This window comes from Spea bombifrons, chromosome 4 (genome assembly GCF_027358695.1).
Source record: "Spea bombifrons isolate aSpeBom1 chromosome 4, aSpeBom1.2.pri, whole genome shotgun sequence".
Classification (NCBI taxonomy): domain Eukaryota; kingdom Metazoa; phylum Chordata; class Amphibia; order Anura; family Pelobatidae; genus Spea; species Spea bombifrons.
In genome coordinates, this window is record NC_071090.1 from 105,412,258 (window position 1) to 105,520,648 (window position 108,391).

A 108,391-nucleotide genomic window follows, 5' to 3' on the forward strand; every position below is an offset into this window, starting at 1 on the left:
AAATCCCCCTTGGCACAATCTCTAAAGCCTCCCCTTTTCATGGGCAGCCTCAGCTGCAGACGGGCAGTTTGGCTCCGAGCAGCCCAGGGCTTTACACAAGTTTCTAAGCCCTGTGGAAGGTTGGGGGAGGGGGCCGAGCACATGCTGAGCGGGCACTGCCAGCCATTTGGGTATGGCATGACTGAGATTCACCAGGTGGCTGGGGGAGGGGCACGCTGCTACCAATTGCTAGTTCCTTTAGAGAATGATCTAAATGCCTCTCTTCACAGCGGGGACGGCGGGCACACTCGCTGTATCTGCTTCCCGTCACCAATTTCTTGCCCTTTCTCCGCTCTCCTCTGTAGCTCTGCATTTTCTCTGGATATTTGCTACTTCTCTCCAAACTCTTTTCCAGTCTCTCCTCCCCCCTCCCTCCCGATCAGTAATTCTAAACTTCTTTCTGCTCTTTCTTTCTTTTTCTCCCCTCGCTTTTCTCACTTTCTTTCTTCCTTTCTCTCGCTCTCTCTCTCACTCCTTTGCCCCCCACTCTTCCTATTGTCTCCTCTCCACCCCCTGTCTCTTTCCCCTTGTATGTCTGTTCTGCATTTCCTTCTCCTGCTTTCTCTTTTCTACAATCTACCTCTCCCACCTATTTATACTTTTTTTTTCTCGCCATTTTCTCTCCATCTGTTTTCTTTTTTACCTTCTTCCTCCGAGTCTGCTGTGTCTCTGTATTTTAACTGCTGTCACTATCCCTCCAAATGTCTCTTTCCCTCCAAATGTCTCTTTCTCAGTCACTTAATCATTGTTGATTTCTGTCTCCCCCTTTGTTCTACCTCTGACTGGGGTAAAACTTTTCAGCAGTATCCGATCTCAGTGTATCCTCCCCATTCTGTAATCTTAATGTGAATGATGTCATTATATGACTTCGTACAAAGAATACCAGTGCATGTTCCATTTCATGGCTGTTCTTTGGGTGAAGGTGCAGTTCCAGTCAGAGAAAATATTAGTTGAGCTCTTAATGTTAAGGAAAAAAACTGAAGGTTTAATCCTACAAAGCAAACCCAGAAACTTTCAAGAAGCGTTCTCAGTTTTTACACCACGATGTATCAGCGCCTCTTTCTGTGAATGTGACAACATTTTACAGAACTTAAAGCTTCTAAGAAGGGTTTGGTCACTCAACAGAATTACGTATGTTGGAAAATATCTCACATGTAAAATGCTTTAGTGTATATCGCACAGTTATTGTAAGGTTAATCTACACTCGTTATAATAAGAAGAATAAAATGCTCCTCACACCACACTTATCTGCTTTATTCCTTGTTAGTAATATATGCTTCGTGACCCCGGATGCCCGGCTCCCTGCCTCTTCATCTTGCGGGACCCCAGAAATTAACGGCATACGGTAGCTGAGCAGGCAGGGGAAATGGTGGAGCTGCGTTTCTTTAATGAGAAAATCCGGTGAATGGGAGAAGGATCGCTCCATGCACCTAATGTGTCTTTTGTATATTCCGGCTCCCATCTACTCCACTGTAGGGCCTGAGCACAACTACCATGGCTCCCCATATCACCGTGCGGCCCCTTTAACCTGTACTTTTACCTCACTTTGCAGCCTCTCTGGTATTCAGTACTGACCCCCCATACACAGCAGCCCCTCCACGCCTCCTAATAATCCTGTACTGACCCCCGATACACAGCAGCCCCTCCATGCCCCCTAATAATCCTGTACTGACCCCCGATACATAGCAGCCCCTCCATCCTTCCTAATAATCCTGTACTGACCTCCGATACACAGCAGCCCCTCCATGCTCCCTAATAATCCTGTACTGACCTCCGATACACGGCAGCCCCTCCATGCCCCCTAATAATCCTGTACTGACCTCCGATACACAGCAGCCCCTCCATGCTCCCTAATAATCCTGTACTGACCTCCGATACACGGCAGCCCCTCCATGCCCCCTAATAATCCTGTACTGACCTCCGATACACAGCAGCCCCTCCATGCCCCCTCAGATTTAGGGGTCATTGCACCTCCTGTGCTATTCATGTGCTGACCCCCAATGCCCACTACGCTCCACTTGCTCTGCTATTCCTGTACTGACCCCCCATACACAGCAGTCATTGCTCCTTCTCCGTTATTCCTGGCCGCATTACACCCGAGGAAACGCACCTGTTCTGCTCCTCCTAAACTCATCCCTGATACACAGCAGTCACTGCACCTTTTCCGATCACAAATACAAAGCAAAGTACTTATTCCGCTTTTCTGTGCTTCCCCAATACATGGAAGACTTTCTGTGCTATTCTCGTGCTGTAAAAAGAGCACATTTACTACATTTGTATTCTTGTACTGACCCTGATATACTCAGTCTCTGCACGCTCTCTGCTATTCCTGTACGGACTCCAAATACATAGAAGCCCACGTCGTCTCCCTGCTATTACGGTATAGACCCTGATATAGTCTCCAGACCCTCTCTATACCGATCCTGCATCCGCGCCCCCCCGCACAGTTACTCCGCTGGATCTGTTTTTTATACTACATGCACCAAAAACCCAACTTACCGCACAGTCTCTCCTTATTCCTTTTGTGACCCCATATATCCGACTGTCGCCGCGGTCTATACCACTCCTTATAATACAAATACTAGCTGTACTGCATGTCATGCCCTTCTGATTATTCTTCATTTGCTCCAGATTTCTAAATTTGCAAAATCGTAAAATTAAAAAATAAATCCAGCACAGCCCAGGCTTGACAGACATTTCAGTTTCGTATAATGCTCCGCCAGGCCTTGGTACCATTCAGCCATACTCAAATATTTAACAAACAGCCTGCGTAAGAAAAGAAAAAAAAATAATATAAAAAACAGGCTGCATACATTTCGGAGGCTTAAAAATATAAAGAAATAAAGATATTCCTTATTTAACCACATTTAATGGCAAAAGACGCACTGTGCTGTAACTGTAACATTGCCATCTGCTCAAATATTCTCACAAATCCAGATTTCTTTTTTTTTGAAGCCAGAATAGAAAGAAAGAATAGAATAATTCTGAAAGAAAATACTGAAGAAAAGTTGCCGTACACATTTACTTTCAAATGTATCAAAATATATTAATATAATAATAACAATGTAGTGAAAAAATTGCATTTTAAAAAAAAAATGGAAAAAGTATATGAGTCAGAAATACAAATTAGATACATATATTTAATAATAATCTCCATATTATACATTATATATACATATATATATACATACATATATATATATATATAGAGACACACACAGTTGTGGTACAGACGTATCCATTTTCATTGTGGGCTGATTCTAAAGTTACGCAGACGTCGCTGAAAGCTGATGATGAAAAGAAGACAAAGTTGTTTTTTTTAATTCAATGAAAAGAAAAATCACAGATATTCTGCTGCAGCTACGCTTCCTGCACACCCACATCTGCTTTTGGTTGCAAATATTATTAAATATGCCCCCCGGCAAATTTAAACTTGCAGTGCAAATATATATATATATATACCTTAATAACGGTCCACTTGGGATTATAATGGAGTAATAGGAAGAGCTATAGGGGGGGTCATATAGAGTAATAGGAGGAGTAATAGGAAGGGGTGATATGAGTGATAGAAAGAGTTATAGAGAACTTTTACAGATTAATCGGTGGATTTATACATTATTGCCCATACAGTCTATAAAACAAAACGAATCCTGTATTCTCTTTTACTGTTTAACGGAATTATTTTGATATGCTTATGGAAGACATGAAATATATAGTTTACCTTTGCAGTGCCTTTATGCTAATTACATAGGGTACAAATATACAGACATGGAATGTATAGAAACAGTAGTTAGGAAAACACTATGTTTGTAATGTACCTATATGCTAACCTATATAGTATGTGTGTATATATACATATTTATATATATATGTGTATACACATCTAAGTATACAATACTATATAGGTTAGCATATAGGTACATTACAAAAATAGTATACATAAATGTACACAAATGTAATAGTAACACTATTCTAGACATTTGACATTAACATACTTGGTTCTGATACTAACACAATAAAATACATTACATGGAGAAAGTATATCATATAGGTATTGTATGGTATATCTCAGCATCTAGTCTCTGCTAGATATGACATGTCCATAAATATAGGATACATATACATCTGTAAAATACCCAGAAGCCATAGGAACTTCTATTAAAACACATTTTATTTTGCATGCACACACACACACACACACACACACACACACACACACACACACACACACACACACACACACACACACACACACACACATATATATATATATATAAATTCATTACAATTAAACTATATGCAAACATCTATTTCAAAAATAAAACATTTGACATATAAAATAATTGCATACAATTTATATAAACATACATTTATATAAACATACAATGTATATATATATAACACAAAGAATGTAGTATTGGTGTATGTATGAATACATATATATACATAGGTACAGACAGATGGAATTTCTTTCCTTCTATTTCTACCAATGAGACACATATATTTATATATTTATATATATATACACACTTCATGTATGCGCACAGACTAGATTATAGATAGAATGTTGCTATCTTTTCCAGACTCGGTCCCGGTTCAGGGCCCCGGTGTAACCCCGAGATCTCCGGACATTTGAGAGGTTGTTACACGGATAAGGAGCTGAAGGGATCCGGGAGTGCGGAGAAAGCTCCCGTTTGCAGGCGATTCGCGGCGTGAAGAGTTTTATTCTCCGTTGCATTCCTGAATATTTCAAATAAAAGCCACTTTCACAACTGCTCGGAAGAGGATCGCGAACGAATTCCCAGCTCTTTTGTAGCGGGCTAATTTGTTTGTAAAGCAACAGCCTCATTTATTAACGGGCGCGAAAACATTCAGCGTGAAAGAGTCCGTCAATAATCCGCCGGGCCCGTCCGCGGGGTGTCCCGCACGAGTCTGGGGGCTTCACGGCCGTTCGGTGTAAAGAAAAAATCATTGATCCATAAAATAAACTCCGAGCGCAAACTTTACGCAGCAAGCGGATCACAGAATACCGGCAGAGATCGCTTCTTTTACGCGGGAAAATCATATACTTTACCTATATCTACATCTACATCTATATATATATATATACATATACACATATGACATATACATGATATACATATAGACACATCTCATTCAATATCAATAGGTATTATTACTACAACACTGAACGAAATGCGATATGATCACTGAATAAATGTTTTTTATATACCGTATATATATATTAGATTATTTTTTTATTATTTATAATCTGTGTTAAATAGATGGATTCCAGCCATTTGTTCCGAACAGATATGGATCCACATAGAACCCTTTCTCGGGTATATTCCGAGTATTCTGTACACTCACCGCGCGCTGTATTACACTTACGCTACCATAACACGGTATATACAATCACTTATCACCATAATCACCTATATATATATACATAGACAGATATACACACACACACACACACACATATATATATATATATATATATATATATATATATATAGATAGATACCTAGTCTGTCTGTCTGCCAATCTAATCAGACTATCGCTATTAATCTAACAAATGTATCTATTTTATATCTGTCATTCTGAGACCCACGTTATACCCAACGGGATGTGTTATTAACCCCTAAAGGCTTAGCTAGGGTTACATTGTCCCCTGCACAGTCCCTACAAACACCCTCAGATATTAACCCTCCGATTTCCTGACTGATTCTGGAGTGGGAGCAGTGAGGCGGTGCACGGGTTAATCCAGCCAGCTTCCCCTTATTAAGCGGTGGATACAGCAATTTAATTAGTAAGACAAACAGAGCACAGCAAAGTAAATAGCAATTTCAGACTTTATTGTTGGCAGAGGGTGTCTGATTATAATTATATCCCAGAGGGTTAAGCTGCTGTGGGGTATATACAGAAACCGCAGGGACATCACAGGCTGGGGAGACACCTTACAGTAGCCATGCTGTATGTGGCATATAGAATAAAGGACAATACTTATATATCTATAACTATATCTATATATACACAGGATACACACAACAAAGTCCACAAGGCTTGCACTCAACTTTTATAAAGCAAAGCAATAATAACCACTTGCAGCTCCTGCCAGATGCATGTAAAGCCTTGAAATAGTTATATACGTGTGTGTGTGTATATATATATATATAGATAGATAGATAGATAGATAGATAGATAGATAGATAGATAGATAGATAGATAGATAGATAGATATAGATAGACACACACACACACACACATATATATATATTCTATCTATCTACACTGCGTGTCTAGTTACTGTTCTGGTCGATCTCGTTCTGTCTCTGCTCTCTTTTTAAAGAGAATACTTTACAAACTCTTAAACTTTGCTTTCCATAGATCCGCACATATACTTCTACCTAAAGTTTTTTTCTTTTTACAATCCTACAGCAGTGATATGAAAATGATAGCTTAAAATGAAATCTATGTTGGCATATGTTCTAAATTTCAGCTTTTTTGTAACAGAAAAATCTGTATAAGGCACCCAATAGAATACATCTATGTATAAAAAAGCATTAAAGATTCCAATGATTAATGTATATATATATATAAATCCGTGTTAGTATTTATAGTGAATGCACACATACAGGTATAGGATCGCCCCATGCTCGCCGTATAAAGGAAATGAGCGGATTAGATGAAGACGATCCCTTTACGGGCTGACTGAAGGGGAACAAATCCCAAACTTCCGACAATATAAAGGTGTCTCCGTCAGGCACACGGTCTCTGAATACAAATAAATGCCAGTAAATGTATATTTTTTACTTTGATTCAAAATAAAGCTTTTGTTTAAATGTCCCGTTTTCATTTTGATTTATTATTATAACGCCATGGCTGTCAATATTTAAACCTTGCATATATATGTATATATAGATATATTATTGTATAGATGTGTGTAAAATGTCATGCATCTTATATTCTAAAATATCTAGTATTTTAGAGAAAAGGGGGCAATCATATAAAAGCACATTCTAGGGGTTCTGCTGCAGGAAGGTTAATTACATCATTATTTTTTACATTATTATTTATTACATTATTAGTTATTACATCATTATTTATTACATTATTAGTTATTACATTATTATTTATTACATCATTAGTTATTACATTATTATTTAGTATGGCCATAGGGCGCAGCTAGGTTTCCCTAATCCAGTCTAGACGAGCGCCGGACAAGCCAAGTCGCTACAAACAGGGGCCGTTAGAGACTCTAAATTGGAGGCTTCGGGGGCCAATCTGGACCCCCCAGTCCTATCCAGTAAAATGCTAAACATAATAAGGGTACTAATAGTGATGAAGTGTGTGTTTAGTGAATAAGAGAGTCTGTGTGTTCGTTTGTGTGAATGTTGCTGTTTGGATCTATGTACAAACTAGTAAGAAAGATAAAGTAAAATGCTTTGGTCAGGTGTGCACTGTCAGTAAAGCTGATTGGAAATGGAGCCTGTCATTATAATGACACAAAATTTGAATAATAATTGAGGGGAAAAGCCTGAATATAAGACGACCCTATAAGAAAAAAGTTTTACTACTAAATATTAATTCTCATGTAAACTATTTTTTCTTATTTAATAAAAACTATGATTGAGGAAAATGCATTTTTTTTGCTTTTATTTACTTTTATTTGCCAATCTGCCCCCAGTTATGCACACCTGCCCCCCAGAAATGCCTTATACCCTCCTATATGCCACTCTGCCTCCCTGACATTCTCTTTAACCCCCTATATGCTACTCTGCCTCCCTGATATTCTTTTTAACCCCTATAAGCAGCTCTGCCTCCCTGATATTCTTTTTAACCCCTATAAGCAGCTCTGCCTCCCTGATATTCTTTTTAACCCCTATAAGCCGCTCTGCCTCCCTGATATTCTTTTTAACCCCCAATATGCCACTCTGCCTCCAGAAACCCCTTATACCCCCCATATGCCACTCCTACCCTCCCCGACTTACCAGTGCTTCCCTAGACTTGTCCCCCCTGCTTCAGATTCCTTGGTGTGTAGTGGGGGCAGCCGGTGAAGGTCTGTGCGATGCGCGCAGACAACCTCCGCTGCTGCTGCCGGCACCGGAAGGTCATGTGACACCGGCGCTCCATCACAGAAGCCACAGAGGAAGTGCCGGCAGCAGCGGATGGTCGTCTGCGTGCATCACACAGACCTCCACCACTCTTATAATCGAGCAAATACAGTATATATATATATATATATATATATATATATATATATATATATATATGTGTGTAATATTTGTAATTTATGTTTCATTCAGTATCACCCATCTCTAGATTGTAAGCTCTTTGAGCCGGGCCCTCCTCACCTGTTGCTTCTGTATGCCATCTTTTTATGTTAATTGTTATGTCCTGTCTACCCTTTGGGCAGTGCTACAGAATATAAAACAAATAATAATAATATAATCTAGAGGAATATTCCAGTATAAGTATTGATTGGAGGTGTAAATATATTTAATTATAGGGCTGATTATACTAGATCCTTTTATGTAGAAATTAGAGGAAAGGCCGTGGTACTCTGTGGATGTATTAAATTTTGCCATAACATGACTCTGGGGGTCTCTCTCAGTCAGGGACCTATGGTTGTTTCTGTAGTCCTAGTTTAAAGATGTCACACAGGTGATTTATATGTTTTAGTCGAGCGCCTCACTATTATCCATATCCAGAGCTGTGGAATGTGATGGCGCTGTCTAAAACAAATAATAATAATAATAATGCATATAATATTCCGTTATTACTGTGGGCATTGTGTAATTTATCTGTATAAAGTCTATCTGCCCCATGTAACAGCTGCCTGACTTTATCCCTCTGTCCTCACCATGTGAGAAGCCCATACTCAATAGTGAGTGCATTAGATGGGGGAGAGAGGAAGCTGATACACCCTCTCACTCACACTCATCCTGCACATACAAACACATTGTTTGGTCTCACTCAGCAAAGAAAAGAGTCAGTATGTGTGCGTGCACACACAAACACAAGAAAACAAATCTGGACAAAGAGACATCCACAATACACACAGAGGAAGTGAAAGGGAAAAGGGGGAGATGTGAACAGACCCACGGACAGGAAACCCAAAATCAGGCATGCAGATGGAGAGAAGAAGGAAGACATTTAACACATGCGCACAGCGTGAAAGGGCAAGCGAGGAGACACGGGCATGTCCAGGAGCACAAAGCCATAGACATACTCAGACACAAGGAGGGGTGACGATGTCACACGCTGGACCTTAGTGGACACCGCAGATAAACACACAATGAAAGGCCGGGTAAATGGTAGCCTTTAGTGGGCTGGGTCCTCTCTGTGTAAGTGTGTCATTGCACAACACTGTGGAATCTGTATTATTTTCTAAATTGTAAGTTCCTGCGGGAACAGGGCCCTTCACTCCTCTATCTGTATGTCAATTGCTGTATTGTACTTGTCGTTATCTGTAACATTTTCATCTTTGTACAGTGCTGCGGAATCTGTTGGCGCTTTATAAATAAAGTATAGATTATAGCAGCAGCCCATGCGGGGAGACTGCATGTAGACACATACGTAAAGTGAGAGGGCATGCGATGAGATTAACACACAGATTATAAAGTGACAAGAGGGAAAAGCAACACAGACACATATTTCAGGACAGGACAGGGGAGATCACACACAATGAAAGTGTTGGGACAGGAGAGAACACACACACAGTGATAGTTACAGGACAGGGAAGGACACACAAACACAATGAAAATGTCAGGACACGGGAGGACACACAGATAACAAAATGGAAGGCAAGGCAAGGAGACTCACAAACACACAAGTACATATCCACGCTGAAAGTGAGAGGGCAGGAGAGGAGACGCACATGCCTGGGACATTAATCCATTCCTTATAAAACCCAGATGTGCGGCCTGCTCTATATTACCGGCTATAAATAGAGACTTGTAATACTGTACAGATTTATTGCACTGCAATCACACATACTGAATGCTCTGCACCGACACAGTGCTCTGTATTCACTACACACACTGCTCTGCACTGACACAGTGCTCTGTATTCACTACACACACTGATCTGCACGGACACAGTGCTCTGTATTCACTACACACACTGCTCTGCACTGACAGTGCTCTGTATTCACTGCACACACTGCTCTGCACCGACACAGTGCTCTGTATTCACTACACACTGCTCTGCACGGACACAGTGCTCTGTATTCACTACACACACTGCTCTGCACCGACACAGTGCTCTGTATTCACTGCACACACTGCTCTACACCATGATAGTGGTTTACATTGGTCTGGCACACTGCTAGGCACTGAGTCACTGCTCCGCACTGACTGAGCATCTTGTATTCAGTGCACAGACTGCTCCGCACTGACAGATTGTCTTGTATTCAGTGCACAGACTGCTCCGCACCGACAGTGTCTTGTATTCAGTGCACAGACTGCTCCGCACTGACACCGTCTTGTATTCAGTGCACAGACTGCTCCGCACTGACACCGTCTTGTATTCAGTGCACAGACTGCTCCGCACTGACAGTGTCTTGTATTCCGTGCACAGACTGCTCCGCACTGACAGTGTCTTGTATTCAGTGCACAGACTGTATGGTCAGCAGGGTCACGACAGGCTGACATCAGATTTCTTTTAGGGATGCTTGGCAATGGTTGCAGTGGCTTTCCCTCAAACTCCACTAGAGGTTGATGTGTGTCCTGCATGCACCAGCCCTTAGTGTGCATGGAACATCAGTGTGCAAGCAGGGAACTTAAGCCTGCAGACCACTGAGTGGCAGCCAACAATTGGCTGAATTAGTAAGTCCTGGTTTTGCGGGTTTGTTTCTCTGTTACTTTGCTCACTCAAAGTTCTCACTTGTCCTATTTATATTTTCACTTTTCCACTATATGAGCTCAGATTTTTCCCTCACTAATTCCTCTTCTATTTCTCCCACTCGTGGAACACTCGCACAGTCACTTAGTTATCTTCTCAAATCTTCTCTCATTCTTTTATGACTTTTTAAATTTGATATTCTAAACTTAGTCCTTGCACACTCACATTTAAACTCTCCAGCCTTTCACACTAATTGTTTTTCCTATATTAGTCCTCTCACACTCATTGGTTTCCTAGCTCAGTCCTCTCTCACTTGTTGGTTTCTTAGCTTAGTCCTCCCATGCTCATTGGTTTCCTAGCTCAATTCTCTCACAGTCATTGAGTTCCTAGATTAGATCTCTCACACTCATTGGTTTTCAACTCAGTTCTCTCATACTCACTAGTTTCCTAGCTTGGTCCTCTCACACTCGTTGGGTTACTAGCTCAGTTCTCTCACACTCATGGGTTTCCTAGCTCAGTTCTCTCACACTCATTGGTTTCCTAACTTGGTGCTTTCACATTTATTGGTTTTCGTAGTTCAGTCATCTTTCATTCATTGGTATCCTAGTTTAGTCTTATCACACTCATTGGTTTACTAGCACAGCCCTCTCATGGACTTTGGTTTCATAGCTTAGTCATCTCACACTCACTCTTTTATTTGGTTCACTCCTCTTATGCCCATTGCTTTTCCTAGCCCAGTCCTCTAACATTCTTTGTTTCTGTCTTCATTCAGGTTTCTTAGTGCTCCCCTGTCTCATATCAAAGTTCTTGTGTACATTAATATCTGGTGACTCACTTGATTCATTTCCAATTAATACCTTCATCCACTTACCTCTTTTCTCTCCCTCACCTGCTCTGTCTCTGTCCTCTTGCTCTCACACATCACATTTCCCTCTCTCTTCGTTAGGTAAATGTCTTCTTACTCATTCTGGCAGTAACTCGGTTCTTTAAAATGTTTATTTTTTTCCCTAAAACTCTGAACCTTTTTCTTACCAAAATACTCTCATAGACTTCTTATAGTAGCAGCCCGCCAGCCGGTTTTCTCTGCTTTGTGGCTTTCATATGATCTGTTCTCTCTGAGGGACATAATTATCTTTTCTAACCTTTTCACCTCAGTCCTCAGTTGACTCGAGGTCAATGTGATAATACACGATTCTTAGGAGCAGGAAACTTGCTTTTGTGTTCTGGGAGATACACATTTTTCAGGATTGTTCTGTGACTATGACCATGCGCTTTCGAATGATTTTGGATGAAGAATCAGCGCTCAGGATTCTCATCACTTGCTGACACTTTAGTGATGTTTCCAAAAAACAAGTTAAAGCTGATGGGTCCTCTCTCAACCCCCCCCCATATTCCTCTTTTACACGTAATGCACCATCTTCCTTCACTCCAGTCACACGCTTATTGTCTCTTCTCTGCATGCAATCCACAATTTTCCTCTCTTGATAACTTGATAACACTAAGCTAAGTTTATCTCTTCCATCAGTCTCGTTAACACTTATTTTTTCTCAGTCCTGTCTTATTCACAGCCATTTTTTCTCTCACACGTGAGTTTTCTATCCATGTCAGCTCTTCTGTCTTGTATTACAACCTTCTCATTGTTCACCAATTTCTGCCACTGAGCCCCAAACACACATATTACTCTATTAGCTCTCTCACTCAACCTTTTTGGGTTTTCATCTCTCTTGCACACTCAAGCATCCTCTCTTATCCCAACTCTCATTTATACTCACAAACCTCATTTATACTCAGCTCTTTTCTTTATAATCTTAGCCAACTCATACACGCTAACCAGACTTTTCTTCCCACTCATTCTCTCACAAGCCCGCCATCTTTTCACTCAGCTTTCACTTACCTCATCCCTCACTCACATTCATCTCTCCAATACAACCTCTCTCACTTATCCTTTCTTTTTTTACCTCAGCTCTCTTTCACACTTACCCTTTCTCTCTTATCAGCCTCTCTCACTCAACTTTTCTCTTTCGTCTCATTGTTATCCTTTCTCCCTTACTTCAGCCTCTTCCTAACTCAATCTTTCTCTCCTAACTCAGCCTTTCTCTCTTAGATCAAACTCTCCCTTTCTCTTCTCTCTCTCTCTCTCTCTCTCACAATCATCCTTTATCCCTTACCTCAGCCTCACTCACACTCAGTCTTTCTCCATTATCTAAGGTTCTCTCGCACTCACTCCCATGCCCTCCCACAAAGTGTTAAACACTACTCACTCCCAGTCAAGCTACTTTTTATTGTTCTCTCACACCTCCCATTCTTCGTTCCTCCCTGTCTTTTTTTTCTTATCTGTGTTAAACTTTACTTCTTTTTATCCTCACTTTATCTCTCGACACTGTTTCTTTGAGCCCTTACACAACTATCTGTTTTCTGTCCCTTCCTCAACAAGTTACATTATCCCCAGGTACTATTCAAACCACCTCCAAGCATTCTCTGTAACCTCAATGGAAAGACTATGAAATCACCAACCGGACCTTTGTCCCTGTAATCTTCCCTATCAAATTTTATACGACCAAATTCTCTCAGATTATTCCACCAGGGGAATTAAGGTTACAGGCAAGCAATTCAACTTTGCCCCTGAATTCAGCTCCGCCCCATTCACTGCCTACCCCCTCCACCTTGTGCACCCCGATGTAATACACACCTTGAGAGTCACAGCAGCTGCAGCTCGCCTTTTCGTCTTGTTTTACCCACTCCTTTTAATCCCTCTCTGACTACACAGCCCCGGTGACAAACCTGCAAGTTCATTTCTTTGGGTAACTTCTCCCCGCCTGTTCTTCAAAGATGTGCCCTTCTTCTCTCCAATCTCACTCTCCCCCTTTCTTTTTTTTCTCCCTCACTTGAGGTTCAGCCTCTCTTCCAACTTTTTTTTTCACTTTTCAGCTTGGCTTTTTTAATTCACCTAATTTTTGGCTCTTGGCACTAAACCTCCTCCTTCTTCTCCATGCCCTGTACCCACCCTGCTGTACCCATGGCTCTCACACACATTACACAATGTTAACACTACTGTAAATCTCTTATTAATAATTCAATCACGACTTCAGTTATACCCTGGCACAAGAGTGAGAGGAAGAGAAAGAGACACAGAGGGAGAGAGAGAGAGAGAGAGAGAGAGAGAAAGAGAGGGTGGGGAGAGTTCAAATGTGGGGAGAGAGACGGGAGAAAGAGAGAGGGAGAGACACGGATAGTGAAAAGGAAAAAGCAGTGGGGAGAAAATTAAACAGAGGAAAGAGAAATAGAGAGAGAAGTAAAGAGGGACATAAAAAGAGGGGGTGGGGATATACAGGAAGGTGTAAATAAAAATGTGGGGTGAGCGGGAGATGGTAAGATTTCAGAGAGACAGCCAGAGGTAAGAAGAGAGGGGGGAGGAGGGGTGGGACAGCTTTGGGGTAAGGAAAGGAGGGGGACCTAGCCAAGAGAGAAAAAGCCCATTCCATGCCAACATCAGAGCTGGCACAAACATGGCAGGATACTTTTAGATTAAAGCAAAAACAAGACAAGTAACATTTAAAGCAATTTGGGCTGAAATATTTAAAATCAAAGAAGGGAGCCACAAACTAAGGGAAACAAAGAAATATAAAAGAAAAGAAAAAGAAAAACTTACGGTACTTGGGGGGGAAAGAGACAGCCAGGGTGTCTCTCGGTTTGTGTGTCTGTCCTCCCCCTCCCCGTACAGAGAGGATTGCAGCCTGACTGCAGCTGAGAAATCCTACAGGCTGGCTTGCAAAGAAGATGGCATGACTCCAGTTTTCTACCCTGACTTCCCTACATTTTGGACTGGGTGTTAGAGTAAAAGCAATTGAAGGAGAGGAGAAAGGATCAGGAGATGTAAGGTTTACCAGGCGCCTTTTTTTCCCACCATTTTTCCACCCCCTTTTTTTTATCCTGAATAATTATTCTCTTTACAGAATCCACTTCTACGCAGCATTAATTCTATGCCTCTTTCTTTCTATTTAGTATTTTTAATTCATTTTTGTTTTCCTTTTTTTTCCTTTTTGCTTCATTTTGCTTGTTTGTGGTTTCTCTAGAAGAATTTTGTGAACTCTTAAAAACTTATCCCCCTCGTCTCTTCGGAGACTTTTAAGGGTTTTTGGTAGGGCTCAGCCTGTTGGCAGATGCTGCCTTCTCCTACCTGGTATGTGATATATATTTTTTTTTATTATTAAACTTCTAACAAGGGGTATTATTAATTCAAAAGAGATCAAAAAGTGATTTTATTGTTTTGGGACGGAGAATCTTTCTGTCTGTCGGTGGACGTGCCCCTTAACCCTTTGTGTTGACTGGCATTGTGTACCCCCACGCCTGGCAGAAGGCTTTCCCAGACATCAGGTAGGAGACAGCTTGAGCCTGGCCGTGGAACTTTTGTGACAGGTCCCAGTTGTAGACTTGCTTGATTAAATGCGTTCAATGTCTTTGTATCTCCACGAGTTACCCGCAGAAATATACATTTTGTAGCATCTAATCGGGTGTATGTAAAGTGCGGAAAAAAAGATGAATTAATTTGTATATATTTACATGAATTTCTGTACGCTTGTGGGAATAATATTTATCAGATTACACTTCTCAAAATGTGTACTCAGGTGTGTGTGTATATATGTATATTACGCACATAGATACGGGCATACATACATTTAAAATATATATGTACGTCTCTGTATATGTATATGTATATATATATATATATATATATATACGCACATACGCATTTTGTAACGTTACTGGATTTATATATATATATATATATATATATATATATACATACATACTATTAACCTATATCTGCTTCCTGCTTTTTATACTTTATGCCACTAATGTATGTTGGATTCTGAAATAATGCCGGTCTTGTGCAGTGTTTTTCCCCTCCGGTGTCTCCCCTGGATTGCTGGGCCCAGTGACACCATGGATGAGTCTCTACTCAGATTTTCGTGTCCGCTAGTTGTGGATCCCTCCATAGATAGATAGATAGATAGATAGATAGATAGATAGATATATATATATATATATATATGGAGGTCTCTGTCTTTCCTGTCTGATCTATCATTCCTGAGCTCGGCGGCTGGGAGTAGTGAGTACTATTCTCTGGGTGCAGGTGTGTGGGTTTGGAATTGTAAAATAGGGTGCTATTCTTTGTATGTCGGCAAACACGTGTGGCTCCCATCCTGAGTGTCTCTTCGGCACATTCAAGCTGCAGGTGTGTGTCTTAAGCTATGCACCACGTATGAACTGTATATGAGGCGAATATTTGCTTTGAGGGCCACATTTGAGGTGCAGCTCTATGAGTCATTTAATGGGCGCAGGGTCCTCGGAGGGCCACACTTTGTGCAAAAAGTCACACACTTGAGGTTGAGGTTCTGGCGAGACGGCCGAACGGGGATTTCTCTGGCACGGAAGGGCGTCAGACACAATACGAGGTGTTTGTTTCTCTTGAAATGAGATTTCAGGTGGAAATACCTTTTGGGGAGATTTTGGGGCAAAGGTATTTTTGGGCATCAAGACATATCTGAGGTACACATCTCTATGCGAAATAAATTAGGGGGGCCAGTCTTGTGCTGCAGGTCACGTTAGACCACGACGCGGTGAGACTCGGTCCAAAGCTTTCTGGCTGCACGCGTTAAAAAGAACTTACTTTTTGTAAAACAAATAACTTATCGAGGACAAGGATACCGCGTTTAGTAACATATGTAATTACAGTCCATTGCATGATTTGCTTTATATTGCTTATATAGAATATTTATAGAAATGTATAAAATATATCGTGCAAATAATCCATAGTGTTTATAAAGACAATAATTCTACCAGATCTATGATTGTATTTTCAAATAGATCTTATAGATAACATGTGTGTATGTGTGTGTGTGTGTATATATATTTATATATATGTATATATATATATATATATACATATATATATATATATACGCATACACACACATACACACACACACATATATATACATATATATATATACATCAGGAACAATTGCTAGCTAGCTGCTGACTGGTTTTCAGTACATTGATTGTGTATATACATAAAAACTGAGCTCCCTGGGTACTATGTGTACATATTATATATATATATATTATATATATATATTTTAAATAAGTAAATTTTTATAGACGTGGCGATAGCTTTTCGAAATAAATCAACAAAATTGAGTCAGCAACACACATATGTGCGAAGAGACATGAAATGTTGCCATATTCAAGAGCTGCGTTTGATTTACTGTATTACGGAGAAGTTGTAGTTCGCAAAAGTATAAGCGTACAATCCGTATCAAAACAGTTTTATGATTGTTGAACAGATTTAAAGTTAAAAAAAAAAGTACCCCTTTTGTGCTATACGGAATAAAAGACTGTGGCATTTTTAGGTAACGTTTTGTTTTAAAAAGTGAGTTTTGTATTCTGGATTATATATATATATATATATATATATATATATATATATATAATCCCGCACAAAGTATACTTCACTCTTTTGTCAAACAATGCAAAATGTGATACAAATTGTATATATATTTATTACTACTATATATATATATATATATATATATATATATATATGTGTGTATATATACCAGTATATATTTATAGCCACATATTTGTGTATATATATATATGTATATATATATATATATATATATATATATATATTTATCCACACTCTTTAAACACAACTTTCTGTTAAACTTGAAAACAGCCAGTGAGGAAATGAAATTTGCAATACATATTCACCAAACTATGCCCAAACAAACCAGTTATTCATGTATCTAAAGCTTTTCAGAGTATTTAGATTTAAGTTTGCTATTAAAATGTAAAAGTCGCTAACGTGAATTAAAAGTAAAGGGAACCCAGGTTACAATCCAAAAACTCAAACGCAGAAATGAAAGCAGAAGGAGAGAACGCGGAAAAGCCGCTGGCTTCCAAAGAGGAGAATAAACAAAGACAATTACAACAGATTTATTAGCACTTTCTCCAGTGTGGTTTCAGTATTTATGTTTGTAATAATTTTAAAGGAAAATATACAGTTAGGGAGAGGGGATTTTTTTTACAGGGAAAAGTGGGCTGAATTGTGGTTCGCATCGTCTTATCTGCCGGCAAATTCCACTTTTCTATGCACATGATTTTTTTTTGTTAGCAAAATGCCTAAATCTGTAAATTGTACAACAAAATTGACATCGTTTGCCGTGTACTTTATAATTGTTGATTAATGACACATTTTCTGTAATGCTATTGTAATGCAGAACAAAGTTAGAAAAGTTTTTGTAGAAGGAATATTCGGATAGATATATGATGTGAGGCGCACGGCTGTGTGAGAGGGATTGGAACAATGGTGGGGTTTAGGTACAGGAGCATTTGGGGGGCTATATGAAGTATAGGCAGGGATTATATGGTGCACTAGATAGGAGTTATAAGAAGATTTTAACTAAATAATATAATCCATCCTGTGGAGGAGATATATGGAGTAATAGGAGGCGTTATATGGAAGGGATATATGGAGTAACGGGGGGTTATAGGGGGTAATAGGAGATATTATAGGAAAGGTTTATATAGAGTAATAGGAGGTGTTATATGGAAGGGATATATGGAGTAACGGGGGGTTATAGGGGGTAATAGGAGATATTATAGGAAAGGTTTATATAGAGTAATAGGAGGTGTTATATGGAAGGGATATATGGAGTAACGGGGGTTATAGGGGGTAATAGGAGATATTATAGGAAAGGTTTATATAGAGTAATAGGAGGTGTTATATGGAAGGGATATATGGAGTAACGGGGGTTATAGGGGGTAATAGGAGATATTATAGGAAAGGTTTATATAGAGTAATAGGAGGTGTTATATGGAAGGGATATATGGAGTAACGGGGGTTATAGGGGGTAATAGGAGATATTATAGGAAAGGTTTATATAGAGTAATAGGAGGTGTTATATGGAAGGGATATATGGAGTAACGGGGGGAGTTATATGGAGTAATAGGAGTTATATGGAGGAGTTACGTAGAGTAATATCAGGGAGAGTTATACGGAGCACATATGGTGTAATAACATGAGTTATGGGGAGGGGTTACGTTGAGTATTAGGGGTTTAGCGATGGTGTAATATTAGAGGTTATGAGGAGTAGTAGGCGGAGTTATAAGGAAGGGTTATATGGAGTATTAGGGGTTTAGCGATGGTGTAATATTAGAGGTTATGAGGAGTAGTAGGCGGAGTTATAAGGAAGGGTTATATGGAGTATTAGGGGTTAAGCGATGGTGTAATATTAGAGGTTATGAGGAGTAGTAGGCGGAGTTATAAGGAAGGGTTATATGGAGTATTAGGAGTTTAGCGATGGTGTAATATTAGAGGTTATGAGGAGTAGTAGGCGGAGTTATAAGGAAGGGTTATATGGAGTATTAGGAGTTTAGCGATGGTGTAATATTAGAGGTTATGAGGAGTAGTAGGCGGAGTTATAAGGAAGGGTTATATGGAGTATTAGGAAGAATGATGTTAATGGGTTACATAGATTAAACAGATGGGTTATGGGGGTTATACAGAATAACAGGAGGAGTTAAAGGATCTGATCAGAGATCTCCCATATAACTGGCCATTGGGGCGGCGGAGCACTGGCCAGCCCGCCACCCTCGAATTCCACACTGTACGGCTAGTAATTGGAGGCGTTATAGGGAACATGTAAAGGGAACATACGATTCGCAAAGAGCCGTTTAATGGCAATGGGAGATGCTGTATCGAGAGGCTGTCCGGGCCATTATCTTACGACTACAATGTTCTTGTTTACTCAGCATGGTGTATAAGCAGAAATGGCCTGTATTGCCCTCTGTCAGGATCCAAAAAATCCTGCTAAGTTTCCATTAGCAAACTTTGACACAACCTTGAAAAAGCTGAACTTATTTTGTTTGCACAACACAAGCTGTTTAATTAACCTTCTACACCCGCCATTGCTCCCTATAAATTTTCCTTTATACTCCTCCTCATTAGATTAACCTAAAATAATTAATTGTACAGCTGCCCCTCCAACCCCATCAGGATAAGGAAACCCCCTACCTGATCCTATATTTCTCTTTCTTGACCCCGTTGGATTTTTACTTACAACTCAGCCGTGAAACAGACTTCTAAGACAAAGCCCGCACGTTAGCGGAAACCATGCCTTACGGGGAAAAAAGCTTCTTATCGTCACTTTTTTAGCTATCCCGCATTAGGAATGGGTATTATCATCGACCAAGAACATGACATTCAATGACGTTTCATAGAAGTTCTAAATCCCCGCAGAGGGCAGCATTCTGATCCTGGCCGACGCAGCTTCGGGTACTTTTTAATTAATAAGGTTTGGTTAGAAGAAAGACCAAAATCCCCGTTCCCCTGGAGTAGGGTTGCCCTGCTATATAATGAGGTGCGCTGAATACCATTTACAATAAGAAAAGGCTGAATGTAAGCTATGTACCAGAGCGCACTTTTTTTTTTTTACACCAGCCACCGGTTTGGCCAACAACGTTCTAGAGCATGGCTGAAATGCTACGGCAAGGCCTGTGGAGAACCTAGCTTAGAAATTCTGTTTATAAATTGAAGAGACTCAGCTTAAAGGGGGGGACGTGAACCTGGATTATTAATGCAGATTGTGATCTTGGCGCTTTGTCTGAGTCTGAAAACAAGGGCAAAGTTTGAAAGTAAAGTTCAGAAACATACAGGACATTTATTGAAGTTAATTGTGATAGCTGCTCTTTCTGATCTCACCCGCAACCTATGAAGCAAGTAATGCCAGGAACATAACTGCACCCCATGGATCTTCTGTCGAACGTCCCTTTGACTGATTTTGATATTGGATCTACTAACTATTCCTTTAACCTCTATTCGCAATTTTTCCTCTATTGATTTATTTAATCGTTTGTTAAAACTCCTCTGCTAACAGTGGCTTTAACCATTCTTCTTCTACACTATTCCTTCAACCACATTGTACGACCCTCCTAACCTTTTCTCCTTCCTGTTCCGTATAGCTCTCGTACCTTTTCTCTTTACTGTTCCGTATAGCTCTCGTACCTTTTCTCTTTACTGTTCCGTATAGCTCTCGTACCTTTTCTCCTTCCTGTTCCGTATAGCTCTCGTACCTTTTCTCCTTCCTGTTCCGTATAGCTCTCGTACCTTTTCTCCTTCCTGTTCCGTATAGCTCTCGTACCTTTTCTCTTTACTGTTCCGTATAGCTCTCGTACCTTTTCTCCTTCCTGTTCCGTATAGCTCTCGTACCTTTTCTCCTTCCTGTTCCGTATAGCTCTCGTACCTTTTCTCCTTCCTGTTCCGTATAGCTCTCGTACCTTTTCTCTTTACTGTTCCGTATAACTCTCGTACCTTTTCTCTTTACTGTTCCGTATAGCTCTCGTACCTTTTCTCCTTACTGTTCACTATAAATATCATCTCCTATCTGAAGAAGGAGAGCACACAAAGGATTTTTTTAAAAGAGCTATTAAATTGTTGCTGAACATATTAGTGGTACAGAATAGCTCGATGAGAGCTTTATAAAAGTCTCAAATTGGGACTGAAGCGTCAAGGTGATCTGAAAAGAAAATCCCTGGTGTTCTCTCCTTCTTTCTCTCTGTGTATATGTGTGCGTATATATATATATATATATGTATAAATATATATATATATATACTGTATATACACATACGCGCATAAAATCCTTCACCTTAAATATTTTTTCAAATGCCGTTCATAACCACTCAATTCTTTTGAGGAGAAGCTGAGGTATGACTGGCGTCCTCTTAAATCTCACAAAGTTAGGATCTGTAGTTATATTGGGTTTGTTGTAATACAGAGCTGGTGTTATTCTGTGTCTTTTATGTAGCTCTCTGTTTCCATCACTGACTCTGTAACTGCTACTTATTACACAAAAATGTTGCAAGAGCCCGTAGGTAGAAGTCCATGTGCACAAAACACGAAAGAAAGCTGGTTAACAAACGCCCCGTCATTTACCATAGACAGATGAACTTCATATAACAATGTGCGGTTATCAGGGTCATGTTCTTCCGATCGCCCCTTCATGTTCTGCAATGATTTCATGCAATTGTTGACTTCCCAGCGGATTCGGCCTCTGGTGGTAAGTTACAGAGGGAAATTTTCCCATTGCTTTATTTTATAATTTAACGTGAAAATATAATATCATACCTAGAAAATCATGGATGTCTACGGGGTGGAATAAACGGAGGCCCTTGCCCCTACACGGTAGGAGTTTCTTTATAATCGATGGTCTGTGGATGGATTTGCTGGGTGGGTTTATTAATGGACATGCACTCCTGGATGCAAGCCTTTTAATTTGACTTTTGACTGGGAATGCATAGCTTTGAGTGTATAACCCCAGATCTCCAGGTTTATTCTCCAGTCTCGGGTCCTGGCATGAAACAGCGACTCACGGTCAAACAGAGCTCTAGATCCCAAGTAGATGATCCTGGTAGATCCACAGATTGCTGGCCTCTTGTGGGTATTTCATAAATTAAGTTCCTGCTTTAACACAGGTGACTAAAAGGAGGGCTCTGGGCTTCTAGGTATCTTATTATGTAAGTTACATATAAAAAAGCTAGAGAGTGCTCTACTTGTTAATATTTCGATACCGTCTCAGTAGCATCATAGTATCATACTGTCATAGATAATATCTCAGCCTCTCCGCCCCATCGTGTCACAGACCACGCCGGCCCCCAGTAATCGCTGCTTTTACTGATCCTGATACTCTTGTAGCTGATCTTATAATTCCTTAGAGGATCATTATCTCAGGAGATGACTAGCCGAGCGTGAAGTTTCAACCCTAGACGTCTCTATTGGGGCCTATATTACGCTAAAATCATCGATATAAATAATTCCTTCAATGTAGATTGATGTGCATGTATAATGTATTATAATCCGAGCGCTCTGGGTTTCCCAGGGACATCCTTAGTGACTTCCTAAGAAGCCATGACTGCCAGGGGAGTGTTTTCCCTTTGGAGTGCGTTGTGATTGTGTACTTAGGGGATGCACTGACTGACAATCACAGTAAAAAGTACTTCAAATGTTCATTTCATGTCCATAATGTACATAAAATACATCCGATGTTTATTTTTCTATCATAAAAGGTGTCCCGTAAACTTTGCTGATCTCCTAGCATGAAAATTCGTAGTTATGCCTGGCAAGTTTTAGATCGATAGCATGAATACATCATATGTCATAACGTCTTCACGTGTCATAATGACATCATTGCTCTCGTGGCATTGGGTTAGCCCGCAAACGCGTAAAATGCGCTATGCAGCTAGGATGTCCTGTGAGGTGTTGATGACAAATCCTAATCGCGCTGATCTGAATGCAGTCCTTCGTAATTCCTCTCGCTCGAGCATGTGATCGCGTCATTTAGACAGCCGATAGAATTGTATAGCACAGTACGTATGCATGCGCATGGACGGCAGTGCTAGTGCCGGCTAATTCAGCCGCCAGGCTTGTGTTGAACCCGTTTCTTTAACACAGTTTAATGGCGCACCTGCAGAAATCAAGCAATATAATTAATGGTCCTTGACTGGAACCGTCTACCCCCCCCCTCTACATATCTATTTGATTGCCATTAGAAATCAATGGAAAGATGAGAAAGCCTATGACTTACTCCTTCGGCCCTTTACCAACCTCAGGGTTATCATAGCAAAATTAAACCCTGCCATAAGCATACAGCAAACTGTGACTTCTGTGCAAAATGTTTTTTTTTATTATCACGCTGTAAAAATACATTATTTTATATATATATTATATATTATGTCTTGCTGTTTTCTGAGCAGCCGCTTGCTCGGAAAGTGCTCAGGTAGTGAGGAGCGCGAAAGGAAACAACTTCCCTCGTACTCTAAAAATCCAGCCTTTTAACTTAATGTCAGTTTCAATAAGAGATTTGTTTACTTACTGAAAAAATAGGGGGGTAATAAATAAAGCAGGTTAGGGTTACCCCTGCCCAACTCGTCGAGCGGAGTATAGAACCGTTTAGGAAAAGGGGCTTTGTCAGTAGTTCCGCCATGCATTCCGTCTTCCAAGACATTTGGAGCATTCCACGGGTAAGCTGCCGTATGAAATGGTTCAGAGGATTAACGTTGCCGCGGGGTATAGTGGTGCCGAGCATGGCCTAAGAGTAGTCATGTGTCTGTGTGGCAGATCGCTGCTCACACTCTTCACAGCGGCTGTATTTGTGTTTATTTTGACAAGACGTGCCCCCCCTTTGTGCACGCCCCCTCCCACTGATCACCATGTGTGAAAGGAAAGATAAATCCCAGCCAAGATCTGATCTGGACTCTTAATTAATTACTGGGAAAGAGCTGAAGCAGGCTGCAGTGCATAGCGATGCTGAGTATCTCTCCATTGTAAGCCTCAGCCAGTCTGTAGACCGCTCCCGCGTGCACTTGTGATATAAATCAAGCGCGTCGGCTCGCTGATAACGAAGACCCCCGAATTGTACAAGAAATAAAATCAGGAGTCCGATAGGCTCAGTAACAATGACGTTTATTCATGGGGCGCCATAGGATTCCGTAGCGCTATTACATCGGGGGGTCGGGAAAACTCAACCAAAGCATTCAAACTGCCAATAAGAGTAACGCACCTTACGGCATATCGATGGAGAAGGCAAAGAGGGCCCTGCTCTGCCAAACTTATATATATATTACGCATTTTATCTACTCTGATGACGAACAAATGACATTGTATAACGTATAGCTATGTGGAACTTAATACGCCCTACAGAATGTTTTATGGTTAGAGAGGGGCCGGCCAGGTCGGTGCTTGCACCTGCCCTGGATTATTCCCTTTCTATGCGTGGAATACATACATCACCCATTGTACAGCGCTACGGAATATGGTGGCACCACATAAAACAATAAATACGTATTACTTGCTGCTTACTGACTGGATTCGCTGTGATGAATCTGAATCATGTGGCTGGACAGGGCTACCCAGGTCGCACTCGGCTCATTCTGAAGCCTGGCTGATAAATGGGCGTTATGGGCCACAATGACTCTGAGCCATTTGGCTGGAATCGCATCCCCTGCTGACGTCCCCTTAGTGGCGCTGTATAATGACACCGAGTATCTGTGATATATTGAACACGCTGCACTATTTATGTCAGACTGTACAGTGGAACTGCCAACGTATCCTCTTGTGATGAAAATTGTGAACAATGTCGTAGAAACTTAAATCTATAAATCATATATTACAGAAATAATAGTTTCCGCTGTGGAATAAAATGAGGAAATGTCAGGTGTACGTGGAGGGGTAATCAGAGAGGACACCCAGAGAGCGGAGTAGCGGCATTTAAGGTTACGATTTATTTGACTGTTTATCCAACGGTGGTTGGAAAATTATGAGAAATGATGAATAACGGAGAGGCAGGTAAAGGAGAATGAGCGAGAGTGAGTGGGAAATACAAAGAAACAAATCCTTGGGGAGAGAGAGCGTTTGGATAAAAGAGAGGGGAGAGAGAAAGAGACAAGCAGGGAAGAGGTTGGGAAGTGCGGAAGGATTGAGAGAGAGGGGGAGGCACAAAAGAAAGAGAGAGAGAGTAAAAAGGAAGGGAGAGGGGAGCACAAAAGAAAGGGAGAGAGAGTAAAAAGAAAAGGGAGAGAGAGTAAAAAGAAAGGGAGAGAGGGTGGCACAAAAGAAAGGGAGAGAGAGTAAAAAGAAAGGGAGAGAGGGTGGCACAAAAGAAAGGGAGAGAGAGTAAAAAGAAAGGGAGAGAGGGGGCACAAAAGAAAGGGAGAGAGGGTAAAAAGAAAAGGCAGAGAGAGTGAAAAGAAAGGGAGAGAGGGGGGCACAAAAGAAAGGGAGAGAGGGTAAAAAGAAAGGGAGAGAGAGTAAAAAGAAAGGGAGAGAGAGTAAAAAGAAAGGGAGAGAGGCTAAAGGGAAAGGGAGAGAGGGTAAGAAGAAAGGGAGAGAGGGTAAGGGAAGAGGGGGTAAAAGGAAAGAACCGGCATGTAGTCAGAGGAAGAGGAAAAAAGTTACACCGGCTAACAATGCGGGCGAGTGTTGGAGAATTGAGGAAAAGTAAGTAACAAAGAGAAGCAAGCGAAGAGCGTTAGAGTGCGGTAGAATGGGAGAGAGAGGTGGGGGAGAAAGAAACTAAAGAAGGGAGAGATTAAGTGCTAGATATTCACAGGGGAAGGAGGGAAATGCGGTTGTTGGGAAGGGACGGAACAAGAGAGATATTTTTACCAGCGCCTGTAACAAATTTCATGGGTATTTCTGGCAAACTGTGGGGCAGAGATCACCGCGTGTCTGGGTCAGAGGCCGCCTCGCGTCTGGGTCAGTGTTTGGGACGCGTCGCAGAGGACAGGTGCTTCAGAACCACTTTGTTACAAAGTCTTATATGTGGCCCATGTAGTTTTTTCCGTAATTGTTATTATTCACTGATTATGAGCATTTCATAAAAAATAATATAGAGCTACAAAAAGTGATTATATGGAGTGACGGGAGGAGTTATAGAGACGGGTAATAAGGGGTAATAGGAGCAATAAGGGGAGGCTATACAGAGTAATGGGAGGGGTTATATGAGTAATGGGAGGAGCAAAAGCATGAGGCTATACAGAGTAATGGGAGGAGTTATATGTAGTATATGGAGGGGTTATATGGGTTATAGGATAAATGGAGTAATAGGAGGAGTTATATGGAGTAATAGGAATTATAGGGATAGGTTATAAGGAGTAGGAGGAGGACTATATGGGACAATAAGATGATGTTATAGAGATTGTAATATAGACACGGAGTGTAATATAGACATTCATATTTGAATATCTAATTTTACATAATTCAAATGATGTTGATTATAAACTTTTACGTGGGATAAAGTGGGTGTTGGGCTGGACAGAAAAATCCAGCAAGAGGCAAATGGGAAAAACAGATGATGGAGTAAATAGGGAAGCTCGGAGAGAGGAGGACAGAGAGAGACCAAGAGGAGTGGGAGATAGTGTGTGTGAAAGCAGACGCGTATGTATCAGACGAGAACTTTCTCCATTTGCAGCGGCAAACACGCTTCTCCCATCCTCTGGGCATTCCTCAAGCTTCTGTCTATCCCAAGCGTCACTGTCTTTATTTATTTTTTTGGCCTGCCTGCTTTTTGAGCTTTGACACAAATGTATTAATTTTACCACTTTTTTTTACGATTAATTTTATTTTCATTTTTAACGCCCCGGCAATCATTACTTTGCTCTTTTTCTGCGAGTTCTGTACATTAATTTACGGCGCTTTCTTAAAACCTTTACTTTCAGAGACATCGAGGCAAGCAGAGAACGGAGAGAGAGAAAAAAAAAGACAGAGATATAAAGAGAGGCTTCTAAAACAAAAAGACCCCCACTACACAGAGAAAGCCCGTTCTGTCAAAAGAACGACAGGGGAACGGTAGAGTCCCACAAAAACCCCACAAAGAGAAAGACATTCCGAGACTGCAGAGACATCCGTGCACAATGAGACAGCCCTAAACTGAAGCCGCTCAATCTGCAGAACCAGGACGCATCAAGGGACATTCAGGGAGCCGGAGACATGTACTCTCCCTACTGCCTGACCCAGGTACGGGGGCAAATAATCTGCAGGGTGGGGCGCTTTTCCATCTGTCTTCCTATTATTCCCCTTCTCTATTTTACCAAACTGAACCCCCCCCCGTCCCCGTCACATTTCCATGATTTCCATGAATCCTTTATCGCTGCCCCAGTGTTTCAGTTACCTCTCTCTTCACAATGCCATTCTCTTCACTCAGTTTGTTTTCTCTTCTTCATCACAAGCGGTTTTATTAATTTTTGGAAGCTTGTTATTATGCCTACTTCTTTCCCTTTCCATTGTGGAGATCGGCGTAAAGCATCGTGGCGCGTAGATCCCATATATCAATAACCTATTAATCAAAGTTTAATATGCGTTTGGTAGCAGGGCCCATATGGTGCTCTTTCGTATAGGCAGCTGTTTCCAGCGCTCTGAGCTCTTCGGGTGCCTCTGGAGATCCCGGCAGATCATCCGGTATTTTCGGCGGCTCCTGTCATACCCAAGCCCTTTCGGGTAGAGGGGGGAATGTCCGATGATACGGGATAATCCGCGGGGCGCTCGGAGCGATTCAGACAAAAGCACAAATTAAAGTTTCAAAGAAGGAACCTATTCAGAGACGCGTTGAGCCCGTTATACGGCGAAGCGGTGGGCAGCATTTTAACGGCTGATTAAACTCTACCCGCTGCACCTCAGACACAACGGGGAACGTGGGGGGTAACGAGTCAAAAGAAACACCGATCGAACAGCACAAGTACATTTCTCCCAAAGGCATGCAGCTGAGGCGATTATACTGCAGCTTCCCCATAAACTTCTACGGTCTGCCTTCTTATTCCCAATGAATCTTGACTTTTTTCACTAACCGCCAAATCAAAAAGCACGCTACTGTTTTATGCCCGGATCAGGTAATTTATACCATGGTTTTATTTTTAAATTACTGTGAATTACATTTTTATTGTAATTTAATTTTTTTTTTCCCCAGAACTTTAAGCGAATACATTGAATACATATTATATGTTTATGGGGGGGGGGGGTATACGACAGTACCTGCTCTAAAATACAATTCTAAGTTAATATCCTGCGATACACCATTATATCGTATTTTATACACGGATGGGAGGATAGCCATTCATTATTACTGATTTGTGATGGGCAAACAGTATGTAATGACAGAAACAGAAGGTTAGGAGGGCCCTGTTCAAGTGAGCTTACAATCTAGCAGATAAACAGGTTGAAGTGTCGGCGAGTGTGCCTCTTCCTTAAAATCAGGGGGATGATCCACGGCTATACACAGACGATTCCTGCCCAGGAAATATAGGTGCGCTGCGCATTTATCCATAACATACAGGGATTTATAGAACATTAATATAAATCTATATGTGGTGTTTATTCCCAACATGACGCGCAGACTGAATTTAATGGAAGATAAAAAAAAACACTGGGATGATCTAAGCTGCAAATTTTCTTTTGTGGAAACCTCAAACATGGATTTACGCTCAGGATAGGCTTATGCCTACCCCGCGCATGCTTACATTCCCCTTCCCGTATTAACCTCTACCACTTCTGCTGGAAGTCTGACCACAGATCTGTAAAGCGACATAACCTCTTCACGCTACTAACGCCTCCAGCTATATACATTGCATTATCTGCTGCTATGTCACATTGTCCCCGTAACCTCTGACCCCTAACGCCACAATCTACCTTTGAATTTTTATGTCCAAGTTCGCTACTTTAAACTTATTAACATTAAACCGCAGCTGCCGCACTCCGATTCATTCTGCTAGTTTGCCTGAATAGTTAACCATTTGGCTTCTCCCTCCATGAGCGTCGGCCCTGCTGTAGACAAACTTCTGGACGAGACAGCGGCTGCTCCCTTATATGTATATTATATACGCTTATAAAACACACAGCTACGTAGCATATTATTATTATTATTACTTATTGATTTATACCGTATCCCGCAGCACTATACAATCGGTGCGACGGATAGAGAGATCATTTTTAAACAATAGATACATTTAGTGTCCTCCGTTCGGGTAGCGATGCAGAGATCTCCTGACCTTTATGTATAAAGAACGCAAATCTTTAACTGCCTTGAACGCACTTTTCGGCTGCGTTATTATGAACAAAACTTCTACTCCTACCGCGTACAAGCAATATCACGACTCCCCGTGAGACTTCACCCAGCTTTATGCTTCACGCCGCTTTACACTAAAGTATAGATACTCGGCATCACTATAGAACGGCTTTGGTGGGAATCTAAATACTGCGTGCATTTATAAAGTGCGTCTGACGATGTCCCGGAGATTTTCGCTGCACTTTATTGCGTGTGTTCACCCCCCATAACCGGCCATATGGAAAAAGTACTAAGACGTAATCTCTGTACTTGTCTTCCTCCAGCTTTACTTCTCGCGCTCTGTACCCCCCCTTTTCCTGTTAGTACTTCCCTCCCCCCTTTTTTGTGTCCTTCCCTCTTTCTATCCCCTTTTCCTCCAAGCCCTCCCCGACATTTCCCCTCCTTCATTCTGTTCCCCCTTTCTCTCGCCCCTGTCTCGGTCTGCGTATGTTTGGACGGGGTCCTGTTCTCTCCTCCTGACCTTGTATTACCTTATCATGTGATGCTGAGCTGGGTTTGGTTTATGTGACAATAATGAGCAAACGGTGCAAACAGTACTAAAACACTGCGTTTAACCCTTTCCCGGACCTAGCAACCCAATAACATTGTGAGCAGGCTAATAACATGCGTAATAGTAATTACATTTCCATCCAGAACTTTCTATATTCTAACCTCTATGGCTGGATCATATTACTCGAGTCTGGTTTTTTTCTCCTCGTTTTCTTTTTAGTTTTTTTACAACTCAGTCTTGCTAGTGAGTAACATCAGAAACTTAGTACATCCCTAAAACACTTTAACGTAAATAGAACATCATTTCAACTTTTTTACATTTCAACTTTTTAACCCATTTATTCTATTTTTTTTTTACTTCTATTGTGACCAACCCACTAGGTAATTCAATTATTATTAATATTATATTTTATTCATATAGCGCCAACACATTTGTCACCATACTCATTATCCTAGCCAGCTGATTATTAAATAAGAGCGTCGAGTTACATTAAAGCGGAGAGTATGTTGTGATAACGTGGAAATGAACATAGAACAATCTGTTATGCAATCAGCAGAATTATGCAATAAGGAGAATATAACATGAAAGAAGAATATAACACAGGTTTAATATATATATATATTTATATATAACTTTTGGAATTAATATATGACAATGAAGTGAGTAAAAGAAGAAAGTAGACTATATAATTTAATTGAAATATATATCAATGTAAAAGCCATCCGCAGTGATACATTATGAAGGAATCGTCGATTAGCAAGGAGGTTCACATAGATACAGAAAGGGATCACAGACCTGGGTTTTTCCTCCTCACTCGTACAGGACAGTGGACCCTGGATATAATTTAGGTGTAAATGGATGAGGTCCAACAATATAAGGTCACTATCACCTCTCAGGGAGATCCCGGGAACGTACAAAATGTTCTTGCAGATCCAGGGAGATGAAAATTGTCATCACTGGTTCTTTTACTGAATGTTTACTCCAGAAGAATGGGTGACAGGCGTCATTCTGTGCAATGAAAAAAAATCTGGATTTAAAAAAAAATAATATTAAATATTTATAAGATGAAGGGTTTTCTAAATAGCAATTAGCCTTTTAAACTTGGACTGAACATGACCTGCCATTGGAACACAGGAGTGATGGGAGTGATAAAGGGCCATTGGAACACAGGAGTGATGGGAGTGATAAAGGGCCATTGGAACCCAGGAGTGATGGGAGTGATAAAGGGCCATTGGAACCCAGGAGTGATGGGAGTGATAAAGGGCCATTGGAACCCAGGAGTGATGGGAGTGATAAAGGGCATTGGGACACAGGAGTGATGGGAGTGATGAAGGGCCATTGGGACACAGGAGTGATGGGAGTGATAAAGGGCCATTGGGACACAGGAGTGATGGGAGTGATAAAGGGCCATTGGGACACAGGAGTGATAGGAGTGATGGAAGTGATAAAGGGCCATTGGGACACAGGAGTGATAGGAGTGATGGGAGTGATGGGAGTGATAAAGGGCCATTGGAACACAGGAGTGATGGGAGTGATAAAGGGCCGTTGGAACCCAGGAGTGATGGGAGTGATAAAGGGCCGTTGGAACCCAGGAGTGATGGGAGTGATAAAGGGCCATTGGAACACAGGAGTGATGGGAGTGATAAAGGGCCGTTGGAACCCAGGAGTGATGACAGTGATAAAGGCCTCTGTACGCCTATGAAGAGATTCCATTGTAAATCAGCCGTTTCCAGCTACAATAGTCATTTACAACATTAACCCCGTCTGCTCTGGATTTATGGTCCATTTCATTTAATTATTATTTAATTATTATTAATTAGTTATTTTAATGGACAAAATTTGCTTTACTTAAAAAAAAAATGCGACTTTTCAGCCGTCGTGTATATATAAAGTACTCACAAAGCATCTTAATATGCATTCTTCTCTGTTGGGGCTGACAGGACAGTAAGTTGTCCCTTTTAAAAAACACAAAAATTACCGGTAATTGCTTTTTAATACTCTTTATAGAAGACTTTTTTCATATAAAAGTGCTTTATCTATCCTAAAGTTGAAAGAGGGATTTTTCATTTTAAGGAGCTCATCCATAGCTGATGGCAACCGCCAGGTAAGAAAGGGATCAATGAATGATATTACGATAACAAACCTTCCATTAGAAACGTAATGCAAGTGCTGCGTGGAAATGTGATTGTTATGTACATGGATGATGGTAACGGGATGTGGTTTCAGTGTACGGTCCTTCTAGTCCTTCTCCATATAATAAATGTGCAGCTTGCCTCACTTTGGGACCACGATTAGCAATTTTCCTTGAGCCATTGCTGAAGAACACCTATTGGTGATAATGTCAGTGGAGAGCTCCCTTTATATGGCCCTCAACTCTTGCATTCCTAAGCAGGGCCAAAAATAGCCCGTCAGATTTGGCCCCGTCACGTAGCTGACTCCTATACTGCACTTCACACGACTATTTAATGCCTGCGCATGTAGACTCAATCGACTGCCGGCAGCACCTGTGGGGGAAGCAGCGGCAGGGATGTATGTGCTATACATTTGGTCACACTTGGAAACGTGTTTCTGTCACTTTGGTGGGATTCACTTTGTCCTGTCTCTGATTAATGTTCCCTCGCCATCTTTCCCTGCTCCAGCCCGCTTCTTAAAGGAACCCTTCTACTCCGGACTCTAACACTTTTACAACTAAACAGCAACGCCATTCTTCGGTCTGGCGAATGAACAAAGCCTTACATGAAATTATTCTGGTATCATGCAACGGGGGATGCAAAAATGGCAGGTTTACTAAGGTTTATATATTAACATAACAAGAGAGTACAAGTGCTCAATACCGCAGGCAATACATGCAGAAGATGTAACCATTAACATGGTATATTGATGACAGTCACCTATATGCCACATGTCCAAAACTGTTTGGGCAAACAGCATCATCTATGGCTCAAAAAGAATAAATGGAAGCAAAATAGCAGAACCCAAGATGTCTAGACATTGTACGGCTGTTGGACTTGACACTGGCAATGCTACGATGGCATGGGGTGGATCGCCAAGGTGGTGCAAATATTGGCAAGCGCAACACTTTACAAAACCAAAGGATGTAATATAAACATGTACACATAAAATATCTCCATTCAAACCATGTCCATATCATAGGTGAGCCTACATAATAGCTTGTAGGGATTCTCATGTACTTGTTATATGAGAATAGAAATATATCAGCGTACGAGAGGGAACAGCACCCGGGGAGCGCATTATATGACGCGTCTCCACGCTCATTCCTTGTCTTTCCATGGCATACTGCGAGAGGTACGTGTGAGGTGCGAGGTACGAATGGGTGTCTCCCTTGAGGGGCGTGGGGCTCGTTTTGAGTTGATTAAAAGCCCATTCATTATTGATAAGGAGAATGGGGAACACAAGGACCAGCGATGAATTGGAAGGAATGGAGTCTGAATAATTAATGGTGAGTAGAAAGCATTCTTGGAAAAGGGGCTCAGGCAGAAGGAGGGCAAGGCTGTATCCGCTCTGGTACACCATGGTATCTATCCATAACACGGACATAAAGGTTAAAAGTGCCAATGCCGGCCTTCCACATACAAATTATACTGCAACGCACACCAACGAGACACAACGTGCAGAGAAAGTCCCAGTCTCCACCACACACGTTACTCAACCATGAGGTATAGAGCAGGCATAGTATGGAGCTACGGGGGTTGGGTGCCCAGACATAGTTGGCAGTGCCAGTGTCTGTTTGCTTGCATGGGGGAACAAGGGCTAAATGCTATTTTGGCCATTACCATTTAAATGATGTTCCCATCTCTCTCTGCTGCCTAGCTGGTTCTGAGCCATCTGAGAAGTCCGTCTTAACTGGCAATGGTATTGAGGCTGTTGTAAGAAAACAATATATAAGAGACTGTAATAAAATTCTACAGGGGTTAAAAAGACACACAAGTGCCGGGTTACCTTAATAAGACGTTACAGGGGTAATAAGGCACTCAGGAGCACATTACACACAGTGCGGGGCTCCTCTGGGGTGGATCTCAGCAATATCTGTATTTATGCAGCCCCTTCCTGTTGCATTATACACAGTGCGGGGCTCCTCTGGGGTGGATCCCAGTAATATCTGTATTTATACAGCTCCTTTCTGTTACATTATACACAGTGCGGGGCCCCTCTGGGATGGGATGATTTATATGTGGATTGATTTAACAATATAGGTATTTTAGAGCATTTTTCCCAAGAAAACGAAGCCCTTTATTCTTCATAATGTAGAGTTTATTTGATTTGGTACTGAGCAGATATTCACGTATAAGTATTGTATATCAGATTATTATTTGTTCTTATATAATTAAGATGCATTCCTTTTTACTTAGATTTTCCATTCTTATTCTCGTTTTGTGATACAGAGAAGGATTTTGTATTAATACTCAGTCTATTTCGTTCTGCTTATGTTCTGCGTTTATTTCGGGGTACGAGAGCCTCCTTCAGGTGTGATTTCTTTTATACATTTCCATCGTGCACACTATCCTTTGTTCGGTTATTTTCCCCTTTTCTTCTTTCTTCTGCCTTTTGTGCTAGAGATTTATTTGCCTTTGTTTTGCTTTTCTCTTGGCTTTTTAACCTTTTTATTTTTTTTATCCCTCCAAGTTTTTAGTTCACTGTTTGTTCCTCTTAATGATCTCTTACTTTAAACTCTTTTATCATTTCTACTTTTATTTTTTCCTCTTGTATCCCAAGTTAATCTTCTATTTCTTTATCATTAAGAAGTTTTCTTTGCTCTGGGTGTTTGTCCCTTGTTGATTTTCTTTGTGTCTCTCCTGATCCCTCTACCCCTTCTTATTACTGTCTCAATCCTCTAGTATTTCTCAACGTTCACTTCCCATTCCTTTGCTCGCTATTATCTCTGTATCTCCAATGCTACGACTCTTTCTAAGCTTATGTTTTTTCCCCCTGGTTTTTTGACTGTTTCGTCTCTCTGGCCCCGCATGCCCCGTTTTCACTCCTTCAGTCCTTCTCTTTTATCCGTTAATATCCAGTACATTTTCAAGTCTCGATCTCCTGTTTACCAGCCTATTTCAGCGGATTTCAAAGTATAATTTACAAATACATATAAAAGAATATATGCAACTGTAATTTAAAAAAAAAATCCCGTGTATGTTTTGTTACTTACAGTAATTATTTAATACCTTGCAAAACAGCCTTCTGGCAACCGGAGCAGTATTTGACTCTTGAATGCAGAAGGTGATAAGACCATCAGAGAGAGGACCCCAAACGAGACGCAAGTGCACTGAAAATATGCTTAGGGACTAATGACCAGTGCCTTCAAATAGTATTAATATCCATCGATCAGTTTTCACAGTTGAATTTATGTAGTCGCATCATTAATTTTATATTATACTTCCAAAAATATCATTCTTTGTTGATCCAGAAGTAGATGCAAAGAACAATAATTGACATTATTTCCAAACAAAACAGCGGAAATCCAGATGCAAAAGGACGTTCCGTGGCTCACATCCCCTATGCCAATTCTAATTGTTTACTGCACCGTATTGTCTAATAGCATCCATTTTCCTTTTTCACAATCTCTTTTTTTTTACTTGTTTTTAGCGTTCATTCATGTTAATAGAGTTTTGATTTTTATAATTTATTTCACCAATTCTTTTTTCTTCTTCATATTATCTTTTTTATTTCCCTTCCAGTTTCATTAGTCTGAAACGCGATCCTTTTTTCTTTATATCCAAATGTATTGTCTCTATTTTCTATATGTTTCTTTTCGTTATCTCTTGGCTGTGTATATTCCATTTAATATTTACCGGAGGCGACCTCACTTTGTTTCTCGGTCCCTTCTGCAATGTCCTTTTCTTCCTTTCAATCGCTGTCAGATTTGATGATGCATGGAATTTGACGACAGCTTAAAATCCCTGAAATCTATTTAATGATTATTTCCCAAGTTTTTAACTTTTTATTTTGAATATTAAATGTATTTTTTTATTTTTTATTTATTTATTTTCAGTCCTTCATTATCTTTCTGGGTTTTCCTCTTCTTTTGAGCTCATGACCCTTTTTTGAATTCCCCAAATGATGCTGTTTTTCAACGATCCCTTCTTCTTAATAATGTTTCACACTTTTTTACTATTTGTTTTCTTCATGTATTTTTAGGATACTTCGCTTTTCTGAATTCTTTTGTATTATCTTATCCCCTTTTCTCTTCAGTTTTTCGTGAGATCTGACTACCATGAATTATTTTCCTGATTTCTTTCGTGATTTCTTCCAGTTTTGGATCTCTCTCTTTTCTCCATTCCAACTCACATTATCTTCATTTTCTCTTTGTTAACACAATATTTTTCTTTTTGTCTTGCCACAAGCGTTTCATGACATCTTTCTTTTCTAATTTTTGCCTCACAGTCCTTTTCTTTTTCTCTATCCTTGCTCCGTGTCTCATTTTGCTGTTCTTGTCATATGCTTCGATTTTATTATTTAAACTCATGATGTCTTTCTCTCCTGTGTCTTGTACTTTTATTACCTTCTTTTCTCAGTCGTTCTTTCCCAATTTTTTTTTATTGCTTTATACTTTGTGTATCTTCACATGTCCTCTTTAGCCCAAAAGTATTTTATTAATGACTTCCCCGTAATAAATAATGCCATTCTTCCACTAGTTTACAGTCCTTTTAGCTCATCGAGACTTTTTCTTTACCGTCCCTGAAATAGCTTCCCCTCTCTGTTCAGTACTCGCCGTGTTCCTGATTTCATTCCCATTGTTTCAATCATACCCTTTTATCTTGTTACAATCAAACACTCCTTCCCCAAATGTGCCTTCTATTTTATTCTGTCCAAGCATTAAAAAAGGGGGGAAAAAAACAAACTTTTATCAGCAGAGAAGGCGAGACAGACCACCACCCCACCCTCCGCCACACGTTACAGAGGTTAGCGACAAAACCCATACCACTTTTGCAATGTTTTTTGCTTCCACGCAACCTGGCATTACATTCTAGAAGTTATTATTTATAATTAATATATAATAAAAAGAAGGGGAAAATTAATTACAGACAGAGCTGGGGGGAGGAAGTTTAACGAAGGGGCCAGGAATGGAATGGGTACAGGGTGTGGGTACCTGATACACCGCTCATAAAAAAAGGAAATAGAAATCCTTTTAAATCCATCCAGACCACGGCGAGATTGGCAGGGGGACGGCCTGACACAGCTGAGATCTATTGCGGCTCACCCACTGCCAAAAGTGCACTGCGGTTTTTTGAAGCCAATCAGTGCGCAGGGTTTTAGTTCTGGACTCCGATGTTTTTAGGGGGCCCTGGTCCTGGGAGATTGGGGGTGGCTGGTTGGGATGGAGGGGTGGTCAATCATCAGTTCTTTTGGTACACAATTTTACTCATTTAAGTGTTTGCTTTTCTTTTTCTGGGGGTGTTGGTAATTGAAAGGGGGCGAGAGTGGGAAGCTGCAAAGTGTGTTGCGAGGGAGGTGTACACGGATTATTTTGGGGATGGATTTTAAAGGAGAGGGGGCTTCTTTTATAACAGCGCCAAATTGGCAGAATGAGACCCTGTCTGGCCTCTATTACTCCTCCGTGGATTTTTTTTACCTCCTTTATCCTTCCATTGCACCATTTGTCTTTCTCTCTTTGCTTTCATTATTTTCCCTTTTCTTCCTTTCTTTCTCTAATTCTCCTGTTTCAGCTTTTCATTCAATTTTCTATAATTTTCTCTCATTCTTCTCACATTCCCTCCGTCGTTTTAATATCAGTAAACCTTCCCCTGCTAGATGCTCAGTTTACTCTTTTTCTTTTTCCCCACTCATCGTTTTAATGTTTTTTTTTAACTTGTATTTTGAACCATAACGCATCATTTAATTTTTTTGTTTTCACTTACGTTTGGATTTATTCAGAGACTGCAGCACGGTAGGGCAGGAATACCCCCATCTCGCCCGTGACGAGTTAGGTGCTTGCATCAGTGCACCATTTACAGAATGGATATAAAAATAAATAAATGTAACCAGGTACTTCAGGTCCACCGTGTGAGGAAAAACAATTACCCCAAAATGTAGTATTTGGTTACGGAGGCAGCTCGATAAATACTATAAGAAGCTGTTATAGAAGATGTAGCAACCCTGTCGCTTCCCAGCTACAACTGAACAAGAAATTGTGGTTTTCGCTGAGGATACCGGTAGTTACAGAGAACTATAGTTAGAGAGATAAGCCTACAACTATTAGACCAGCAGGAAAACGTAATCACAGGTGCCACTGAAGCAACCCTGCCACCCACCCTGCCAGTGCCACCACCTGAAACGCTTTAACTATTGTTTAACCACAAGTCCCTCGGCTGCCTCGGGAAATTAGGAGTCATAGCGGAACATTAAGTGCCGGAGAAGTTCAATTGGAGAGCTCCAAGAGCAAGTGGCAGGACAGGACAACCTCAGTGTGACTTAGGAGTCCGGCAGAAAACATTAGAAGCCAACGTTTTGTTTTAGGGGCCGAGGAGTGATGCACAGGGTGAGAGGCGGTAATGTCCCCTGTACCTTCTTGGGTTGTGTCCAGCCCTCCGGAGAGGTATATAGAACTCTGAAGAGGAATCTCTATTTCTGGAAAACCATTATTGTCATTAGTAGTATTTTTATTAATTGACGTATGTAGCACCATCATATTCTGCAGTGTTGGTCGATGCTGGAGTATTTAGTAAGGTCTGGGAGGTAGGAAGATGAAACCATAGCGCTTTGCAGCAGAGAGCTCTGTATATGGTGGCAGATCTATGGAGTAACAGCACAATATCGTGCCGCGTCCAATCCATGTCACAATATTTATTCCGCGACACATTAAACGTGAGCTGATGGACGGCACGTTATGGTGAAGAGTTATTTGCAGAGGTGGATGCGCCATCCCAATGGCTCGTGTGCTTGCGTCACGTGTTGTGCTTGCGTCACGTGTTGTGCTTGCGTCACGTGTTGTGCCTGTCAAAGGATAATCTTACCTGAGTTGAATAGACGGAAACAGGTGCAGTTTGAGACTTTATCTTGTAGCGTCTGACCTGTGGCCGCTCGACCTGTTTTAACCCCTTAATGACAAAGCCCGTACATGTACGGGCTCAAAATGCATTGTTTTCAATAGGTTTAGGGACCGCCCATTGTCCTTTAGGGGTTAAACTAATCAATGCATGGCATAACGTATTTGAGTGTAATGGTGTCTGTATTTTAAGACACCTGTTGTGTAATCCATAATGCGAGGGGCACATACGACACATTAAGACGCAACCCTTCCTGCTGTAGTTACAAAGATCTACAGAAACAATAATGAAAGAATCAGCCGTTAGTCAGCAAGAGGAATCGAGGTGTCGGCTGAGGATTATTCTCTGAACACGACAGACAACTAAGAGGGTTATTGTATCATCGTAACAACAACAGAAACTCCATTCACAAACTACGCCATTAAACCGTCCCAATTAACATAATGTTTTCTCAGCTAATTAGGTCAGAAAGTGAAACGTATGAATAATGATTTGCCTCTTGATACTTAGGAATTTAAACATACACCCTGGTGTCATTTGCTGTTTTATATCTGACACGACCTGGACTACACCTATACATTGCAGCAACATATAATCCGTCTGCGTGTGCGATAATGTTCTGTTATGCATTTGCTTTGCTCTTTACTATAAACCTCTCTTAGATCGTTGGTTATGCTCATTTCTACATTCTCACACGTCAAAAATATTTGCTTTACACATTTAAACACCCGGACAACTTTAAATAATAGATAACACCAGTATTTATTGCATACAATGCGTGTTCCTTAACTTTTTTGTCTGGTTTTGAGGTCGAGGCAGCTGTAAATATTGTCTCGGTTCATTTTTATACTAAAAGGACACTGGATCAAAAATGAGACATTGTTTCTAGAACAACATTATGGAGCAATAGGAGGGGTTATACAGAGCGGTTATATGGAGTAATAGGAGGGGTTAAACAGAGCGGTTATATGGAGTAATAGGAGGGGTTAAACAGAGCGGTTATATGGAGTAATAGGCGGGAGTATAGGAAAGCATTATATGGATTAGTGGGAGGGGTTATATGGAGCAAGAGGAGGAGTTATAGGGAGGCGATATATGGGGTTATAGGAGGAGTTATATGAAGTAATAGGCAGTAGTATAGGGATAGGTTATATGGAGTATAGGGGTGGGTTATATGGAGTAATAGGCGGGAGTATAGATTATATGGAGTAATAGGCGGGAGTATAGGGATAGATTATATGGAGTAATAGGCGGGAGTATAGGGATAGATTATATGGAGTAATAGGCGGGAGTATAGGGATGGGTTATATGGAGTAATAGGCGTGAGTATAGGGATAGATTATATGGAGTAATAGGCGGGAGTATAGGGATGGGTTATATGGAGTAATAGGCGGGAGTATAGGGATGGGTTATATGGAGTAATAGGCGGGAGTATAGGGATAGATCATATGGAGTAATAGGCGGGAGTATAGGGATAGGTTATATGGAGTAATAGGCGGGAGTATAGGGATAGGTTATATGGAGTAATAGGCGGGAGTATAGGTATAGGTTATATGGAGTAATAGGTAGGAGTATAGGGATAGGTTATATGGAGTAATAGGCGGGAGTATAGGGATAGGTTATATGGAGTAATAGGCGGGAGTATAGGTATAGGTTATATGGAGTAATAGGTAGGAGTATAGGGATAGGTTATATGGAGTAATAGGCGGGAGTATAGGGATAGGTTATATGGAGTAATAGGCGTGAGTATAGGGATAGGTTATATGGAGTAATAGGCGGGAGTATAGGGATGGGTTATATGGAGTAATAGGCAGGAGTATGGGGATGGGTTATATGGAGTAATAGGCGGGAGTATAGGGATAGGTTATATGGAGTAATAGGTGGGAGTATAGGGATAGGTTATATGGAGTAATAGGTGGGAGTATAGGGATAGGTTATATGGAGTAATAGGTGGGAGTATAGGGATAGGTTATATGGAGTAATAGGTGGGAGTATAGGGATAGGTTATATGGAGTAATAGGCAGGAGTATAGGGATAGGTTATATGGAGTAATAGGCGGGAGTATAGGGATGGGTTATATGGAGTAATAGGTGGGAGTATAGGGATAGGTTATATGGAGTAATAGGCGGGAGTATAGGGATAGGTTATATGGAGTAATAGGCGGGAGTATAGGGATAGGTTATATGGAGTAATAGGCGGGAGTATAGGGATAGGTTATATGGAGTAATAGGCGGGAGTATAGGGATGGGTTATATGGAGTAATAGGTGGGAGTATAGGGATAGGTTATATGGAGTAATAGGCGGGAGTATAGGGATAGGTTATATGGAGTAATAGGTGGGAGTATAGGGATAGGTTATATGGAGTAATAGGCGGGAGTATAGGTTACATGGAGTAATAGGCGGGAGTATAGGGATAGGTTATATGGAGTAATAGGCGGGAGTATAGGGATAGGTTATATGGAGTAATAGGCGGGAGTATAGGGATAGGTTATATGGAGTAATAGGCGGGAGTATAGGGATAGGTTATATGGAGTAATAGGCGGGAGTATAGGGATAGGTTATATGGAGTAATTGGCGGGAGTATAGGGATGGGTTATATGGAGTAATAGGCGGGAGTATAGGGATAGGTTATATGGAGTAATAGGTGGGAGTATAGGGAAGGGTTATATGGAGTAATAGGCGGGAGTATAGGTTACATGGAGTAAAAGGCGGGAGTATAGGGATGGGTTATATGGAGTAATAGGTGGGAGTATAGGGATAGGTTATATGGAGTAATAGGCGGGAGTATAGGGATAGGTTATATGGAGTAATAGGTGGGAGTATAGGGATGGGTTATATGGAGTAATAGGCGGGAGTATAGGGATAGGTTATATGGAGTAATTGGCGGGAGTATAGGGATAGGTTATATGGAGTAATAGGTGGGAGTATAGGGATAGGTTATATGGAGTAATAGGTGGGAGTATAGGGATAGGTTATATGGAGTAATAGGCGGGAGTATAGGTTACATGGAGTAATAGGCGGGAGTATAGGGATAGGTTATATGGAGTAATTGGCGGGAGTATAGATTATATGGAGTAATAGGCGGGAGTATAGGGATAGGTTATATGGAGTAATAGGTGGGAGTATAGGGATAGGTTATATGGAGTAATAGGCGGGAGTATAGGTTACATGGAGTAATAGGCGGGAGTATAGGGATAGGTTATATGGAGTAATAGGCGGGAGTATAGGGATAGGTTATATGGAGTAATAGGCGGGAGTATAGGGATAGGTTATATGGAGTAATAGGTGGGAGTATAGGGATAGGTTATATGGAGTAATAGGTGGGAGTATAGGGATAGGTTATATGGAGTAATAGGCGGGAGTATAGGGATAGGTTATATGGAGTAATAGGCGGGAGTATAGGGATAGGTTATATGGAGTAATAGGTGGGAGTATAGGGATAGGTTATATGGAGTAAAAGGCGGGAGTATAGGGATAGGTTACATGGAGTAAAAGGCGGGAGTATAGGGATAGGTTATATGGAGTAATAGGCGGGAGTATAGGGATGGGTTATATGGAGTAATAGGTGGGAGTATAGGGATAGGTTATATGGAGTAATAGGCGGGAGTATAGGGATAGGTTACATGGAGTAATAGGCGGGAGTATAGGGATGGGTTATATGGAGTAATAGGTGGGAGTATAGGGATAGGTTATATGGAGTAATAGGCGGGAGTATAGGGATGGGTTATATGGAGTAATAGGCGGGAGTATAGGGATAGGTTATATGGAGTAATAGGCGGGAGTATAGGTTACATGGAGTAATAGGCGGGAGTATAGGGATAGGTTGTATGGAGTAATAGGCGGGAGTATAGGGATAGGTTATATGGAGTAATAGGCGTGAGTATAGGGATAGGTTATATGGAGTAATAGGCGTGAGTATAGGGATAGGTTATATGGAGTAATAGGCGGGAGTATAGGGATAGGTTATATGGAGTAATAGGCGGGAGTATAGGGATAGGTTATATGGAGTAATAGGCGGGAGTATAGGGATAGGTTATATGGAGTAATAGGCGGGAGTATAGGGATAGGTTATATGGAGTATAGGGATGGGTTATATGGAGTAATAGGCGGGAGTATAGGGATAGATTATATGGAGTAATAAGCGGGAGTATAGGGATAGATTATATGGAGTAATAGGCGTGAGTATAGGTATAGGTTATTTGGAGTAATAGGTAGGAGTATAGGGATAGGTTATATGGAGTAATAGGCGGGAGTATAGGGATAGGTTATATGGAGTAATAGGCGGGAGTATGGGGATGGGTTATATGGAGTAATAGGCGGGAGTATAGGGATAGGTTATATGGAGTAATAGGTGGGAGTATAGGGAAGCATTATATAGGTCAATAGGAAGTGTTATGGGCAGACAACTAATAGGGAGAAGTTATTAAAAGTATTAGGAGAGGTTTCTGTAGAAGAAGAAATATATTTTGACCCTGATATCTCTTCACAATAATTAGGGGGGACATTCCATTTTTTGGAATGAGCATTTGTTGTAGAGCCTTTCTACTAAATGCCTGTATATTAACTTGTCTTTTCCAGCAGCTGCATAGTTAACAGGTCTTGGTTCTGTAATGTCTCCCCCTTGCTTCTCTGGCTTTGGGCCCATGGCCAGTGTAAGTCTTGATTTAAACCCCACTTTACAATCACCTCATCAGGCCGCCCCAGGAAATGACAGACCCAGCAGGGAGGGGGGCGCGAGTTTAACCCCTGCTTTCCCTAACACTACACACCCGTTCCCTATAGCCAGTGGGTTAAAGACCATGAACCCTTTGTGGGATGAAACTTAAATGATGAAATCTGTTGAGGATTGTAAGTGTTTTCTTGTGGTTCTTTCCATATTTCTTTTTTTTTTTAATAACGCTCCCATTCTCTCTGCGGCTGTCTCTTCTTCTAGCTGTCTCTTTTGGAGCAGCCTCCACCTTTTTCTTACACTGTTTACTCTTTTCTCTTTTTCCTGACACTGTCCTCTCTATTCTCTCTTACTCTCTCCCCCTATCCCAGGCCCATAGTACTTTGATCAAAACAAACTTGTGTGAGTGATATTGGAGTTATTTCAGGTCGTGTTGGCTCAGACTCAGGTCTGTTCTGCATTAACTTGCTTTTTTGGGAATATATATATTTATATATATCCAGCGTATCGTTATTAAAGGAAAAGTGTCCACCTAAAAAGTTTTAGGAAATTACAAATTTGGTGTCACCCTTAAGTGGGAGGGATAGACTCTGTGTCTAATAGCCCCCTCCTGTCTGTGTCACCCTGCGGTGGGAGGGGCAGACTCCGTGCCCCGTAGCTCCCTTCTGTCTGTGTCACCCTGTGGTGGGAGGGGCAGACTCCGTGCCCCATAGCCCCCTCTTGTCTGTGTTGCCCTGCGGTGGGAGGGGCAGACTCCGTGCCCCATAGCCCCCTCCTGTCTGTCACCCTGCGGTGGGAGGGACAGACTTCGTGCACCATAGCCCCCTTCTGTCTGTCACCCTGCGGTGGGAGGGATGAACGCTATTTCTGGTGACATTTTCTGTACACTGTGTAAATGCAGATTTCACTTCATAGCTAAGGCCAAATTTAACTCCTTAGCACATTAACTTATTAAGTAGTATTTAAATCTCACAATGCATAAGCCATAAAGTGTCCGTTTTTGGTCCCACATTTACCAGAGTATAATACAATGTCCAACCCGTGCACCTCTGACATCTGACAATAAATACAACTCGAACATGTAAAAAAATAGTACCAGGTCAAGGTAGCAATGATGAACAAATACGAGAGACAGAGTGTTTTAAGGTGTTTAACTCATTGCAACACTATAATGAAACATGCTGCCTGTACAGTTAATAGTGTGAATCTGTAGACTGATAATAAACGCTGCACAGTATAGCAGCGCTGAGTGTCTGTATTATGGTAACCAACCTACTGCACCAGCACCTGGTTCTTCATCACATAGACTAGGGATATGCTTATAGTCCTTTAGTTTTAGGGCATGAAATGGGAGGGGCTTATTTATAAACCCCACCCACTCATGTGCTTCATCCACTCTTGCTTATATACTGCCCATCTTGTATACCATCTCACCTGTTTTCAAGTACTTCCCTGCTTAATTTTCCTCAAACGTCTCCCATTTTTTTGTCCCACCTACAAATTAACTTTTAGAGATGGTGGGCGGGCTGGATGCTGCCACCGGGTGAGAAACTGCGCATGCACACTGTATAGTAATAATAGTGAGTGTACACAAACACAATGCACTAACGACACAGAATTGCTATCCAGTGATAACGAATATGCTGTACTATATAACGATGTTGAATATCTACCTACCGATAATGAGCATTCTGCAAAGTATAAAGATGATAAGTATTTAGAGACTAGTAATAAACATGCCGGATTGCGCAGTGATACAGAGTATCTATACATTGATAACGAACATGCTGCACCATATAACAGCAGGCAGTCCCTGCTAATAGAGTCCAATTCAAATGAATGTATTGTCACCAAAATCCTACCTCCCTATGCATCTCACTCCCTTTTTTCTGCTCCTAGTTACAAGGCTTGAGATGTATTTGGCCAAACAAATGTATTGCTTGTCACTGTGCACACACATGCGCTACACTCACCACCGGCACTGGCTCCAACCATTACTAATGTGATCTCTGAAAGCAGTCCCGTTCATTCCAATGGAAGTACTTTCACGCCAGCGACTGGCCGCTTCAAACCTCTTACCTGACGTCATCCCCATAGTCATACCTGGGAACTTGTTGGCTGCCCGAAGCCTACCCTTGCGGGAAGGCGACCAGGACTGCCCACTGATGTCAGAGGCAGTCCCGCTGGCATCGCCAGAAATACCCCCTATTTCTCCATAACATAAACGAGCTGGTTGGGGAGACCCTCTCCTGTATTGAGGAGCCTGATTGCTCACTATGTGATTTGCCACCAGTCTGGTGGGAGAATGGCTGCCGCCCCTGGGCCTGAAAAGCTATCCCTGAGCTGGAAACCATTGCTGAGTTTGCACTCTTTGAAGTATTATCTGTGTTCTGTTGCAAACCTTAGCAGCTGATTCAAGATATCATAGCCATAGGAGCCACCGATACAGACTGGCAATGTTTCCACCCCACAGGGTCTTTGTCAGGCCTCTTTTTGACCACTAAGTGCGACCGACTACGTTTTTGTAGATTTTTTTGTAGATGCATCTAAATCCGGCAGAGCTTCCCCAGTTGCTTTTCTTCTGCTTTAGAGTGTGTAAACGACCTTATTGGAGCTCTGACTAGGTAGCGGACCGCTTGGGTTTCACAAGTAACGTTCGGCCCCGGGGCACGCTCAGCCAAGTGGCCCAGTAATACAGTGGCGCTGAAGACGTGTAATTAGAGAAATTTGATCCTTGTGTGTATTTCATTACCTCCGAAATTCTTTGTAGCAGCAATTAGTGTTGGACGCTAGTGAGGGCAGCGTTTAGTGCAACGAGGGCAGACCAGGAGTCCAGTATTTGGTCTCGACCACTAATTTGACAAATCCTGTCTTAACCTGACTTTACTTGGAAGTGCGTTGGACTTTCTTATGTATCGGAAAGTCTTAAAGCACCTTGATTATATGATAAACGGCCCTCGGTGTATAATGTAAAAACAATACCTGCAAATACCTGCTGGATGAGTGTATGTTAAGTTACAGAGGTGATAGATCGCTCGTTCTCTATTAAGACATCACCTAAACGGCTGCATCCAGTTTTGTTGGATGGGGCATACACTGAAACCGTTCCGTCCTAGAATTGTTTATTCTGCCTCTTTTGTGACTTGCTGTATGTACAAAGAGTAATTATTCTTATTAGCTTGTTTATAATGAGCCAACATATTGCACAGGAGGGAAGGCCCGTGGTCTACAGATGTGTCTTTGTCGTTTTGTATTTGCGTTGTTAGCGGAGGGGGGGTTGTGACGCTTCATTCTATCAGCCAGCTTTCTTTGCTTGCGAAGGTATCTATGGGTGATTTGGGTTATAAATGAATGGCTGCGTGAAGCAATCCCGATGGCATACCGTAGATGCCCCCTCCCCCGGGACTCTCCCCCAAGCCAACGCTGGTGTGTGGTGGCAAATAGGAGATGTATTTGCCCAGATGTATCTCCTGCAAGCCAAGGAGCTGGGGCAGTAGTCCAAATGCATAGGGAGAGGGTTCTGTTGGATCCCTCTATGCATTTCCACAGGGGGGAAAACAATGAAAGCGTGAAGGGGACCCTCAGCTGCCATATTCATTGAAGTGCCCCCGATAGCTGGAGATTCCCTTTAATTGCTCCATATTTAGATCTTTACCCCAGAGCTGCTTGTAAGTGAATCAGACTGTGTTATTTCCGCTTTCCGTACAGGGAGGGACCTGGAAAAGTCAGAAAAATAACGTAGATTTCATTCTATAGCCGAGAGAGAAAATATTCTGATATCATCTCTGTTGCCAAGTGCGACGTTAAGTTTCTTTTAAACGTGGCCTCACAGCCGTTTCCTAATATTTGTGTGTTTGGATGCATACTTGCCAGGTCACACTTCATTCAGAAACGGTATTTGCACATATTTTATTGCCTGCTCCACCTTAGCACTTGTGGTTTTAGCCTTTGTGTGCCAGCAACAACACGCTGCAAATCAATGCCACATAACACTGTAAACATCTATTAATAAAGCAGGGACCGTATAACAAGGGATACTAAATTACTGCACGGAGCGAGCCTGTCAGAAAAACAGGGGCGCCAGCCAATGAAAGCTGCTGGCTGAGGGGAATGGGAGCTGCAGTTCCATATGCCGCCAAAGTTCAGGAGTAATGAGAGTAGTATTCCAATAGGCACTAGAAACGCTGCACGCAAATACTGTGTAACGAGTGTATGTGGCCATCACTGAAATGACGTGGCCAAAAATCTATTTGTCTTCCTCTCCCCCACTTTTCCCTTTCTCTCTCACTCCTCTCTCTCCTGCTCGCCTCCCCTCCTTTTCTCTCTCTCGCTCTCCCGCATCTTCTTTCTCTCCCTCCCATGTTCCTCTCCTTTTCTTTCTCATTTGTCTCTCTTTTCCCTCCTCTCTTCTCAACTTCTTCTCTCCCTCCCTTCACTTTTCTTCCTTCATCCCCTCCTTTCCTCTAACTCCCCTTTCCTCTGTCTCTTCCTCTCCTCCTTCCATTCTGTTCATCCTTCCCTCTCTTGTCTCTCTCCCTCCCTATTTCTCCCTTGTCTCTCTTTCCTGTTTCCACTCTCCCTCCTCTCCTTTCATTCAGTCCCCTCCTTTTCACTCTCTCTCTACCTCTCCTCATTTTCCGTGGCCACCATCTCTTATTCGATCATTACCATTGTTCCTGCCTATCTCAGGCTACCATACTGGGAACTGGTGTCTCGGCTCACTCTGTGTGTGGCTGGGGACCCTAGGGATGTGGGGTATATTGGGGGTCTGGACTGTGGACCTTTCTATGTCCACTATTCAGTCCACTAGAGAGTCTCTACAGCCTACATGACCCCTCTCAAGACTAAGTTCAAGAAACCATTAGTCACCATGGGTAGATGCTAAAAGGGAAAAGGACCAATCAGAGTGCAGCTTGGACCTTACTTTAAGCCCCGCCCAGCATGAGACTATTCCAATGTGCTATATGTATGTATAGATATATGTATATATATATATATATATATATGTATGTAAAATCTAAAGTCTATGCAGCCGCATGACAAGAATGATAGATCTTAAAATGTTGTAAGTATTATTTTTGACAGTACTGTATTTATGTCATTCTCATGCATTTATAAGCCCTAAAACTGTGAAAATTAGATTGGAATTTACCGTATGAAAAAGTGTAAAACACCTTGTTTTTGTGCAAAAAATGGCTTTACTTTATGTCCATCATTCCGTGGGTTTTACAGAGAAAATGTACCCAGGACACCTACTTAAAGGGGCAGTTATGCTCATTCATTTTCAGGCATAAGAAAGCTAAACCCACCGGCCGCAGTAATCACACTGTGCCGGTGCTGTGACTGTCCGCCCATCAGCTATGTGTGACGGCAGCCGTGCCGGTTGTTTGACACGGAGACAGTCCACGGGACAGACAGAGAGCGCGGAGGAATGCTACATTTTAAACAAAAAATGTAAATGACCGTTCCTTTAACCCAGCCTGTGGAGTAGGAAACGTTACGCCAAATATAAATGACACTTAAAGAATGGAAGTGCCTACAAAATATGGTAAAGTGCTTTTCATGCAGGGAGGAATGTAGCTGAAGTTTTAACGCGCTGTTTTCAGACGACCCCACCTTATACATTTAGAAATGCTTTAGTCACAAGATGGAAGCTCATGCTTCCTGCGATGGTCTTGGCTTCCTGTTGGATTCCAACCTATATTTTTATCTTCTACAACTAATGTTATTGTCACTAATTATACCTAATGGCTCTCAAAGGCCTCAGCCGCTATACTCATTACACCCCAGTTTAGCAGGAACGTGCCTTTGATGCCACCATTTTATTTTCCTCTCCTCCCTCGCTAGTCCCCAATGGGCGCTGAAGAAATATATGATATTCCTGCCCCTTCAATCCATGAGGATGGGTACTCTGTGCCACATATGTCTGCATCTCAGTGTATGTTAGCAAAAGACCACTAGTGATCGAGAACGGCGGGCCCTGAAAAACTTCCCGCGGGCCGATCTCGGCCCTTTCTTCTGCCGCTGCTGCATGGGCCGCAGACTTAACATGGCTGAAACAACTAGTTGAATGTTTAGAACTTTTCTAAAATGCAAGTCTTTTTTAAGGCGGGGGCAGGGCTTTGCAAGCCAGTCAATATACAGCTCTGTATCTTGACTTTGTGCCATCGGCACAGCTTGAACCCAGGAGGCTCTCTGCTTCCTGAAAAACACAAGTTACGGTTAGACACACGAAAAAGAGCAGAGCGAGCACTATTTCTTTTAAAGGGCCAGCTCAGGTGCCTAGTACGAGACATACACCAAGCATACACCAGCCAAAAAATAATAAAAATAATACTTTGAATGCATCTTCAGTTTGGACATCACCGGTTGTTGCCATCTTCATATTGTTGTGTTATTTTAATAACTTAGGGATCATTGTAGACAAGTATAAATTGTTTAAAGTATGGAAAACGACTGCGTGTTGGTAGAGAAAAACCCGCTATGGTGAATTATTATCACTGGGAGAGACAATTCCGCAGAGCTTTCACTCTGGAGGGCAACGCAGACCCATTCTTCAAATCTTACACGCGAACAAATAAAGGGTTCACCAGGTGGTACAAATTAAGCACAACAGAGCTGACAATCCAATGTGCGTAGGATACAATCAATATTCAATAGAGGAATAATCGGGTGAGGAGATGTATGTCTGGCCCAGACAGAGATGCAGTTATATGCAGAAGAGGAATTATTGGAAGAATGAATTCTTGCCCTGAAGAGCTTACACTCAAGCATAGATTCAATGCACAGGGGACAGAGAGACACAGATACCACACAATGAGGTGGAACCATTGAGAGAATGAATTCACTCTGCAGAGCTTACGCTCTAATACACACAAATACAATATAGGGAGACAAGGAAACAGTCAATCTCTTTGTCCCCTCTCTGTCTCTCCCTCATTTTCTCTGCCCTCTGGAGGGGATTCTGCTCACGTCAGCAGCCGGCTCACACCATGTGCCATGTGTGCCAGGGTGACACCATGCCAGGGTAACACCGTCTGTTACCGTGGAAACTCTCCCCCTTTTCCAAACCTTCCCAACCTCAGCCAAATAGAAACACACAGAGGAAGACAAGACAGAGAAAAAAGAGGGAAGGCAAAGGCTGAAAGAGAGAGACAGAGGATTAGGGGGTTAAGGAAAAAATCTGTAGAAACCACCCCACATGCCTCATTCAGGTGAAAGTATGGACAGGGACATGAAGACAGAAGGCAAACAAAAAGAAATGCGGTTAGAAAACAAAGGAAAGTGGGAATTAATGAAACACACATGTGAAAAGAAAATTAGAGAGTAAAAGAAAAAAGGGAAAAAAAGAGAAGAAACAAATACCAAAGACAAAATACATGGAGAAAAAGTAAAAATGTGAATGTGGGAAAGTGCAGATAGGGAAACACTAAGGAAGCAAGTTAATGCGATGGGACAAGCAGAGAGAGCGAGGATGTGAGAGAATGTATAACGCGAAACTAGAAAGAGAGTAAAAGCGAGGAAGTGAGAGAATGTATAACGTAAAAGCAGAAAGAGAGTAAAAGCGAAGAAGCGAGAGAATGTATAACGTAAAAGCAGAAAGAGAGTAAAAGCGAAGAAGTGAGAGAATGTATAACATAAAAGCAGAAAGAGAGTAAAAGCGAGGAAGTGAGAGAATGTATACGCTGCACGCTGGTAAACAGGGTGACCCGACAGGTGGGAGAATGAAAGCAGCAAAAATGAATTGAGGCATTAGGTAAATTAAGTAGGCCTGTGTGTGTGTGTGTGGATGGGGGGGTGTAAAGAAACATAAATTCTGACAGCAGATACGACTCATTCGGCCCATCTAATCTGCCCATTTTCCCTCATGTAGAGACTCAGCTCTTAAGCAGTACTTGGCTGTGTCTTAGATTCAGGATAGCTTTATATGTAAGAATGAGAATTTAGTGAATTGTTAGAATAGGAGCAAGGAAGTGAGATTGTGATAATGGAATGAGGCAAACAGGAAGTGAGAAAATGAGAGATTTACTGCTGAACGCAGTCGGACATTGCCCTGAAGAAAATACACTGAGCGTTCAGCTCAATATAATTCCTCTAATATCTCTCTCACTGAAGGGTGACTGGCAGCTCTTTATCTGTTTCCCTACTGCAATTTCCATCACCCTCAGCCAGCAACAGCATTAAGGGGTAGTAGTATAGATGCATCAGAATACAGATACGGACCTCTCTACCACCCTAGCTACTAAACACAGATGTAATCCTTTGGAGTACTGAACCGCATTGCCTCTATACAAACTAACAAATGGTTAACGACTTAACATCTCTGCCAGGTGAAAACTGGTTTTCGATATGGAAATAGCTTATGTTAGCAAAGAGAACACGCAAGAAACATCCACCGAATCAGGCAATCAGTAGCTTACACAGTACTAAGAGGTGGCGGACGTTTAGAAAACAAAACAATGCCCCAAAGAGTTTGTACGCTTTTATATGGAAGTGAACGGAAAATCAGTGTTATTATACCACTGTGTTACACAACCGTTGGGATGTATTCTCTAAAACATGATACATTCCACTATAATGCTTCTAGTTAAATCACACCACATCCCATGTTCACTATTTTCCGACATGTAATATAGCACTTATTGTTAATAACCCATTCTTTATCCCATAATTCAATAAAACCAATCCCATTTAACTCTTCCTATTATTCCATATAACCCCTCATTATAGTTAGCCCTATTAATCCTTATGACCCTGCCCTATAATTACTCCTATATATTCCATAGAACCCCTGCCTCTAACCGAAATCCTTCCCGTATGTGGCGTTAAACACTATAGGACTGTATTAATCGCTATTTAAGGATCACAGAGTGATGTGGTGTCTTTGTGAGTTAATTTTTGGTAACACAGTCGCAATGAAAGGGCTAAAATCTGTTAAAGGAATAGCGAAATAACTCTTGGTTGAGCTTCCTTAAGTGCGGCAGCCTGCGGGGGAACTTGTGGGACTAATTTCTACAGAAACATTTTTAATCTGAAACAGGAATCCTTCCTAAATCTTGCAAACCAAGGAACCAAGAATGTGCTACCATTTTCAGCTAATTGAATATTTTTCCTCCTCTCTCTCTGTTGCATCAATGCATTAGATGTTAAGTCTGAGCGACAGGCTAGCGTTCTCTTGTTTATTACACAATAGCGAACTTCCTTTCTCATATTTAATTCTTGTCATCTGTGTCTTGTTGGATATTCGTTCGGTATATCAGAAATTCTCCTTTCAAAGGGACTCCGGCAGTTCTCTGCATTAGAATGTTAGCTCTGCAGGGCACCGCGCGTCTCCCAGCTAGCAGCGTCCTCGTCAGGATAAGTCAGTCAGCGCACGTGTAGATCAATGTGTAGAGGTATGGGTTTTACCGGTTGCAATAAATATCCAATACTTTTCAGACAAGCATCTCCGTGGCCTCTGTAACGAGGAAGTCATTAGCCTTCGAGTTTTAGGTGATGTTTGAACTTGTTCTTTTAAACTGGGGCAGACGCGCTCTGCGAACTAACTGATACTGCAGGGTAAGGAGGATCTGGGCGACCATACGTTGAAATACGCGCTATACAATGGTCCAGGACACGATATCAAACTGCCGAATTATTACATCTCTTAAAATAGATTTTCATTGGAAAAAATGCCGAACGACCACATCGCTCTCCCCCGACTCTGCGCTGGATAATGCCGATTATATTGAAGGATTAAAAGCGAGAATGCTTGGGGATCTGATTGTAATACTTATAAAGATACCCGTGTACCTACTAGGAGAGTTCTCTTTGAAGGCGCCGTATTACTGGCGTGACACCTGCGCACCGTGTTGTGGCCGGTGTTTCTTTTACATTTCGCTGCGTGGAGACGGTGAATCGGCCGGTGTGAAAGCCCAGCTGCGGTCTCCGTGTAGAGCTGTATCGGCTTCTAATTAAAATACAACGCCGAGAATACTTTCTTTTTGTTTCTTTGCTTCAATTAAATGTCTGTAGAGTTTTTAAGGAGCGTGAAAATATACGTTTTTGGTAGCCATAAAACCTACACTGTGTTTGCCATAGAATGGATCTATTCACCAAAATGCACGTGTTTTAGGTGTCAGGATGCGTATATAGTCCGATGGGCTGCATACAGTGCTGGAGATATATTTATCACACGTTAATAAGATTTATTATTTAAGAATAAGATTTTTAAAATCCAGAGATAAACCGGGCCAGATGAATTATCGGTTATAAAATGCATGTAAATGGGTGGATTGCTATTTAATTACTTTTTATAGATTTATCTCTGGCAATGAATCCAGCTACACACAATTAATTGTAATAGAGTTAAAGAGTAGCTCGGCTTGTATTAGCACGTTACAGCCATGCAGAAATGTTTATGCACCGATCCTCCTGGCCGCTGTAATCCTCCTTCCACGGTGTCCGGCTCAGCTTTCATTTGATACGTTTGGTCAAGTTGTCCTTTTTTTATTTATTTTAAACTTGACCAGACCCAATAATTGGTGAGCTGCGAAGCCACACAAGTGTCCATCCGGCTACCAGGTAACTCGCTTCTAAAGAACATGATATTTAAAAAAGAAAAGAACCACAGGGAATGCGGGTTTCTGGTTTTCCCCCCCACATTTTTTAACTTCATTATTCTTATTCTGCTCCACCTGCCCAGGTTTGAGGGCGCGTTGTGTTGCGTACAAATTGGCTGCTTTCGACTATCTGATATTTATGAAATGGACTAACTTCATGGGCAAATATATAAATAAAAAAAATTAAAAAAATTTTAAAAAAACAAGAAACTTTCATGTAAAAAAAAAATTCTTGTGAAGGAGACTTGTGCTCCGCGTGTATCTATCACCTTCTAAAGGTTAGTGCTATTATGTGCATGCACACACACACATATATATTCATATATATATATATATACACACTTATATAAATGTGTGTATTAGTATTTAAAAATTTTTATATATATATATTATATTTATATTATAGAAACCCCCCCAACACAGACAAATGAAATATAAAAACATCTCGGATTGGTTTTGTAGAGAGGCTTCCGCTTCGCTATTCCTGAGATCTATTATGTTCACAGCGCTGGAATCAGGAGGCCAGCTTTATACTGGGTTTTTACGGGGTGCACTAATGTACCACTTTTCTGTGTCCATGATCTATTTTTATACAGAGAGAGTTTTATATATATATATATATATTAGATTATATATATACACATCGCCATAAAAATATATTTTTATGGCGATGAAAATGACCCCAGTGCAGCTCTGACTAGAATGGAAAATGTGATGAAATATTCGCATTGTGCGCAGATTTACTAACCCACCTCCGATAACGTGTCCGATAGCTGCAGGTAACTTTATTTGGCCACCGGTGATCTACCTCTCTTTAGGATTGTAATCACGGAAGAAAACCCTCACGATAATTATTTAGTGCGATATTTATTATATATGAGGCGTTTACACCATGAAACAAGGCACTTATTATAAATGTTAATGATAATAGGCATTGCATCATAAAATGCCCCGTGTTTGGTTTAATCTGGGGCAGAGGGAAGTCATTTTCACTAGTTTCTGTAATTCATAACATTTTAGTGTTGCTAAAAACTCTAGTATTGCAGAGCTCTTTCTGTCCGTGTAATATTTATGTTGTTTTGCGGTGCAGAGCTTTCAGTCCGTATAATATTTCTGTAGTGTTGTATTGCAGAGCTCTTTCCGTCGGTGTAATATTTGTGATGTTGTATTGCAGAGCTCTTTCCGTCGGTGTAATATTTGTGATGTTGTATTGCAGAGCTCTTTCCGTCGGTGTAATATTTGTGATGTTGTATTGCAGAGCTCTTTCCGTCGGTGTAATATTTGTGATGTTGTATTGCAGAGCTCTTTCCGTCGGTGTAATATTTGTGATGTTGTATTGCAGAGCTCTTTCTGTCGGTGTAATATTTGTGATGTTGTATTGCAGAGCTCTTTCTGTCGGTGTAATATTTGTGATGTTGTATTGCAGAGCTCTTTCTGTCCATGTAATATTTCTGTTGTGTTGTATTGCAGAGCTCTTTCTGTTGGTGTAATATTTGTGATGTTGTATTGCAGAGCTCTTTCTGTCGGTGTAATATTTGTGTTGTGTTGTATTGCAGAGCTCTTTCTGTTGGTGTAATATTTGTGATGTTGTATTGCAGAGCTCTTTCTGTCGGTGTAATATTTGTGTTGTGTTGTATTGCAGAGCTCTTTCTGTCGGTGTAATATTTGTAATGCTGTTTTTGGGTGCAGAGCTCTTTCCGTCGGTGTAATATTTGTGATGTTGTATTGCAGAGCTCTTTCCGTCGGTGTAATATTTGTGATGTTGTATTGCAGAGCTCTTTCTGTCGGTGTAATATTTGTGATGTTGTATTGCAGAGCTCTTTCTGTCGGTGTAATATTTGTGATGTTGTATTGCAGAGCTCTTTCTGTTGGTGTAATATTTGTGATGTTGTATTGCAGAGCTCTTTCTGTCGGTGTAATATTTGTGTTGTGTTGTATTGCAGAGCTCTTTCTGTTGGTGTAATATTTGTGATGTTGTATTGCAGAGCTCTTTCTGTCGGTGTAATATTTGTGTTGTGTTGTATTGCAGAGCTCTTTCTGTCGGTGTAATATTTGTGATGCTGTTTTTGGGTGCAGAGCTCTTTCCGTCGGTGTAATATTTATGATGTTGTATTGCAGAGCTCTTTCTGTGCGTGTAATATTTGTGATGTTGTATTGCAGAGCTCTTTCTGTGGGTGTAATATTTGTGATGTTGTATTGCAGAGCTCTTTCCGTCGGTGTAATATTTGTGATGTTGTATTGCAGAGCTCTTTCCGTCGGTGTAATATTTGTGATGTTGTATTGCAGAGCTCTTTCTGTCCGTGTAATATTTGTGATGTTGTATTGCAGAGCTCTTTCCGTCGGTGTAATATTTGTGATATTGTATTGCAGAGCTCTTTCTGTCCGTGTAATATTTATGTTGTGTTGTATTGCAGAGCTCTTTCAGTCCGTGTAATATTTGTGATGCTGTTTTGGGTTGTTCTTCTTGTTGGTATAATATTTCTGGTTATGTTCATCTAACCTTATTTTTAGGGTTCTTCTTTTACCTAGAACTGTATTTTTTCCTTCTGTTACTTTGCGCCTTCTCTTCTCGCCCCTCACATTCTCTGATTCTCTATCTATTCCCCACGTCGTCTTTTGGGACGCGGGTTTTCCTGGTGTCTACTTTTTTGCCCTCTGCTTGCTGCTGTATGATATTGGCCAGGTGTTTATGGGTGTAAATATCTACGCCTCGTCAAATAACATATAACATATACATATCAATCAGAACTTTTGCTACCTGTCTGCTGTTGTTTTAATGATATTTAGATATATTCTCTGAGTCTCTTTTTGTGTTTATTTGATTTCTTGTGGCTGGTCATGGGTTGTGTGAAATCTTTTATTGTCTGTGCAGCAATATATATATATATATACACACACACATATAGATTACATGTAACCATATGATTCATAGTTTTTACCCAGCACTTCTAAAACTTTAGTAAGTTACTTCTAGTGAGTGAAGGGGAAATTTACATTTCTGTTTTCAAAACAGTTGATACTAAATTTCTATGAAAGTATAACATGACTGCAAAAAAACACACACACTCATTATATATATATACATATAGGCACTCATTATATATATATATATACACACACAGAAATACTCATTATATATATATATATATATGTATATATACATACAGACTCATTATATATTTATATATATATATACATACATACAGACTCATTATATATATATATATATATATACATACAGACTCATTATATATATATATATATATATACACACAGACAGACTCATTATATATTTATATATATATATATATATATACATACAGACTCATTATATATTTATATATATATATACATACATACAGACTCATTATATATATATACATATACATACAGACTCATTAGATATATATATATATATATATACATACAGACTCATTATATATATATATACATATACATACAGACTCATTAGATATATATATATATATACATACAGACTCATTAGATATATATATATATATACATACAGACTCATTAGATATATATATATATATATATATATATATACATACAGACTCATTAGATATATATATATATATATATATACATACAGACTCATTATATATATATATATATACATACAGACTCATTAGATATATATATATATATATATACAGACTCATTAGATATATATATATATATACATACAGACTCATTAGATATATATATATATATATATACATACAGACTCATTAGATATATATATATATATATATACAGACTCATTAGATATATATATATATATATATATATATATACAGACTCATTAGATATATATATATATATATATACAGACTCATTAGATATATATATATATATATATATACAGACTCATTAGATATATATATATATATATATACACACATACAGACTCATTAGATATATATATATATATATACACACATACAGACTCATTAGATATATATATATATATATATACATACAGACTCATTAGATATATATATATATATACACACATACAGACTCATTAGATATATATATATATATATATACATACAGACTCATTAGATATATATATATATATACACACATACAGACTCATTAGATATATATATATATATACATGTTATGCTTATATATATATAAGTATAACATGACTGCAAAAAAACACACACACTCATTATATATATATACATATAGGCACTCATTATATATATATATATACACACACAGAAATACTCATTATATATATATATATATATGTATATATACATACAGACTCATTATATATTTATATATATATATACATACATACAGACTCATTATATATATATATATATATATACATACAGACTCATTATATATATATATATATATATACACACAGACAGACTCATTATATATTTATATATATATATATATATATACATACAGACTCATTATATATTTATATATATATATACATACATACAGACTCATTATATATATATACATATACATACAGACTCATTAGATATATATATATATATATATACATACAGACTCATTATATATATATATACATATACATACAGACTCATTAGATATATATATATATATACATACAGACTCATTAGATATATATATATATATACATACAGACTCATTAGATATATATATATATATATATATATATACATACAGACTCATTAGATATATATATATATATATATATACATACAGACTCATTATATATATATATATATACATACAGACTCATTAGATATATATATATATATATATACAGACTCATTAGATATATATATATATATACATACAGACTCATTAGATATATATATATATATATACATACAGACTCATTAGATATATATATATATATATATACAGACTCATTAGATATATATATATATATATATATATATATATATACAGACTCATTAGATATATATATATATATATATACAGACTCATTAGATATATATATATATATATATATACAGACTCATTAGATATATATATATATATATATACACACATACAGACTCATTAGATATATATATATATATATACACACATACAGACTCATTAGATATATATATATATATATATACATACAGACTCATTAGATATATATATATATATACACACATACAGACTCATTAGATATATATATATATATATATACATACAGACTCATTAGATATATATATATATATACACACATACAGACTCATTAGATATATATATATATATACACACATACAGACTCATTAGATATATATATATATATATATATATATATATATACACATACAGACTCATTAGATATATATATATATATATATACACATATACACAAAACAAGTATCAAAAAAGGAGAAAAATGAATGTTGAAAAAGTTAAAGAAAAGGGATGAAAGGTAGATTGTTAGTGGCAGAAAAAAAGAGAATGCACGATTTAATGAACTGGTATAATCTAGAAATTAGCGAATAAGAACGATAATGTTAAAATTAAGATCCCCAAATACATAAATAGAAAAACAGGTAAAACAAAGAATAAAGTGATGAGATTAAAGAGATAAGAGAGATCAGAGGAACAAAACGACAGAAAGACACTAAGAAAGAGACGCAATTATAAAGTTATAAAGACGGAGAGGAACACAGAAAAACAAAGAGTAAAATGAGAAAACAAAGTGAGAGGGGTTCTTAGAAGAGAAAGAAAGAAAGAAAGAAAGAAAGAACAGTTAGTTAAAAGCAGAGACAAAAATGTTTGCGACAATGGAAGAAAAGTCTTGAAGCGGAAACAAAGCAAAAGGAAGGCAAGAGTGAAAAGAGAAAATTAGCACAATGATAGAAAAATAAAAAAGAAGTAGTGGCGGGTTTAGCATGAAAATGGTAGAAAAAGAAAATGTTACAAAAGGTAATGAGAACAGAATGAAAGAGATATAAAAAGCACATAAGTAACAGAAGAGCAGAAAGAGTGAGGGAGAGAGAACATGGAAAAACAGAACGAGTTTAAAGCGAAGGGCTTGCGATCGTACTGAGTATACGGAGTATAAGTCTGAGAATCAGGGGTAGAAAAAAAGACTAATAATGATGGAGAAAAGGGGTATTCAAAGGACAACGAAGGGTACCTTACACCGTAATATGGAATTGTGGAATAAAAAAGAGAGAAAAAGAAGAACAAAAAAACAAACTCAAATAATCAGAAACCATAAAAATATTTAGAACAGAAACTAATCCAATGAATAGCAAAAGAATATAACTGATGAAGCATATAGGAAAATATGTATATATACACGCATGAATTCATACATACGTGTGCACATATATATATATATGTATATATATATGGAAGAATATTTTAGTGACTGTTTTAGAAAAGGAAAGTAAGAAAAAGGAATGGTAGTAAAGGGAAGAGGACGTAAACGCACACATAAACCGAGAAGCAAAAAGAGATTACAAACAGCGCGCGATATAGATAAATAAATAGAGAGCTCTGAATAAAGAGTGCCATACAGGACATGTGCCGTACTGCAGAATCGGTTAATATCCGGGGGACAGGACGGTGGAAAGAAAGTGTCAGACCTGCCGTATTCCATCGCAGAAGGGGTTAAAATCCGGAGTGACGGGAGATAGAAATAAAGAGAGAGTGTGTGTGTGTAGGGGTCAGAAAGAAAGCCGGGAAACACGGAGAAAGAGGGAGAGAGAAATGAAGCTCTGAAAAGCAGCGTCTTTAAAATGTGTGACTTGGCTAGAATATGCCGGGCACTGCCAGCAAAACCGCAGAGAACGAGGGAGCGAGACAGGAGCGGCGGAGAGAAGAAATAAAAAAGAGAACAAGAGAAAAAAAGATATCGAAATGAAGTTTCACTTTTACTTGGGAAGGGATACATTATATTTGGTTAACTTTAGGAGGGAATCTGATCCGTTTTTAAAGCGTTCGTTTGGCACAAACATAAAATAGATTAGAGACTGAAAGAAAGGCCACCAAATGACAGACAGCTGCTCCCCACCAACCCCCATCCATGCGCCCGTCCATAAATGGCTGTTTATATTTTTCAGCCAAAAACCTGCATGGTAAATAAATAAAAAAATTTAAAAAAAAAGAAACCAAAATAAATGAAGATACCGAGAACAACGGAGAAAGTGGATGTAGAAAAAACTCTCCCTCCGTTGATTGAAGGAGAGCGAGGCGTCAAACTTTTGCGTATGCTTTATTTTTTTTTAAGTTCTCTGTTTTGGCTAAACGTTTTTCTGCCTTCAATATTTTTTTTCACGCTCTCTCTATTTCTCTCTCCGCTTCCCTCCTCCCTTCTCTTTCTCTCTCTCTCTCTCTCTCTCTCTCCCCTCCCTTTTTCTCTGCCATTGGCTAGCGTTTTCATTTCACTTTGCCAAAAAGGTGGGTCCATCCGAATCAGTCTCTCTCTCTCTTTTTTTTCCTCTCTCTTTTCCCTGGCATCGATGCTGGCCACCAATTCAACACGGAGAGTGAAAGCAAGAGAGAGAGAACGAAAGAGAGTTTAAGCGGAGAGGAAAAAAAAAACCTCCTTCTCTACTGCTCCTTACCTCCAGAAAAAAATCCTTCCCCCTTCCCCTTATATTTTCTCCTTTCTTCCGCCGTTCCTCTTTTTTTTTTTCCCCTAAATTCTTTTCGGCAATTTTTCAACGGGCACAAAGCAATTTCTTTTTAGATTTTCCTCCTAGCAGCGTTCTTCCAGACATTTTTTTTTTTTTTAGCGTCGCTGTCTCTTATTCCTTAAATTGACATTTATTTTGGCTTTGTATCTGATCTGTTTTAGGCCCTCTGAGGTCATTAACTTTTTGAGGGTGTATTATTACCGGCCTGCGCAAATAATATTTACTTTCGACGCTGAATATTCGATGCGATTCCAAAATTCGCTGCGTTGGAGAAGGGATTACTGCCCTCTCGTTTGAAATATTTATTTGCCCCACCGTGTGCTTTAACCGTCCCTCTATTCCCTCTGTTGTTTTTTAATTATATAGCGCTGCCGTTCTGCTCTTTTTTTTTTCCTCTCTATAATTCTGCTGAGCTTCGAGTTTGGACGGTTATAAGTTTCTCCGGCAGTCCGATATGACACCAAGAGATGGTAACCAGCCTTAGATGTTCCTACGTGCGATCGTTACCGATCAGCCTTTTTATTTTAATGCCCATTCACATCTGTTGTATTTCCCAATAGTTCTGACAAAATATTTTAAGTAACGCACAAGTCAGTGCCAGAAAAAAAAATAATATAGAGGAATTTAATAAAAGCATTACTTGTTTTGCTTCATTACTTATTTATCGCTTTCCTTGACTTGCTTAAACAATATTTCTAAAAGTACATTTGTCTTTTTTAAAGGATGAATTTCACCCTTTCATCGAAGCCCTTCTGCCCCATGTCCGCGCCTTCTCCTACACATGGTTCAACCTCCAGGCAAGGAAACGCAAGTATTTTAAGAAGCACGAAAAGCGGATGTCAAAAGACGAGGAAAGGGCGGTGAAGGACGAATTATTGGGGGAGAAGCCAGAGATCAAGCAGAAGTGGGCGTCTCGACTCTTGGCCAAGCTGAGGAAGGACATCCGGCCAGAGTTCCGAGAGGACTTTGTCCTTACCATCACCGGGAAGAAGGCTCCATGTTGTGTCCTCTCGAACCCAGACCAGAAAGGCAAAATCAGACGGATTGACTGCCTTCGCCAGGCAGACAAGGTGTGGAGGCTGGACCTGGTGATGGTCATCCTGTTTAAGGGGATACCGCTGGAGAGCACAGATGGTGAACGCCTCTACAAGTCACCCCAGTGCTCCAACCCAGGGCTCTGCGTCCAACCCCATCACATTGGAGTGTCCATTAAAGAGCTGGACCTCTACCTGGCCTTCTTCGTCCACACACCTGGTAAGTCGATGCCGTGCGGTTCTTTGCACCTAAACTCATGCAGCAGACCCTTAAAACTGATTTGGCGCATTCAAATTTCTAGTTTCTTAAATGATGTTTCTTGTGCGTATTTGAGATCTGCGTTTCCTCATTATACATGCACATATATGAATATATTATATATACACGAAATTTGTGTATGTGTGTCTATAATGTGTGTTTGCGCACACACATATATTTCATTTTCTTATATTAACATATATTATATTGTAGGTAGCTAGGAGGGGCCACACATACCGTTTGTCCTCTTCCAAGCACACGTACAACTAAAACTATTTAGGGGCCGCCAGTAATTGGGCCGCGCTTCCTCAAGCCGGTGCAAGCTCTCTTTAGGCCTTAACGTCGTCACGAATGCTGAAATTCTACCTGGATTGCACATCGGGAAGCCTATAGAGGCGAATGCCTGTCTGATACAGAGGCCAACTTTGTGGATTCCTTTGTCGTGTATGGATACTGAGTCTAACAAAAAAATGAAAATGTGTTAAAGAGAACCCTTTAAAAAAAAAATTGGATTACCTGGCATATGGGAAATTCAGTTACAGTGTAATCATTGGCGGCTAAAAATAATCACAATTCTATAAACGGACATATAAGGACAATGCTTTTTCATTTTATGGTAGATGCTTAAATTAGCTATATGATAGTGGGTTCGTTTGACTAACTTCTAACACATTTGTGTGCATATATGCACACACATTATCTATCTATCTATCTATATATATATATAAATATATAAATGTCAAGTTTACGATGAGTTAAAAAAAAACAACAAAAAGTCATGCTTAGCATGACTTTCAGCAGCTCCACAAGCATCGGCATGAACATAAAAACGCGTTAAAAATCCACAGATAGCGACATATAAAATATATTCATTTTTCACCCTTACTTGCAGTTAAAGCTTATTGCATGTTTAGTGACTACCTATCAGCTAAATAAATCCTTAAAAATAATAGAGGGACCCGGTCTATACGGGTAGGAAAATAATACTTTTTTGACAAGTCCTTCTTTCCCCTGGTATTTCTTCAGAATAAACCTGTTATTGTAAAGGCATTTCAAAAAAATATTCCAGATCCCAGCTATATCTTTTCTAGTAATTCCAAATCCTTTTCTTCACATTTCCTTTGTGTTATTATTATTATTATTATTATAATTATTAAGCCAGGTATTAGTAAATGCATCATTCTAGATAATTTAGTTCTTAAAATATAAATAAAAATAATTTAATTTTAGAAAATGCTTCCAAAGCTGTGGTTGTTGGTTTATTATACCCTAGAAGCGATGAGTTAGTGAATAATCCCTGTTGGACTCCTCTCGAATGTGTTAGCGTCCCCAATGTGTATATTTGTAGAAGGCCAAATCGTTTTAGAAACGGATTCATTAGGAGGAATGTTTATATCTGCATAGAATACATTTACAAATAACCGTCTACAGGTTTGTTAGTTTATATATAAATAAATATATCTATATGTTGTATTTTGCTGCTGCTGCTGGGGAGGAATAGCTCACATGTATGCGTGATTGATATGTACATTCCTGAGCGTAAACTCTCCTTAACATATGTCACGGAACATATTGTTTCTTTATGGAACTGATGGGTTTTTTCGATATATATGGAGGGACGATCCTATAACGCAGGCATGTGAGGAAGCATTAGGTTTGCCTCCCAAATTTTTAAAAGGCCAAAGTCGGGCACATTTATTGTAGGGCATGCGGTGAGAGGACGGGACTTTAACAAGACCTTTTTATTGACCATGTGACCTACTGATAACTATTTATATATTTTAATATTATATTTATAAAAAAAGAATATGGTGTTATATTTACATTGTGACTGCGATACATTCATATCCAGCAAACACTCTGACATCCTAGAAAAGAGGGACATCAGGGGAGGAAAAAGGGACAGAGAGGTTTGGGTTACAAAAAAGCTGTACAAGGTAGATTTGCACATTGTGTAAATTGTAACATAAAGAGAATCGTTATCTCAATTAATAGGAAACAAATCACTCAGTACTGACAAAGAGGTTAAAGGGGAAAGAAGTCAGATTGCACTGATTTTTGATCCCACATGCCACAAAGCTCAAATCTCTCCCTTAAGTGTGGACATCTCCGACATGTAAACCAGACCCATGCCCCATAGCCCCCTCCTGTCTGTGTCACCCCACAGTGGGAGGGACAGACTCCGTGCCCCATAGCCCCCTCCTGTCTGTGTCACCCTGCGGGGGGAGGGACAGACTCCGTGCCCCATAGCCCCCTCCTGTCTGTGTCACCCTGCGGTGGGAGGGACAGACTCCGTGCCCCATAGCCCCCTCCTGTCTGTGTCACCCTGCAGTGGGAGGGACAGACTCCGTGCCCCCATAGCCCCCTCCTGTCTGTGTCACCCCGCGGTGGGAGGGACAGACTCCGTGCCCCTTTGCCCCTTCTGGTCTGTATTGCCCTGCGGTGGGAGGGACAGACTATATGTCCTATAGATCCTTGTTGTCTGTGTCGCCCTTCGGCGGGAGGGACAGACGTCATGTGACATAGCTTCCTCTTATCTGTCTGACCTTGTGGTGGGAAACACAGACTCCATGACCCCCTTGCTCATTCTTGTCATTTTCAATCTGTCACTTGGCTAAAACAGACTCCTTTTCAACTCTGAACTTAGTTTGTAGATCTGAGCTGTCCTGACTATGCCTCTGGGGTTTATTAAACTGGGGATTTGGAAAGAAAGGCTGAGATGGCCCAGCATAATGTATAGTTCAACAGATGTGATGAGGTAAAAACGAAAGGCTCCTGCCGGTGATCTGTGGCTATCCTGTTTAAGGATACAGAAGGGTTAACGCTAACATTTTTAGACCAAGCATTCAAGTATGCTAAGCGATACATTTTAGAAGAATGGAACATAAACGGTTACACAGCGGCCCCAAAGTTCTCCATCCTGTGGGTGTCACTAGCGAGTTTCCTTTAATGTCTGCAGATGGGAAGTCGTCACATCAGTTCCAGCTGCATCCTATCTATAATTCAGGTGTCTTATCGTTACACGGAAAATTCATTTCACCCAAAACCTGGGCAGGTGAAAATGATGGATGGACTTTTCTCTTTTCACTTTCAGTACGATGTACGAGTATTTTAAAGACAAACAGCCAATATCATACATGGATGAAAATAATTATAATGGAAAAGTAAACAAAGGCTCAGATTTTGAATAAAATATTGAAAAAAGTATTTTCACATCTTTAGTACTTCTCTAAACGACCGGATCTGTTCATATGACGGAGGCCTGTGTCACCTAGTGGTGGAAGAAACATACTTCATGTCACAGCATTCTTCTACATTTCTCTCCAAAGCAGGTTCATGTAGATCCTCGCATCAAATAACAGCAATCCTTGGAACTGGCAATATTTTTTATAGCACCTTTAGAACCAACTGAAGTAACCCACACAGTATAATACGGTCTGTACCACCTTTGGCTGAAATACCCCATACCCCTCCTGTCTGTCACCCTGTGGTGGGAGGGACAGACTCCGTGCCCCATAGCTCCCTCCTGTCTGTCACCCTGCGGTGGGAGGGACAGACTCCGTGCCCCATAGCCCCCTCCTGTCTGTGTCACCCTGCGGTCGGAGGGGCAGACTCTGTGCCCCATGGCCCCCTCCTGTGTGTGTCACCCTGCGGTGGGAGGGACAGGCTCCGTGCCCCATAGCCCCCTCCTGTCTGTCACCCTGTGGTGGGAGGGGCAGACTCCGTGCCCCATGGCTACCCTTAACTGTATTTGTCACATTCCATAACTCACAGCTTCCAGCTTCCTACTTTGTTTCAAGGTAAATACATTTCTATAGAACATCAGCCTGTGTACTGAAAGGGCAAACATGGTGTCCCAGAGCTCCTTCCGAGGAATGACATCATACCAAAGGCCTGCCCATACTATAATCACAGTCTCCCTGTACAATGTCCCCCTGGTTTTTTTAGGGACCCCTGGCAGTGAATGAGTGACTCCTCTCCTCCCTTCTGTTTTTATGCTCTCTGTTCCAAGTTTTCTCTTGCCAAATAAACATGGGAGCAGCTGAATTTCCTCTCACGGAGACATCTGCGATCGAACAGACGCTGGGGACAGAGGATGGGGACTCTGGCATTCCTCCCTTCCTGATGATGGGGGTGGGGAGATTAGGACAGACCAAAGGAGAGACCCCAGAGGTGTGTGTGAGGAGCCTAACAAGTCTTCTCTTCACAATACCTAATAACTTATTTATCCTTGAGCTTCACGTAAACCACTAAATATATATATGTTACAAAGCGATACGATACACCCTTTTTCCAAAGCTCCATCTTTTATAGTCACATATTTCCTTAAAATTGGAAAAGGTCAAAAATGGAAGGAAACTTGACTGGGTTTCAATCACGGGGAATTCCTAAGAGAAACGTAAGCGTTCCACTTCACTTTAGAGCGCCCTATTTCCTAACGTGCGCCCTTTCCTAATTTGAGCCGAGACGGCTCTGGCGTTTTGGGCTGCTTTTCCATCTAACCTTTCACCAGTCCAGTAATGATGCAGCGGGTGGCCGGGAAACGGACGGTCAGTTCCGCTTCTAAACATTTCCAAAACAGGGTTTTTTATTTTTTTAGTGCCAGAGCGGCGCTGCCAGGACATGAAGCGAAACACTTTTCTACTTACAAGAAGGGTCCTCTATTCTATTGTTCAAGTCTACTTATAGCAATAGGTAGTAAATGACGCTCTCTGTCTGCCAATTGCTTAGCACCAAGAACAATGAGTAATAAATATTACTTTCCAGATTATTGTTGTGGGGGCCCCTACGTCACATTCGTCTCAGCTATTTATGAATGAGCTCTCTTCCACAAGGCCAGATGAACAGTAAACTTTTAGAAAGTACGGAAGAACATTAAACGGCATCGAGCTTCTTTATCAGTTCTAGTCTTACTTTCCCCCTCCATGTGTGGCTATTTATTATAATTCCATAAGTAGCAGTGCTATATTTCCGTGATAATAATAATCAGCCTGGTTAGTTGCTGAATATGAATGGTTCTGAATAATTGTTACCGTCGTAAAGGTCGCTTTATCTACGCTGTTGAATTTAGTAATTTTGTAACTAAATGTGGCTCTACATTCGACGCAGCGCGATGTCCAAAACCTTCTCGGAAACAGTTATTTTGTTGTAAAATTCTGTCAAACAAGTATAATTGATAGGTTCAAAGTTTTCCATGCAATGCATACAAATGATTCAGGTTTACACTGAAAAGGCTAATTTAGCTAATTTGGCATATACTGTATAATTAGCAAAAAATGTTTTTGCACAAAAGGAGACGATGCACTGAATGATCACAGGTATGAAGATTTATTCTGTTGTGTGGGGTTCCAGGTAACTAGTGTCAATAAAAATACTAAAGAGCATGTCCGCCTCCATTACTAGAAGTCAGGGAGGTCATGTGAGGGCGGAAGTGTTACTGTAATAAGATGTTACAGGGGGAATAAGGCACTCAGGGGCCGGGTTACTGTAATAAGATGTTACAGGGGGAATAAGGCACTCAGGGGCCGGGTTACTGTAATAAGGTGTTACGGGGCAATAAGGCACTCAGGGGCCGGGTTACTGTAATAAGATGTTACAGGGGTAATAAGGCACTCAGGGGCCGGGTTACTGTAATAAGATGTTACAGGGGGAATAAGGCACTCAGGGGCCGGGTTACTGTAATAAGGTGTTACAGGGGCAATAAGGCACTCAGGGGCCGGGTTACTGTAATAAGATGTTACAGGGGTAATAAGGCACTCAGGGGCCGGGTTACTGTAATAAGATGTTACAGGGGGAATAAGGCACTCAGGGGCCGGGTTACTGTAATAAGATGTTACATGGGCAATAAGGCACTCAGGGGCCTGGTTACTGTAATAAGGTGTTACAAGGGTAATAAGGCACTCAGGGGCCGGGTTACTGTAATAAGATGTTACAGGGGTAAAAGGCACTCAGGGGCCGGTTTACTGTAATAAGATGTTACAGGGGTAATAAGGCACTCAGGGGCCGGGTTACTGTAATAAGATGTTACAGCGGTAATAAGGCACTCAGGGGCCAGGTTACTGTAATAATATGTTATAGGGGTAATAAGGCACTCAGGGGCCGGGTTACTGCAATAAGATGTTACAGGGGTAATAAGGCACTCAGGGGCCGGGTTACTGTAATAAGATGTTACAGGGGTAATAAGGCACTCAGGGGCCGGGTTACTGTAATAAGATGTTACAGGGGTAATAAGGCATTCAGGGGCCGGGTTACTGTAATAAGATGTTACAGGGGGGTAATAAGGCACTCAGGGGCCGGGTTACTGTAATAAGATGTTACAGGGGGGTAATAAGGCACTCAGGGGCCGGGTTACTGTAATAGGAATTTAGAGCAAAAGAGAAAAAAACTTTGTGGGAGGGGGTCAGATGAGGACAATCACCTGCACCTGTAGGTGACATTTGTCACTGCTTTGTCCTCTGTTGGTTTACCTTGTGTGTGTTTGCTCTGGCAGAGGGGGGTATATGGAGGAGTACAGAGGTATATGGAGGAGGGCAGAGCTCCTTTTTACACAGAGGAGCATTGTGCAGGCTGCAGTAATGTTTATTTGCAAATTAACCCCCCTTGCCCATTCCTTTTGCTCCCTCTGGGTAGCTTGCTCCCCCCATGCTACTATTTCGCGCCTCCTTTTTCAGTTGTTTTTCTTTGGCCTCTTCTTAGTCTCTGCTCCGCTTCTTTCTTCTTCATTTTGAATGTTTTTATGTCTCACATCCTCACTGTTCCCTCTCTCTATTTTTTTCATGCGCATTCTCTCCCTCCCCTCTCTTTTCTTTCCCCTTCTCAGATTTCTCCTGCTTTTCGAGTTCTTCTTTCACACTGTAAGGTCCTTCCCTTACCTGACTCTGTACTTTCCTCTTTTCCTCCCCGTGCATCACCATCCCTCAGACTTCCTCTCCTCCACTTATTACTTTTATATGAAGAGTCTTGTTTTGTTCTTTATCAATGCTTCCTATCTTGGCAGCATTCCCGAGCTGAGTAAGGAGTCCCTTTCTATTTATTATACTATGGGGCTGATTGCGCTTATCCTTATACATTATACAGATTCCCACAGACATGCACACACCTAAGGTCCTTGAGCTGTTGGCAGGGGTTTTTCCTTCTAAACGGCCCCTTTCTCTGTTACACCAGCCTGTCACCTGCGCTTATTATAATCAAAGGGAAAGGACTGAATAATGACATGTACCTTTTCTAACTTTGCAAATACGGTATATCAGTAACAGTATATCACCGCTGCTTTGGGTTCGCATGGAGACACTGAAAGAGTTATTAGACACACAAAGTTAATGAACTGCTGTGGGGGATCCTTTTAGGAGTCGTACTAAACTTGACCACAATAGAATGGAATATTCTTTAAGTCCACTGCGTTCATAATTTCTGTAAATCGCACATTTTGTATGTCATTTTGCATAAGGTGCCTAATAAATGTTGCAGTCGAGTACAGGGACGCCTCTCTGCGAGGCAGGCGGCTCTGTGAGCACGAGCTCCACGCACCTCACTCACTCACTCTCTCTATATATATACTGGTATGAAGATATGTCTCCACCTAATGTATCTGTTTGTCTTAGTCTTGTCAGACCCCTTGAATATTTGTATCGTATGAAGCGCCGCGTAAATTGTAGGCGCTATATAAATAAATAAATAAATAAATAAATAATAATGTCTGGGCTTCTTTAGGCACTTGGAATACTGGGTTATGGCTGTTCCTCATGACCTAAAGCCTGGCCCGTTGTGCTTTGGACGTCTCTAAACTATCCAAGGATAAAAGGTGGAGGTCTATGCCTATATCGGCATGTGGGGGGTGGGCAGACTCATGTACCCTTACTCTTCTTTCTGTAGGACAAAGATGCATTATCGCTCAGTGTTACGTTAATGCGTAGAATCAGTCGGTAGCAGATGTCCGACATGCTAAATGGAGATTCATCCGCACGGCTTTGTTCTACTGACCCATGGGAACGGGACATCCGTTAGTGGTCCCTGCCTCACTATTGCCATTCTAGTATACAGTCCCGCTAGGTCAGCTGAAATGGGCCCTAAATCCTTTCCAGCCCTTTCGGGGCCATAAACTATGCCTATGGCCCCTCATCAGTTTTAGGAGGCTAAGCCTATTCATGCAAAAGTTAAAGGAAAAAAACATGTATTTTAGACCTCAATAAGCCTCTCCTAGAAAGCTTGCAAAACCTATTTTGGGGTTTTCTTTATTTTATTAATTATACTGTGAATGAACACATTTTACCTTGGTTTTAAATTCTGGAATTACGTTCTGCTTACTGGATATATATATAGATAGATATAGATAGATATATATATATGTGCAAACACACTTGTGACCCGCTACATGTTGTGTGTTTTATGTATATCTGCGAGACAGCCTTGTTAGCGTAATGGGCTTAACATAAAACCGTCACTGCAGTAAGTAGTAATTCTGACATTTATTTAAAAATAAGGTTTGAGTAGATATGGCAGCATTCACTATTGGCTTACGTGCCAGAGCATGTTTCTCCGTGACATCCGTGTGTATGTTGGAGCGAGGTGCCCCCCTCTGACTCTGACACGTGCCCGTGTTATTGCTGACATGACCTCCCAATCATTGTCTCGTTGACCCCTGACACTCTTGCACTAATCTGTGTCAACATGGCCTAAGGCTTGTGCTGCCCCCCTCCCCTCTCCGCAGGTGGCTGTGTCTCAACATTTTCCTCTGTCACCCCCTGCAAATCCATGTTTAACAGTTTCAAACACAGAGCAGCTGGGTGTCGGATCACTCGCGCATCTGGCCTTTTTTTTTTTTTTAATGGGAAGGCTAAACCAAGGAACGTCAATTCCGATATAAGATATGGAGACAGTAAAGGGGGTAACAGAGCTTATATTCCAAGAACACAGAGGATAAGTAGAGAAATGTGCCAACAAAATTACACCCTAATAGAAAAAAATAATATATGTATATATATAAAAAATGTATGGAATAAATGGCAATAATAATAATATCATCAATATAATGCAGAATACCAAACATTAAACATAGCTCAGAGCGCATATGGAACTTTTTTGTTGTCATTTTGATCGCTGCTACTAAGTTAAATATATTCAAACTTTTACAATGTGATTTGCTGATTGGGAACGGCTACACGGTGGGGGAGGTGCTTGGTTGCAGAGCTTACACTTTGTAAATACATAAGGAGGGAGGACTATCAGGGGGCAATTTTCCAGGGAAGCCTGTCAAGCACTTACAGACTTTTAACGCTCAAAACAGAGCCGCGAGAGTTCAGCACGTTTGTGTCGGTGTGACACGCTAATGACAGAGGGCACAGATTGGTGACACTGTCAGTGCTGGGGAGTAATTATCGTCTGGGCGGGCAGTAATTAGCATGTGGGGCTGTCAGCTCACCAACACCACAATTACACAGGCTGCCTTCACCCAGCGGATAACTCTTCAGCTGCCGGCTTCCTGCGCTTCTTTAATACTGAATATCTCGTATCCGAGGGAGAATTAACCGCCGGCATCAAACACTTACAAGGAATCGGTGGGCTAAATATTTGGTTGCTTTGCACCGTTCCTTTTTATATAATCCGGAAGGTAAATCATTTTCCCCGGGTTTTGTGGTCTTCTGCGTTGTTTCCTCTTTACCCGAACTAATTCTTAAAAATGTGTACACAGAAAAAACACAAAAAAAAGTGATTTAAAATGCACCTGTAGGTTTAATGTCGGGCATCGCCCCATGCGCAGCAGCGGCCGTACGATTGAGAGCATCGTTTAGAGGTAGGTGAATTGGGAAGCATTATTATTATTATCTTTTATTTATCCAGCGCAGCGCTTCATACAATACATATATTCAAGGTTTGAGCTTGTAGAACGGATACGCATCGAGCGAGTATCATTTCTAGGAATACGTTAATAATAGGTGTGCGAGTGCGGGATTTCAGAGAATATAATTATGCGACTTGTATGGTTAGGGCGACGAAATCATTTTGTGGTTTGCGCAAATGCAAAACGAACTTGATTACAGATTAGCCACGTTTGTAAATGTGTTAGCGGTGCGCATGTTCATCGTCACAAATGATATTTATTTAGCACGAGTATAATTGGATAATGTGCGGGAATGCACAAACATAATGTGATAACGTGTGGACAATTAGCTGTGTATATATAAGCAGATGAGAGATACCTATACAGTATGTTTAATTAAATGGAGCGTGTTAATGTGTAATTATCGGGAGCACTATTTAGTAATGTAAGTCTTAATGTATAATTACCATATTATTTACAAATGATTGTAAAAATCAGACGGCTCTGTTACTGCGGGCCGAGCTTACATTATAGCTGTTCCTCCTTAGTTTATATACATGTTAGGGGTTTAAGGTGTATGTGAATGTGATTACTAATGAGCATGAACATGCATTTACTTACACACAGGGCCAGCCTGGTGATGACGAGGCAGTCATGGTACCTTAAGGCCAGCGGCCGCCTAATGCCGGTGGCCGCACACTGCAGCACATCGTCGGGCGGAGTGATAGCGAATGTAGCCGTATCGGCCAGTGGCCCGCTGGGCATTTGCCCGGTGTGCCAGACGGCCAGTTCGGGCCCTGCTTACATAATTTGCAAACAACTATTTTCCAGTCATATATGAGCTCCGCATGTGTGATTTATTCTCTAGAAGCACCATTGTGTGAATGCTTGGTCGGTGTAAATATCTTCGAGACCCAAAACAAACAATAATTATATAATTAATGATAGAAATTGTAAATTAGAGTGTATGATCTGGAGTATACATGATCAGGTCATTTAGAGGCTCCTCTAAGCAGGTAAGAAGCCTGTATAATGTATTCACTAAGCTGGGAATCTGCAGTTGAGTTGGGCCTTTTAGTCAGGGTTATGCGAGGCTTCGGTAACGGGGAAGAGTTACTCAAAGTGTGAATTTCCTATTTGGTTAATGCGGCCCCCGGGCAGCCGTTCCGGCCGGCTGCTGTTGGCCATTTATAATGTATCCAGAATTCAGGAAATTCAAACGTTCAAACTCTTGTGGATCTGCCATGTATGGTTTGTGAGGGTTATATATATATATCTATATATATAGAACATGTTCAATGTATAGACTAAAGTTTCACGACAAAAAGACTACTATGGAGGAGTTTCATGGGTAAAAGTCACCATAGGAGAGATTGCTTTTGCTTGCTCAGTCCGGACGGGCCAACAATGAGCAAATTGGGCAGCTGCCTGGGGTACTGAGCCAGTCGAAGTTACCATCTCCAGACTCTATTCTATGTAAACAAGCGAGCGCATGCGGTGGAGGGGCACCGGGTATCATAATCTCCCTCTCCTAATAGTGAACAGAACTAAAAGGTTTCGTTTATCGTTTATAAGAGGAGCCGTCTCCACTGTTTAGAACGTGAGCTACAAGAAGGAGCATTTTATGCAAGGCATTTCTTGATGCCGGTCGCCACGTTGTGACTAAAGTTAAACTGTTGGATATATATACAGTATATGCAAAATCCATGGCCCTCTCCGTATAACGGCTGTCCATATGGAATCCTCATAGTAAGAATATGTCATTCTTTCAAATAAAAGTTTAGATACTATTTGGGAAATGTTTACTGTTAATTATTAAAAGCAACTATTTGGCTTGGATTAAAAGTCATTACGATGACTGGGCACAGTATGTGGATCGCACATTCATTACCCGAGAGCAACGCGCACCAAATAACGCATGAAACGGTGGTACTGCTGTGTAATATCTAAATAATGTGGGAATTTTACTAAATGGGGACTGAAACATGCCAATGGGGGGGGGTGCAGTGTTCATCCGCAATAAAAGAAACTCTGCAAAAAAATACAGAGTGGCCTAAAATAGGGAAGGTAAGTAAATAAAAACGCGCAAATTACAAATACCAGCGCCTCGCAAACGCCAAATAGTGGTTGGACTCTCGTGAAGCGGCTAGTTTCAAGGAACTCGAGGGATGCTCTCCGTCCAGCTCATTTGTACATCGCATCCTCTTCACACTCTTTTCGCTCCCACTTTAGTTCCCATTGTTGGCCTCATTTAGTTGCAATCTCTCCGCCGCAGCGGCTCCTTGTTGTCGTGTCTTTGTCGGCTTGGTGTAAAGCTCTGAAGGTCTAGCAGCGAGCGCTATAGATTGCAGGGCAGGATAATGCACTATTTGTTGCGATAGATGTTTCACGTCTTGGAAGCGGCAGCATTTTCTGTCTAGAGATGAGTACACAGCGCTGTATGGCTTATATTGTGACTCCGGAACCATCCCGCTTCATGTCGGGAGGGGAAGGATCGGGGCAGCGGATTAAGCTGACGGGGAGGTATGCCAGCTGTGAGGGAAGATGGCGTGGGGATGAATATATGAATCTTGTTTATTTAATTATGCGAAAACAACAATTTAAAACTTGTCACCCACTTATTAGCGGCAGGAGGATATGGGAGTGCACGCGGCAAGCGCATGTATTTTAGTTTGCACGTGCAGTGTCATGGTTGCATGCATTCAAATGCGTGCATGGCAGTCCGTGCCTCTTTTGGCATGCGTGTCTGTGCTGCCATATAGGCAGATTTAAAAGTGTATTCCTATATTTGTATATACGTGTATCTGTATTTAACATATGGATACCTGACGAAGTCCTTCACTTTCACCTTAGGATAGACATAAATAGGAGGGCCCATGCAAAATAGTAATATGTTCTAGACTGATTTTTCTTCAGAATATGTCCCCACACGGAGTCTGTCCCTCCCACCACAGGGTGACAGACAGGAGGGGGCTATGGGGCATGGAGTCTGCCCCTCCCACCGCAGGGTGACACAGACAGGAGGGGGCTATGGGGCATGGAGTCTGCCCCTCCCACCGCAGGGTGACACAGACAGGAGGGGGCTATGGGGCACGGAGTCTGTCCCTCCCACCGCAGGGTGACACAGACAGGAGAGGGTTATGGGACATGAAGGTTGTCCTTCCCTTGCAGGGTGACACAGACAAGGGGGGAGCTACAGAACATTCAAGCTGTCCTTTTCACCGTAGGACAACAGAGAAAGGAGGGCAAAGAACTAGTGGTTTTACAGAATGTCGCAAGTAATTTACAAAGCATGTTGCTTTTACAAAGGGAGGTGATTTCTCAACCAGAAATGTAGATACACAGTCAAGTATCGTTGGCGTTTATCCCCAACTGGCTAGTGTAATTCTGATGCTTTCATTTGTTACGTACAAGATAAAAAGATAGCTTTCTCATATTTCATATAGTATGCCTTTAATATTTTCACCCCAATCTCTCAACTACCTATATGGACATAAACAGGTGCTGTGAGTGTCATGGGGATTTGGAATGTAGCTGATTACCCGTTTTAGTGGAGTTTCTCCTAGGATTTATACATAGAGTATGTAGCTTCATCAAAGATCCAGGAAGGAAGGGAATAAGTGTAAAGACTATACAGAAAGGCTTCTTTCTAAAGAAAAAAGTGAAAGAGTTTGGCATGGCATTTATATATGCATTTGCACTCTCTGACTACTCTGTATTTATTCTCAAAAGACCATTTTTATAATTTACCAAAAACCGACCAACAGTCCCTTTTTCAGGCCTGGGGAATACTGTTTGAGTGCATTGGATTTAATGTGCAGTATAGAGATATTACATCTCATAGAATGTATTCGGTATACATGTGTGTAAATATACATGCAGACATCACGTTGATTCTATTTTAAACCGGATTAAACTGTGTTGTGCTTCCCTCTAGTGTACGCAGCTGGTAGTGCATTTATTATTGTCGGGGCGGTCTGTTGTACCCCAAAGGCACAGTAGACTTGATACACATGTAGAGATACACTGTACCCACTGAAATAATGCTGCACTATATATTTGTATACTCGGAAACTAATCCCATTTACTACGTATGGTATATGTATTTAATATACTGTATGGTGAAGAAAGGGGGATAGCATAACAGGAAGAAGAATGCTAAAAGATTTAAGGGAATGAGAGTGAACGGAAGACGCAGTCTATCAGGATTACAACACACAAGAACAGGAAAGAGTAGAGAATCTGCTGGGAACAGCTTGGGATATAGCTGGGTGAGAGTGTGTCCATCCTCTGAATTGTAATCTTGTTTGAGCAGGACCCTCACATTCCTATAAGGTGAATTATTTAACAGACTACTTGTTGTGTTATGCTTAGCCATTGTGCAGGGCTGCGCATATAACAGCGCTATATAAAACACTAAATAATAATAACCCGACACCTCTGCGCTTTGGTTCTCACACATGCCTATACGGACACGCGTGAGGACTTTCCAAGGGCTTGTCCACCTCTAGCTGGGAGACAGCTGAAAATGAATAATGGAGAAATGCAAGAACAGACGCAAGAACGCAGTCACAAATCTTACAGATTATAGCGATGAAACAACTTCTCTCACGGCCTTCACCCCACAACCCTGTCCAGTTTTCTTAACTTAATCCTCTCCTTATTCGATAAAATCAGTCACTTCTGTCCTACATTTCATATCCGAGCACTTTAAATACCCCGTGACTCTACCTCACGTGCCTACTGGCTTCTCCATATTCCCACACTAAACGTTCCCTCATATTACTTGTCCACTTGGCTACTCCACGGCTTTCCTTAACATACTTTCCTCACCCCTCCTGGTGCCTACCTATCTCAGACCACATTCCACCTCCTCTCCCTCACATTCCTTCATTCCAATATCTCTTTCCCATTTCCATTCATGAGTTAACCCATCTCTTCTTTCACGTTCCCTCACACCTCTCCTCACCCATCTATCCCCTCCTTCCCGCTCCACCCCTCTTCTCCCTCCCTTCTTTCTCCTCAGCCGCAGAGGGTTAAACAGAATGAATGTTGGCTCCACTCCAAACAGATGCAGAACTGGATCCTGACCAACACTTCACATTCACTGCATTTTATTTATACCCGTCACAGCTTCACCACCAGGGAGTACTCAGTATCGCTATACATTACGCCAGCTGATGCTGATACATGGGCAAAAGACAGCCCTGGTCTGCAGAGCTTTACGTCTAATGTACTAATGGGCATGAGGTGCTACAGAAAGATGGCGTTTGTAGACTGAAGACGTCATACCAGCAACAAGCTGACATGAGGAGGAATAACTCCTTATTTCTTTTCTGCCACACCAGGGCTATTTCTCATATAGGGGTATTGTTGGCAAGGGGAGCTCAGCTGCACCACAGATCCCCCGCTAAACAGAGCATCAGGTGCAGCATCCACCTCCCTCTTCCCAACCTTTGCCAACATGGCCATCTGTGGACAGCTTGTAAGCCCAACAATCACTGCTGTGTATTTGCACAGCATTTTGGCCCCATAATGTTGACATCTCTGTGCTACGTGTCTGAAACATGGTTTGGGCCTCATAATCCTGCTCCGCTTCTGACAGACGCTCAGCGGGCGTATTAGGGAACGCTAGAAAAATCTAAACTGCCTTTCATTGTAAATGAAATTTGCCAGTTTTACCCCAACCTGCGTTGTGCTACCTATAATCCATCCTCTTCCACCGTCCGTGGGGTATTAACCACCGCGAAACCTGCAGGCTTTTACTGGACACAACACAATTTGTTATGCCGAAACACAGACAGCAGGCAAAAAGCGAGCAAAGTAGATGCGCCAAATGGTTCTTATCTGCCAACAAACTATGTTTCATTTCATGCGTTCGCCATGTCTTTGTTCTTGTAGATTCCCGTCTGCTCTCTGCTCACCTATCTTTCCATCTCTCTTCCTGACAAATCGCTTCTACCGCCGCCATTTTCCTCTTTCATTCTTGCTGCTGTCCTTTTAGTTGGAAACCAATATCCTAGATGTATAGCAGAACGTCTGCGGCCAGAGTTTGTCTTCTGCAGTTTGTAGGTTTGTGCAGCCTGAACTATCGCCTCCGTGACCTCGACGCCAGCCTGTTTTATCACCGTTTTGTCCTCCTACGCTTAGCTTCTGTGGTTTTGGTCCAGTGGCTTTGATCTGAGCAATAAACATGTGCGGCCGCGGCAAAGCCTACGCCTTCATCACTAAAGCGAAGGATCACTTTATCTATGGACATGGAAGCCGTATCATTAGATCTTGAGTTTGGTTTGGAAGCCAGTCACCCACAGACATCTATGGCAGGGTCATGTAATATGCAAAGGTGTTTGCGAGTGTATATTTAACGTCTCTAGTGCTCTTTCATCGTCCACAAATGAATCCGTGGCAAGAAATATACCGGGTTTGATATAGCTTTGCATCGGTGTGGCAAAGCATGTCAGTAGCATGCTATATAAGTGGGGTATGATGATGTTTGTGGCAGCGCGAGGGTGGTGAGACTTCGAGGCGACATCTCCAGTGCGCTCCAGGCGCTACTGCACGATACTGTCCCAGATTGGAATATTATGCAGCGTCTTTGCTTCTTTAATTGTGTTCGCCATAACATTCTCCCCAGCCAAAGGCTTCAAAACAGCCAACTGCCACCACATCAGTGAAAAAGACAATTGGTACAACATCCATTAAAACTGCGGAAGCATATTTGTTGCTTGTGATTTGCTGTTTAATAAACACAAAGTATAAATGATATTAAACGTCTGCTTGCCACAGGCACTTAAAGGCCGCATCTGGGATGGCTTCTGCAGCAAGAAGGGGGCTGATGGGGACAGCCAGACTGACTAAGAACTTTATTATGTCACTCTTTAGATATTCAATGCTGCAATCTTAAGTCACTTTTGATCTCTTGACTTATCTGAATCATACCTTTGAACTTTGGCAAAGACCGCATCGTTGTCATAACTTTTTTGTCTGAAGGTGATTATAGGAAAATGATTGATTTGTCAGACTACTACATAAAATGTCATTGACCTGCAATGGGACCCCGAAACCTTCCCCATTTATTTCCATTTTCACTTTTAGTGCACCACCTAGCGATGTCACTTGATGACCCATGGAGCGGCAGTTCGTGCTCTTGTATTAATGTCACCTGCTTGTTATCATTAAGGAGATGTAACGGTTAGGGTGGCTGTCTGTGAGGTATAATATATAATATATAGTATAGCGCTTGCCATGAATGACGTACATACTTATGCCAGTGAGATAGGAAGGTAGTTCCAAGTGGTCTTTGGTGGACGGCCATGTCTAATGTCTACAGAGAGATGCTGTTATATGAGCATCAGTGGATATGGTGTGAGGCTCCCAAGTCACTTGTTGTGATAAGAAGTAGGGTTATAATACCGGTTTTTAAACAGATCTCATTGAGGGTAATATATAAGAATTTGAGGTAAGTCTTGAAATAGGGTAAATAGGTCTAGATCCAGAAAATGAGAGTTTGATGGTCTGGTTCGGGTAAAAATCTCTCCTCTCTATTCATACTTATGGGCTTATTATCTTGAGAAGCGTGCTGTGGCTCCATGGGTACACCGTGCGGCCCTTTTCTGAGGCAGCCCCATCTAGGAAAGTACCTGGTTTGGGAATTAAGTTGTAAAATGACAATAAGGATATTTAGGTTCAATCATGCTTTTTAACTGTATTGGGGAGCTTATTGACGCAAAGAAAATGCATCCAACTCATCATTTGTAGATCCTCCATGTAAACGAGTAACGTTTGTATGTTATAAAAACATAATCATTTGTGGCTTGTGATCTTACTAGTACAAAAAATGCCTGTTTGTTACGACGCGTTAGCTCACCCATTCTTATTACTTACGTCAGTTAAAAATTGTGAGTATAGGAGTACGTTTACAAATCCTGCAAGAAAAAGGAAATCATATAGATGTATAATTATATACATTATTTTATATATTATAAAATATGTATAACCTGCCGTAATTAACTGCTCCAAAACCTCAAAGGAAACGGTTTGTTTTAGTGATTTTACTGACTTTCCACACTGCCCCCTTCTTGCTTCGGTTGAAATGGACGCCGAGAGCCAGCTCTAAAATGGCTGCCAAGTTTTAAAATGGCTGCCAGCAATTCACAGCCGCTCGATCTTTTTCATCCATATCTCACGCTACCTCCCCTTCCCCCGGTGAACCATTAATAATAAAAACTATGTTATCGACAGTTCAAAATACCCTCGATTGAGCAGAAACAGATAAACAAATGAGTGCAATAAAGGAAAGTGCAGGGCGGAAAACGTGCCCTTTTCCTACAGAGTATGTTGGCGTATCTTTGCTTTTTCTGAGCCAGATGGGAAATCTCGATCTTTTTACCAGAGGAAAAAAACCTACAAATTAGTAAGGCTCTGGTTAAATGTTTCTCAGACTTCACAAAGTGAGAGAAAAGCCACGCTGGAGTATTTATTGTCCGGTGTTGTTTTGGTCACATTGTAAACCACCCTGTGGGGGAAGGAGATTTCTAGTGGGTGGGATGGCCGCCTATTTTGACGTTTTTAATGATTATTTTTTATGACTTGAAAAACTTTTTGACTGGAGATCCCTTTGGGTTTTTTTTTTTACTTTGATCCCCACAGCGTTGTTGATTCCGTACCAGTTGGTGCAGAAAACATAGGAAGTAAAATTATGTCTTAATGGCCATCAAGACCATGTTCTATGGGACGTAATAACGCGTCGCAAAGGGTTAATTAGGAGCTAAATATCCAAGGAAGGAACTCCATCTGTATCAACCATGCTCAACTCCAGGCCTCCGCAGCTACAAAGAATGCAGAAATTCTGTGTCTCCTTGCCTGAAGTGTTTCATGATTTTTTTTTCACCGAGTTGCCGGTGCGCAGGCTGGGATAGCCAAAAACGGTGACTTTTTTTAAAGTCCTCGAGACCAATTGATATGATGGCAGTTTGCATGCATTTAGATCTACGACCATAACTACTGAACAGTGACTGCCTTGATAAATTCGCCCCTGATGAGCACCACAGGCTCTACTGTCTGTAGAAATCTCAAATGTTTTTTTATATTAAGATATTTGTATCTATTTAAGGCCAGAATTACATGCTGTTTTTTCAAACAAATCCTTTTTCTCCGCAGATTCCGGACAGTCAGATAACTCAAACCAGCAAACTGAAGTGGATATAAAGCCCCCTCCAAATGGTAGATCCTAAACACATACAATACACCCCATACTGACCATTTTAATGCCTTCAAATAACTATTTTTTATTCCTCAGTATAACCTGAGACTCCTCCTTATACTATGTGCTATTTCTCCATATAACTCCCATTACTTCATATAACCCCTCTCTACTGCATATAACGCTCCCCTATAACTCCATGACCCCTCCTGTTACTCATATAACCTACCCCCATAATCCATCCTATTACTCCATATTACCTCTCCCTATAACTCCTCCTATTACTCCATATGACCACTCTCTATAACCTTCTCCATCTAACCTGTACACCCCTCCCTGTAAAACTGGATATTGCTTCTTATACCGCCTCCTTATAATCAATGTATCATTTATTTGCTCTTCTTTACAATATAAAGCCCTCCTCATTTCTCGACAGGTCACCTGTCCTTCCAGGACTGCTTTGTCACTTCGGGCGTGTGGAATGTCACTGAGCTCGTGCGCGTGTCCCAGAGTGAGTTGCTGGGACGGGCAGATAAGAATGGGTTCGCAGAGGATGAGGGCTGGGTGCGGAGCGTCACGGTGGCGCGTTGGTCATTGGTGTGTCTTTTCTCATAGCTCCTGTTGCAACAGCATCTGGTCCCAACTTCTCGCTGGCGGATTTGGAAAGCCCAAGTTACTACAATATAAACCAGGTGACACTTGGCAGGCGGTCCTTAACGTCCCCTCCTTCCAGCAGGTAAGAGAACTGTTCTGCCATCCTTTTATTGTATAGCAGTTCAGCCTATTAGACAGACGTCGTACCCAGCTGAAGTAGATGATAACAGCTGGTAGCCATTCAATAGCCTGGCTATTGTATGCCATACTGTATGTATAGTATTAAGAGGACATGTGGCTAATAAGAACCACAAGGTCAAAAGGTATAAAATCAACCCAGGGACGTGCAGTGAGAGAAATCTATGGGATGTGGTATTTGTACTTTTTTTGTGGCTAGCCAATGACTTTGTCTCTCTCAGCTCTACCAAGCGTCCCAAGTCTTTGGATGACAGCGAAATGGAGAGTCCAGTGGATGACGTGTTCTACCCCGGCACAGGCCGGTCACCTGCCGCTGGGGGAAGCCAAGCTAGTGTTTGGCAAAATGATGTTGACACAGGTAACCATCCTCTCTTGTTTGTTTTGTGACTAATGCATAACGCGTGTCCTTCATTCTGTAACATTGTAGAGTGCCAATGCTGCAGACATTAATCTCCTTCCTAGTGACACCTGAAGAACATACTTTACGTGTAGTCAAAGCTGATGTTGTTTACATTACTGCAAAGAAAATCTTGCCAACCCATATGTGATGAGACGTCTCCCAACGTCTCAGATAAAGTATCTCTCTGTAGTTATGACCAGTCCAGGTATTCTGCGATTTAATTACACAAGTTCTGAGATTATATCAGGTCTGACCTTCAGAACAAGAAAATGCATTTTCAAAATGTTTAACCAACTTCACAGCTACTCCTGGGATAAAACCCTGATCCCAGCTCCCAAACTCCAAATGTGCTCCTCTACAGTCAGGAAGCAATTACAAAAGCTTGTTATGATTATACTTCAGTTAAACTACAACCCGAGGACATAATCGTGCTGTAAACACACCCTTTAATGGCACATTAAAGTCTAATATCATGTATTTAATATGTGTACACGTCTACAGCTTACCTACCACTTTAATAACACAATTCCCTTAAGACTTTTTTGCGAAAACACCGGAGCCCCTGGTGCAAAAAAAAGAGAGCCGCCTGTCCCTGTACAGCGTGGGGCTCCCTCTTCTGGAATGACATATACCATTTCTTCTATAATAACATTACCCAGTTAAAAGGGTGATCTTTAGCTAGTTGCTAGCATAGCAAGACTGGTTACTAATTCCTTTGAAGAATGTGACGGGTCTGTTTTGTTTTAAACAAAGCACCCAAGTAGCGCTCTAACCATTGGTTTAACGCAGTCACACCAGAGTAAGTCTCTACTTGTCAGACTCAATTCTATGATATGGAATTAATACATTACAGTTACAATCATTTCATGTACACTTCATCAGACGACGCGGCCTACAGCTTTCTCCAGTCTGTCAGGTTTCGCTGCTACAAACAACCTGTATTACCCATAAACATTTCTTTCACACCGTGGTATCAGAGATTCAATCACAGTGTCCCCTATATTCATTCTTTCACTCATTCATTCATTCATTTAATGCTAGTTTGTGTTGGACAATTTAGTGATCCTTCTTTTTATCACTTCATAGGACCCGGATCTCTTAAGAAGTCAGGCAAGCTAGATTTTTGCAGTGCCCTTTCCTCCCAGACGAATTCCTCTCGCATGGCGTTCACTCATCACCCTCTACCCGTGCTACCTGTGAGACCAGGTGAGTCGTGGATCAATCAAGTAAGGGACAATAAAAAAGGGAACAGAGGATTCTGCGTGAACCAGGTTGCCGATTACATTCTTAGTCACCCTAATCCTAATATGGTACTCATTTGCTGTCAAATTTAATTTAGAATATCTTTCTTTCTGGACTCAGCACCCTGTAAAATTGTAGACTGGTTAAGTAAACCTTTGCATAACCTCTTTTAATAGAATGGACTACTTCAAGGTTTCTCAGTGCTAGATGTGCACAATGGGTTAGTATAGCACAGTATACTATAGTATTGTAGGTTGAAAAAAGACTTCAGTCCATCAAGTTCCGCCTTTCACACATACCCACTTCTAAAGCTCTAAAGTTGATCCAACAGAAGGCAACAAACTCCTACTTGGGGCAATTACCAATTATGCCACAACAGGGGTTAAAAATCCTTCTTGATTGCATAGTGGCTCAGATTTGTCAGTAGGGCCGTAACTAATTTCGTAAGTTAAGTACAAGTGTTTTGTTTCTGTGGTCAAAGTGTTAAGTTTAGAGATGAGAAGGTCTGAGGGGAAAAATCAGAACAACTGGGGGGGGGCTGCTTTTTTTATGTTTTTTCCCAAAGCCATTTTTTTGTTTGTTTTTTTTTTCTGGAAACATTTAAACAAAATGGAGTGTGGAATATCTTCTTTTACAACGATAAATAATATGTTTATGACATGGCATTCAAACTATATTACATGAAGACCTTTATGAAAGATGCAACGTCTCCACAAATAATGCCAGTTACTTAACTTCTTCATTTTCAATTGGCGCTAGGGAGCAGATCTGATTGGGCGATTGTGATCGCTCTCCCCGTCCAATCCATGTAGGAGGATTAGAGGAGATCTTTAGTTTTTTTTAACGTTTTCTTCGATTATTTTGTTGCATTTGAGGGAAAGGTAACCCCCTGTTCTCATGAAGAGTTGAAATGTTCTTAAACTATACAGACCTTGTCGCTCCATTTGCAACAAAAAATAGAGTTTTAAAAAGTTGGTTTATTATTTACTGAGTAAGCTGTACTTTTATTTCAAGCAAGATTTTTTTATATATACTGCAGTGTAACAAAATCATTTTAAATTTGTAAAATGTATTTTTTTTTTTTTCAATTTTCTTGGCTTCAAAATTTCCAGACATTTTACATCTCTAGTAAAGTTTCTGGTGCTTATAATGAAAATACAAATATATCATAATATGAAAGCACATAAACTTCAAACAACAATGCCAACCTTGTGTGTTTATTTTCAGGGAGCCCCCGGGCATCTGCATCTGCTTTACACTTTCCCTCAACATCCATCATCCAGCAGTCCAGTCCTTACTTCACCCACCCAACAATACGCTACCATCATCACCATCACAGCCAGGACTCTCTCAAAGAGTTTGTTCAGTTTGTCTGCTCGGACACAACTGGCCAGGGAGCAGGGCAGGTGAGTAGTTATTACTTCAACTACTGGATCAGAGAAAATAGGGGTGCGTTGTGTTTTTGCTGCTTTGCATCTTTTCTGAGCCCTGAATCTGGGTAACTTTTATTAGGAATAGCAATCCTGACCTCCTCTTCTCCTCTGTTGCTGTACATAACAGTGTCAGCGGTCAATTTGTGTTACGCAACAGCAGTAACCAATTGTTTCTTATACTTATTTTTAATTTTTTCTTTCATTTTAAGTAAGTACTTGTAGAAATGTTTAATTTTGAATCACAAAACACATTGTTCATTAAACACCTTTTCATTTTAATGATATTAATCATTACCTAATTACTATAAATCCAGGGAACAATAAAAATACTTAATCACAATTTGTAACAATTAACATAAATGGTTTAACTTCCATAAAAATTGTTTTTCATTGTGATCATAGTTTTTTTTAATACATTTGCATACATGTACGTGGACCTAGATAAAGATACAAAGATATGTAGAAATACTAGCTTATGTACTTTGAATGCTTTTTCTAGATATCTAAATATTCAAAGAGTGTGTCTGCGTGTGTTTGTATGAAGAAACCCAGAGCCAAGTTGCCCCGAGCTCATGTGTGTGTATATATATATATAGCTAGATAGATAGATCGATATATATTTATGTCTAAAGCACGGTTGTCGGTCGTTTCACGTTTGACCCTGCGTTACGATGCGCTATAAAGGAACAGCCATTTAAACGTTAAATAGGACCAAATTAGGGCTGCAAGTTTCAAATCTTTCTGCAGCTGAATATTCTGTAGATTACTGGTTTGCTTATTTACTATAACGGTTTTAAACATAAATTAAAATAAACGGTTAAAGGCATTTAATTTAATTAATTTTAATCCTCACCTGTCTGCATCACACTGGGATTCATTCAGAACCTTTTAATATTTAAATTGTGAGATGACCGAGCCCAGAAAAGTCTTTAATTATGTTAATTTTTTTTATCATTTTTCTGTGTCTTGTGACACAAAAGCTGTCCCTTATAAATTATTGTCACAGAAACTGAAAACCACCTCATGTGACTAAACCTTCAGTGGAAAAGTGACAGATTGACTTGGCATGATAGAGAAGGACAATTGATGTTTAAGGAACATATTTAAGGCCATTATGGGAAAACAACACAGAATAGTTCACTAAAACAGCATCCGAGAAAATAGATTATCTCCCCGAAACGATAGCATGCGCTGCACAGCCACCGACAGCTGTGTGATTTCACATACAGAGAACACGCTGACCTCCCTCGTCTCTGTATCACAAGAGCGTCTCTGGCAGACCATTTCATTATACCGTGTACACGTACATACACACACACACACGTGTACACGTACATGCACACACACACAATGTTCCTCTCACCTCCATTCCCGTCAATGAACAGTTAGAATGAAAGATTCATTTAGCCTCGTTTGCATTTGTCGTTTAGTAAATAAACTCATCGCTTCGATACTCCAGTTAAAAAAAACCCAAAACTTCATGTATTATCTCCAGTTTATTTGATAGGAGAAGGATTTGTAACATGTAGTTCCAGATCACGGAATTGCCATTGTCTGGTAAATTCGTCAGATTGTTATTCTATGTGTAAAAGTTTTTACACCGTAACACTTTTGGGATAAAATTCGTTTTATCATCAAACGCACGCGGATTGCGAACGCATCATTCCTAATTGCTGGATGCATTCACAACACTAGAGATGCAGAGGCTAAAATAACGAGGGGAAAAATATATATATATCGTATCCATACATCAGCAAACCGATTAGGGAAAAGAGAAAGATCTTTATAGTTTTCTCTGTAACGCCTTTGCCGCTATTATCTTTTCACATGTTTATTCATTGTGTAAAATCCATTACTATTCCACATTTATAACTTTTAGATATAACGGTTTCTTAAAGTATCCCCTAACCAGTATAATTTTCCATTAACTCGATTGTCAGCTCTTCTGTCCAGGCCACCCAAGTGATGTTGCTGCTGCTCTGTTTTCATTTTCACTTTTTTCATTTTTTTAAATTACAATTTAGATTTTAATTTTGCTCAGAAAGTATTTTTCCCACATGTTTTGTAATTTTTTTGTTACATTCTTAATATTTTTTTTTTACTTCAAACTAATTTAAAATTGAAAACACATTTACAGTTTTTCACCCCTTTAGACTATTTTAATTGATCTATATAATTAATCTAACTGATTTTAATATTTTTATGTTATTCAAAAAGTATCATTTTTCTATCTTAATAAGTTTTTCATTTTCCATGATTTCATTAATTTCTAAAAACTACTTTAGGAAAATTATTTAAGTTTTTTTTTTTAATTTTTAAACATTTATATTTTACATTTTTTTTCTTTGCCACGGTTTTTGGGCAAAAAAAAAAAAAGGCTAGGTTATGTGCGGGCGAGGGGCTGTTCTGAGCTCCATTTACTCTCGTTTTGTTATTTATGTTGTCCGCAGCCCAGCAGCGGGGCCCAGGGGAAAATGTCGGGTTCCTTTTTGCTGCCACCCCCCGCACCTGTGGCCAGGCCTGTCCCCCTTCCCCTGCCAGACACAAAACCTGTCACCAGCAACACCTCTGTCCCAGAAGGAGGACTTTCTGCACCAGCATCGCCCTGTAAGTGACATTAATCACCCCGATCCTCCCAGTCAATATAGGTCAACCCAGCCTCTCCATCCCGCCTTAGCGTGTGACGTGAAAAGAATAAAAAGAGCAGAGGGGGAGAGAGAAAGATAAAGGGAGGTTAATAATGCCATTAGCACAAAACAAACAAGGATTTCAGAATAAGAAAATTAATAAACAAGCGAATAAAAAGAGGAGTTAAGAGTTGGAAAGAAAATTGAGACGTTTGAAAACAAGCAGTGGCAGAAAAGTATTTGGTAACAAAACGACAGTAAAATAATCTTATAGGACTAATATGCAGGTTGTTTAGAAAGAATGAGTATATTATATGCAGAAAACGCGTATTAGGATGAATACATTAAACAATATACCTCTTTCAAACCCAAAAATTAAAAAAAAGAATATTTTTCCTCTTCTACGTAGAGAAAGAGCCAAATAACAGTTAGTGTAACTTCAAAAGAAGTGAAATGATCATCCATTAGATGTTAATTACTGTTCTCATCCAACGTTTCCACGATGCTGATACCTTAGCAGCTCTTATTGTTTGTGACCAGGAATCCTGTGTGTTATAAATTGGCATTTTGATTGCACCGAGTGTTTTTAAACAGCAGTTAATATGAGCTCAGTGTTAGAATCATAATTAAAAAAAACCCTTGCCTTATTTCAAATCAAAATCTTGCAAACAAATCCAGTACGAAAAACAATTTACCATGAGATTCCCCCGGCCGACGCAGCTCAGGGAAGATTGAAAGCCCTGATCTAGGAGTAAGCCGATAATAATAATAATAATAATAATAATAGCATAAGAAACAATCGCTTTGGAATGTTGAGGCCAGGAAACAAGGAACAACCATGAGGCCAGAAGAGCTGACAATCTATAACCTTAAGAATAATAATGTATGATTGCATTGCTTGATGCAATAAACCTACCGATGAGCAACATTTATTTTTCATTTAGTCCCCGGGAGGCAATATCCTATTTGCATTCGATTGACTGGAGAGGCCTTGGTTTTAACCATATATGAAATGCTAAAAATATTTGAGGTGATGTCTACTTAGTAAGCTAGAATAAACCATTTCAGGGTATTGCGAGTATCAGATATATGTAAGACCAGGAAAACAGCGACAAGTATAAGATTAGCTCCGTGACAGCTTTCTATAGGATGGAGCAATGAAACAGGCGACTCCCCTACTCCTAAAAGTAAAATATTACAGATGACTCCTAGAGGCTGGATTCCTCCTCCATAAGACAACAATAATAGTGTGTGAGGAGTGCCCGGCACAGCATCCAGCACATAACCTGCAGTACTCGATAGAACATGATATATACCCGTGACATGCTATAATTCACCCATCCAATGCCAAAACATATCAGTGTTTTGGGTCAGTAAGACCTTTGACATGATCTGTCTGCCCGTTAGGGTGAGCAACACGCTGACACGGACAAAACAAAGAACGCTAACCCGAGAACGGCCACATCGCATAGTCAGAGACTAGGACAGAACTAGATCACTACAGGCTGAATGAAAATCTGTATATATAAATATACAACATGTATCTAGTTTTGCCTCACAAATGTCTATATTTTAAACACTAATTATACAAAAGAATGAGCTAGAGAATTTATTGAAATAGTGGTAAGCGCAGGTAAAAAGAGACGAGTTGTTCATTAACAAGCCAAGCACTCCCAAACAATGACCCCGGTTATGTGTTCAATGACAAAAACATGATATTAATTACATATATATTGGATTTTCATTTTTTGGCAATGAACATGTAAAGAAATGTTTTACACATAAGAGTGATTATTAAGGTGCATCTAACAGACAGTACACACGCGTGTCCAATGTGTGTTTAGATATGTGTGTTTGTGAAGGAAAGTGTGTTGTATTAGTTTTGTGTTTGATTGCTTATCTCTCTTCTCTTTCTTTTCCCCATGTGTTTTGTTCTTTTATTTTGTGTGTGTGTTACAATGTGCCCATCGTTGTGTACTGTGTTGCGTATTTATGTGCAACATCTGTCATCCATGTTCGTTTTCCATGTCGTTATTTTGATCTTGACGTGTATATCATTCTATTGCATGCTGTTACCGTGTTGTTTAAACGTGCGGTCTTTGATAAATGTCACTGTTTCCGTCATACATCATCGTGTTGTGTTGCTGTTGTGTGTTGTTGTGTAGCATTCTCAGCGCCTCCCCCCGCCGGGTCCAACAGGTTTGTCACAATTGGATCACGAGACAGCAACTTTCTGAACCTCCCCCAGCAGTCTCAAGTAAGTCAGACTTCTTCCCTCCTCCGTACTGTGGCACTCTTTTAATCTGTAGCTTCGTTGTAAGTTTAGCTTCGGGATCCCAAATCCACGGTAGCCGCATTTATTTTTTACGTTTGTAATAGTAACAGAACGCAGCGGGCTGAATTCAATGCCAGAGAAAAAAAAACGAGAAGTAATTTAACGTCATTCCTCACAGATGGCGATGGGAAAATGAGATAAGAATAGAGATATATTGGCCCGGATTCATTAACTGGGATAAAATACTATTTCTATCTCATTTTCCCCATTACAATCTATGGACAGCTATTCAAGTACGTGTGACAGATTAATACCGGTTCCATCTGCAGAAGCAGTTATACGATGGGATAAGAAATGCCCAATAAAGGTTTGACCTTAATTAGTTCTTACATTTTGTTAGTACAGGAAGTACGTTTTGTTTGCAGGAAGTGACACGCTGCCGGAACAGGGAAGGCTTCACGTTAGCATTAAGGTAGCATTAAACTGTAGCAGTTCTGGGGTAAAATGCTGACGTTGGTGCAATCAGTGAAACCATTAATAGTGATTGCTCTGCTTTCAGCACTCTGAATCAGAACTGACAATGTTGGTTTGATAAATAGTGTTCACAGAGTGGCACAATATTAAGCCCAATACAATACTGCGTTGTCTTTAAATCAGATATATCACTTACAAGTGTAAGAGCCTCCGCAGAAGAGTCATGTATTAAGCCAGAGGTCACTTTACTAAAATGCTTGGACAAGTACACCACTTTTTTTTTTTTAGCGGCATGAACATTCGCTAATTCACTAAAACTAAAAAAAAAAATCACCCTTAAACTATCATTCACTTACTGAAATTATTTTTAATAAATCTTGCAGCCTGAAACAGGTCTGTCGATCATTTTTTTGCACATTATTATTAATATCTTTTTAAGTATTTATAGAGAGTTAACAGTTTCTCCACACATTCAAAGGGTCTGAACGAAGTAGAACTGACTCAGACGTGGGGATAAATTAGGTAAAGAGGGCCCGGCTCACAAGCCGACAATCTATCAAAAATACCTTGACAACTTTTTTTTTTTTTTCAAATAAGAGGCTAAAATGGGTGCACTGCAAACATTTCTATATTCACATGCACTGGACTTCTGCACAATCTCTTATATTCATTTGCCTAATATTTACACAACTTTCTTAACACAAGCTCAAAATAAGAGATTTGAGAATGTCGGACACGACAGCAGCTTCGAGAGGTTAAATAATATACGGCATAGTGTGTGACAATACATAGAGAAGTGACCGCGCAGGCTCTTTGTACCAAAGCCAGCAAAGTGCTGTGCGCACAATCATTACTGGATGTGGGAATTAATTAGCACATGGTCCTAGCAACAGTAAGCGAGACTCATTCTTTCCCATCTTGTCCCTGGGTTTTATCCCGTTGAATTATGTGTACAAGATAAGAAAAATAAAACAGAGCTCTTGGCATGAAAGAATTCCCTACCATAAACCCGTGTTTCGTACGGTTCACTTTAGAAGCACATAAAGCAGCAACTAATTTGTAACAAAGCGCATTATAATAATTAAAACAGCGTCTAATGCGTTTTAATAGACGTGATAACGTTTACTCTGTAAGAAAGCACTTCTAGTAACGCAGCGGTCAGCGATGTTCCCGATTCCACACTGAGCTCTCTAATCTGTAAACGGCTCTGCCGCTCATCCGTCCCAACAGCTGCACGATCCCCGATACCAGTTACTCCCTTTTACTGGGGAACAGGCGCTTATAACGCAGCGCTGCATTAACATACAGGGAAACCTGCTTCATGGCCATGACTACTATAATCTAATAGTAGGTAGTACCACAGCAGCATCTTATTACAGTAACCCTGAGTGCCTTATTACCCCTGTAACATCTTATTACAGTAACCCTGAGTGCCTTATTACCCCTGTAACATCTTATTACAGTAACCCTGAGTGCCTTATTACCCCTGTAACATCTTATTATAGTAATTTGGCTTCTGGGTGCCTTATTGCCTTTGTATCATGCCTAATATTCTATTGCAGGCTAGCGGTCTTTATTGTCTTAAAAACAACTAGAGTATATCCAACTACTGAATACTACTAATAGGGATGTAATTAGGCCTGTGTAAGATTTAGCTTTTATATATGTCAGTATAATCACGTTTTACCTGTTTGATATTAATAAGCAGAATCACTTAAGCCAAACACTTCTATTCACAGATCTAAAGTTCTCACATGTGGCTGTTGCTAGTCCTCTACTAGTTACAACAGCTAAATCTTACACAGGCCTAGTTACATGTTTTACGTAAAAAGAAGCAGGGAAACATAGTATAAGAGGGGGGCTCAAATATGGGATCCCCCTAATTAAAGATGTCACGTATAAACCTGTCTGGTATCCCCTAACAACCAGACATGATGTCACTTCCACAACAATGGGGGCACTGCCCCCTCCCCACTATAAACACTCCCTGCTCCCCCCTTCCCAAGCACAGGAGGTGTAAAAACTTCTCAGCCTCCTGCATTTTACTACAATCTCTACAAAGATTAACCCCTCTGACACCTGAAAATGAAGCTGTAACATAATGACATCTTTAATTAAACCAGAGTAGGACAGGACCCATGTCAAGCTCTATTTTAAACCAGGCGGGGAATTTCTATACCATACGATTCCTGATCACTGGCCTATTTAATTGAGATCCCTGTTAGCTGTATGTCAACGGAGCCAATAATGTCCATGAAGTAGTCAGCTTATCCATTGAAGAACACAGCATATAATAAGTAATGCTGTAAAAACAAAATATGCAAATGTATTTATGCATCCAGAACTTAAAACCCATTAAATATACACAAATTCCTCTTAAGTTTTATAGAATTGTACCGTGTTTCCCCGAAAGTAAGACAGTGTCTTACTTTCTTTTTATCCCTAAAAGCCCCACTATGTCTTACTTTCGGGGTATGTCTTATATTGGGAAAAAATTGAGAGTGATGGGAGTTATGATGTACTTTTAGAGCATAATTAGATCATGAAAAAGACATTGGAAATGGTACAGCATAACACCCATCACTCTCACACACTTACCAATCAACACACCTACCAATCCACACGTATACCAATCCACACACATATACACTAATCCACACACATATACCAATCCACACACATATACACCAATCCACACACATATACACTAATCCACACACATATACCAATCCACACACATATACACTAATCCACACACATACACCAATCCACACACACATACACCAATCCACACACATATACACTAATCCACACACATATACCAATCCACACACATATACCAATCCACACACATATACACCAATCCACACACATATACACCAATCCACACACATATACACTAATCCACACACATATACCAATCCACACACATATACACTAATCCACACACATATACCAATCCACACACATATACCAATCCACACACATATACACCAATCCACACACATATACACCAATCCACACACACATATACACCAATCCACACACACATATACACCAATCCACACACACATATACACCAATCCACACACACATATACACCAATCCACACACACATATACACCAATCCACACACACATATACACCAATCCACACACATATACACTAATCCACACACATATACCAATCCACACACATATACACCAATCCACACACACATATACACCAATCCACACACATATACCAATCCACACACATATACCAATCCACACACATATACACCAATCCACACACATATACACCAATCCACACACATATACACTAATCCACACACATATACCAATCCACACACATATACACCAATCCACACACATATACACCAATCCACACACATATACACTAATCCACACACATATACCAATCCACACACATATACACTAATCCACACACATATACCAATCCACACACATATACACCAATCCACACACATATACACCAATCCACACACACATATACACCAATCCACACACACATATACACCAATCCACACACACATATACACCAATCCACACACACATATACACCAATCCACACACACATATACACCAATCCACACACACATATACACCAATCCACACACATATACACTAATCCACACACATATACCAATCCACACACATATACACCAATCCACACACACATATACACCAATCCACACACACATATACACCAATCCACACACACATATACACCAATCCACACACACATATACACCAATCCACACACATATACACCAATCCACTCTCACTTAATGCTTTCTTACCTTTCCTTTCTTCTTTCAGCTTCTTTTCCTCCTCTTCGCTCCTCTTCTTCAGTTCTTGTCTCCTTCCGGGTCAGAGGGCACGGACAGCGGTGGGCGCGGCTTCAGTGTTGTGCGCCGGGATCTGACAAGAAACCCCGGCGCACAACAGCTGTTGCCGCGCAGATCACAAGGGAGCGGTATCGGAGGTCATTAACAGACCTCCGGCTCCCTTGAGTGATTTTAAGCCGGGTTGAACCCGGCTTAAAATCACTCAAGGGAGCCGGAGGTCTGTTAAAGACCTCCGATACCGCTCCCTTGCGAGCCTGCTCCTCCAGCGGCGGACATTACTGTCCGTCTCTGGAGGGGTGCCGGGTGCCGCAGGTTGGCACCCCCTGGAGTGTGGCGCCCTGTGCGGTCGCACACCCCAAAGGTCGGCCCTGCTCTAAGGGGCCGGCCTTAGGGGTCTGCGGCCGCACAGGGTTTAAATAAAAACATCGGGGGGTTTTTTCAACTTTATTTAACATCCTCCATGTTAAATAAAGTTAAAAAAACTTTATTTAACATCCTCCATGTTAAATAAAGTTTTTTTTAACTTTATTTAACATGGAGGATGTTAAATAAAGTTAAAAAAAAACCCCGATGTTTTAATTTAAATCCTGTGCGGCCGCAGACACGTAAGGCCGGCCTTGGTGGGGACTTCCCGGCCCCTTAGAGTGGCGGACCCGGCAAATCCCCCGTGTTTCCCCGAAAGTAAGACATATGTCTTACTTTCGGGGTACGGCTTATATTAGCCGACCCCTCTGAAACTCCCGATACGTCTTACAATCGGGGGTGTCTTACTATCGGGGAAACACGGTAGTATGTTTTTTGTATCTTCATGCATTTAAGCTCTATTCCTATCTAGGGCTACCAGTGCTATGCAGTTATGTGGGTTCTTTTGCCTGTGATGCTCTATACCTGAGCATGCAATGTGGCTCTTTGAGTATGGTGGGGGTCGTACTTCTGACCTTGCCCCTCCCCCGACTATAGCCACACAACCCAACACAGCTCTGCCAGTTACCCCATCACAGCTCTGCCAGTTACCCCATCACAGCTCTTCCAGTTTAGACACCTAGAATGCTGGGAGGTTTATGTACTCACTTAAGAGATATCCCATACATCTACAGACATTTATCTGAACAAAATATGCTTCCTTCCTAATATATTACCACAATTAGTGAAAGAAACGTTTACTCCTTAAGAATGGTGCTTATTATTTATAAACGTGTCCAAAAGCATGTTTTGGTCTAAGCCGCCCGTGAATATGTAGATATGTGCAGGGTTTTACTTTATGTTATCTGACAGATGTATTATTATTTAAGATTATGGCTCATTGTTAAGACAATTGAGTGGGAAATCTGGTGTTGCATAATGTGGGTTCCAAAATGGTTTGCGGCTTAGCTTTCTAAATATAATAACTTTATGAATCATAATTGTTTTGAATACCTAATTCATTTTACAAGAACACAACAGTACTTGTTACAACTGGTTCCTGGCACATATATTTGCATTGCAGGCAGTAAAAATGATTCTTGTTTGATTCACTGTATCCGTTAACAACGTTTAGGTTCAGCTAAATCACCAAAAGCGTTGCACTCAGGTCTTGTCTCATAATCTGTAATATTATGATGCTTCCCTTACAAATAAAGACTGAATGGCTATGCGCTGGGTCATGTCAGGCCGATTACTGGTTAAGAAAGAAGGGAACAGCGTGGCATGATTATTTACTGTCACGGTGCCCTACTACTTATCAGCAGTAAATCTTAATATTCTAGGAGAGATTCTATGATTAGGGGACACTGCCACCTACTGTCCGGGGAAGAAGTGATTTGATTGCAGATGGAATTCGGGCGATTAAGTGGCTACCGTATCATTTCCCCATCTTTGTTTCAGCAGCCAGCATGGTACAATCCTATTCTGTATTGCGAGTGGAATGCAAACTGCCGTTCAGACAGTGTGTTACGACATGTGTTACGCACAACAGGGCACCGCAGAACTGCATTACAGTAACATAAGGGCACAGAGCTCATAACAGAGTAGTGCGGCTGGCTTAGAAATTAAAAAGTTAAAAATATATGTGACTTGACTTGAGAGCAACTTTCTTCTCTTCCCACCTATTTTTATATCTGCTTCACCCCCCTCCCTCGTGTTTGTCTCTTTCAGTCCTGGTTCCTTTGATACTACATTACCGCCAAGCTGCAAATCTGCGAGCGGAAGGAACAAAGATTCTTGACACAGACCCCCCCCCCCCGCCCTCCACACGCCAACACCCGACAGGAGACTACAAGTGGACACCTTCAACACGTCTGGAATAACAGAACTCTCCTCATAATATCTACAATAGGAAGAAAAAGAAAACCTTCTGGGGAGAACTTTTTAAACGTCTGAGTTGCTTAACAACCCTCTGGCGGAGAAGGGATAATGCCACTCCCCAACTACCCCACACTTCCCACCCCAGCCACCTTGTGTTTTTTTCAGTGCTTGTTCCCGTGTCACCGCCCTCCGCTTTCCTCCAAGAATCCACCTGTATAGAGACACAGGAATAAGCTACAGGTCACAATGTCTGTGCCTCGTGTCGGAGGATGACTTAGTGACGGTCAGGAGAGAGGTATGGGATGTATGTCCCTCCTGGTACATGTGACATGCTGATACATACCGGAAGAAGCTATTGGACACGGATATCTTGTTTTATAACCACAGGGGGGGCAAAATTATGTAAAAGTTGACTGTATACCCTAGAAAATGTCACAATTCTTTTGGGTGGTTTGTAAAAGAGGTTTCATTCGAAGCAGGAGAATCCCACAAAACTTCCATCTCTTACTTTCAGTCATTTATGTTTCATTTAGCAAAAAAAAAAAATATTAAATCTTAAAATAATTAGCCTTTTATAACATTATACATATTCCAAAAAAGTATAAAAAAAACAAACAATTTTGCATTGGGCCTATAGGCAAGAAACAATGACAACTTAAGTGCAATGATTTAAAATTAGCTTAGAACGTTTTTAAGGATAATATTTAAATGCACAGAATACATTTCTATTTTTTTTAATACAGATTTTTTTTTGGTTTCGTTTCTCAGTCCTGAAATTTCCCAGCGGACTCTAAAAAAAAAAATGGGAGCTTTGTCTGTCTTCAGACGTTAACTTTTTTTGGATTTTTTTTTCTTGCACTAAAAGATTTGAATTATTTGTTTTTAGAGTTTCTGTGTTTAGTATCTGTTTTTCCCCCATTGCACTATTTTACAAATGCTCAAAAAAAAAAAGAAAAAAGAAAAAAAAAAAGAAAACCGTTGCTTGAAACATTTAAAAAAAAAGTAAAAGCAGCTGATTTGAAATTAATTCGATATCCACGCAAAGTTTCTTTACAGTAAAAAAAAATCTTTTTTTTTTTTTTTAAATGCATAACTCAAAGATAAATCATATAAGCAGAATTCTGCAAAACATTCCTAAGTATAAAAAAAACAACAAATCAAATTATAATGTATTCATCTCCTGCTGTTATATTAGAGGATATAATTCAGCATCTTCATTTTATCAAGGGATTTAGTCTTTTTTTTGTGCAACAGTAGCACTGGTGCAAAACTATCAGCGCCACATGATTTTAATGACTTTCTCCCTATTTATGTTACACATTTATAGGAAATAAGAGTTATATACGTTACTTACGCGCTAGTATTGCATAATGTTCCATTTATAATTATTGCATAGTAAAAGGTATAAAGTTGAGTATATACGTCGTGATCTAAATTCTGCATCTTTAAAACGCGGCAATGCGTCATAACCGGCCTTCAGCGACCGGTGCGGGCAGAGTTGCCGTGTTTTATTGCCAGAAATCAATGTTAAATGTTTTCTATTGCATGTGTAAACACACGAAATAAGAAGGGTTCCGGGCAAATGTAAAATATCCATTTTTTTGTTAAAGAGGGAAAGTTTTTGCACATACATCCCATGATGGCTTACTTCTACATACAAAATTCTGCTGCAGAGTTGCCCTTTAACACGATATGAAAGTATTTTCATATTTTTGCCCACTAATTGTAAATCTGACTATTAATTCCATAATTTTAGATCATGTTGGATATCTTATTTCGAGGGGGGGGTCCTTTTTTCTTTTGCACCTTTATGAATAATCCTCTCATATACTTTGTTTTGGGAAGTGCTGGAAGAGTTACATTATGTGCTGCTGATTAACCTATATCTTTAATGAGTGGATGTAAGATTTTGGGATCTAAAAGCAAAAATAACTCATCCCTTTGGTGCTTTGCTTTTATTTCAGTGAAATTGTCTGGAAACCAACTTTTAAAGCATCGATGCACTTTTTTTACATTCAGTTCTCCCACTTTTAGAGGATTTTAGGGTGTGTGAGTAGCGTGGGGTCCTTGGAGAGGCAGAAAGTTATTGTGCGGCCTTTGGAGGAGTGGGGTGGTTATTGCCACCGCTATTCATTTTATCTCTGCCTCTGCGCATTTTCTTCAAATTACTGGGAACAATGGGAGTTTTTTTAGTAGAACATTATTCAGATCATTTGTTTGGTTCTAGGCCTAATGAAACGTATTTTGAGGATATTTCCCTTATTGCTAGTTATCTCTGAATTCTCCCAGCAAGATGGTAAGGAGCTTCAATTTTATACCAGCCTGAATAGTGCCTTTCTATAATTTTGCGTACTGGATATGTGAGGAGGAGCTGGGAATTTAAGAATCTAAGAAACACGAATGGGTCCTGCCCCAGAAGCAATAAGTTATGTTAATTACCATGAGTTTTTCCTGTGGTTTGGGATTTATACAGTAAAAGTAATTTGATACAGTATTATTAAAAGGTAGCTCTGTATCATGCATTATGTGTTTCCTATTGTGATTTAATAAGTGGGGGGTTTACCAAGATTGGGCAAATGGTTATATCAAGAAATTTCTGGCAAACACTTCAAATGCAGCTCCTGCTACAAAGGCCTGCAACAGCTCTCTGTCCCCTCCCGCAGAAGGTACAAGTTTCTTGTAGCTCATAAGAAAGGCAGCGTATATATATATATCTATAAATATATCATTACATTGCATATCCAGAATGGAAATCCCTCGTATCTCCCTCATTTGGTATTTGGCCCCTTTTCAATCCCCATACTCTTTCCCTACTTTTTCTACATATTACCACTGTGTATGTTCCACTGCTCTCTACCGAATGTTTAAATGGAATGCCTGTCAGTATAGCACCCCTTCTCTCCCCCCTCCACTTTACCCTATTGTCTTACTCTACGATTTCCTCAATCTACGTAACCCCCCTTATACGCTACCCGTGTCCATATTACTGAGCTTTCCTCACCCTTCTCTGTGCCTCTCACTTGTATAATCGTTCATCTTTCATTTTTGCTCCATCCTCTTTTTATTCCCGATTTTCCCCAAAGGCTCTGTCCTCCTCTTCAAACCTTACCCCTTTCTCATTACTCTTTCTTCTGTCTTCCCAACCCTTTCAGTTCTTCTTTCTCTTTCCACCACTTCTCAAATGTATTTTTCCCTGCTTGAGATATTATCAGTTTTATTTTTTTGATACGTTTTTTAATCGTTCTTCGTACCCGGATCGCATCAGATTCTCCCTGCCCCATTTCCAACTCTTCCCTATGCTTCCCCATTGGATGGCTATTATTATGTGTATGTGAAATAAAAATCATTTCCTGAAAATAAAGATCTGTGTTGCTTTCTTTCTATACAAGGAGTACCTGGCAGCCGGGAATGAGGAAACGTATAAACATATATATACACTGTTATGTACCTTCTAGTAACATACTAATTCCATCGGCTACCTGGTCTCTATATCAGCATATCTTTTTGAAAACTAAACATGTCTATGAGTATAAAATGGCTTATTTTATGCCACTTATTCCATACCAAGATGGTGGAACTCAACGTATAGCCACACCCATTGCTAACAGGTATATAAAATTAGCACATAGGCAGCAATCTCCATCGATAAACATTGGCACTAGAGTTCCAAACAGGCACAATCACTGTGTGTTGGGAGCTACATGAAGCCAGCTGAAGATCCCAATTAATACCAGGCTTCGGCTGGTGCCAGGAGACCATCACCTACTGAAATACATAGTGCCTCCTGTAAAGTTTGGGGTAGTGGTCTGGGGCTGTTTTTTATGGTTTGCGCCCCTTAATTCCAATGAAGGGTAATGTTAATGCTACACCATACAAAGATATTTTAGACAATTGTGTGCTTCCAACTATGTGGCACCAGATTGGGGAAGGCATGGCTGTGCCCCTACACACAAAGCACTGTCCAAAGGTTTGAGGAGTTTAGTGAGGAGGAACTCGGGTGGCTGCACAGAGCCATGACCAATACCCACTGAACACCTTTGGGATGAACTGGAACGCCAATTGCGAGCTGGACCTTCGTGTCCAACATCAGTGCCAGACCTCACAAACACTCTTTTGGCTGAATATCTCCAAAATCTTGTGCAAAGTCTCCCCAGACCAGTGGAAGCTGTTATAGCTGCAAAGGGGACGGGGGGGAAACTCCATCTATTGGTTTTGGAATATAAGTGCTATGGTCAGGTGTCCGCATACGTTTGATCATATAGCATGCATAAAGATATATATATATATTTATATATTAAATAAACCAACACATGGTATCTAACGACTGGCATAGTGGCATGGTTCATACTGGAGTGTTCACATTTAACATCTTCCAAATTTGGCAGACAAAAAAAGGAGGTTTTCACATACATTTTTTCAAGTTTTCAGATGTGCAAATACAAAAAACCTTACACTCGGCAACGTCCCCAGAGTACAGCTAGGTCCAATCTGCATTGGTTTGGCGGATTATTTAGAGCATTATAGTGTCAGAATTGGAACATGCGCAAGGTTTGGATTTTGGGATTTTCCCAGATTGTGGGTCCACGTGCAGCGGTTCTGCTGCAGTTTGTATAACTGGATGCTGTAACAACGTATCACAGGGGAAAACCAGCGAGAGAAATTCAAAGTAAAAAGGCAAATTGAAATTATAATTTGATGAGTTTTACTTGTTTCTATCTACGTGGTATTTCTTAAAACATGTTCCAATGCAGAAAAGTAATAGGGAAAGTAAAAGCTGGAATTTCCCCATACTCCCCATACTTCAGCATATTCTGTATCATTTCTGGGCTTTTTTGTAGTGGTTTATTTGAGATTTTATATGGAAAATGAGTCTGTCTCAAGCCCTCGTGTTTGACTTCCCTTGGACCATTTTCAATTTTCACATCCAACTCGAATTTCAAAAAAAGAACATTTTGTCCCAGTATTGGCCAGATCCACCCCTCCCATGTGCTCATTATTAGCTTTTATGCACCCAGGCTTCTGTAGCACTCTCCTGAGTTGGCCGCAGACGTGTCATCTTTTCATGTATTCTACATACAAGGCAGAAACTTTATTTTAAAATATTACTGCCAGCACCTCCTGTTGGCGAAGTGCTCTATATTCTACTATTATGCCTATAATTTAAATAACACGAAGATGGTGTAAAAATTGCCCAGATATAAGTGCTACCCTTTACTAAATATGGGTAAACTACTTCCCACACCACTTTTCAACAGGTATTAAAATAAAATCAGAACAACTTGGCAGTTCTGGGCTACCGTCCTTGATATCATAGATTCAAAAGGCCAGGGTGTTACCATGGAAACTTTTGCACAGTTTGTAAAGTTTAAGTCTCCCGTTATATTTCAATAAGGATTCATTCACACATATTTCTTTTGTATAACCTGATAAAAATAATTTAAAATATATTTATTAGGTGTTGAATTTTGTACAATTTATCACTGACCTGCCATTGTCTTCTTCAATCTCATCTTGTCAGTGAATTTGGATGTTCCTCGCTCGGTTTTATTCCTCCAACCCAGCATTTTCTGCTTCATTTAATGATTTGGTTTCAACCTACACATTAAATTGATGATCATTAGCGCCTGTTTGGTATACATGTTTAATCAAACCTAGCTATACGCCTGCAAGATCCCTGACCTTGTCCAACTGTACCTAGAAGAACTGATGCTGTTTTGAAGGCAAAGGGTCATCACACCAAACATTGATTTGATTTAGATTCCTATACTCCACATAAATACAATATAAGTAGTTATACGGTCATAGTGGTACACACAATCTGCCCCACTATGACTAGAAAGCTGTACAACTACTTTATTAATTGCTGTGCTTTCTGTACATATACATATAATGTGTGTGTGTGTGACAAACAAACACCGCAGGGCAGTACAATTAAATAGTAGATGGACAACCTTCTTTATAAACATATACCTCACCTCTCTGGAGTCTGTATAATATTCCTCTGTTTTTGTGACAGGAAAACTGAACTCTAATGCTACCATTTGGAGGTTGGTATCAGTATAACCGCTGCGGGGTATTTCGGTATTCCCAACGAGGTAACTGCCCTGTGAGACGGTTATTAGCTGTATTTGAATTGTTACTGCCTCACGAGATCCGCGCGCACAGAAAAGCACACGATTGGCTTTCCCGCCCAGCAAACAGCAGCACGCGACGGCTTTCCCCGCCCAGCCATCAGCAGCACGCGACGGCTTTCCCCGCCCAGCCATCAGCAGCACGCGACGGCTTTCCCCGCCCAGCCATCAGCAGCACGCGACGGCTTTTCCCGCCGAGCCGCGGAACTTACCGTACCGCCACTACTTGCACTGCCGCTGGCTGACGTCATCAGATATCGTGAGTCATGCTGCGGCATTGTATGACGTAACTGTCAAAGCCACTACTGTTACGAGGAGGGAGAGAGCGGGCTGGGGAAAGCAGAAGGTTGACAAGTTCAATAAGGAGAGCAGGAGGTAAGGAGAAGGTGACTGAAAGGCGTCAGTAAAATGGAGAAAGTGGGAGCTTGGTGAGAGTATTTAATACAAGTGAATACGGGGATATGGTAATAGAAGTGTTATAAAGGACAGGGTCATAGGAGTGATATCAAGCGGAGGGTCATACGAGTTATATAAATTAGAGGTTGTAGAAGTGGCATAAAGGAGATAGTAAGAGGTGTTATATAAAGGGAATGGTGGTAGGAGTAATATAAGGGAAGGTGGTAAGAGTAATATAAAAGAAGATGGTAGTAGGGGTAATATAAAGGGTAGAGTAATAGAAGTAATATAACAGAGAGGTCACTAGGAGTAACAACAAAGAGAGTAATCAGAGGCACAGAGTAACATAATGGGAGTTATATAAAGGACAGGGCCATAGTAATATAAATGAGAGGGTCATAGGAGTAATGTAAAAGTTAGAGAGAGAAGCATTAATATGTGAGTGAGCAGCAGGGAGTAACGTACAGCAGTCAGGTTAATCAGGGAGTAACGTACAGCAGTCAGGTTAATCAGGGACTAACGTACAGCATTCGGGTTTAATCAGGGAGTAACGTACAGCATTCGGGTTTAATCAGGGGGTAACGAGGGTGAGCAGCAGGGAGTGACGGACAGTAGTCGGGTTTAATCAGGGAGTAACGAGAGTGAGCAGCAGGGAGTAACAGACAGTAGTCGGGTTTAATCAGGGAGTAACGAGAGTGAGCAGCAGGGAGTAACGGACAGTAGTCGGGTTTAATCAGGGAGTAACGAGAGTGAGCAGCAGGGAGTAATGGACAGTAGTCGGGTTTAATCAGGGAGTAATATGTGAGTGAGCAGCAGTCAGAGAGAGCCGGGACTAGGAAGAAGGAGAGGGTATGAAACAGAACTTTAGGGAACGGTGTTCAGGTGTGGAGTAACACAGTAAAGGGAATTGTGTGCTGTTATGTGATCTTATTTGATGTCATCAGTGAAGTTCCGGAACCTCTGACACCTTTTCATTCAGCACTTGCACAATATTTTTTCACCAATCACTCTGATGATCAATTATTCCCCCTGTTTGTAATTATTCTCTGTTATTCCTCCTTTCTCCTTTAGTCCACTTGGACTGTGTGTTTCTTAACTGTTTTTGTATACCGCACAAAAATCAGAATTTTATTCCAGGACACAGCCACTTCTTGCTAAGGACTCTCTGTAGCGCCACCCTGCAGTATGTGGGATGTATAAACTCACAGAAGAAAATAACTTTATACAGTTTCCACGTCATTCAAAGTGCAGGGAAGCAAAGCACTTCGACCACATCTAGGTAACAATTATGTTTGTGTTTATGAATGTATATCATATGTAAGTAATAAATATAGAATATTTTCAGCCAAATTGTGATCTTTTGGTTCTGCATTTGCTGTTTTTTTCTTTTTCCTGTTTGTTCTCCATTAGTTCTTGATGCAATGTCCTGCATTTTCCACCCCACTAGCTAATCATACAACTCTGTCTTCCTCTCTTGTGTAATTCAAACGGCAAAACCACAGGCTTGCGTAAACCCAGTTTTGATGACAAGTCTGCTAACCGCGTAAAAAATGTGGAGACATGTCCTTTCCACTTCCACTCACATTTCCGCTGTGGACCGATAGTGCCGGTTGATGACCTTGGCTGTGCCGATAATAGTTATGTGTTGTAGTGGAAGTTTATATCAATACGTTGGAAATATGAAGAGGCAACTTAGAGCCCCCAGTGCCATTTATATCATCTCCTCCCTCCATTATTTTGATCCGTGCATCTCTGTTGTGATGACCCTCTTAATGACATCATAATTTACCCTAAAGTGACCTGCCTCTGAAGATTACTCTAGTCAGGGCTGGAAATCCACGTGTTCAATAGTTAAAAGAGTGGACGAGCAGGAGGGGATTTAAATGATGTTGTTACAGTAGGCTGCCCCAATTGAAATGCCTTGTGGAGCTGCCTAGATCATGATCCAGTATAGGCACAGAGGTTCACCATTACTGTGTGGCGTGGGATAGATTTGCCACTATGGTTGTGTTTTGACACCAACATACATTAAGCACTAAAGATATTTCAAGACAGAGGATTTAGCTTTAATAAACTGGAAGAAATATTGTTTTAAATTGGATTTCCTCTCTTGGGCTTGCATACCTGTGCTGCTGTATTACAGTGACCTGAAATTAATTTACTTTCAGCTACTCCTTTTTTTTTATTTTTTTCATGAAATGCCACTCAAATCGTGATATGTTGCATGATTCACTTGCATACAACACCACCCCACTCTATATAGGAGCAGACTTCATAACACTACCATAAAAAATGTGCTCAGTGTGGTAATTCAATAATAAGTTATCCACAATATCACAACTTTGTTGGTTTTTTTTGTCCAGGGGGAGGCAACTAGAGGCCAATATTTTTTCAAATTATCTCTCAAAGATAGAGAAAAGCTGGATTTGGGCAGGAATGCTGATCACTGCTTAATGCAAACATTAACTGTGATATACCCAGTAGGGATACATCGAAATGAAAATTCTGGACCGAAACCGAAAATTCAGCATTCACTTGGCCGAAAATGACCCACCACCACCACCTTTTATTAAAAGTAACACACCAAAATTGGACAAAAAACATTAAATAACAATATTAATAAATATGGTTGTTAACAGCAATCACACCCCTATCATGCCCAGGCATACCCAGATTCCAGCATGTACTGGCTGACTTGGCATGATAGGAGTGTGATTGCTGATAACAATCATATATATATATATATATATATATTAATATTGTTATTGGATTTTTCTGTCCAACTTTGCTGTTAGCAATCCAGCATGTACTGGTTGCCTGGGCATGATAGGAGTGTGCTATATTGCGTAAACCAGGGCTCGACAAATTTGTTGTGAATCTAGGCGCCAGGTAAAAAAGTTAGGAGCCAGGATTTTTTTTAAACTAACAGTTGGTTAGGAGTGATCTGATCATTATCAGCCCGCTTACTAAACTCACAGCATTTGACCTGGAAGCAACCTGGACTTTCAGGTCAGTGCTGGGTTTTTTTTATTATTATTATTATTTTAACCCTTTCAATGCTGATGTTCCATTGGAGCACAGCATTGACTGATATTTAGTCCCAACAAGCTTGTGGGGACAAATGTTAACCTCTGCAATGTCACGAATGTGTCATACATGATTGTGGCATTGAAGGGGTTAACGCTGCACTGTCGCTCTCAGGGAGCGATCAGGCAGCGGGGGGTGTTGGGGCTGGTCTCCACACTCATGTGGAGACCAAAGAACCCTCTCCCCCTGTCCCTGAAGCTGCCTCTGGCAGCTGGGACTCAATTGCTGGTCTATAGACCAGCTATTGCAGGGGGGGGGTCTCTCTGAGGACTGCTGTGGGCTTCCATGCCTACAGAAGTCATCAAAGGGCTTATGGAGGCTCGTTTTTGCTGTTGCTGGCCTGCCTGGGCTTCCAGGCAGACCACCAGCAGCAGAGCCCCGTACAAAACGGGAATTAACCCCAAAATGCCGGCATTGAAGGGGTTAACGCTGCACTGTCGCTCTCATGGAGCGATCAGACAGCAGGGTGGTGTTGGGTCAGGTCCCCACACTTGTGTGGGGGCCCCAATCAACACACAACCCCCTTCCCTGAAGCTGCCTGTGGCAGCTGAAAACACGATTGCTGGTTTTGCAGCAACCGCGTTTTCAGCCTACAGAATCACTCCGTGGGAGTGATCTCAGGCTCGGGGGCGGGCTCTGAGTGGCTGTGCTGTCTGCCCAGACTCCTGGGCAGACAGCAGCAGCGCCCCCGTGTGGTGACTCAGCCTCTTACATCCACAATTTTTTCTGGATGTAAGAGGCTGACAAAACATAGGCGCCAGGACAAAATTCTCTGTCGCCATGGCTACCTGGCGCCTGGGATTTGTCGAGCCCTGGCGTAAACACAGATACTAATCATTCACAGATACACCCTCCCCCACCCCCTTACCTGAATTGCAGATCTCGCTCACAGACTTCCGCAGGGGCCCTGCTGCTTCCCCCAACGCTGCTCGCACACTGTGCAAGCAATGCACAGGTAAGCAGCAGAGCCACTGTGGACGTTTATTTTCGGTCGTGTTTTTTTTTTTTTTTCGCATTTTGCCGATAATGCACTTTTCAGCGGATATATATCAGTGCATCCCGAATAACCAACACT

General features: G+C 40.7%; 1 protein-coding gene across 1 annotated transcript; it reads left to right on the plus strand.

Moving 5' to 3' along the window:
* The first annotated feature begins 14,164 nt into the window (after positions 1-14,164).
* On the plus strand, positions 14,165-98,317 carry NFIX (nuclear factor I X). Its single transcript, XM_053464681.1, has 12 exons — positions 14,165-14,760; positions 27,169-27,466; positions 62,716-63,247; positions 82,263-82,325; positions 82,742-82,816; positions 82,921-83,041; positions 83,319-83,455; positions 84,584-84,703; positions 85,967-86,145; positions 88,623-88,779; positions 90,965-91,056; positions 97,553-98,317. The coding sequence occupies exons 2-12, from the start codon at positions 27,440-27,442 to the stop codon at positions 97,565-97,567; spliced, it is 1,518 nt and encodes a 505-aa protein (XP_053320656.1). The 5' UTR covers positions 14,165-14,760; positions 27,169-27,439; the 3' UTR covers positions 97,568-98,317.
* Positions 98,318-108,391: the final 10,074 nt, after the last annotated feature.

Excerpts from the sequence above, each read along its gene's own strand:
- NFIX (XM_053464681.1), top strand. The coding sequence starts at position 27,440 with ATGTACTCTCCCTACTGCCTGACCCAG. Across the intron at positions 82,817-82,920 it reads GCTCGTGCGCGTGTCCCAGA|CTCCTGTTGCAACAGCATCT; the intron begins GTGAGTTGCTGG and ends CTTTTCTCATAG. Across the intron at positions 83,042-83,318 it reads ACGTCCCCTCCTTCCAGCAG|CTCTACCAAGCGTCCCAAGT; the intron begins GTAAGAGAACTG and ends TGTCTCTCTCAG.